The sequence below is a fragment of the Triticum aestivum genome, chromosome 3B, assembly GCF_018294505.1.
Source record: "Triticum aestivum cultivar Chinese Spring chromosome 3B, IWGSC CS RefSeq v2.1, whole genome shotgun sequence".
NCBI lineage: Eukaryota > Viridiplantae > Streptophyta > Magnoliopsida > Poales > Poaceae > Triticum > Triticum aestivum.
Genome location: NC_057801.1, coordinates 3,616,922 through 3,761,100, shown reverse-complemented (window position 1 = coordinate 3,761,100; position 144,179 = coordinate 3,616,922). Strand labels below are relative to the sequence as shown.

At 44.3% G+C, this 144,179-nt stretch overlaps 6 protein-coding genes, 1 long non-coding RNA gene and 2 pseudogenes across 7 annotated transcripts in view; 1 reads left to right on the top strand and 8 right to left on the bottom strand.

Moving 5' to 3' along the window:
- The window catches only part of LOC123064228 (lysine-rich arabinogalactan protein 19), a 1,172-nt gene extending 462 nt beyond the window's left edge, over positions 1-710 (top strand). The window contains exons 1-2 of the mRNA XM_044487753.1: positions 1-278; positions 373-710. The exon at positions 1-278 is cut by the window's left edge and continues 462 nt beyond it. Of these exons, the coding sequence (XP_044343688.1) occupies positions 1-278; positions 373-456 (362 nt within the window). The 3' untranslated portion in view covers positions 457-710. The remainder of the gene's footprint in view (positions 279-372) is intronic.
- Positions 711-85,627: 84,917 nt separating this feature from the next.
- Positions 85,628-88,382, bottom strand: LOC123064227 (beta-glucosidase 26-like; annotated as a pseudogene).
- Positions 88,383-89,841: 1,459 nt separating this feature from the next.
- LOC123064181 (paired amphipathic helix protein Sin3-like 4) lies at positions 89,842-90,673 on the bottom strand. The gene is made up of 3 exons (XM_044487718.1): positions 90,474-90,673; positions 90,165-90,395; positions 89,842-90,049 (listed from the first exon to the last, which is right to left on the bottom strand). Exons 1-3 carry the CDS (start codon positions 90,605-90,607, stop codon positions 89,842-89,844), a joined length of 573 nt encoding a protein of 190 aa, XP_044343653.1. The 5' UTR covers positions 90,608-90,673.
- Positions 90,674-95,207: 4,534 nt separating this feature from the next.
- On the bottom strand, positions 95,208-95,615 carry LOC123064180 (probable transcriptional regulator RABBIT EARS). Its single transcript, XM_044487717.1, has one exon. It carries the CDS (start codon positions 95,613-95,615, stop codon positions 95,208-95,210), a length of 408 nt encoding a protein of 135 aa, XP_044343652.1.
- A 2,153-nt stretch (positions 95,616-97,768) lies between these two features.
- On the bottom strand, positions 97,769-100,179 carry LOC123064226 (probable transcriptional regulator RABBIT EARS). The gene is made up of 2 exons (XM_044487751.1): positions 99,604-100,179; positions 97,769-98,137 (listed from the first exon to the last, which is right to left on the bottom strand). Exon 1 carries the CDS (start codon positions 100,030-100,032, stop codon positions 99,619-99,621), a length of 414 nt encoding a protein of 137 aa, XP_044343686.1. The 5' UTR covers positions 100,033-100,179; the 3' UTR covers positions 97,769-98,137; positions 99,604-99,618.
- A 245-nt stretch (positions 100,180-100,424) lies between these two features.
- LOC123064225 (uncharacterized) lies at positions 100,425-108,358 on the bottom strand. Its single transcript, XR_006430649.1, has 4 exons — positions 108,228-108,358; positions 107,106-107,159; positions 104,865-104,968; positions 100,425-104,749 (listed from the first exon to the last, which is right to left on the bottom strand). It is a non-coding gene; the product is annotated as an uncharacterized lncRNA (long non-coding RNA).
- A 4,082-nt stretch (positions 108,359-112,440) lies between these two features.
- LOC123064179 (uncharacterized) lies at positions 112,441-113,091 on the bottom strand (annotated as a pseudogene).
- Positions 113,092-114,133: 1,042 nt separating this feature from the next.
- On the bottom strand, positions 114,134-114,694 carry LOC123064224 (zinc finger protein KNUCKLES-like). Its single transcript, XM_044487750.1, has one exon. It carries the CDS (start codon positions 114,632-114,634, stop codon positions 114,203-114,205), a length of 432 nt encoding a protein of 143 aa, XP_044343685.1. The 5' UTR covers positions 114,635-114,694; the 3' UTR covers positions 114,134-114,202.
- Positions 114,695-123,438: 8,744 nt separating this feature from the next.
- Positions 123,439-123,950, bottom strand: LOC123064222 (zinc finger protein 4-like). The gene has a single exon (XM_044487749.1). The coding sequence runs from the start codon at positions 123,913-123,915 to the stop codon at positions 123,550-123,552; it is 366 nt and encodes a 121-aa protein (XP_044343684.1). The 5' UTR covers positions 123,916-123,950; the 3' UTR covers positions 123,439-123,549.
- Positions 123,951-144,179: the final 20,229 nt, after the last annotated feature.

The window sequence follows — 144,179 nt, the reverse complement described above, 5'->3', positions numbered from 1 at the left end:
CGCCCCCGCCAGCAACGCCACCCCCGGCGGCCGCCCCGGCCGAGGCACCCGCGGTGCTCCCCCCAGTGGCGACGCCCCCGCCCGTGGCCGAGGCGCCCGCGGTGCTGCCTCCGGCCGAGGCTCCGTCCAAGAGCAAGAACAAGCACAAGAGAAAGAGGAGCGGGAAGAAGAAGTCGCCCGCCCCCGCGCCGGAGCCGCTCAGCCCGCCGGCCCCCATCGCGCCCGAGCCCACCACCGTCGAGGACGTGTCCGGCCCCGCACCCTCCGCCAACGATCTGGTAACACATCACTCACAAGCTAAATTCTTCTTGTTTTTTGAAGCAGAGCTGCAACAACTGATGGCAAATGTTTCTGAATTTGTTGTTGGTGCAGAGCGGGAGCGCCCGGCAGTACGCGCACTGGGGGATCGTCGTGCAGACCGCCATGGCCGCGCTTCTGCTATCGCTAGCCTGGTGAACGTGAAGCTGATCGAGAGACATCCATCCATACATCTTGTTCATGTATCACATCCATGATTTAACCATTACGCTTGCTTGTAATGTTAGAGATCCATCATTTGTTCAAGGCTTGTAATAAACAGTTTTTTGACATATTTTTGCATGGGTTTTGATTGTGAGTGGAAGACCGGCCGGCAGTGTTTCGTTTGGCACAAACGCACCACTTGATGTTCCTGATCTGCATTCTTCGGAAAGAAAAATGATGGTTTTCCATGGAGGCAAATTAGTTTTTTTTAGCATCAGTACAGACACAAGCGCTCATATACATGCGCATACACTCACCCCTATGAACGCACACACGCACACCCTACCCCTATGAGCACCTCCGAGAGACTGAGCCGGCATATCATCTTGAGATTTACGAAGTCACCGTAGGCGCCTCATCGTCGACGGGAACGTCTCCTCCCACTGAAAGCGTATCGCCGGAAATCCTGATATAAATCCAGGAATAATGCGAGCACCAGGATTTGAACCCTGGTGGGTTGGGGATACCACTGTCCACCTAACCATCTCAACCACAGGTTGGTTCGCTGGAGGCAAATTAGTTAGTAGGGATCAATTAGTCGGTCGTAATTTCCAATTATTGGCTATCACTTTGCTGCCGCAAATGACCCAAAAGCTCCACAATCCGCTAAAGGGCCCAAAGCACCAACTGTGAATGGGCCTAAAACACCATGGGCCCCTAAAGGGCCAAAATCAGGGCTCGCTGATAACGGCTAATCACCATTGGCCGCACACTGGCCGATTGTGGAAATGGTCCATGGACCGAATATATAACGGGTCATGAATGGACCAAAATCAGAAGCAACACGGGCCGTTAACGGGTCGAATGGTGTGACGGATCAAAAATAGCCCAAAAGCAACACGGGCTGTTAATGGACTCAAAGCCGTAATGGGCCAAAAATGGCGCGAATGTAACACATGCTGTTAAATGGAACAAAAGGCACGAGTGGGCAACAAAAATGCCCTAGACGCAACACACCGGTAATGGAGCAAAAGGTGCGAATGCCCAAAAACGGTCTGGACATAACATAGATAGTAAATGGGCCAAAATACACCACGGGACAGAAATGGCCAAGACACACGACAGACTGTAAATGGGTGCAAATATTCCACGGGACGTAAAAAGTATTAACGGCACTATGGGTCTTAAACGGATCGGAATACACAAAAGGCCTGAAATGGCCCGGAAACATCACATTCTTTAATTGGCCCAAAATACATCATGGGTCGTAAAAGGTCCGTGAAGCAGCATGGGCAGTGAAAAGCTCGAAAGCAAGTACCGGTCAAAAAAGAACGAAAGGCTCGAAAGTATGTACTATGTGGAACACGTGAATCCATGCGGTGTACCAATGAATAATTAATAACAACATCAATTGAATATATCTTATATCTTTCTTCATTCAATAGCCTACATTCAGTGCATATTGATTTATTGCTTGTTATTAGTGTAAATACACAAACAATCAATGGACGCATTAATTAAAAATATATCCCATTAATGCAGTGCTCTATAACTAGAAACAATCAATGACAGCATTAATTGAAAACATATCCCATTCGCAATTGATTGTCCTTGCTTTGGCGATCTATAACTAGAAAGCCCCCTCCCCAGACAATATTCTAAACAGGAAAGATTAAGTTCTAGTAAAATGGCGAAAATCTCCTTTGCTTCAACCTTTCTCCTGTTGCCCCTTCTGATCATTCTACTTTCAACCATTCATAAACCTACAACATATGCCAAGTGTATACCACCGCCTTGCCAAGGAAGTTAGTATTGCACCTAGCACCCTTCTTTGTTCTTACAATTTGCATCATATCCCCATTGAACTTTTTTTATTTTGTGTTTGGACCCATTTTTATTTTTTGTTGGAGTTGAACTTTCAATTATCCAAGAAATAACCCATAATTTCCATTTCTTTACCATACAGAACAAAGTTGGCCAGAGCTCATTGGGAAAGACTCAAACACGGCGTACAATTGTATAAGGCGCGAGAACCCCCAAGTGAATAATATCACGTTCTTGATTTCTGATGCTCTTCGTCCTAGGGCGGACAATGGCATGTGTTGCAACCATGTGCTTTTGGTGATAGGAAATATCCCCTCCGGTGGTGATGGTGTCATCAAGGTGCCACATGTTGGATAGTACCATTCTCTACTTTTTTTATTGTAATTTGATCAATAAAGTCTTTGGTGTGTATGCACTTTTCTCCATTTCATTTCATACAATTCTTATATATCCCAAACAACCAAATTACTTTCTCAAACAGGAGACTGAAAGAACATGAAAATATAAGAAGGTTGTTCTAATCCAATATTGTACATCAAATCAAAACCAAAGGAAGATCGCAGGCATGCTAAAAGGTTAACTATTTAGTATGGGCCTGACTATAGGTAAGCCTCCTTATATTTTATTTTTGTCAAGTCCAATTTGGACCATTGGATTAGCTTCAACAATCGTTATTCTTCCATCTTTCTCTAGCTTTCTTCCTTCTCGAATCGTTCTTCCTCCACTGTTCGCCTCCGAGTTTCCTACCATCCCCTCCTTCGAGTGGTCTATAGACCTGAATGTGATTTTTATTGCTTATGTTGTTCTTTGTACCGCCTTGATAGATAATGAATATATCAGAAGTTCTCAACAACAAAAAACTTTTGGGAACAGTGGTTATGTTCGTTAAGGTGAACTGGCTTAACAAGTTGTTAGCTTGGCCCACCCTTGTAAAGACTGATATCGACAAAAGTCCGATTGTCATGGAAGCCGGTGAGGATTTGCTCAATCCTAGTGAGTATGAGGTATTCTTTGGAATCAACATAGTCATCGTATCCTCATCTGTCCACACGCCAAGAGAATGATGAGTAACTTGAAGATGCTTGTTGTCTGCATTATAAATCATCGTATACAAAATTGCGCACCCCAAACTAAATAAATGATAGAAGGTTAAAGTAATTAGCAGATTTTTTTATAGAAGGTACACTTGCATAATAAAACACACACATTGTTATTTTAATCTACATAACTTGCATAATATCGAAAGGGATACTATAAATTTAAAGTGAGCATCTACAGCCAGACCACTCATATCCTCCGCAAACGTCCGGACGGACAGCCTGGTCATTGTTCGTACAGGAGAGGGAGAAGAAAAAAGCCACCCAACTGGACCCCCACTTTGTCCCCATATGTCCGTGCTGTCCGCAAATCACCATATCCAAGGCATATATGAGAAGGATATCGGGATTTTTCTGGGTGTGTCCAGGCAGGTTGCCACGTAGGTTTTGTCCCACCCTGGACCACCTTTTCTCTTTTTTATTCTTTCTTTTCTTTCTCTTCTCTTCTCCACCAATCACACGCATTTGACATGACAATTTGAAAACGAAGTAGGGGACGTGGCATGCATGCACAAATGGAGTCCTTAAAGGGACATGCCCGGACGCTCACCGGACACGTTTGAGGTGCCAAATTTAGCTATTGTGGTTGTGGATGCCCGAAACTAGTTAAAGCGAGAGTCCCCCACCCACCTACACCTGTCACACCCTCTAACTCGCTGGAGACAAGGCAGACCGGCGGCAGGGGAACCGTAGTTGTCGAACCCTCTAACTCGCGTGCACCAGCCGCGTTGTTGCTAACTCTGTCTCTCTCCCTATTTGGTGTCTCCATGCCTTGTTGGCGCTCAATCTCGGGCTCGGGGCTTTGCTCCTTTCTCACACGGAGTTGACTGAATTGATTCTTATTTCAGTTGCTTGAGATTTGCAAACCCGCATATATACTGGCTGATTCAAGCAGTTTTAATGATTTTGATAAGAAACTATTGGCCCCGGCCTAAGATGAAGCTATTACTTCCTCCATGTGTATTTTGGGTCATACTTTGACCATCTATATGACTAGCGAAATATAAGGTATATGTTACAAAAAGTGTACTACTGAATTGGTTTCCATGATATAATATTTGTCGTTTGATTTCTAATTTTAAAATCTATTTTTTAGGGGCTCTAATTTTGAATCTATAATAAAAAGAAAAAGAAAAATTGCATCTATTAATGGGCCGGCCGTGCCAAGCAGCCAGCCCATCATGTTTTTCCTCCTGTCCGTTGGATTGAACGATAGAGTCCGGACCGCTCTCCAAACGGACTCGTTCTGCGAGGATAGACATGCATACAAATACTAGTACTCTTGGTAGAGAGTTTTGATAGAAAGCAACATAAATTTATTTTCTCCAACTGCAGTAGGTTTATATTAATTATACATTTATACATGTCTCACTCATTGCCTAAAGTAAGTTATATTGTTGTTCTGCTACTCATTGGGTCTGCCTGTTCAACTTCAGGTCTAAGGCCCCGGCACATACGATGCAAAAACTGGATGTCCTATCATTCGAGGATTCAAACAATGGACCACCAGGGTGCCGCCTTTCCTCGTCGCCCATTTGGAACCGTTATGTTTTTGACTGGGGAATTATTTTTTACACCACCAGGGATCACACAGGATCTTTCCACACGTATCCTGATGTGGGTGGGCCATTTCAGAGCTTACATGAAGTTAACAGCGCCATCGACCGGCATCTCGTTGACAACCAGGATCCAACAATGTAATGTTTCTCAACTTGTTTCTTTATTTTCGTCGATTCATTTCTCCTGGTTTTGTGCCTAGTTGCAATTGAATATATCCAGGCAGAGCTTCGTATGACGTAGGTTCCAATTAAATAGGAGTGTTCTGAACTGGGACTTGTACAATTGGTAAGCTATAGTAGCCACACACACGCACATCTCAGATCCTCAATTGTTCAAAACAGTGTGAAACACCAGTTGGGGACCTGATTTTTTTTTGAAGAAATTTAATAAAAGAAAGAGACTTCCTGTACTCACAGGCATGAATAGTTCTGTTCTGTTCTGTTTTTTGTACTATTCAACAGTGTTCCATGCAATGTAATCCACTCTGTTGAATTAGCAAAGATTTTGGTTCGAAATCCTTTCATTTAATTAGCCAGCCTTGCCTTTTTCTATAACTAGCAATGTGCCTGTGCGTTGCAACGGATCCAAAGTAAAATAACACTTGTTCACAAACTTGAAAGAAAACACTCTAGTTTTGATATACATATATCACTAAAAATATATTATGTTTCACTCAAAATATATTCCTCGGGCTGTTTTGTTGAGGTGAGGGAGGGATGTGGTTGGTTTCAAGATACTAAGGGATTTTCTGCAAATTGAAGCAGAGAAGTGGGCTATTGTTGCAAAAAGGCCACAACCTACCTCACAGTCGCTAGATGCAGATTTGATGGTCAGAAATGATGGATGGCAGACATTATCACCAACTGAGTCTTTTATCGGAGTAGAGATTTGTGTTGTTCTGATTACTTTTATCAACCTGTATGTATTCATCCACTTTTGAGTAGGCACAATCAGCTAATCATATAGAAATGCTCTAAATCTGAACTAGGTGTGTGGGGCTTTCTCGAGTGGATGCGATGATAAAGCGTGTTCATTACTATCCTGATGGCACAAAGGCGCGTGGATCAGAAGTGAAAGATAAAAGGCGTGATAAGTATTACCAGTTGGCTCGAGCTTTGGTGCACAAGTATAACGACCATCACAATCTTGTCGGGGTTGGCACTCTTTCCTCCCTCTGTCCTGCTAAGAGGGCTGTGTTGTGTCTTATTGTCTCACCCATTCATGTAACAAATTGCAACCACTGATCAGATCCACACCTTTTATTTAGGATCTTGCATATGAGGTCAAAGATTTTCTACATGGCAAGCCTCTTTGGGAGGATTATTATATCCATTGGACGTACTTTCATATGAATTTCACTGCAAAGACCAAAGGAGCTGATGGTGTTGACCCTGGCAACCTATTATTTGCTGAAGTCAAATGTACGCGAGGAGATGATGCATTAACGGGGAGCAGTTGTTGTATACTTGAACCTTCTGATCATGGTATTCTATGAGAATCCTAACTTACATATTGTTGAAATATAAGCACTTTGTGATTTACAGTAACCCGAACTTATCTGCTAGACAGCTTTGTGAATGTGTTTCTATCTTTAGTAGTATGATGCTTATCTGTTAGACAGTTCTGTGATCTGTCTCTAGTACTCCCTCGGTCCGAAAATACTTGTCGGAGGAATGGATGTATCTCGACGTATTTTAGAACTAAAATACGTCGAGATACATCCATTCCTCCGACAAGTATTTTCGGACGGAGAGAGTATATGATGCTGACTGTATTAGCCCATTTGTTTTACCCTGTTTCATCTCATCCTTTATCATTTAGGTTTGCATTTTTGGTATTTTTAACAATTCTGTGCACTTACATCCATATGTAATGTCTGCATAGACACAACCTTTTAACATTCAATTGTGAAGCTGTAAATATGTGTTCGCGCCTGGTTAGTTATTTGGCAGTTAAATGACAATTACCCTTCTTTTTTTAAACAAAGGCCTCTGCTATGGTTGTGGAGGTGATGTGAAGCACCCCAATGATGGTAATGCATATGCTTGCGGTCGGCGGAACATGTCGTATCATTTTCAGAATGGTGGACCTCAACTACCTCCGGACTACTACGAGGACCGCTATTACGAGGACGTAAGTGTAACGTTTTTCTTTTCTTTCTGGCAAGCTAGTTTTTAGCACTTCTGCTGTTTTGTTCATTCATGGTTTGTTACACCTCTTGTACAGTCTGATGAAGAAGTGGAAGGACTGAGATCTCAGTTCAAGGTAGTAATGACATGGTCCTAATTCCTGTGCAGTATATATAGTGCCATCTTTTTTTTCGCGAAAGATATATAGTACCATCTATTCATTGACTTATGGATGAATAATTCCTTGCTTGTGTATTTATTTTCTTCAGGAGGACGACGATGATCCAGTTACTGCAGTCTGCAGAGTAACTCGTGCCGCATATCAGACAATTTGAGGCTTAATTATCCGCCGAAGTCAAAATTAGAACGGTGTTCCTCGCATGGAAGAACTCGTCTCCTATTTTTCTTCCGACTTGACACTTTGATATGGCCGCTATGGGATCTGCCTCCGTCCCTCGTTCTCTGAGGAATATTATGTATACATCTTGTATTAATTAGTTTGCCTAACCTTTAGGATACGGTCTAACCCTTTAAAATTTTAGTTATTTGATGATTGAACTAAACAGTGTTAGAGGATACACACAGTACCCGTTTGGTCCATATGGTGTTTCCTTTACCCGTAAGACACAACTGTTTAGTCTGTCGTTCTTCATCGTCTATGTGGTGCCATATCTTGTATCGTGGTGGTGATTGGCTCGTGCCATCTTCGGCGTTGTATAGGTCGAGCCATCTTGGGCGTAGTACTCTCTTAATGAACTACATGCAACTCCTGAATGGTTAAAAAAATTACATTCCTTGATATGTCATCGGCTAATCCAACCTACTGTACAAAATGACAATAAGGAAGTTAATCAAGAAAATCTGTAGTTTCTTTCTTGAAATAAGAAAATATGTGACCATAGTATACAAAAAACTAGAAACGGTAATACATATGCAGCGTTAGATAACAGAACTCCAGTGCCCTTCTATTTATCACTTGATATGGCCGTAACAAACAAACGGTTATACAAATGTTGCGTTAGAAATGGTAATTCTGTCTGCTACAAGCCTTCTGCACAACATGCTTCGAGAAAGCACAACCACCTGTCTATGCATTGAGTTGAAATGACGACATTTGATATCATTACGTCCTACAAGAGCGAGACACAGGGCTCTCGCTCGCGATGTCCACGTCGTTGTCGCTGGACCGGCGCGAGATACTGTTTCATGCGAGACAAAAACCGAAAGCTACTTGAACTATGTTACTACGTCGTGTTTAACTCTAACAGAAACTACTCCCTTCGTTCCGAATTACTTGTTTTGGATTTGTCTAGATACAGATGTATCTAGACTCATTTTAGTGCTAGATACCTCTGTATCTAGACAAATCCAAGACAAGTAATTCAGAACGGAGGGAGTACCTCATAAGGATAATTTTTCAAGAGTCAGAGAAGATGCTCGCCCAACTGGATAATTTTTTGTCAAGCTGCACTTGTATATATTCTTATTATAGACTTTGTTACCTCATAAACGGGCGGAATAGGCTTTCTTGGTAGACAACCGCACAGAATATGGACCTCTCGTCATCACGCGCTGACTGAGCAATAACACGGTAGATTGTCTCCAGCTCCCCTGTCTTGAGATCGTAGTATCCTAATGATCTTCCTGTGTTGAGCAAAATCCGTCCGTCTGTAGGGTCAATAGCCATGATCATGGTTCTCTCGGATGAGTACTCTGGTGAGAACTTGGCGAGCTCTATGCGGTACTCGACGCGCCAAGCGCCGCTGTGCTCCATCACCCATACGTCAATGGCATCCGCGTCTTGATCCGACCAGGCCACATGAATTATGCCATGGAGCTCAACGACTGATATGCGGCCGCCATCGTAGCTGCACACTGGCCCTTCTACGACATCGAACTCCCTTTCTATGGTGTTAAATGCCACGAGCTCGCAGGATGCAGTGGAGCTCGGTCCAAGCTTTCGCTCCACCACCCAGTAAATCCTGCCATCTGCATAGGCGGGGGATGAGTTAGCCACTGGCCTCGGCGGAGGCTCAATCTCATGCCATTGGCCACCACACACACATCGCACTTTGCATCGTAGTTTGTATTGCCGAGTGTCCATGTTCTTCTCCTCGTAGGCAAGAGACACCAGCACATGGTCGTCGATGTCAGAGTCGTATCCCAATGCGATACGGGCAGCAAAGTATTTATTTTCTTGGTTGTTTTCGTCGGTTCCATCGTCATGTTCGATGCGCTGGTTGTAGCGGATGGCAGGATTGCACAAGAAGTCCAAGCCATTCCAGGTGCCCACGTTGAGGCCGTGGCAAGGTTGAGAACACTGAAACAGGCCAGCTGTAAAGTTTGGCGGAAATGGGAAATTATCTTGGCCATCCATGTCCCAGAAAATACCAAATGACGGCTCGATGACGAACTTAATAGGATGATGCCTTTTGATCGAGTTCGCATGGATGACATGGGATTGGCGGAACCCGAGATTCGTGGCAATGGCGCGCCACTCCCTGCAGACGAGGCTTAGCTCCAACACTGATTGTGACGGCAGCCACTTGAGGATGTTGGACCAAGCTTTAGTCGTCGGTGACCTGAAATCCATGTCGTCGATTATACGACCCAGGGGAACGAGGCTCTCTTCGAACAAGCCTACTGCCGGGTAATCTTCGCTATCACAGATATTTCCGGACATGGCTTCGTCCGGAATAAGAAGCACCTCGGGCGCGTCGTCGAGGTCCACGGTGAACACCCTACAAGTACCAGTCCCGAACATAATCTTTCTTTGTCCGCTTCGCCCACTGTGCATGGTGAGTGGAGTTATCCACTTCGTTTGCAGCTGCAGTCGCTCGGGATCCGGCCAAAGTCTTCGGTCGAAGGTGCAAAGTTGCTCCCATTGTTGTGCCTCATAGTCTCTCAGCAACCACACTTGGTAGGGGCCTCCACCATTGGTCTGCTCACGGCAGAGGCATAAGCACCCGTCCAGCTCTGTCATCCTGGTGACTGGACTACCCTCTGGGTGAGAGCCTGGGTAGGGCGGCGGCGGTGACAACGAACCGAAAGTCTCGTCGTTGACACTGAAAGTGATGATGCCACCATCTTTGCAGAGAAAATGCAGGTAGCCGTTCAAGAACACGGCTGGGTTGTGCTCCTCCACGACGCACTCCGGGGGCTGTTGGGCCGTTGGCCTCCACCACGTCGGCACGCCAAGGACGAGAACCTCGCAGCAGGTGGTGGCGGGGAAGTAACCAGAGCTGAACATACGCACCGCTTTATACTCGTGAGTTACGGAGGAGTAACCAAAACCGTACGCAACGTCCCAGTAGCACGGCGGATGTCCTTGAGTGTTGGAATACCGGATGATCGTCTTCAATGGCAGCCTGGTGTCAGGAAGATACAAGAACTCGCCGGTGGAAGGGTTGCAGACGTCGTAGCCGCCACCGATGTTGTGGCCGCCGACGCAAACGGATCGGACGAGGACGAGGCCGTGAAGAGGCTTGGTGAGAGGTGCTGGCCTCCAAAAATTGTTTTCCATGAGCTTCTTGACCGAACCACCACCGGGCTGCCAGGAATAGAAGTAGCACTCTTCATCTTCGGAATCGGATGCCTCGCCGTCGTCTTGGGACTTGGATGCCTCCTCGCCGTCTCTCGAATCGGATGCCTGGTCGTCGTCGTCTTTGGAAACGGATGCCTCGTGGTCGTCTTCAGAATCGGATGCTCCGTAGTCGAAGGTGGGGCTGAAGAAGAGCTTGGGCTGGCATGGATTGTTGGCTCGCCGGCGGTGGAACTCGACGAAGGACGCCGAGGAGAGATGGGCATGCCACGAACGCGACAGGCTGCGGAAGCGGCCGATCGACTTGGCCGGCAGGAAGGAAAGTATCTCCAGAACGACGTCGTCGGGCAGCCGCGACGTGTACTGGGTCTCGCACGCCATTGCTGTCAGATCTATAGATAGAAGGAAAGCCACAAACTGGGCGAGAGGGATCAATGTCTGCGGATATTTCGCTACGTAAGTTGGCAGAATCCACTAGTAGTTACTTGAATTGGCAGAATCCATGCGTGCTACGTGAGGTAACGTGAATTGGCAGAATCCATGGGTGCTACGAATCGTTTTCGTTCGCTGGGCGAACCCCCAGCGCGACAATGCTCTAACCCTACCCCCCCCCCCCCCTCCCCAGTCGTCATTTGTTATGCCAAAAAAACGACATAAAAAGGGAGTGCAGGTGCCGAGGCTCATCTGCACCCGTCCAGAAAACAATTCACGAAAAATACTAGAAAATTTCAAAAAATTCCAAATTTTTTTCCCATGGTAGAAAATTTATTGCGTGAGAAAATTTCAATCTATTTCATCTCCAATCAGGATAGTACAAAGAACACCAGAGGTAATAATAATTACAACCAAGTCCACGGATAGGTTCAGTGCACCAGAGCAGCAATCATCACCGATGAAGAAAGTTGTAGACCACAAGTATCAAATCTGTAAACACCCAAACCAAGACGAACGAAGACCGGATCCAAACAAACCCACCGAAGACCAGCACCAATCAAGCCCATGAGATCCGATGGAGACACGCCTCCAGACGCCCTCCAACGACACTAGACACATCGATCATTGGGACAGGGATAGAACATGCGAGACATTATTTCAACTAAGGGACATCACCTCCGCCACACAGCCCTAACCAAGACACTGACCCTAAAAAGAATTAAAATTGCCAAGGTATAGGTATTAAAATTGTCGTGCTACCTACATTAAATCACACAGACTAATAAAATGAATTCCATAGTCGAAATAATAAGATTGCCATGGTAGCTACAATGAACTACCATGGTATAATTAATGAAACGGCCATGGTATAAATAACAAGATTGCCATGGTCCAAAGCAATAAAAAAATTATGGTCTAGATAATTAAATTCCATTGGTCCAAAGTAATAAAAAGTGCCATGGTACCTACAAATAACTACCGTGTTCTAAGTAAGAATATGGCCATGTTCTACATAATAAAATTGTCATAATTTAGATAGTAAAGTGACATGGTACCAACAATAAGCAACCATGCTCTAATTATAAAAAAATGTGATCTAAATAATAAGATTTTCATGCTACCTATAATGAAAGTGCGCAAGGTAAATTTAGGAAGATTGTTCTCTAACAAACATGACAGCTTATAAATTTTTCTAAAATTGGCATCATGACAAATTTAGGATTTTCTTCTTTGGAAAGATGACAAATTTACAATTTTTCCAAGAGCAAAAATGCAAATTTAGGAATTTTCCATGTGGACGAAAATTTCTTATCTTGAAAAGATGGCAAAATTAGGGATTTGTCATTTTAAAAGATGGCAAAATTAGGGATTTGTCCTTAAAACAATGAAAAAATTAGGATTTTGCCATTGGCATATGACAAATTTATGATTTTTTTATCTAAAAAACGTGGCAGCCTTTTGGAGATGAAAAAATTTCACATGTTACAAAAAAATAAAAATTGCCATGGTATGTTAGATAAACTCTCTATAGTATTTGTAATGTATTTACCATAAAAAATGGAAAATTTGGAATGGTGCATGAAAAATAAAATTTGAACCCTATTTATATCATGCTAAGATGATCCTATCTCTCAATCTGATGGTGTGAGCATGGGAACTATGTGAAATGCGAAGTATGTTGAGAAAGCATTTGTATCATGGCAAGTGGAAATTTGACGCCAAAGGTGACTACTTATTATGATCACAAATGTTGTTTTGCATGGTAAAATTGAGGTAAAATTTGTAATATTGGCAAAAAAAGGAGCTAAATTGCCATGGCAAATGTGCTATAAAAACTATGTAGAACCTACCTATGTTGATTAAAAACTACTTGAGTCATGGAAAATAAATATGTGAATCATGGAATAGTCCTAAACAGATTCAGAAACTTTGTTGTGTCATATTTTAAAAGTTTGCCATGTCACTTTACCAAAACTGCCATGGTTTCGAGAACATTTCCTCTGGAATTTGAGAAAGATAGTACTAAAAAATTCAGAAAATAGCCATGTTTTAACTAAGATATACAAATTCTAACAAAAAGGTCCAAGTGTAAAAAAATAGCAAAACATCAACAAAATTTGCCATCATTTATATAGATAATGTCCTAAAAATTTGTCAGCTAAACAATGCAATTTCTTGAAAATGATGACATACCTGGCAAAAATTTAACACAACTATCTATAAGACATGTAAATTTATTTTATAAAGCAATGCCCGAAGATGAACTGCACCATTCAATTCCCGATGAGTCCCACAATACACAACTATCGCTGCCGATGCACGAACTTTCGATACAGCAAAATTCCTAAAAATGAGGGTTGGGAGTACCTATGTATCCCCTGTCTCGATCCTGATGTGGTGGAATATTGATGAAGCATGAGAGGAGAGATTGGATGAACTACCTGGAGGTGGCTCCCGCTTCGACGTCGCTGTCGTACCGAGATTCTGGCAGAAGAGTGAAGTCTCTATATGATGTTGCCATTTGATTAGCGTTCGAGCAATTTAATACCGCTTCATCGCGCTAGCGACGGTGTGACCTTTGTTGTTCCTCTGCACAACAAGAGTTGGCACGCTCGGTTGCTGCTCCACAATCAAGGGTCCTAGCTGCCGCCCGCTCCACACCTGCCAGCCTCAGCTCAGCGCCGCCACACCCTCGTTGCACTATGCGCACTAGAACGCGCCACCGTTCGCGCAGGCATCAGCTTGTCACCCCGGACCACCACACTCACACCATGTCGCCGACCTTGGCTGCAAGACCCGACATTCGAAGAGCACCACACCGCCAACAACTACTGCCTTAAGTGTCGTCTAGCGAGCCCCGACATCAGAAGCCTCATGAGCACCTCCCTCTCGGATCGTGTGTTGACGATGTCCTGACTAAGGGGCCTCTCATTGTGACGGTTTGATACCTCTCCAACGTATCTATAATTTATGAAGTATTGATGCCATGTTTTTTTTTGACTGGGAACTATGGGGCAACACCCCCACAACATATCAAAACTTTATTAAAAAAAGAGAAAGGTACATAATACAAGGATTAGAAGATGTAACCAGGGAGGTTGGTATTGATTCCATGTTTACAACAACTAGGTGATTGCTCGTGCGTTGCAACGGGGATATAAATATCAAAGTGGTTCAAAAACAATTCTATCTTTAACTATTCTGTATACATCAACATATTTTTACTTGCTCCCCCATCCGCCTCCTTGGTGACTCCTATGCAACCATCCAACAAATCCCCCATCGCCACCACATATGTCCAACATTTGTCATATTTATAACATCTTCTCAAACTTTAGCGGCTTTACAACATGTTCTTCTTCAACACGTTAATATTAACGAATTCATGTTTCCAGGCGAATAAACATATACACACATGCATTATTAGATGTAAGATATAATCATAAGCGAGTAGGCATATCAAATGGGAAATAACTATTTTATTGATTCTCATCTATAAACTCACAATTGCACTCTACAAAATAGATAATTTCACTAATTGACAATATCGAGAGAAGTGTTGTTATAGTGAAATTCGGTTGCAAAACGTAACACTAATCTTCATCATATGGTGGATGGGGCTGTTGCAAAACGTAACACTAATCTTCATCAAATAGTGGTAAAGGTCCATTAAATAAATGAGAAGCGATATGTCTAAACTTAATCCAATCATGAAACAACTTTTTTTTACCTACCAGTCAAGCAAGTATTGTTCTCTTACTCAAATGTGCCACACCAATTCACTGTCCGATGCTAATCCATATACAGGTTTAGTACCTTCTTGGATTTTTGGCTTCCCTCTTCTCCAAGTGTCGATCCATTGTTTCTTGTAGACTCTAGCTTGTCTTGATACAACATCAAGCAACAAAAATAAATATTACTCATTATGTATATAGCCTCCAAGTAAAGGTTTTTGACAGAGAGAGCCTCCAAGTAAGTTAGCTCTACAAAAATGACATGTAAATGATGTTGCCAAATGAACTTATTTATTAGGTTCAGTGAACAAAGGACAAATGTACCACGAGAGCATTGTATCCTCATAGTATGGTTTTTTTAACAAAAATGCTGATGGACCAGCTTTTCATAGAAACTTGGGGGGTTTAGAGAGTTATATTACAACAGATTTACATGGCCAGTCCACAACCTGGTGGACATGCCTTCGCCATTGCCTGTAATGTGTCTTTCTTAGTCGGGTTCCCTTGGTCTGTTGAGGAGTGAGTTTGCCCCATCCTGCCCTTTGCCAAACCGCTGCCTCCTCGATCATTCGTTCCACCACTATCCGTTGCGGCGAGGTTTGGTTCCTGAATATTCTTGCGTTGCGTTCGTTCCATATTGACCACCATACCAGCTGTACAAGGGCGCTCCATGGCTTCTTCGTTGATGCAGGAACAATGCCATTGGTCTGCTCGACCAAACGCACCAGGGATGTGTTGTGCCGGCTGAGGGAGCAAGGCCCAGATGTAGGTTGCAGCAAGCAAAGATGTCTTGCCAAATCTGGATGGAGACGAGGCAGGAAGCTAGCAGGTGCATGACGTCCTCCATTGGTCCATTGCATAAGGAGCAAGTCGGATTGTGAGGCCAGCCTTTCTTTGTAAGAACATCGGCCGTGTTGCAACGGCCAAGCAGTGCAAACCATGCAAATGGCTTGAATTTGCTCTGTGCATCGGATTTTCTATCATTGCAATACCGTTTACGCTCACTTCTATCACTTGTTGCCTTGTTGTTTTTATATTTTTCAGATTACAAATACCTATATCTATCATCTATATTGCACTTGTTGAAGGAAATATGCCCTAGAGGCAATAATAAAGTTATTATTTATTTCCTCATATCATGATAAATGTTTATTATTCATGCTAGAATTGTATTAACCGGGAACATGATACATGTGTGAATACATAGACAAACATATAGTCACTAGTATGCCTCTACTTGACTAGCTCATTAATCAAAGATGGTTATGTTTCCTAACCATAGACATGTGTTGTCATTTGATTAATGGGATCACATCATTAGGAGAATGATGTGATTGACATGACCCATTCCGTTAGCCTAGCACTTGATCGTTTAGTATATTGCTATTGCTTTCTTCATGACTTATACACGTTCCTGTAACTATGAGATTATGCAACTCCCGTTTACCGAAGGAACACTTTGGGTGCTACCAAACTTCACAACGTAACTGGGTGGTTATAAAGGAGTACTACAGGTGTCTCCAAAGGTACATGTTGGGTTGGCGTATTTCGAGATTAGGTTTTGTCACTCCGATTGTCGGAGAGGTATCTCTGGGCCCTCTCGGTAATGCACATCACTATAAGCCTTGCAAGCAATGTAGGTAATGAGTTAGTTACGGAATGATGCATTACGTAACGAGTAAAGAGACTTGCCGGTAACGAGATTGAACTAGTTATTAGATACCGACGATCGAATCTCGGGCAAGTAACATGCCGATGACAAAGGGAACAACGTATGTTGTTATGCGGTTTGACCGATAAAGATCTTCGTAGAATATGTAGGAGCCAGTATGAGCATCCAGGTTTCGCTATTGGTTATTGACCGAGAATAGTTCTAGGTCATGTCTACATAGTTCTCGAACCCGTAGGGTCCGCACGCTTAACGTTACGATGACAGTTTTATTATGAGTTTATATATTTTCATGTACTGAAGGTTGTTCGGAGTCCCGGATGTGATCTAGGACATGACGAGGAGTCTCGAAATGGTCGAGACATAAAGATTGATATATTGGAAGCCTATATTTGGATATCAGAATTGTTCCGGGAGAAACTGGGATTTTTCCGGAGTACCGGGGAGTTACCGGAACCCCCCCCCCCCCCCCCCGGGGGTTATTGGGCCTACATGGGCCATGAGGGAGAAGAGGAGGGCCGGCCAGGGCAGGCCGTGCGCCCCCTCCCCCCTAGTCCGAATATGACAAGGAGGGGGGGCGGCGCCCCCCTTTCCTCTTTCCCCTCCCCCCTTTCCTTCTCCACCAAGGCAAGAGGGGGGAGTCCTACTCCCGGTGGGAGTAGGACTCCTCCAGGCGCACCCCTTGGGGCCGGCCGCACCTCCCCCTCCCTCCTTTATATACGGGGGCAGGGGGGCACCCTAGAACACACAAGTTGATCTACGTGATCGTTCCTTAGCCATGTGCGGTGCCCCCCTCCACCGTATTCTACCTCGGTCATATCGTCGCGAAGTTTAGGCGAAGCCCTGTGCCGGTAGAACATCATCATCGTCACCACGTCGTCGTGCTGACGGAACTCAACCCCGACACTTTGCTGGATCGGAGTCCGGGGATCGTCATCGAGCTGAACGTGTGCTGAACTCGGAGGTGCCGTACGTTCGGTACTTGGACCGGTCGGATCGTGAAGACGTACGACAACATCAACCGCATTGTCGTAACGCTTCCGCTTACGGTCTACGAGGGTACGTGGACATTACTCTCCCCTCTCGTTGCTATGCATCACCATGATCTTGCGTGTGCGTAGGAAATTTTTTGAAATTACTACGTTCCCCAACAGTGGTATCAGAGCCAGGTTTTATGCGTAGATGTCATATGCACGAGTAGAACACATATGAGTTGTGGGCGATACAAGTCATACTGCTTACCAGCATGTCATACTTTGGCTCAGCGGTATTGTGAGATGAAGCGGCCCGGACCGACATTACGCATACGCTTACGCGAGACTGGTTTCACCGTTACGAGCACTCGTGCTTAAAGGTGACTGGCGGGTGTCTGTCTCTCTCACTTTAGCTGAACCGAGTGTGGCTACGCCCGGTCCTTGCGAAGGTTAAAACAACATTAACTTGACGAAATATCGTTGTGGTTTTGATGCATAGGTAAGAACGGTTCTTGCTAAGCCCATAGCAGCCACGTAAAATTTGCAACAACCAAGTAGAGGACGTCTAACTTGTTTTTGCAGGGCATGTTGTGATGTGATATGGTCAAGACATGATGCTATATTTCATTGTATGAGATGATCATGTTTTGTAACCGAAGTTATCGGCAACTGGCAGGAGCCATATGGTTGTCGCTTTATTGTATGAAATGCAAACACCCTATAATTGCTTTATTTTATCACTAAGCGGTAGCGATAGTCGTAGAAGCAATAGATGGCGTAACGACAACGATGCTACGATGGAGATCAAGGTGTCGCGCCGGTGACGATGGTGATCACGACGGTGCTTCGAAGATGGAGATCAGAAGCACAAGATGATGATGGCCATATCACATCACTTATATTGATTGCATGTGATGTTTATCCTTTATGCATCTTATCTTTCTTTGATTGACGGTAGCATTTTAAGATGATCTCTCACTAAATTATCGAGAAGTGTTCTCCCTGAGTATGCAACGTTGTGAAAGTTCTTCGTGCCGAGACACCACGTGATGATTGGGTGTGATAGGCTCTACGTTCAAATACAACGGGTGCAAAACAGTTGCACACGCGGAATACTCAGGTTAAACTTGACGAGCCTAGCATATAACAGATATGGCCTCGGAACACGGAGACCGAAAGGTCGAGCGTGAATCATATAGTAGATATGGTCAACATATTGATGTTCACTGTTGAAACTACTCCATCTCACGTGACGATCGGACATGGTGTAGTTGATATGGATAACGTAATCACTTAGAAGATTAGAGGGATGTCTATCTAAGTGGGAGTTCTTAAGTAATATGATTAATTGAACTTAAATTTATCATGAACTTATTACCTGATAGTATTTTTCTTGTCTATGTTTGTTGTAGATAGATGGCTCGTGTTGTTGTTTCGTTGAATTTTAATGCGTTCCTTGAGAAAGCAAAGTTGAAAGATGATGGTAGCAATTACACGGACTGGGTCCGTAACCTGAGGATTATCCTCATTGCTGCATAGAAGAATTACGTCCTGGAAGCACCGCTGGGTGCCAGGCCTGCTGCTGATGCAACTGACGACGTTAAGAATGTCTGGCAGAGCAAAGCTGATGACTACTCGATAGTTCAGTGTGCCATGCTTTACGGCTTAGAACCGGGTCTTCAATGACGTTTTGAACGTCATGGAGCATATGAGATGTTCCAGGAGTTGAAGTTAATATTTCAAGCAAATGCCCGGATTGAGAGATATGAAGTCTCCAATAAGTTCTATAGCTGCAAGATGGAGGAGAATAGTTCTGTCAGTGAACACATACTCAAAATGTCTGGGTATAATAATCACTTGATTCAACTGGGAGTTAATCTTCCTGATGATAGTGTCATTGACAGAATTCTTCAATCACTGCCACCAAGCTACAAGAGCTTCGTGATGAACTATAATATGCAAGGGATGGACAAGACTATTCCCGAGCTCTTCGCAATGCTAAAAGCCGCGGAGGTAGAAATCAAGAAGGAGCATCAAGTGTTGATGGTTAACAAGACCACCAGTTTCAAGAAAAAGGGCAAAGGGAAGAAGAAGGGGAACTTCAAGAAGAACAGCAAACAAGTTGCTGCTCAAGAGAAGAAACCCAAGTCTGGACCTAAGCCTGAGACTGAGTGCTTCTACTGCAAGCAGACTGGACACTGGAAGCGGAACTGCCCCAAGTATTTGGCGGATAAGAAGGATGGCAAGGTGAACAAAGGTATATGTGATATACATGTTATTGATGTGTACCTTACTAATACTCGCAGTAGTACCTGGGTATTTGATACTGGTTCTGTTGCTAATATTTGCAACTCGAAACAGGGACTACGGATTAAGCGAAGATTGGCTAAGGACGAGGTGACGATGCGCGTGGGAAATGGTTCCAAAGTCGATGTGATCGCGGTCGGCACGCTACCTCTACATCTACCATCGGGATTAGTTTTAGACCTAAATAATTGTTATTTGGTGCCAGCGTTGAGCATGAACATTATATCTGGATCTTGTTTGATGCGAGACGGTTATTCATTTAAGTCAGAGAATAATGGTTGTTCTATTTATATGAGTAATATCTTTTATGGTCATGCACCCTTGAAGAGTGGTCTATTTTTATTGAATCTCGATAGTAGTGATACATATATTCATAGTGTTGAAACCAAAAGATACAAAGTTGATAATGATAGTGCAACTTATTTGTGGCACTGTCGTTTAGGTCATATCGGTGTAAAGCGCATGAAAAAACTCCATACTGATGGGCTTTTGGAATCACTTGATTATGAATCACTTGGTACTTGCGAACCGTGCCTCATGGGCAAGATGACTAAAACACCGTTCTCCGGAACTATGGAGTGAGCAATTAATTTGTTGGAAATCATACATACTGATGTTTGTGGTCCAATGAATGTTGAGGCTCGCGGCGGGTATCGTTATTTTCTCACATTCACAGATGATTTGAGCAGATATGGGTATATCTACTTAATGAAACACAAGTCTGAAACATTTGAAAAGTTCAAAGAATTTCAGAGTGAAGTGGAAAATCATCGTAACAAGAAAATAAAATTTCTACGATCTGATCATGGAGGAGAATATTTGAGTTACGAGTTTGGTTTTCATTTGAAACAATGCGGAATAGTTTCGCAACTCACGCCACCCGGAACACCACAACGAAATGGTGTGTCCGAACGTCGTAATCGTACTTTACTAGATATGGTGCGATCTATGATGTCTCTTACTGATTTACCGCTATCGTTTTGGGGTTATGCTTTAGAGACGGCCGCATTCACGTTAAATAGGGCACCATCAAAATCCATTGAGACGACGCCTCATGAACTGTGGTTTGGCAAGAAACCAAAGTTGTCGTTTCTTAAAGTTTGGGGCTGCGATGCTTATGTGAAGAAACTTCAACCAGATAAGCTCGAACCCAAATCGGAGAAATGTGTCTTCATAGGATACCCAAAAGAGACTGTTGGGTACACCTTCTATCACAGATCTGAAGGCAAGATTTTTCGTTGCAAAATTCGGATCCTTTCTAGAGAAGGAGTCTCTCTCGAAAGAAGTGAGTGGGAGGAAAGTAGAACTTGATGAGGTAACTGTACCTGCTCCCTTATTGGAAAGTAGTTCATCACAAGAACCGGTTCCTGTGACAACTACACCAATCAGTGAGGAAGCTAATGATATTGATCATGAAACTTCAGATCAAGTTTCTACTGAACCTCGTAGGTCTACCAGAGTAAGATCCGCACCAGAGTGGTACGGTAATCCTATTCTGGAAGTCATGTTACTTGACCATGATGAACCTACGAACTATGAGGAAGCGATGATGAGCCCAGATTCCGCAAAATGGCTAGAGGCCATGAAATCTGAGATGGGATCCATGTATGAGAACAAAGTATGGACTTTGGTTGACTTGCCCGATGATCGGCAAGCCATTGAGAATAAATGGATTTTTAAGAAGAAGACTGACGCTGATGGTAATGTAACTGTCTATAAAGCTCGACTTGTTGCAAAAGGTTTTCGACAAGTTCAAGGGGTTGACTATGATGAGACTTTCTCACCCGTAGCGATGCTTAAGTCTGTCCGAATCATGTTAGCAATTGCTGCATTTTATGATTATGAAATTTGGCAAATGGATGTCAAAACTGCATTCTTGAATGGATTTCTGGAAGAAGAGTTGTATATGATGCAGCCAGAAGGTTTTGTTGATCCAAAAGGTGCTAACAAAGTGTGCAAGCTCCAGCGATCCATTTATGGACTGGTGCAAGCATCTCGGAGTTGGAATAAACGCTTTGATAGTGTGATCAAAGCATATGGTTTTATACAGACTTTTGGAGAAGCCTGTATTTACAAGAAAGTGAGTGGGAGCTCTGTAGCATTTCTGATATTATATGTAGATGACATATTATTAATTGGAAATGATATAGAATTTCTGGATAGCATAAAGGGATACTTGAATAAAAGTTTTTCTATGAAAGACCTCGCTGAAGCTACTTATATATTGGGCATCAAGATTTATAGAGATAGATCAAGACGCTTAATTGGACTTTCACAAAGCACATACCTTGATAAAGTTTTAAAAAAGTTCAAAATGGATCAGGCAAAGAAAGGGTTCTTGCCCGTACTACAAGGTGTGAAGTTGAGTCAAACTCAATTCCCGACCACAGCAGAAGATAGAGAGAAAATGAAAGATGTTCCCTATGCTTCAGCCATAGGCTCTATCATGTATGCAATGTTGTGTACCAGACCTGACGTGTGCTTAGCAATAAGCTTGGTAGGAAGGTAAAAAAGTAATCCAGGAGTGGATCACTGGACAGCGGTCAAGAACATCCTGAAATACCTGAAAAGGACTAAGGATATGTTTCTCGTATATGGAGGTGACAAAGAGCTAGTCGTAAATGGTTACGTCGATGCAAGCTTTGACACTGATCCGGACGATTCTAAATCGCAAACCGGATACGTGCTTTTATTAAACGGTGGAGTTGTAAGTTGGTGCAGTTCTAAACAAAGCGTCGTGGCGGGATCTACATGTGAAGCGGAGTACATAGCTGCTTCGGAAGCAGCAAATGAAGGAGTCTGGAAGAAGGAGTTCATTTCTGATCTAGGTGTCATACCTAGTGCATCGGGACCAATGAAGATCTTCTGTGATAATACTGGTGCAATTGCCTTGGCAAAGGAATCCAGATTTCACAAGAGGACCAAGCACATCAAGAGACGCTTCAATTCCATCCGGGATCAAGTCCAGGTGGGAGACATAGAGATTTGCGAAATACATACGGATCTGAATGTTGCAGACCCGTTGACTAAGCCTCTTCCACGAGCAAAACATGATCAGCACCAAGACTCCATGGGTGTTAGAATCATTACTGTGTAATCTAGATTATTGACTCTAGTGCAAGTGGGAGACTGAAGGAAATATGCCCTAGAGGCAATAATAAAGTTATTATTTATTTCCTCATATCATGATCAATGTTTATTATTCATGCTAGAATTGTATTAACCGGAAACATGATACATGTGTGAATACATAGACAAACATATAGTCACTAGTATGCCTCTACTTGACCAACTCATTAATCAAAGATGGTTATGTTTCCTAACCATAGACATGTGTTGTCATTTGATTAATGGGATCACATCATTAGGAGAATGATGTGATTGACATGACCCATTCCGTTAGCCTAGCACTTGATCGTTTAGTATATTGCTATTGCTTTCTTCATGACTTATACATGTTCCTGTAACTATGATATTATGCAACTCCCGTTTACCGGAGGAACACTTTGGGTGCTACCAAACGTCACAACGTAACTGGGTGATTATAAAGGAGTACTGCAGGTTTCTCCAAAGGTACATGTTGGGTTGGCGTATTTCGAAATTAGGTTTTGTCACTCTGATTGTCGGAGAGGTATCTCTGGGCCCTCTCGGTAATTCACATCACTATAAGCCTTGCAAGCAATCTAGCTAATGAGTTAGTTACGGAATGATGCATTATGTAGCGAGTAAAGAGACTTGCCGGTAACGAGATTGAACTAGGTATTAGATACCGACGATCGAATCTCGGGCAAGTAACATGCCGATGACAAAGGGAACAACGTATGTTGTTATGAGGTTTGACCGATAAAGATCTTCGTAGAATATGTAGGAGCCAATATGAGCATCCAGGTTCCACTATTGGTTATTGACCGAGAATAGTTCTAGGTCATGTCTACATAGTTCTCGAACCCGTAGGGTCCGCACGCTTAACGTTACGATGACAGTTTTATTATGAGTTTATATATTTTGATGTATCGAAGGTTGTTCGGAGTCCCGGATGTGATACAGGACATGACGAGGAGTCTCGAAATGGTCGAGACATAAAGATTGATATATTGGAAGCCTATATTTGGATATCGGAATTGTTCCGGGAGAAACCGGGATTTTTCCGGAGTACCGGGGGGTTACCGGAACCCCCTCGGGGGTTATTGGGCCTACATGGGCCATGAGGGAGAAGAGGAGGGCCGGCCAGGGCAGGCCGCGCGCCCCCTCCCCCCCTAATCCAAATAGGACAAGGAGGGGGAGCGGCGCCCCCCCTTTCCTCTTTCCCCTTCCCCCTTTCCTTCTCCACCAAGGCAAGAGGGGGGAGTCCTACTCCCGGTGGGAGTAGGACTCCTCCAGGCGCACCCCTTGGGGCCAGCCGCACCTCCCCCTCCCTCCTTTATATACGGGGGTAGGGGGGCACCCTAGAACACACAAGTTGATCTACGTGATCGTTCCTTAGCCGTGTGTGGTGCCCCCTCCACCATATTCCACCTCGATCATATCGTCACGGAGTTTAGGCGAAGCCCTGTGCCGGTAGAACATCATCATCGTCACCACGCCGTCGTGCTGACGGAACTCATCCCCGACACTTTGCTGGATCAGAGTCCGGGGATCGTCATCGAGCTGAACGTGTGCTGAACTCGGAGGTGCCGTACGTTCGGTACTTGGATCGGTCGGATCGTGAAGACGTACGACTACATCAACCGCGTTGTCATAACGCTTTCGCTTACGGTCTACGAGGGTACGTGGACATTACTCTCCCCTCTCGTTGCTATGCATCACCATGATCTTGCGTGTGCGTAGGAATTTTTTTGAAATTACTACGTTCCCCAACACTTGTATCATCATCTCTTGGTCGAACTAGTGCACCTATACAATTTGCCATTGTATTGGGTGTGTTGGGGACACAAGAGACTTTCTGTTATTTGGTTGCAGGGTTGTTTGAGAGAGACCATCTTCATCCTACGCCTCCACGGATTGATAAACCTTAGGTCATCCACTTGAGGGAAATTTGCTACTGTCCTTCAAACCTTTGCACTTGGAGGCCCAACAACGTCTACAAGAAGAAGGTTGCGTAGTAGACATCAAGCTCTTTTCTGGCGCCGTTGCCGGGGAGGTGGGTGCTTGAAGGTATATCTTTAGATCTTGCAATCGAATCTTTTTGTTTCTTGTTTTATCACTAGTTAGTTTATAAAATAAAAACTACAAAAAAATGGAGTTAAGTTTTTCTCATACGCTTCATCTTTTTAATATCTTTCGTGAGTTTGATGAAAAGGAAAATTGTGCTCAAGTGCTAGAAGAAGAAATCTATAGAATGTTTGATACTAAATCTTTGTATGATGAGCATGATTGCAATGTTGTTAGTATGAATTCCTTGAATATCCATGATGCTAGTGATATGCAAAGTCACAAGCTTGGGGAAGCTATGTTTGATGAATATGATATTTTTTGTCCCCCAAGTTTTGATGAGCAAATTTATTATGATGAAAGCATGCCTCCAATTTATGATGATTATATTGATGAAAGTGGGTTCGGAAGAGTGTCAACTTTAGGAAGTAGTGATCCCACTATTTTGGAGAATGTTGAATATATTGTGATGAACATGAAAGTGGATTTGGAAGAGTGTCAACTTTATTTAGTGATGATTCCACTATTTCGGAAGAGGTTCCAATTGATTATGAGAACAAAGTTGCTATCTATGATGATTATTGTGATGACTTGTATGATATTAAGAATAATGATAACCATGAAACTTGTCATCATGATTTTAGTTTTCAATTGTATTATGCCTCACATGATAGTTATTTTGTTGAGTTTTCTCCCACTACTATTGATGAGAATAAATTTGCTTATGTGGAGAGTAGCAAATTTTATATGCTTGTAGATCATGAAAAGAATGATTTAGGTTCTGGTTATATTGTTGAATTTATTCATGATGCTACTGAACATTATTATGAGCGAGGAATATATGCTTGTAGGAATTGCAATAATGTCAAGTTTCCTCTCCATGTGTTGAAAATCTTGAAGCTATGCTTGTTTTGCCTTCCTATGCTAGTTGATTGTTGTTCCCATAAGTTATTTGCTCACAAAATCCCTATGCATAGGAAGTGGGTTAGACTTAAATGTGCTAGTCATATGCTTCATGATGCTCTCTTTATGTTTCAATTTTTATCTTTGTTGTGAGCATCATTGTCATCATGCCTAGCTAGAAAAGCATTAAAGAAAAGCGCTTGTTGGGAGACAACCCAATACTTATCCTTACTGTTTTTGTGTGTCCACAAGATTAGGCTACTGTAGTAATCATGTTTTATAGGTTTTGTTTGAATAAAGTGCCAAGTAAGACCTTTAGGATAGCTTACGGTGGTAGTTGTGTTGATCCTGCTGAAAATCAGAAACTTTTGCACCCAGTAAATTAGTTTTGTTAATTCACAGAAACGTGCTTCTGATCGGATTCTTTTTGCTCTGGATTGGTACACTAATTGGTTAGGACTTCCTAATGTTGTAGTATTATTGGAGTTCCATAAGTATACGTTTGATACAGATTACCACAGACTGTTCTGTTTTTGACAGATTCTGTTTTCTATGTGTTGTTTGCTTATTTTGATGAATCTATGAGTAGTATCGGAGGGTATGAACCATAGAGAAGTTGGAATACAGTAGATATTACACCAATATGAATTTAGAATGAGTTCATTACAGTACCTAAGTGGTGGTTTTATTTTCTTATACTAACGGAGCTTACGAGTTTTCTGTTGAGTTTTGTGTTGTGAAGTTTTCAAGTTTTGGGTAGAAATTCGATGGATTATGGAATAAAGAGTGGAAAAAGCCTAAGCTTGGGGATGCCCAAGGCACCCCAAGGCAATATTCAAGGACAACCAAGAGCCTAAGCTTGGGGATGCCCCGGATGGCATCCCCTCTTTCTTCTTCGTTCATCGGTAACTTTACTTGGAGCTATATTTTTATTCACCACATGATATGTGTTTTGCTTGGAGCATCATTTTATTTTGTTAGTATTTGCTTGCTCTTATTTACAATAATTTTTTGCATCTATATTTTTAATAAAAATGTCAGGGATAGCCTTTACCGTGCTTATGTTGCTAGTATACATGTTGTTGTTTGAAAACAGAAAGTTTACCGCTCTTGCAAAAATTCCCTAGAAAAGTCAGAGCATGATATTGAAACTTTTTCTATAATGAGCTCTGATAAATCTTCTAAAACGTAATATTTTTCTCATAATTTTTGGAGTTAGGGAAGTATGATGAATCTTGCATTCTTTACAGACCTATTTTGGCAGATTGCTGTTATGTTTGCATTGTTTGCATATGTTTGTTTGTTTAATGATTCTATTTGAGGATAGGGGTATTAAATATGCAGAGGCATTTAGTATGCAATATTGAATAATAATTTTAGTGATTTGTAACGGTAGAAAATGATAAGGTTTTGCATTGGTTTATACTAACCTATCTCACGAGTTCTTGTTGAGTTTGGTGTGGATGAAGCTTTTCATAAATAGAGAAACCATGATATGAGAGGAATTAAGGAGACACAAAAGTTCAAGCTTGGGGATGCCCAAGGCACCCCAAGATAATATTTCAAGAAGTCTCAAGCATCTAAGCCTGGGGATGCCCCGGTAGGCATCCCACCTTTCTTCTTCAACCACTATCGGTTAGTATCGGTTGAGCCTAAGTTTTTGCTTCTTCACATGAGTTGTGCTATCCTTGCAATGTCATTTTATTTTGGTTTGCTTGCTGTTTGAATACAATACCAAGATCTGAAATTCTTTATTGAGAGAGAGTCTTCACATAGTTACATAATTATTTAGCTACTCATTGATCTTGACTTATACCTTTTTGGAGTAGTTTGTCATTTACTCATGTGCTTCACTTATATCCTATGAGTAAATGGTTGAATGAGTTGAATGTCATAAATCTGAAATTATATATGTCTCATTTTCTTATCCCATGGGGAGTAATGACTTCACATCTAAGAAGTAGAGGTTCTAAATTTATTGAAGGTTAGCAAGCATTGTATTGGTCATTTGAACAATTCATGAAAGAATATTGAAGAAAGAGAGATTTCACATATAAATATACTATCCTAGACATCTTTTATAATTGTGAGCACTCATTAAGTATGACATGCTAAAGAGTTGATGTTGGACAAGGAAGACAACATAATGGATGATGTTTTCTCACATCTCAGTTAAAGTATATTGTCATGGATCATTCAAACATGTCGAGCTTGCCTTTCCCCCTCATGCTAGCCAAATTCCTTGCACCAAGTAGAGATACTACTTGTGCTTCCAAATATCCTTAAACCCAGTTTTGCCATGAGAGTCCACCATACCTACCTATGGATTGAGTAAGATCCTTCAAGTAAGTTGTCATCGGTGCAAGCAATAAAAATTGCTCTCTAAATATGTATGATCTTTTAGTGTGAAGAAAATAAGCTTTATACGATCTTGTTATGGAAGCAATAAAAGCGACGGACTACATAATAAAGGTCCATATACAAGTGGCAGTATAAAGTGACGTTCTTTTGCATTAAGATTTTGTGCATCCAACCATAAAAGCGCATGACAACCTCTTCTTCCCTCTGCGAAGGGCCTATCTTTTACTTTATGTCTTTTACTTTATGCAAGAGTCAAGGTGATCTTCACCTTTCCCTTTTTCATTTTATCCTTTGGCAAGCACCTCGTGTTGGAAAGATCCTGATATCTATATCCAATTGGATGTAAGTTAGCATGAATATTATTGTTGACATCACCCAAAGGTGAATATTGATGTCTACTACGCAACCTTCTTCTTGTAGACATTGTTGGGACTCCAAGTGCAGAGGTTTGTAGGACAGTAACAAATTTCCCTCAAGTGGATGACCTAAGGTTTATCAATCCATGGGAGGCATAGGATGAAGATGGTCTCTCTCAAGCAACCCTGCAACCAAATAATAAAGAGTCTCTTGTGTCCCCAACACACCCAATACAATGGTAAATTGTATAGGTGCACTAGTTCGGCGAAGAGACGGTGATACAAGTGCAATGTGGATGGTAGATATAGGTATTTGTAATCTGAAAATATAAAAACAGCAAGCTTACTATTGATAAAAGTGAGCATAAACTGTACTGCAATGCTAGGAAACAAGGCCTAGGGTTCATACTTTCACTAGTGCAAGTTCTCTCAACAATAATAACATAATTGGATCATATAGTTATCCCTCAACATGCAACAAAGAGTCACTCCAAAGTCACTAATAGCGGAGAGCAAACGAAGAGATTATGGTAGGGTACAAAACCAACTCAAAGTTATCTTTTATGCTCGATCTATTCAAGAGTCCGTAATAAAATAACACGAAGCTATTCTTTCCGTTCAATCTATCATAGAGTTCGTACTAGAATAACACCTTAAGACACAAATCAACCAAAACCCTAATGTCACCTAGATACTCCATTGTCACCTCAAGTATCTGTGGGTATGATTATACGATATGCATCACACAGTCTCGGATTCATCTATTCAACCAACACAAAAGTACTTCAAAGAGTGCCCCAAAGTTTCTACCGGAGAGTCAAGACGAAAACGTGTCCCAACCCCTATGCATAAGTTCATTGAACCCGCAAGTTGATCACCAAACCATACATCAAGTAGATCACGTGAATATCCCATTGTCACCACAGATAAGCACGAAAAGACATACATAAAGTGTTCTCAAATCCTTAAAGACTTAATCCGATAAGATAACTTCAAAGGGAAAACTCAATCCATTACAAGAGAGTGGAGGGCGAGAAACATCATCAGATCCAACTATAATAGCGAAGCTCGCGATACATCAAGATCGTATCACCTCAAGAACACAAGAGCGAGAGAGATCAAACACATAGCTACTGGTACATACCCTCAGCCCCGAGGGTGAACTACTCCCTCCTCGTCATGGAGAGCGCCAGGATGATAAAGATGGCCACCGGTGAGGGACCCCCCTCCGACAGGGTGCCGGAACAGGCTCCCGAGAGGTTTTTGGTGGCTATTGAGGCTTGCGGCGGCGGAACTCACGATCTATGGTTCGCCTCGAAGGTTTTAGGGTATATATGAATATATAGGCGAAAGAAGTCGGTCGGGGGAGCCTCGAGGGGCCCACGAGATAGGGGGCGTGCCCAGTAGGGGGGGCGCCCCCATCCTCGTGGCCACCTTGAAGCTTCCTTGGCTTCAACTCCAAGTCTCCTGGATCACTTCCGTTCCAAAAATAACGCTCCCGAAGGTTTCATTCCGTTTGGACTCCGTTTGATATCCCTTTTCTTCGAAACACTGAAATAGGCAAGAAAACAACAATATGGGCTGGGGCTTCGGTTAATAGGTTAGTCCCAAAAATAATATAAAAGTGTATAATAAAGCCCGTTAACATCCAAAACAGATAATAATATAGCATGAATGCTTCATAAATTATAGATACGTTGGATACGTATCACTTTGATGAATGCGTTTTGGCATGGGCTGACGAGATCATTCATCCGGTGTTGAAGCCTCGTGGCCATTATCTTGGTGATCAACTTGGCGAAGCTACAAACGAGGCTGATCGGCCTATAATCTTTTGTGGTTAGGGCCTCTGCATTCTTTGGAAGTAGAATCATAGTTGCCTGGTTCAGCCGGTGGAGGTGTGTCGATGCGCTTGCTTGCACGGCCCTGATAGCCTTTGTCAGATCCTCTTTGATTATGGGCCAACAACGTTAATAGTACAGGCCCGTAAACCCATCGGGCCCCGGCGCACTGTAACCATCCAGCTCTTTGATGTTAGCCAGGATTTCTTCCTCCGTGATAACATTGTCCATCTCGGCAAGGTTCAGTCTTGCGTACCCTAACTCGGATAGGTTTAGCCGCCTGGATAGGGGTTCCTTAGCTCCAAAAATTGGCTCGAAGAAGGAGTGGAACGCCTTTACTTTTGCGTCTTGATCGGTGATAATCTGCCGGTCCACCTGAAGCTTGATGATGAAGTTCTTTCGCCGTCTAGCTGACGCTTTGGCTTTGAAGAATTTGGAGCCTGCATCCCCCTCTTTTATGCCCTTTACTCGTGATTTCTGACGCCAGATTGCCCTGTCTAATGCTTCAAATCCTATTCGTTGCATCTTCAAGCTAGCTCGAAACTTTCTCTCTGCGGCCGCTTAAGGGTCTAAGATCCATGACTCTGTCAAATTGCCCAATGATCTCGCTTCTAATGGCCGCCTTCAGCCTTATGTCATTGCAGAATTGGCCTTGCCAGTGCTGCAGTGCTTTGGCCGTGGCAGCGAGGCTTCCCGCAAAGTGGCCAACTGGATCCCCGTACGTCGGCGCCCCATGCCATGCACCTTGAACCACCTCGTCGAAACCGTCCAGTTTCACCCAATGATTCTGGAACTTGAAGGCTCTGTGTTGTCAGAATGCAATCTCACAGTTGAGAAGGAGTGGGCAGTGGTCCGAGATGTCCGGGGATAAGGCTTGTAGCATGTAGTTGGGCATTCTCTCCTCCCATTCCCCATTGATGAGAACTCAGTCAAGCTTCACCATCGTGGCGTTTTGTTGTTCATTACTCCGTGTATACCTATGGCCATGGAGGTATAGATCCTTTAGTTGAAGCTCGTTGATGAAGTTTCTAAAGGCTGTGATGCAGCGACGGTTGATCCCCGGGTTGTTCTTGTCTTCAGCTTGGGTGATGATGTTGAAATCACTGACCAATGCAAGGGCCGTGCCATTGGGAATACTGCTCTGTATAGTATCTTTGAGCTCACGAAGGAACGCTAGCTTATCCTTCCAATTCTGCGGGCCATACACACCAATCACTCCCACTGGTGCCCCCTTGGCATCTTTCCCAACTGCCGCCACCGAGTACCCTTGAACTGTGATGTTGGACATGGAGTAGTGGTCACCTTTCCATGCCATTAACACCCCTCCTCTGGATCCAACAACTGGCAAGTAAGCAAACTCAGAGAACTCCGCACCACAACATTGGTTCACCACAGCCGTATCGATGAAGGATAGTTTTGTTTCTTGCAAACATACTAAGGATACATTGTTACGGTACACCAACTCCTTAACTACTATTCTCGTAGCTGGGTTATTCAAACCCCTGACGTTCCACACTATCCAGTTGTCCTCCATGGGCAAACATGTTCGACAAGCTGTAGTCATTCCGGCCTAGGTGGAGGCCGGCACCGGCATGGGCGAGTCCCTCTTACCCGCCCTAGCGAGTGAAGCAAGGGCCTCGATCTGGACAGATGAGAGGAGTTCATCAAATGCCCTCATGTACTCTAGGAGGCGCTGCTCTTCTGGTTTGCCTCGCTCCGGGATGGCGAGCCCCCTCTTGGACATGACGAGCCTCCTTGCTTGTGCCATGATGTTGCCTTGGGTCTCCGGGAACAGATTCCTCTTGCTGGTGAGGCGGTAGCTGCGTCGGGTGGCCATTGCCGGTGGCTTTGCCGGGCGGCGGGGGCGCCCACGTTTGGCCTTTGGAGCTTGCAGGATGGTCGGCTCAACGGGTGCCGCAACCAGCTCCAGGAAGTGTGTCGTTGCTTGCTCGTGGGTGATTGGTTGGATGGTCACCCCATCATTGGCCTCTTTTGGATTCTCCTCCATGTTCACGCCAGCGCTGGCCCCCCATGCCAGCACGGCTAGTGGGGCATGGTAGGCGCGAGGGTAGCTGGGTCAGCGCGCCATGCAGGACAGCGGACGCAACGTCGCCCGTGGTGGGCCTCGATCCGCCCGCCCGACCACCCGACATCATCATCACCACGGTAGGCCGGCCGAGGGGTGTTGTGTCAGGCAGATCCGAGGCCGCACGAAGGCAGGCCGGCACAGTTATCATTGGCAGGGAAGTGGGGGTCCACGCAGCACTGTGGGCTGTCTCCTCCCGAGACAGTGACAGGGTGCCCATGCCCAGTAGCGGCAGAGGCCCACCCACGTCCGCATGGTTGCCTGGGGGTCCACTGTAGCATGTGACATGACCCCACCATGCAGATTGGCTGAGCCGCTCCCCGTCTCCGCCGAGTCCAGCCCGGCCGCCTCCAGCACTGGCTCGCCACCGCCGGCTCGTCCGCGTCCGCCGGAACAAAGACCGAGGCAGCAAGCACGCGGCCTATCCACAAGTTAATTGAGCATGTAAACAAAAGACGTATGAATATTTCATAATACCCACAAGGAAAAATGGAAATTGGGATGATTCTTATCAGCAGCAAGTTGGTATAGATTTGAGCCGAGTAAATCCCGGGTACTTAGTCGTGGTTCCAAGTTGGTATATTCTATCTTGGAATTTGAACTAGTTTAAATTTCAGTCAAATGTTATTTGATATATGAATTGTGATAAAAGTAATCCAAATATATTTTTTCAAAAAGAAGATGATTTGGTTGATCTGAGTGCCCTATTTTAGGGCAACTGTTGAAGGCGGTAACTTCTTGTGCCCAAGAAAACACCTTCTCATCTCCAATTTGTTTTTCTTTACCTACTTTTTGTGCCCTATTATAGGACAACTGTCGGAGATGCTCTAACTGGAGTAGAAGTTGGGGGAGATGAGGAGAGAGGTCATCCATATGGAGGTGGATGCATGGCGCCATGCGCGAGAGGCAGGGAAATACTTCCACGCGTCAAGAGGCATTTATTTCTTAGTGTGGTTTTTCCTAGCTCGAGCTCGGTGGTACCCTCGTGAACGTAAAACTGAAATAAATAGTAAAAAGCAAAAAAAAATCTGACACTTTGTGGTGTTGATTATGACCAAACGTTGTAGATGCTTGCAACTTTTTGTTCAATTTTTTTAATTTTCAATTTTAGTTCAGTTCGGCCAAGGTTTATATTTGTGTTACACAAACACGTTGTTTGTTCAAAAGAGCTTCATGTATCCAAGTTAGCTTCGGCCAAGGTTTTAAGTGTTGTCCTCTTAGTCGTTGCAGAGTTCTTTTCTACTACTCCATTTTCGGCACGAAGAATGGCCAACTAGCTAGAATGCCTTGCTTCTCTATGTGCCTCTCGAGTTTAGCGCTAAATGGCCTGATAAACACTCTGTATGCGCCTTCTGGGCAAGGAGGTTCAAGCCGATGGTTGGCCCACTCGAAGCCTAAACATCGGTTGTATCATGTTAAAGAACAACATAAGCACGAATTAATTTTCGGTCTGACCAATTGCGGATTGGCACCAAAAACCTTGATTTAATTCAGACGTAAATTTTTTGGTTTTCCGAACGTATGACACTTTCATCTTATTTGTATGCTTTTTTCAGGAAGTGGGACATCCTCTAGGTCAGTGTTCTTCATGGTAATTTTGCTCAGGAAATATCTTTTCCGACCCGTATTTCGACATCTTCCCCGCCGAGCTACAGCTGGGCGATGGCCAAATGCAAAAGATGTTGACTAAGTTCCCGAGGAGATATGATCCTAGGGTTGCATTGACGATTCAGTGCAGAAAATACGGTTTCGCAAAAGATTATGATTCTCATGGGCTACTACAGACCGTGTTTCCATTCCTAAAGTATGTTGCCGAGCAACTACTTGATCCTCAGGTTGATTTCATGAATCGACCCGAGTCTCAGGGGCTACTGAGATCAGCGGTTTTATGTTATCCTTCAGGTGCACCTCGACTTGGTGGAAAACTTTTTCTTCACCGGAGGCCAACACTCTACATCGACAACTCAAGACCAAGGTGGTGCACTACTTTAGAGGCAATCCGACATAAGAGCTCAGCTGCAAGGAAATAACAAGGCATTTTATGAAGGCCGAGACCTTCAAGGGGCTCTCAGATGCCCGACATGTGAACTCTTCGAATACACCCCGGCGATCCTTGAGATCAGAGATGACAAGATTTATTAAACCAACTTTCAAGACCGACGAATAAAGACAAAAAATAGTTCAAAAGAACCAAGGAGGGTCCCCAACTTGAAGACTAGTTTAGGGGCCACTAATGGTGTCCTAGACTAGGGAATACTCACCATGTCGTCTCCCGAACAGGTGGACCGGACCGAGGACCCATCATGGTGGTTAATTACTAGGCCTTTTCAGGCATCCCATGACATATACAAAGAAGATTCCACAAGACTTGGCACTCTAGACGAGGACTCTCCTAAATCCTAAGTCTCATTATATAAACCGAGGCTAGACTAGTCGATAGAAGATATTTGATAGATTCATGCACATATGATCTTGAGGTAGATCATCATGTACTTTGTACCTATCCGGGGAAGAAATTGTGCATGTTGTATCTACTTAGGAGGAAGCAAGACAAAGACAAAAGAAAAAAAAACCAAGAGGCCAAGAGTCAATGCTCCTGTTAGGACGCCGTCAAAATTTTGGGCTCATTTTCATAAGGTAAATGAGCCATCGAAGGTTGACCCAAGAAGGATTGTGTTGAAGGCTATGTACAATTATTGTCTCAAGAAATATGCGTATGCCCAATGTGTAGAACCTCAACTACTGGAAGGCACCATAAAACGTGTGTGAACTACAAGAATAGGATGGCTAGGGAAGACACCAAGCACTATCACCCTCCAAAAAATCAATGGTACAACAAGTGGTCCAATGGCGAACCCCTCCATTGTGCACGACCAATGAATCATCAAGGGGCTTATTGCTAAGATGATATGTGTGCATGAGCATTCATTTAGAAATTAGAATGGTTGAACAACATTCTAATGAAGTGCGTGAATCCAACTTATAAATTCATTGGGAGGAAGGCAATATGAGCCGAGTGCATGTGGGCTTACAAGAATTAAAAGGAGGTGCTTAAATATGTCCTAAAGGGTGTGCACTCAATAATTCTAACTACCAAGTTGTGGACAATCAACCAGACCTTATCTTACATGTTTGTAGTTGCAGACTATACAGCTAGATGAGAATTAGAAGATGCAAACCCATGTGCTTGCTTTCATAGAGTTGGATCATCCTCACTACGGAAATGTCATTGGGAATGCTCTCTATGCGCATGTGACCGAATGGAATATTAAGACCGAAATGATGTCCATAACACTCGACAACCCTTCAAAAAATGATGGTGTGCTTGAATCTTTGAAGGCGAAATTCTTGTTTCGGAGAGGTATGCTTGTATGCTTGCTTTTTTTTCACTTATGCTTGCTGTTTTAGCACATATGTTTGCTATTTTTACTCAGATATAAGTTATTTGTGCTCATATGCTTGCTGTTTTTTCTCATATAGAAGCTATTTGTGTTCACATGCTTGCTGTTTTTGCTCATATTGAAGTTGCTTTTGCTAGTTGGCTCATACGCTTCTTGTTTTTCGCTCATATAGAAGTTTGCTTTTGTAGGTAACGACTTCGAAGGAAAATATTTTAGTTGTATCATCTTAGTTACACAACATCTTTTAACATTTTCAATAGTGTTTTATTTAGTCTCGTGGCAATTTCACAATATTTTCTGGTTTCCATACATAGCAATTTTTGTAACTTACATTTTTTTTACAATGGCACATTTAAAAGAATATTTTTTTTGATAACCATGGCAAATGAAAAATCATTGCAAATTTGCTACGTGCTTGTGTTCACTTTTTCTAAATATATGGGATGAAATTTTGCTAGTTGTAGTCTATCATGGCCTTTTTCTTTTGTAGGTATTTTTCGCGTGGTAGCTTTAACAAGTAGAACATTGCTATTTTCCCTCAAAACAAAAGAGTAGAACATTGCAATTTATCGTCCGATAAATGGCAATAGTTATATTTTTTTGTTTAGTGCCAAAATTTTGTATAAACATATCCCCCACCAGCTGGTTGTTTTTTGTATTCTTGAGGAATTGCAAATTTTAGTTTTTTTCAACGCATTTTTATATGATCCGGGGGAAGCCCATTGAAAGGCTGTCCGTCTGCTGGGGGTTCGCCCAGCGAACGAAAACATTCCATCAATAAAGAGATTTTCGTAGCACGCATGGATTCTGCCAATTCTGCCAATTCACGTCACGTCACGTAGGACGTAGCACGCATGGATTCTTCTCGCCAGGTTTGTGGCCTTTTTATCTATCAACAACTACGAAACAAGAGAGGCAACCATCGATCTCATCTGACAGCAATGGCGTGCGAGACCCAGAACGTCTCACGGTTGCCCGACGAAGTCGTCATGGAGATATTTTCCTTCTTGCCGGCAAAGTCCATCGGCCGCTTCCGCAGTATGTCGCGTTCATGGTGCGCCGAGCTCTCCTCGCCTTCGTTCGTCGAGTTCCACCGCTGGCGAGCCAACAATCCAAACCAGCCCAAGCTCTTCTTTAGCGCCAACTTCGACGACGAGGCAGCCGGTTCCGAAGACGACAACGAGGCATCCGGTGCCGAAGACGACGTCTGAGGCATCAGACGGTTCCGAAGACGACGACGAGGCATCCGATGATTCCAAAGACGACGACGAGGCATCCGATGATTCCAAAGACGACGACCAGGCATCCGACGATTCCATAGACGACGACGAGGCATCCGATTTCAAAGAGGGCGAAGAGGCATCCTATTCCAAAGACGACAAGGCATCCGATTCCGAAGAAGACGACGACGAGGCATCCGATTCCGAAGATGAAGAGTACTACTTCTATTCCTGGCAGCCCAGTGGTGGTTCGTTCAACAAGCTCATGGAAAACAATTTTTGGAGGCCAGCACCGCTCACCAAGCCTCTTCACGGCCTCGTCCTCATCCGATCCGTTTGCGTCTTCAGCCACAATCTCGGTGGTGGCTACGACGTCTGCAACCCTTCCACCGGCGAGTTCTTGCATCTTCCTGACACCAGGCTGCCATTGAAGACCGTCGAACGGTACTCGACAACTCATGGCCCTTTGCCGTGCTACTCGGACATTGCGTATGGATTTGGTTACTGCTCCGTAACGCACCAGTATAAAGCGGTTCGTATTTTCAGCTCCCCCGTGTACATCGATATCGCCACCACCTGCTGCGAGGTTCTCGTCCTAGGTGTGCCGACGTGGTGGAGGCCAACGGCCCAGCAGCCTCCCGACTGCATCGTGGAGGAGCACAACCCGGCCGTGTTCTTGAACGGGTACCTGCATTTTCTCTGCCTAGATGGTGGCATTGTCACTTTCAGTGTCAACGATGAGACTTTCGATTCCTTGTCACCGCCGCCGCCCTACCCGGACACTAACCAAGAGGACAATGCTCTAGTCGCCAGGATGACAGAGCTGGACGGGTGCTTATGCCTGTGCCGTGAGAAGTCAAACGGCGATGGACCATACCAAGTGTGGCTGCTGAGAGACTACGAGGCACAACAATGGGAGCAGCTCTGCTCCTTCGACCGGAGCGTTTGGCCGGAGCCCGAGCGGACTCAGCTGCAAACACAGTGGATAACTCCACTCACCATGCACAATGACAGCAGCATACAGAGAAAGATTATGTTCGGGACTGGTACTTGCAGGGTGTTCACCATGGACCTCGACGGCACGCCCGAGGTGCTGCTCATTCCGGACGAAGCCATGTCCAGAAGTATACGTGATAACCAAAATTACCCAGCAGTAGGCTTGTTCGAAGAGAGCCTCGTTCTCCTTGGTCGTATAATCCAGGACATGGATTTCAGGTCACCGACGACTCAAGCTTGGTCAGACGTCCTCAAGTGGCTGCCGGCACAGTCGGTTTTGGAGCTAAGCCTCGTGTGCAGGGAGTGGCGTGCCATGGCCTTGAATCCCCAGTTCCACCAGTCCCATGTCGTCCATGCCAACTCGGTCAAAAAGCATCATCGTATCAAGTTCGTCATCGATCCGTCATTTGGTGTTCTCTGGGACATGGATGGCGTCGATAATTTCCCATATCCGCCAGACATTACATCGGACCTGTTTCACTGTTCACGGCCTAAACGTGGGCACCTTAAATGGCATGGACTTCTTGTGCAATCCTGCAATGGGCTACAACCAACTCATCCAACATGATGACAAAGATGTTCAAAACAACCAGGAAAATAGATCTTTTGCTGCCCGTATCGCATTGGGATATGACTCTGACATCAACGACCATGTGTTGGTGTCTCTTGCCTACGAGGAGAGGAACATGGACACTCGCCAATACAAACTACGATGCAATGTGCGAACTGTGTATGGTGACCAATGGTATGAGAATGACCCTCCGCCGAGGCCAGTGGCTGATTCGCCACCCGCCTACGCAGATGGCAAGATTTACTGGTTGGTCGAGCCAAAGCTTGGGCCGAGCACCACTGCATCATGTGAGCTCGTGGCATTTGACACCGTAGAAAGAGAGTTTGAGGTTGTGGAAGGGCCACTGTGCAGCTACAATAATGGAGGCCGCATATCTGTTGTTGAGCTCCACGGCATAATTCATGTGGCGTGGTCGGATCAAGATGAGGATGCCATTGACGTATGGGTGATGGAGGACAGCTGCGCTTGGCGCGTTGAGTACCGCATAGAGCTCGCCAAGTTCTCACCGGAGTACTCGTCCGAGAGTACAACGATCATGGCTATTGATCCTACAGACGGACGGATTTTGCTCAACACAGGAAGATCGTTAGGATACTACAATCCCGAGACCGGGGAGCTGGAGACAATCTACCATGTTACCGCTGAGTCAGTGTACAATGATAACAGGACCCATTTCTGTGCGGTTGTCTACCAAGAAAGCCTATTCCGGCCATTTGTGAGGGAGTAATGCTACATCTACAAAAGATTACTTTTTTTACAAACAGACTGATGTGAAGGATTACGATTGGCAATAGGGGGATGAAGATAATTAGTTTGAAAATTTAAGTAAAATGTTTGTCGATTTTTGTAGGTCTAGCATTATTGTTTATGAGGTAGCAAAGTCTATAACTATAGGAGTCCTTTTACGGTACATGAAATTATTCTACGCCGTTTATTTTTATGATCCAGTGGCCAACATATAACAATACTACACTAGAACTCTTGTAGTATATTCATGCATGAAGAGCACTCTGGGCAGTCCAGCATCCAGCTTCCGCTGGTAATCCACGAGCTGGGTGATGGCCGGAGCCTGGAGGGATGCCGCCGGAGCTACCGTTAGGGCGAGTATAGTGGGTGTGGGGTACGCGGGTCTGGGCGCCATCAGCTGGCCGCCAAGCACTTCGCCATCGCGTTCCATCGAGTTTGACGTCCACGCTTGTTTAGGCTTGAAACAGTTATTTTTAGTGGAACTTGGAAGTAGTAATTATATATGGTTGGATCAGGACATGGATTGAATGTGTCATACGCACTGTTTCTCTCTCAAGTTACCAAACCTCTCGGATTCCATGGATTTCTCTGGCCTTCAATTCACGTTGGTAATTAACACAACCATCCATTTTCCCTGATCGGCTTTAATCCCACAGGCCGGAGCCAGGATTTGAGCATGAGGGAGTCAAAGAAGCAATCATATATAACATATATATAAGGCGACTATAGGGACACGGAGTATGTGAGCTCGAGCTCACATGCACCCTTTGCTATAGTAAAATCAAAAAAATATTTAATAATTTTTAAAAAAAATCTGAATTACTTTGGCAACAAACATTGATGTGTGTTTCACATGCCTGCCAATTTTCGTGATGAAACGACATTGGTGGAGACCTCGAAAAAAAAAACAAAATCGTGCTAAAAAAACATGCGCCCTTTGCTATAGTGACCTTCATGAATATCATTTTGTCACAAAATTTTGCACGCGTGTGAAAACACATCAATGTTTGTTGGCAAAAAATTTCATATTTTTTTTAAACTTTTTTCTGAATGTACTGTAGCAAAGGGTGCATGTGAGAGCTCACGAGAGCACTTTCGGCGACTATAGACGTCTCATACATAGATAACCGGGATCAAATTGCAATGCCGTCTTTTCGCAATTCAAAAGAAAATAACACTTTTGTTAGTATAAATATATCTCTAGACAGCAGAGCATATGGAACAAATCAACAATATCCCTCTCCAAACATAGCAAACAGAAAAGTAAATATTGAATATACAACTTTAAAAATTGTAGTTACCAACGTATAGTAACATTGGTTACCTTGAGATTGAACCTAGTAATTTGTGCAGTTTAGTTCAATGTTGCATATACCTTGCGATTTTGGTCTAGCTCCAACTACATGAGCTGTGGGACTGGATGGTATAGGATTTGATACTGACCGACAACAAACAACTGCTTCATTGGGATGAGCCAGTGATGACTGATCGAATACTCGACGACGAACGTCATAGCTTCCTTAGCTGGCTGATGGCAATGCCCCAATGAACGCGGCAATTGATCCCAGAAATCAAAACCAAATACTAACATTCAAACTAAGGTTTTGATTCAAAACAAGAAATTACTAATAGCTAATGGCCATTATAATACACACCTGCTTGAATCCATATTCCATATATAGGCTGGCCTGCCGGCGCCCAACTGTATATCATATATGGCGTCATGGCGAGCGACGGCGGCGGCGGCAACCATCTAGAGTCAGACGCACGTAGAAAGGATCAATCGATTGATTTGGTCGATGCATTAGGGCTACTGGCTTCGGCCGGCAAACCAACAACACATATGTTTTTGTTTAGTTGATAAGTACACACATGTGTCAGGCCACCAAGACCAACCACGACTGCGAGGGGCGGTGCTGAAACCATTGGGTAGTGTGAAAAGGTAGCTGCGGTGGGCGGTGTGGCAAGGTGGCTGCTAGAACGGACATAGGGGTACTGTGACCTGCGCCCCCAATGGTGGAGAAAGCGGCATGCGCAAGTTGAAATCCGGTGATGGGACCATGATGGGTGCTGCACCCGACACCTACCGGTCCTGCAAAGTGGCCTTGCAGCTTCTAAGTCTGTTTCTCCGAGCGGGGCTACGGGCCGGGCAGCGTCGGATGCAAGCGGTGTTGCATGGCTGGCTAGCATCGGTGCGAGCGGTACTACACGGCAGGTCCCAGTGCTACAACTGACGACAACCAAAGACGCAAATGGCAGTGGCCTGTGCTGGGATGATCAATGGGGGTCAGCACCGGTGCTGTGACCCGCGACGGCCGGAGTTGTCATGGCGCGCGGCGATGAAACACCAGGAAAGGTTGTGTACTGGGATATGGGGCGGGGAGGTTCCGGTCAGCCGTTCCCTCCACCCGTGGTGGGGACTGGGACGAACAAACAAGGCAAGATCGGACGGCTCGCTAGAGGGAGATCTAATGGCGGCCAAGCTGGCCGATTGGGTGACTTGATCGATCAAGCGACGCATGGCCAGCCAAGGTAAAACAGATCCACACTCGTGGATTACCTCCACATGGTACCACTTAAAGTCAAAATATTCATGTGGTATCTCCGTAGGGGGGTTGTGCTAACAAAAGACAACCTCGCACGACGCAACTGGTCGGGAAGTACAAGTGTTGTTTTTGTACTCATGACGGGACAAGTAAACACCTCTTTTTTTCACTGTAAGTTTGCGCGTTCTACGTGGTCAGCCATCCAAATAGCGTCAAATTTATATCCGCCCACAAGTGTTGCCAATATTTTTGGTCATTGGCTGGACGGTATTTCAAATAGGTACAAAACACTGATAAGGGTGGGAGTGTATGCCTTACTATGGCCGCTTTGGCTATGTAGAAATGATGTTGTTTTTAATGACAAAACTATTTCTCCTTTGCAAGTTATTTTCCGTTGTACGCACTCGCTTCGTACGTGGTGTACGCTACAACGAGCGGAGTACCAACCGTTGTTCAAGGCGGTGTGTACGCTGTTAGAGCAGGTGGCTATGGAGGTTTTACCCAACATGGATGGCAACATAATCTCCGGCTCGGTCCACCATCTCTTTCGACATAGGCAAAGTGTCGGTCTATGGACTCTACTGTTGCCGAATTGTCGGTCTTTTATCTTTCTGTTTATCAGACTACTGGTGTTTAGCTGTGTGCATCCTAGTTATGCAGAGGCCGGGTGATACTCTTAATGCTTTGTATCACTTTGATGCTACATTTTGAGATAATAAAAGCGCCCTTTATCGGAAAAAAAACTTCTCATCGCCGCCGTGGTGGGAAAGCTTCATCAAATTTAATTTCAAGAAATTGGAAATAACAAACATTGAGATAGTAGCTTAGCCCTTTCTTGTTACACTAGTAGAAAATGGGCCTTTAGTCCCGGTTCCAGAGGGCCTTTAGTCCTGGTTCTGGAACCGGGACTAAAGGGTCGAGCCTAAAGCCCAAACCTTTAGTCCAAGTTTGCTTATGAACTGGGACTAAAGGAGTTACACGTGGCCGCTGTCTGGAGCTCCATTTTTAGTTCTGGTTGGTGTACCAACTGGGACTAAAGGAATTTTTTTGAAATTTTGTTTTTCTGAATTCTTTTGATTTTATGAATTCTTTTTCTTATTTTCAAATTTCTGAATTATTTGACAATTTAATCTCTAATCACCTCTCATCACTGTAAAGAACCATAGGGTTTTCCGAGGAAAACCAGGGTGCATTATCCCAAAATGTTCCATCTTCCTAGAAAAGTGGCTTCGTTCCAGAAAAGTTCCAGAAGATGCTAATGGTAAGCAAGAAGATTGTTTACGAAGAAACAAAAAAAAATCATATTCTGATACATAAGAGTTATATAGGAATCGAAATAGTCTTTTATTTTCTTTTTGAAAAAAAATGGATTTCATTGAAGTAATAAAACTATTCCAATTCGAACTCAATTATGAACCACACATTCCAAATCGTCTAACTTCCCGGCCGGTCACCCATCCTGAGCACGCTTAACTTTCGAGTTCTATTCCACCTAGTTTTCAAGTCTACACTTGTTGTTTTCCTGACAATACTAAGCTGTCAATCCTATTAACCCTTAGAAGTTGAACTTGAGCATTAAGCACTGTTTGAGTTTGAAACTATTATTCTAAAAAACAATAATGTTTTAGTAACACTAATATTTCTTGAATAAGTAGTTTGACCACAGTTTAACCAGATTTGACCATAGTTTCACAAAATTCAAAAAACTAAAATAATTATTTAGTAACACTAATATTTCTTTAATAAGTAGTTTGACGATAGTTTGACCACAGTTTGACTATAGCTTTACCATAGTTTGACCAAAATTCAAAAAGTTAAAATAATTATTTAGTAACACTAATATTTCTTAAATAAGTAGTTTGACCATAGTTTGCCCACAGTTTGACCATTGTTTCACCACAGTTTGACCAAAATTCAAAAAAGTAAAATAATTATTTATTAACACTAATATTTCTTGAATAAGTAGTTTGACCAGATTTGACAAAAATTCAAAAAAAACAGAAATTTTAGCATATCGTTTTTTCTTTCAGAATTTGAGGATTCTAAAAATTTGCAAACAGGCCTACGGCGGTCGAAATCGGATGCGGATTTTCGTGTTGATTTTTTTGATATATTATGCAGGTTTTTTCGACATCATATGCAAAAGATATGGCTGTTTTACTTTTTCATAACACTTTTTTCCAAATTTATGATTTTAGTTTTCCTAACTAGTAGATGTAGTAACATAACTACATCTCGAAGGATTTAGTTTTGAATTTTTTATCATTTTCTTTTGTTTTTTTATAAAACTGAAAAGACGATGGGGGGCGGGGGGGGGGGGGGGGGTAGAGTTTGAACCTGTAGTCCCGGTTTGAAACAGGAACCGGGACTAAAGGGCATCGCGCCCTTTAGTCCCGGTTCGTGTCTCAAACCGGGACTAAAGGTCCCATTTGAACCGGAACTAATGCCTTCCCGACGCCTTAGCCGCTCGGATCGGGACTAATGCTCGTGATGCAACCAGGACTAATGTACATATTGAGTTTGGACAAAAGCCCTGTTTTCTACTAGTGTTATAATACAATTGGGGAAATGTGATCTCTTTAAAGTCAGACTACCAAAAGTAGACCACTTCAAGCGCAATTGATTAACTACCACAATGTGATTACACGTGCTATACAGGTGGTCGTGCTTTTCTTCACGCATGTTGTAGGCGTGATACAAGGGGACTGGAGTTAGGTTTTTCTAACCCTGCTGCCTGTATTACCATTTCTAGATATTTGTTTTTCTATAAACTGGACCCCCGGGGCAAAGAAAACCTGAAGGCATTGCATTGTAAGGTCAATAAATGATAGCCCGAATGCATTTCTAGTTATTTGTATATTATGGTCACGTATTTTATAATTCTAAAGAACTTCATATTTTCTTGAACAACTTCTTGATTTCATGGGACCTATCACAAATTTTGGAGCTGCCTAGTCTGTTGTACAGTAATGTACCGTAGATACCTTGACACATACAACGCCGAAGATGGCACGACCCATGGCATCGCCACGTCTGGCACTGCCTAGATGATGAAGAAAATACAAACTAAACAATTATGTCTCACGGGAAAGAAAACACCATATGGATCGTAACAGCGAAAGATGGCTAAAGGAATATGGTTAGGCGTAGGCGTGCAAACGGGTATTGTGTATCCTCTAACTCCCTTTAGTTCAATATAGGATATGTTCTTCCAGGCCAGCAACATCATTCCAAGCTTGCCTTCAGGCAGTTAATTAAGCCTCGAATTGTATATTAAGATGCTCAAGTTACTCTGACAGAAATGGATCATCGCCGTCCTCCTAAGGGAAATAAAATACACAAGAAAGGAATTATTCATCCACGAATCAATGAATAGGTTGTACGGTTGTATACCCCCTTTTGTAAACTAATATAAGATTATTTTTTTAGATCACTATCTAGGAATACGCCATTACCTTGAACTGAAATCTCAGTCTTTCCACCTCTTCATCAGACTGTAGAAGATGTGTAACAAACTATGAATAAAACAACAGAAGTGCTAAAAACTAGGTTGCCAGAAAAAAATACATTATACTTACGTTCTCATTATATCGGTCCTGGAAGTAGTCCGGAGGTAGTTGAGGTGCACCATTCTGAAAATGATACGAGATGTTCCGCCGACCACAAGCATATGCATTACCATCATTGGGGTGCTTCATATCACCTCCACAACCAAAGCAGAGGCCTTTGTTTAAAGAAAGGGGTTAATTGCCATTTAATTGCTAAATAACTAACCACTCAAGAACACATATTAACTACTCCCTCCGTTCCTAAACATAAGTCTCTGTTAGAGATGTATAGAGACATATTTTAGAGTGTAGATTCACTCAGTTTGCACCGTATGTAGTTCATAGCGAAATATCTAAAAAGACTTATATTTATGAACAAAGGGAGTACTTTACAATTGAATGTGTAAGGTTGTGTCTATGCAGCAATTACATATGGATGTCAATGCATAGAGTTGTTCAAAATACCACAAATGCAAACCTAAAGAATAAAGGATGAGATGAAAAAAAAATCTGAAATAAATGGGATAATACAGTCAGCATCACATGCTGATAGAAACACATTTACAGAACTATCTAACAGATAAGCATCAGCATATACTAGAGACAAAAAAAACATTCACAAAGCTTTCTAACAGTTAAGTTCAGGTTACTGTCAATTACAAAGTGGTTATATTTCAACATCATGATAAGATGCTCATAGAATACCATGATAAGAAGAAGGTTCAAGTATACAGCCACTGTTCACCGTCAATCCATCATCTCCTCGATTATATTTGACTTCAGCAAAGAATAGGTTGCCAGTGTCAACACCGTAAGATCCTCTGGTCTTTGCAGTGAAATTCATATGATAGTACGTCCAGTGGATATGATAATCCTCCCAAAGAGGCTTGCCATGCAGAAAATCTGACTTCATATGCAAGATCCTAAAACAAGAGGTGTGGATCTGATAAGTGATTACAATTTGTTACATGAATGGTTAAGACAGTAAGACGCAACGCGGGAAAGAGTGCCAACCCCAAAAAGATTGTGATGATCGTTATACATATCCACCAAAGCTCGAGCCAACTGGTAATCCTCATCACGCCTTTTATCTTTGAATTCTGATCCACGCTTCTTTGTGCCATCAGGATAGTAACGAACACGTTTTACCATCGCATCCACTCGAGAAAGCCCCACACACCTAGTTCAGATTTAGAGCATTTTTATATGATTAGCTGATTGTGACTCCTCAAAAGTGGATGAATACATGCATATTGATAAAAGTAATCAGAATAACACAAAACTGTTGTGGATTACTTTGCATGCAAAGCTGTTGAATACAAAAAAAAAAAAACTGAACAAAGCTGTTCCCATGCCTGTGAGCACTCATATTCTCTTTTTTTATTAAAATGTTTCAAAAAAATTCAGGTCCCCGGCTCATTGTGGTTCGCGCTGTTCTTTTGACCAGCTGAGGAACTCATTTCCGAGATGTGCGTGTGTGCCCGGCTAATAGCTTACCAATTGTACAAATCCCAGTTCAGGAAACCCCTATTTATTCAACTCTGAGTCTCTGACAGATACAGCTATAAAAAAGTTTAATCAACACTAAGTAGTTCTCAAATATAATATTAATGTTAACCCATGCAGGTACTTATTTCAACCAAAATTAATCTAACTATGTGATAATCTTGTGTGGCCTACGTCATAAAAGCTCTATCAGACTATATTCAGTTGCAATTACACACAAAACCAGGAGAAATTAATCAATGAAAATACAGAAATAAGTTCAGAAACATTACATTGTTGGATCCTCATGGTCAATGAGATATCGATTGATAGCGCTGTTAACTTCATCCAAGCTCTGGAAAGGCCCGCCCACATCAGGATATGTACGGAAAGATCCTGTGCGATCTCTGGTGGTGTAAAATGTAATTCCCCAGTCAAAAACAGAACGGTTCCAAATGGGCGACCACGCAAGGCAGCACCCTGGTGGTCCATTGTTTGAATCCTCCACTGACAGGGCATCCGGTTTTTGCAGCGTATGTGGCGATTCAGGTTGATCCATATGCTGCTCCTTAGACCTGAAGTTGAACGGGCAGACCCAATGAGTAATAGAGCAATATATATAACTTACTTTAGGAGATGATGAGTGAAACATGTACAATATAAACCTCCTGCAGCTAGGGAAAATAAATTTATTTTGCTTTCTATCAAACTCCCAACCAAGAGAACAAACATTCAGTTGATGTATAATTTACCCTGCACCCCCTCCCCTCAAAAAGCAACCAAACCCCGTCAACAAACATACTTTCAACTAGATCAAGTATAAAATAATCAAGATCAGACGAGAGGGAGTGGAGGCGGTCATACTCATACGGCGTCAAAGAGCATGGAGAGTATGCTGGAGGGTACTCCGGAAGATACTTAGCGTACATCTTTGCGAAATAAGCATATGGCGTTGGCGGCGGAGCGTGCTCTGACGTCGGAGCGAACACGGGAGCAGACGCCGGAGTGAACACCGGAGCGTACTTCCAAGCCAGCGTCGCGGACGTCGACGATGGGGCGTTCCGAGTGGACGTCGAAGCATAGGGTTGGTACGACCCGGCCTGCGCAGCGGTTGTCGGGGCATACAGTGGAGCGGACACCGGAGGACACAACTGAGCGTCCCACGGAGCGAACACCACAGCGTCCGTCGGAGCATGGAACCCGTCTAAATCATGCTGCTGCTGCTCTTCCTCAGACCTGAAATGGAACAGGCAGACTAAATGAGCAGAAGAACAACGGCGTCGAGAGTAATCCACATTGACAGATCGTTAAATCGTCGCATCGAATCCACATACGTACATGTTGTCTATGTTGACGGGGGATCTGCGTCGGCGGTGGCAGCTCGAGCGCTCGGATGACTCGGATTAGGGTTTGGAGTTTGAGGGCGGTCCTTGTTCGACGTAAACCCAACGTTCGATCAGATCATGTTTATGTATGCGTGTCCGTGTGCTACGTGTGCATATGTGTGTCCGTGTAGGACTAGAGTTAGACATCAACTAGGTTAGCTTGTTTTGGCTAGCACGATAGGTTACTGTGCCAATACGCCAGTCTCGTGTGCGTGCACTGCAGTAGTTGCCAAAAAAAATGCACTGCATTGCATCTCGGCGTAAAGGAACTTCGTTGGGATAGGTTAGCGTTGCTTTGTCTCTCGCTGTTCATCTTCAGAAAGTACTCGGCGACACTGACTCGGCCAACAATTAATATCTAGGGCAAGGTTGATTTTCTAGTAACGGAAGTTCATGTTGGATGACGCAAGCAACTGGCGGGGTATCCACGATTCGACCGTGGGAACTTCGTGCGCGTGGGCAACCATGATGGAGTGGGCACTCTGTAACGGCCCCGGTCTAGGGAGAGAGGAGGAGAGGGCCGGTGAGTGACGGAGAAGGGGATCAGGGAGGAAGAGAGGGGAGGCCGATAGGAGAAGAACAACTTCTCGATCCGTTTTGATGCTAGTTAATCGGTACACCGCACTCACACAGCCGTGAGGCTTAAGTACAACGCAGCTGCAGCCCATCCACACACACCTACTACCCTGCCACTTCGGGTCCACCTGTAAGCGTAATGCTTCTCTCCTTCCAGTCGCTCTTCCTGTCTAGTGGCCCCGGCTCGTCAGCGCCCTACGGGGGCTGTGGGGTCGCCGCGCCAGTCGTGACATTCGCCCCTCCTTGAGTGCCGCCTTGACCCCAAGGCGGTGTGGCAGGGAATTGCTGTTGAAGATGAGCGGGATCTTCCCATGTTGCCAACGATGCCGGTAGTCCTTCACAATGGATCAAGAGGCGAGTGTTCACTTTGTTCGCCATCCTGACTTGCTTGGTGGCTAGAACAGCCAGCGCCACATGCTCTGCCTGCAAGATCTCGTTAGTAGGGGGTAAGACAGGGTTTGCTTGTACCTCAGCGCCTTCTGCTTTCTTCAACAAGGAGACGTGCACCACGGGGTGGATTTTGCTTGTGGACGGAAGATCCAGTTTGTATGCCATTGCCCCCACCTTGGAAATGATCTTGTACGGGCCGTAATACCTGAAGGCAAGCTTCTGAAATGGCCGTTGGGCGATAGATGTCTGAATGAACGGCTGCAACTTGAGCAGCACTGAATCCCCGACCTCAAACGAACGCTTAGTTTGGCGTCGATCGGCCTGTGGTTTCATGCGATCCTGCGCTTTCTTCAGCTGCTATTGCAAATGCTCTAACATAATCTCCCTCTCTCGCAGCCACGCTGCCAGGTCTGGAACAAAGCAGTTGTCGACTTGCGACACGCCAAACTCGCGAGGCAGGTGTCCATATATGACTTCAAACGGGGTTCTGCCCAGTGATGAGTGAAATGAGGTATTGTACCAAAATTCTGCGAGCGCTAACCATTTCGCCCAGTTGGCCGGACATGCGTGAACCGCACATTGCAGATAGGTCTCCAGGCATTGGTTCACCCGCTCCGTCTGTCCATCCGTCTACGGATGATAGGAAGAGCTCATGCGCAACTCGGTGCGACACAGCTTGAACAACTCCTGCCAGACGTTGCTCGTAAACACTCTGTCTCGGTCTGATATAAGAGCCAATGGTAGCCCGTGCAGACGGAATATCTCTCGCATGAACAGCTTGGCCACCTGGAGAGCCGTGTAGGGATGTGTCATGGGTATGAAGTGGGCGTACTTCGAGAACTTGTCGACCACTACCAAGATCACGTCATATCCACAGGACTTGGGCAAGCCTTCAATGAAATCAAGCGACACGACTGCCCATGGTTTCTTCGGAATCGGCAGTGGTTGAAGAAGGCCTGCCGGGGACGTCCTCTCTGTCTTAGCTTGCTGACACACCAGACAATTCCTGACCATTTCCTTGACCTGTTGCTTCAGTCCCTTCCAAGCAAATAGCCGCTTGATTCGATTGTAAGTTGCATAAAATCCAGAGTGGCCCCCAGCAGCACTCGAGTGCAGTGAGTTGATCAGGTGTTGCCGTATCTGCGTGTCTTCTCCAATCCAGATTCTGCCTTGGAAACGAAGGACCCCGTCCTGCACTGAGAACTCTGGTTCACTGGTCGGGTCTAGGGCTAGGCTGGTGAGTTTCTTTATGGCGTTGGGATCGTCCTTGTAGCTGTTTTTAACTGCTTCTAACCAAGCTGGTTTGCATACTGTGATTGCCACCAGCTCGCCTTCGTCCGCGTGATCGCGTCGAGACAGAGCGTCCGCGACACGGTTCGACAACCCAGCTTTGTATTGGATGGCGTACTGCAGTCCCACTAGTTTAGTGAACGCGCGCTGCTGAATTGGGGTGTGCAACCTCTGATCGGTTAGATGCAGCAAGCTCTTCTGGTCTGTCCTCACCACAAATTTTGCGTGTTGGACGTATGGTCTCCATCTGTTAACTGCCAGAAGCAATGCCAGGCACTCCTTTTCGTAAGCTGAGAGTCCCAAATTGCGCGGAGAGAGCGCTTTGCTCAGATACACAATTGGGTGGGAGTTTTGCATCAATACTGCTCCAATGCCTGTGCCACTTGCGTCAAGTTTCGACCACGAACTGTTTGGTAAAGTCTGGCAAAGCCAACACTGGGGCTTCCACTAGCGCTTGCTTGAGTGCCTGAAAGGCTGCGTCTGCGGTTGGAGTCCACACGAACAATGTATTCTTCTTGAGAAGATCTGTCAATGGTTTGGATATAATCCCAAAGTGTTTGACGAACTTCTTGTAGTAGCCGGCTAAACCAAGGAATCCTCTGAGTTGTTTAATTGTGTCGGGCACTGGCCACTCTTGCACTGTTTGAATCTTGCTTTTGTCAGTTGAAACTCCATCTTTGCTCACGTAGTGCCCCGAGTAATTGATTGTTTAATGAGCAAATGAGCATTTGGATAGTTTTACATAGAATTGATGCTGCCTTAACAGTTGCAGGACTTGAGCCAGAAGATCGCGGTGCTGCTCCAATGTTTTTGTGAAGACTAGGATGTCATCCATGAAAACCACTACCCCTTTGCGGTTGACTAAGGCTAACACAGTGTTCATATTTCCCATGAATGTAACTGGGGCGTATGCCAGACCATATGGCATCACCTTGAACTAGAAATGACCCATATGCGTCTTGAATGCAGTTTTGAACTCATCCTCTGGCACTAATCTGATCTGGTGGTAACCAGCTCGTAGGTCCATCTTGGAGAACCAACAGGCCCCTGCTAGTTCGTCCAGGAGTTCCTCAATTATGGGCATTGGGTATGTGGACTTAAGAGTGACGCGTTCAAATGCCTGAAATCCACACACAACCTCCATGTTTGATCTTTCGTTTTAACCAGCAATACTGACGACGCAAACGGACTAGTACTGGTGGTGATGACTCCCTTGGCAAGCATTTCCTTAACTTGAGCCTCAATTTCGTCCTTCTGCTCTGGTGTGTAGCGATATGGCCTGAGATTCACTGGCTTTGCTCCTCGTAGTAGGGGAATGGCATGGTCCCATTCTCTGTGCGGTGGCAACTCTGTCGGCTCCTGAAAAAGGTCCTGGTACTCGTCCAACACCTGCTGAATGGTTGCTAGTACATGAGTGATTTCCACTTGTCCTTCACTTATGCACAACATCACCATGTGTGCGACAGAGTCGTTTGCCTCTAGCTCCTGCAGCTCTGTCATTGATATTGCTGCCACTGTTGAAGAAGCAGTCTTTAGTCCCTGCAACAAAATGCTCTTCTCTTCATGCTGGAACTTCAATGTTTTTGCTCCCCAATCCACAAGCATCTGACGCAGTGTTCCAGCCAGTCCATTCCCAGCACCATGTCATAGCAGCCCAACGATAGTACTCGCAGATTAGTGGTAAATTGGTCTCCCTACGTCGTCCATTTGCCAGCAGGTATGTATCCAGAGCAAGATAGCACCCCTCCATCAGCAATCTTCACTGACACTGGTGCCATCGGTTGTACTTGAGCTGCCATCCTTGTTGCTACATCCTCGCTGACAAAGCTGTGGGAGCTGCCTGAGACCACCAATATCAACACCTCACGCTCTCCGATTTGTCCCAGCAACCGGACCGTGCGTGTAGTGGTCTGTCCTGTTGTTGCTAGCTTTGATATGGACATGAGCACCTCCTCTTCTGAATCAGACTCTGCTTCTTGCCTGTCATGCTCTTCAGCCTGTAGCAGCTCGAGGAGTTCCTCCACCACGTGCAACTGGACTGTGGCTGCACACTGATGGCCCTGGCCCCAATGTTCGCCGCATTTGAAACACAGCCCCCTTGCTCTGCTATAGTTGCGGAGCGCGGCTACACGGTCTTCGCCTCATCCTTGTTCAGTGCGACGGTCAGCCGCACACGCTGCGTCCAGCGCCCGGTGATCCTCCACTGCTGCCTGTGGGGCGGGTGTCGGTGTCAAAACTGGCGGATCTCGGGTAGGGGGTCCCGAACTGTGCATCTAGGCAGATGGTAACAGGAGACAAGGGACACGATGTTTTACCCAGGTTCGGGCCCTCTTGATGGAGGTAAAACCCTACGTCCGGGGCGCTATCCACACCTTCGTCAGACATTATCCGGAACTTCGCTCGAAGCGGCGTGAGTCTTTAAGGACCCGAAAAGACCTCTCGAACAGCGACCAGTCTCTCGCCTTATTATGCCGGTCAGTTTTAGCTTTCTCCACTGAGGCGCTCGCCCGGCTCAACCGGGGCGCAATCGCAGTGGTTCTCCCAGTGCCACCTTAGCCGACAGAACGGAACGTAAGGCACCAAAACATGGGAGCCGGACAAACCCAACTATTGACCCAAGACATGATTCGGAGCCGATTCATATAATGCTATAAGTTCGGGGTGCCGCACTTATGAAAGTGTTCGGACTTACCACACCATAATTTGGGGAACATAAGTCCCTGGTGTATTAGGCCGTACCAAAATATACGGTTGCAAGATGTCATGTAATGAACATATATGTATAAAAAGTAATGTAATTGCAGTCGAAAAGTGCTGCATTATTTATTAAAGGAAGTCTGCTATGAGTGTGGACTGATACAAATAGTGCGGTAAGCAAGGGATTTGGACTAATTAAACATGTCCCCCTCCAGGGATGAGCTGCGGACTTGGTGTATATAATCGAATTTAATGCTCGTAATTAAGACCACCTGAGTGTTCGTCGCAGCCTTCTTTTTTTCCCTGGCTGTTGCATCGTGAGTTCGGCAGGTTCACCGTCGGACAGGGCCTCTGGTTGACGGAGTCCTGTGTATACAAAGAAGGAAAATAATAATAATAAAAAAAAAGAGTGGCACACTTGCGAGCCCCTGGTGTGGTCGAGCCACACTCTGGGTCCGTTGTGATCGTGCCCCTTCCCCTACGCCCATGGTATCTCCAAAGCGTAATGATGTACGCGGAGGGTTGTTCTTGCAATCATGCGAGGGCGGGGGTTAGGGCTGCGTTGCTACGCGTGCTCTGATTGTGCCAGGTGGTCTTGGTTGGTATTGCTTCGAGCGCGTTTTGCTATATCCGGCCGTTTAACGGCTGGACTCGAAAATTGCCTTAAAAGGCTGCTCTGTACTTCTGCCGCGAGCGCCGCTGTATGTTCCTCCGTTCGGAGGGAGCGTTCCGTATTTCCGTTGACCGTGATGACTCCACGAGGGCCTGGCATCTTGAGCTTGAGGTATGCATAATGCGGCACCGCGTTGAACTTTGCAAACGCGGTTCGTCCGAGCAGAGCGTGATAGCCGCTGCGGAACGGGACTATGTCGAAGATTAACTCCTCGCTCCGGAAATTGTCTGGGGATCCGAAGACCACTTCCAGTGTGACTGAGCCTATACAATTGGCTTCCACACCTGGTATGACACCTTTAAAGGTTGTCTTTGTGGGTTTAATCCTTAAGGGGTCTATGCCCATCTTGCACACAGTATCCTGATAAAGCAGGTTCAGGCTACTGCCGCCGTCCATCAGGACTCTCGTGAGGTGAAATCCATCGACGATTGGGTCTAAAACCAACGCGGCAAATCCGCCATGGCGTATGCTGGTCGGATGGTCTCTTCGATCGAAAGTGATCGGACAAGAGGACCATGGATTGAACTTCGGGGCGACTGGCTCCATCGCATAGACGTCCCTTAGTGCACGCTTCCGCTCCCTCTTGGGTATATGGGTTGCGTAAATCATGTTCACCGTCCGCACTTGTGGGGGGAAACCCTTCTGTCCTTTATTGTTCGGCGGTCGGGTCTCTTCCTCGTCGTCGCTGTTTAGCCCCTTGTCATTGTTTTTGGCAATTAACTTGCCTGCCTGCTTGAACACCCAGCAATCTCTGTTGGTGTGATTAGCTGGCTTTTCAGGGGTGCCATGTATCTGGCATAAGCGGTCGAGTATTCGGTCCAAATTGGACGGACCCGGGGTGGTTCTTTTGAATGGCTTCTTCCGTTGACCGGGTTTAGAGCCTCGGAATCCGGCGTTGACTGCCGTATCCTCCTTGTCGTCGCCATTAATGCGGCGTTTATTTTTGCTTCGACGTGACCTGCCGTTGTTGTCCTTAGTATCCTGACTGCCAGAATTTTTACTGAGGATGTTGCTGCGAGCTAGCCAGCTATCCTCTCCCACGCAAAAGCGGGTCATTAATGATGTGAGGGCTGCCATGGATTTCGGCTTTTCCTGTCCCAGGTGCCGGGCTAGCCACTCGTCGCGGATGTTATGTTTGAAGGCTGCAAGGGCCTCTGCATCCGGACAGTCGACGATTTGGTTTTTCTTTGTCAAGAACCGTGTCCAGAATTGTCTGGCCGATTCGTCTGGCTGCTGAATTATGTGGCTGAGGTCATCGGCGTCTGGTGGCCGCACATACGTGCATTGGAAGTTGTCGAGGAATGCGGCTTCCAGGTCTTCCCAACACCCAATTGACTCTGCGGGCAAGCTGTTAAGCCAGTGCCGAGCTGGTCCTTTAAGCTTAAGTGGGAGATACTTAATGGCATGGAGATCGTCGCCGCGGGCCATATGGATGTGAAGAAGATAATCTTCAATCCAAACCGCGGGGTCTGTTGTGCCATCGTAGGATTCGATGTTTACGGGTTTAAACCCTTCAGGGATTTGATGATCCATTACTTCATCAGTGAAGCATAGCGGGTGTGCGGCGCCTCTGTATTGAGCAATATCATGACGCAGTTCGAGAGAGCGTTGTCTGCTGTGTTCGGCCCAGCCGGGGTTATTGTATCCGGCGCGATAGTATTCGTCGCGGGTTGTGGGGCGCCCTCGTGATCCGTAGATGGATCTGGATTGCCTTGCTTTGTCCTCCAATACGTCTCGCAAGTCCGGCGCGTTCCCTTTTGGCTTCGTACTTTTGGAACGATGCCGGGGTACGGTCTTGGTTGAGGGCCTGGATGCCTCTCTGTCGCGACCACGTGGTGGTCGGTCTGCCGTATCGTGCGCTGGAGATGAAGGTATGTACGCTTCCTCCTCTAGTCGGGGGAGCAACTTGCGTCTTGGGTAGCTTTTGGAGGGGCGTTCGAGTTTATACTCTTCGGCCGCGAGGACCTCGGTCCATCGATCGGCCAGCAGGTCCTGATCAGCTTGAAGCTGCTGCTGCTTTTTCTTTAGGCTATTTGCCGTGGCGATAAGCCTGCGTTTGAAACGCTCTTGTTCGACGGGATCCTCGGGCACGACGAATTCGTCGTCGTTGAGGCTTGCCTCGTCTTCGGAGGGAGGTGTATAATTATAGTCCTCGACCTCTTCGTCTGCCGCCCTCTCGAGAGGGCTTGCTTCTGCATCCTCCTGCGCTGAGTCTTGCTGGAGGGGATTGTCATCGGGACTCTCTGGGGTGTTATTATCTCCTGTGCCGGAATCTCCATTCTTGCTATGGCGGGATTTAGAGCGGCACCGCTGACGCCGGCGCTTGGGCTGTTTCTTTAAGGAATCTGCCTCCGCTGCTTCTTCGCCGTCCCTGTCTTTTGGGGTGTCCACCATGTATATGTCGTATGACGAGGTGGTCTTCCAGTGTCCTATAGGCGCTGGTTCCTGTTCGTCTCCGGCATCGTCGTCCATAGTGTCGATGTCTTCGGAGTCGTAGTCTAGCATGTCGGTTAGATCGTCGACAGTGGCTACAAAGTGGGTGGTGGGTGGGCTCTGAATTTCTTCGTCGTCCGTATCCCAACCATCCTGGCCATAATCCGGCCAGGACTCTCCGGATAGCGAGAGGTGCTTTAGCGAATTTAGGATGTCGCCAAAGGGCGAGTGTTGGAAGATGTCCGTGGCGGTGAATTCCATAACCGGCGCCCAATCAGATACGATTGGCAGGGGCGCGGGAGGTCCGGAGTCCGGCAAGGAGTCCGGCACCTCGGAGTCACGAGCTTCGCGAGGGACAAGGGTAGTGTTCGGCTCCATCGCCGTGGAAGTTGGAGCCCCCGAGGCGGTGTCCAACCACCGGTCATCGATTTGGGCGATCGGCTCCGGTTTAAGGGCCGGAGCGGATTCTTGTGCGGCCACCAAGGCACTGTTCGGCGGCAGAGCTAGATCGTGCCCATTGCAACAGTGCAGCGTGCTTGGCTGTGGCTCGAGCCCGTCGAAGATCAAGTCTCCGCGGACGTCGGCCGTGAAGTTTAGGCTTCCGAATCTGACCTGATGGCCAGGGGCGTAGCTTTCGATCTACTCCAGATGGCCAAGCGAATTGGCCCGCAGTGCGAAGCCGCCGAATACGAAGATCTGTCCGGGGAGAAAAGTCTGACCCTGGACAACGTTGTTGGTTGAAGATGCCATCGAGCCTATCGGTGACGACACAGAGGAACTCTGAATGAAAGCACCAATGTCGGTGTCAAAACCGGCGGATCTCGGGTAGGGGGTCCCGAACTGTGCGTCTAGGCGGATGGTAACAGGAGACAAGGGACACGATGTTTTACCCAGGTTCGGGCCCTCTTGATGGAGGTAAAACCCTATGTCCTGCTTGATTAATATTGATGATATGGGTAGTACAAGAGTGGATCTACCACGAGATCAAGGAGGCTAAACCCTAAAGCTAGCCTATGGTATGATTGTTGTAATGTATGTTGTGTCCTACGGACTAAAGCCCTCCGGTTTATATAGACACCGGAGAAGGCTAGGGTTACACAGAGTCGGTTACAATGGTAGGAGATCTACATATCCGTATCGCCAAGCTTGCCTTCCACGCCAAGGAAAGTCCCATCCGGACACGGGACGGAGTCTTCAATCTTGTATCTTCGTAGTCTTGGAGTCCGGCGGACGATGATAGTCCGGCTGTCCGGACACCCCCTAGTCCAGGACTCCCTCAGTAGCCCCCGAACCAGGCTTCAATGACGATAAGTCCAGCGCGTATATAGTCTTCGGCGTTGCAAGGCGGGTTCTCCCTTCAAGTTCCATGTACCTGCCGAACAGTGTCCGGCTTCATCATAAATACTGTGCTTCTTGGCTTCTACGCCCAATAATGGCCTTCTTCCACGCGTCGCACGAATGCGAAAAGCCAGGGTGTCTTTTATGTTTCACCCCCTAGTCGTGCGAGTCATCCGCCTACAAAAGAGGCTAAAATCCAGATCCAAACCACACCATCTTCCTTCCGCGAATACTCATCGGAGCGCTTTGACCTAAAAATCCATTCCATCATGGACCGTCGACGCGGCTCCTCTTCTCGCGCTCCCAGCCCACCACCAGGAGATTGGAGGAGGTGCTCTGTTCCACACAACGAGCTAGTGAAGCTCCAAGCGGGGGGGTATCTCCCTCCGGCCTTCATGGTCCCGGTTCGAGCCGGGCTAGCCACCTACCAAGGTGGGAAGCAAGCGAAGGCTACCCCAAGTCCCAACAAAGGGGAGCGGGTATGCTTCGTCCCCTATCTGATAAGGGGACTCAGATTTCCAATACATCCGTTTCTCCGCGGGCTCCTGGAGTTCTACGGACTCCAGCTCCATCACCTTACGCCCGCCTCTGTCCTGCATATCGCGGGCTACGTAGCTCTTTGCGAGCTATTCCTGGGCATCGAGCCCCATTTTGCACTGTGGAGGAAGCTGTTCTGCCTCGTACCCCGTTCTCACGAGGGCTCCATATATCAAGTGGGCGGCGCCGAAATATGGCGCATTGCTGGGACCGGATACCCATCCGGTACCCCTAAGAAGGCGTCCGAAGACTGGCCTTCAGAGGGGTTCTACATAGAAGACGCTCCGCTGCCGGACCCAGTTCGGATTGGCCTCCCGGAGTTCAGTGCTGCTCCTTTGAAGAAACACCTCAGCTGGCGCCCGCGGAGCCCCCGATTGGAGGAAGACAAGAGCGTCCATTACCTGATGGGCCGAATAAGATTACTGGCCCATTCCAGGTTGACCATGATTGGAGTCATGGCAACATGCATCATGCGGGGGGTACAGCCATTGCAATACAGAGGCCACCCCATGTGGGATTTCAACGGGGAAGACGATGCCATCTGTCATGGCCGCGAAGGGCCGGATTCGACTGAGGATCTGGTGCAGATCATGTCCGGCATGTACAAGGGGGAGAAGGAGGACTTCCTTCGAACGAACCCCTTGAATGGGTTTTCCATGAACAACCCTAGAGGCTGGGTAAGCGAACACTTTTAAGGGCTCAACCCAAGCTTTCGAAGTTTAGGCTTCTTACATTATGTCTTCGGCGCAGGAACTACGCCGGATTGTGGAGGACATGGTAAGTCCCGCTCCGCAACCCGAGGATCCAGAAAGATCCCAGGATCCGGCCTCCGAAGAGGACCCGGATATCAAGGTGGAGCTGATCGACGGGGTGTTCCACCAACTTAGCGTGGATAACTCTTTAGTCGCCATTACGGCGGACTACCCCGGACTATGTCCGGCTTCCCAGGTGACTGTGACCGAGGTCCGGACACCATTACCTCTTCCTTGCCCATTTCTGACCTTCACGAACGATGGTGTTTTGCAGGAAGCGCCTTCAAGGCGGGAAGCCAAGCCCGCGGGGGTTAACCAACGAAGGTCAGTCCGGACCAGCAGGCGGTAAAGGAGAGCGGCATGGACTGAGATGTCGCCGCAAAGGTATAGCTCGTATTTAAATTTTCAGAGCAACGTTCCTAGGAAACATCTGAGTGCTCATGATCTTTGTAGGAGAAAAAGCGCCCGCCGGACTGCGGGCGTAGAGGTTGCCGATCCGACCTATACCAGCCAGGCTCCAGCGCCCGGCCTGGAGGGGGAGGCAAGCGCAAGGCGCGGGCCGGATACTCCTCCAACGAAGGATGCCGACAGACTGTCCGCCACCAAGTCTAAGGTGGAGAGCGCCATGAACCACAGGCGCCGCCGGACAGTATTTCGTGAAGCGTGATTCTCTCCTGAGGCATTGGACGCCTTTAACGCAGGGGACGCACATCTTCGTGCTGCTCAAGACGGTTTTACCAGAGCCACGGAGCAGTATGTGAAAGACATACGGGTAAGGGAATTTAATGGTTATATATGCCAGTAGCCCCCGAGACTTAAAGTAGTTATGTTAACTGATTTAAGGATCATTTGAAACGCAAGCTCTTACCGAGAAGAATGCCCAGCTGTCTCAGGAGCTGCAAGAGTGCAAGGCCCAACTTGAGGCCGCACTCGCTGCCGCGGGAGGAAGCGCAGAGACCCCTCCTGGTAACACATTTTTATTAATAAATATAAGCACTGTGCGGTGTGCGCGCAAGTCTAATAATGACATTGCAGGTGCCGCCGGACAAGATCCGGACAGGCAAGAATTACTGCGCCAGCTGAAGGCCGGCGAGAGGGTGCTGAATAGGGTGCAGCAAGAAAGGAACAAGCTCCAGGATGCCAACGCCAGGCTCGCAGAAGAGCTGAAAGGCGCTCAGGCCGGGCTGTCCGGCTCCGTTAAGGAGAATCAGCGGCTTCATCGCGGCATCTATAGTAAGTGCTTGAGCGGACTCCTTTGAAAAGAAGAGTTTGGCGAGGAAGTAAATTGACATAATATGTCTTGTAGGTATACTCACAGGTCGCCCTGCGGAGGAGATGCCCGTATCAACGGGTGATCAACTTCCCGAGCTGTTGCAACTACTCGAACGAGTTCGGCAGGCAATGCGCGGCATCGTCCAAGCTTTATGGCCAACCCTTTCCCTACCCGAGGGCCTTGGGGAGCTTGCGGAGAAGCTTCAGGGAGTGCGGCAGCGCTTCCGTTTGTGGAAGATTTCGGCTTGCCGTCAAGGTGCCAGGGAGGCTTGGTCCATGGTGAAGACGCGTTACAAGAAGGCGGATCCCAACCACATGGCCGAAGTTGGACCGGTGGGGCCCGATGGGAAGGAGATCCCTGTGAGTTTAGTATACAGCCAAGTAGAGTTGGCTGCCAAATTTTCCCAACGGGACTGTAAGTTAGACAGCCTGTTAGACAGGATTGAGGAGGAATACAATCAGTAAATTTGACAATGTATTTAAAATGACATGTGAAATGCCTTCTAGCCGGATTGTAGATCGTTTGTCTTTGCCGACCTTTTCGCTTCAACCTCGGGACCCTAGAGTCCGGAGTGTGTCCGAATACCTTCTTGGTTAAGAAACAACCGAGGTATGCATGGAGACCAGGCGTAGGGGTCATTAGTGCTTTATCAGACAAGTGCCCAACTAGTTATGTTATATTACATGGTTAGTAAGAAACATCTTCCAGGGAGAATAGTTCCGTTAAGGGTTCCTTTCCCTGGGAGGCATGCCCTAAAGTGCATGCCCGGACTGCGAAAAAAGCAGAAAAACATCTGGGGGCAGATAAATAAGTAGGTAAAAAATCATCTTTCAAGTCACCGACCGAATATTCCCTTAAGAACGCTAGCTTTCGGCTTCACCCAGTCTGAGGTACACATCCGGCTGACCCGGCAGTAACAATCGCAGAGGTGCTCCCTTTACCTCCTAGCCGAACAATCGGGAACGTAGGGGTAAGCACAGGAGCCAGGCAACCCAGCTTGGCCAAAACTTAAGTCATATCGATGCATATAATGGTGAGTAAAAGGTACATGTGGAAGCTTGACACATGTGCTGGGCATGAAGCCCTTATAATTGAGCTTCTGGAAAAGAAGCCCCCAGGTATAATGAGTGCGGATGGCACATCAAGTGTGTGCGAACAATGCGCATTAGGCCTTAAGGGCTTTTAGTGAAAAAGGTTAAGAGAAGAAAGAGAAACAAAAGTGCAGCTGTAGTGTAAAAATTTGGACGGGGAAGGGGACGAACTCTTAGTCCGGCGCTAGGCGTAGAATCTTCGGAGGCGGGCTGCGTTCCATGGGTTCGGCTCGAGTCGGTTGTCCGATGCATTTCGTAGACGGTACGCTCCGCCGGTCAGGACTTGATCGATAATGAAGGGGCCCTCCCATTTGGGCTTGAGCTTGTCCTTTTTCTTGTCCGGCAGGCGTAGAACTAGTTCGCCAACGTTGTAAGTCTTGGCCCGTACTTCTCTGCTTTGATATCTTCGAGCCTGCTGCTGATAGAATGCGGAACGAGCCTTGGCGACGTCGCGTTCTTCCTCCAATGTGTCCAAGCTGTCCTGCCGATCCAGCTCGGCCTCTCTTTCTTCGTACATGCGCACTCGAGGTGAGTCATGAATAATGTCGCAGGGCAGAACTGCCTCTGCGCCGTATACCATAAAAAATGGTGTGAATCCGGTAGTACGGTTGGGCGTTGTCCGCAGCCCCCAGAGTACGGAGTCAAGCTCCTCTACCCAGTGCGTGTCGGATTTTGTAAGTGACCGCACTAGTCTGGGTTTAATGCCGCTCATTATTAGACCATTTGCTCGTTCCACTTGACCGTTGGTTTGAGGGTGATAGACTGAAGCGTAGTCGAGCTTGATGCCCATATTTTTGCACCATGACTTAACCTCGTCGGCCGTGAAGTTCGTGCCGTTGTCGGTGATGATGCTGTGGGGGACACCGTAACGGTGTACTACCCCGGATATAAAGTCTATCACTGGTCCGGACTCTGCCGTTTTGACCGGTTTGGCCTCTATCCATTTGGTGAATTTATCCACCATGACCAATAGGTACCTTTGCTTGTGGGTTCCCCCTTTAAGGGGTCCAACCATATCAAGCCCCCAGACCGCGAACGGCCAGGTAATGGGTATAGTTTTGAGGGCGGTGGGTGGCATATGGCTCTGATTAGCGAAGAGCTGACAACCGACGCATCTCTGGACTAAGTCCTGGGCATCTGCCCGGGCCGTCGGCCAATAAAATCCTGTACGGAATGCCTTTCCTACAAGGGCCCGGGCTGCTGCGTGGTGTCCGCCTAGTCCGGCATGAATTTCAGCCAGGAGGTTTCGCCCTTCCTCTTCGGAGATACACCTTTGAAGGACTCCGGTTGTACTTTTCTTATAAAGTTCTCCCTCATGGACCTTGTAGGCTTTCGATCGCCGGACTATGCAGCGGGCCTCATTTTGGTCTTCGGGAGTTCCTGCCTAAGCAAGTAGGCTAGGAATGGTTCTTTCCACGGGGCGATTACTGCCATTATGTCGTGGGCTGAAGGTGTTATGTCATCGGCTGGATCGCCGGTCGGCGCAGTTATTTCCGGTTTGTCGTTTCCGGACTCCTCTTCCCATAGTACGGATGGCTTGAAGAGCCGCTCCAGGAAGATATTTGGAGGGACAGCGTCACATTTTGCACCGATGCATGCCAGTACGTCGGACGCTTGGTTATTATCTCGGGCTACATGATGGAATTCGAGTCCTTCAAACCGAGCTGACATTTTTAAGACAGCATTGCGATATGCTGCCATTTTCGGATCCTTGGCATCAAATCTCCATTTATTTGGGATATTGCAAGGTTTGAATCCCCGCGCACCTCTAGGCGTTGAATGCCCATGGAGATTGCCATCCGGAGACCGTGTAAAAGGGCCTCGTATTCGGCTGCGTTGTTGGAGTCCGTGTACATTATTTGAAGTACGTATTGGACTGTGTCCCCGGTTGGGGACGTCAAGACGACGCCAGCCCCCAGTCCGGCCAACATTTTAGAGCCGTCGAAGTGCATAATCCAATTGGAGTATGCGCCGTACTCTTTAGGGAGTTCGGCTTCGGTCCATTCAGCGACAAAGTCAGCCAAAACTTGTGACTTTATAGCTCGCCGAGGTTTGTAAGTTATATCGAATGGTAAGAGCTCAATGGCCCATTTTGCAATCCTGCCCGTTGCGTCGCGGTTATTTATAATGTCATTGAGTGGTACTTCAGAGGCCACTGTTATCGAACACTCTTGAAAGTAGTGTCGGAGCTTCCGGGATGCCATGAACACCGCATACGCTATCTTCTGATAGTGTGGGTAACGGGACTTGCAGGGGGTTAACACAGTGGATACATAATACACTGGTTTTTGAAGAGAGAATTTATGCCCTTCTGTCTCTCGTTCGACGACGAGTACCGCGCTTACAACTTGATGCGTTGCTGCGATGTATAACAACATTGGTTCGCCCAGATTGGGCGCAGCCAGGACCGGATTTGTTGCCAATATGGCCTTTATTTCTTCGAGTCCGGCAGTGGCAGCATCCGTCCACTCGAAGTGTTCGGTGCGCCTGAGGAGGCGATAGAGGGGCAATGCCTTTTCTCCTAGACGGGAGATAAAGCGGCTTAGAGCCGCCACGCATTCAGTCAATTTTTGTATTTGCTTGAGGTCTTTTGGGATATCTAGCTGTGACAGAGCTCGGATCTTGGCTGGGTTTGCTTCAATTCCTCTACCGGATACAATGAAGCCCAGTAGCTTTCCGGCTGGCATGCCGAAAACGCATTTTTCCGGATTCAGCTTGATGTCATATGCTCTGAGGTTGTCGAATGTGAGCCTCAAGTCGTCTACTAGAGTTTCGACGTGTTTGGTTTTGACGACTACGTCGTCTACGTATGCCTCTACTGTTTTGCCGATCTGGGTGGCCAGACATGTTTGAATCATGCGCTGATATGTTGCGCCGGCGTTTTTAAGTCCGAAGGGCATCGTGTTGAAGCAGAATGGTCCATATGGAGTGATGAATGCCGTTGCGGCTTGATCTGCTTCCGCCATCTTGATTTGATGGTAGCCGGAGTATGCGTCGAGGAAGCACAACGAATCGTGCCCTGCGGTAGCATCGATAATTTGGTCGATGCGGGGGAGGGGAAAGGGATCCTTTGGGCAAGCCTTATTGAGGTCTTTAAAATCGACACATAGGCGCCAGGATTTGTCCTTCTTTGGTACCATTACCAGATTTGCTAGCCAATCCGGATGTTTGATATCTCTGATGAATCCGGCTTCCAATAGTTTGGCTAGCTCTTCTCCCATTGCCTGTCTTTTGGGTTCGGAAAATCGTCGAAGAGCCTGTTTGACTGGCTTGAATCCTTTTAGGATGTTTAGGCTGTGTTCTGCCAACCTGCGTGGGATTCCGGGCATATCCGAAGGATGCCAGGCGAAAATGTCCCAATTTTCCCGAAGGAATTCGCGCAGTGCGGCGTCTACTTCGGGGTTCAATTGTGCCCCAATGGAGGCCGTCTTTGTTGGGTCCGTTGGATGGACCTGGAATTTTATTATTTCATCTGCTGGTTTGAAGGAGGTGGACTTGGATCTTTTATCGAGTATCACATCGTCCCTGTTCACCGTAGAGCGCAGCGCGGTGAGTTCTTCTGCCGCTAGGGCTTCGGATAGTGCCTCCAGGGCTAGTGCGGCTGTCTTGTTTTCGGCGCGGAGTGCTATGTCCGGATCACTAGCGAGAGTGATTATTCCGCCGGGCCCAGGCATTTTGAGCTTCATATACCCGTAATGGGGTACGGCTTGAAAAATTGTGAATGCCTCTCGTCCTAATATAGCGTGATATCCGCTGTTGAACGGGGCCACTTGGAACGTGACTTCTTCGGATCTGTAATTGTCCGGCGAGCCGAACACCACATCGAGTGTGATTTTTCCGGTGCAGCGCGCTTCCCGGCTAGGGATTATTCCTCTGAAGGTTGTGCTGCTTCGCTCAATACGGCTCCAGTCTATTTCCATTTTTTGAAGAGTTTCCTCGTAGATGAGGTTTAGTCCGCTGCCGCCATCCATGAGGACCTTTGTAAGTCGAAAGCCGTCCACTATGGGACTAAGCACCAGTGCGGCTGGTGCTCGGGCTGTTCGGAATTTAGGTTCGTCGCTGGCGTTGAAGGTGATGGCTGTGTCGCTCCATGGATTTGCTGTTGCTACTTGGTAGACTTCGGCGAGGCCGCGGATTGTTCGTTTTCGCATATTATTTGATGCGAAGGTCTCGAAGACTGTTGATACCGTACCGGTATTGTTGGAGTGGTTTTCCGGGGCTAGAAGCTCCTCGCCACTTTTGGCCACCTGCCGTAGTATCCAACATGCTCGAAGGCTATGTGTTGGGACGGCGCCCTCTGTACTATGAAGCTTACAGGGTCCGCTGAGCCATCCTTCCAGTACGGTTCCGTGCCCTTTAAGGGGTTTTTGCTTTTTGGTTTTTGCATCTGGTGCCTCAGTATGATGCACCCTTTTGTTGCGGACTAGGGTTGTATTCGGAGCCGGATTGTCCCAAAACTGATTTTCGGTTTTCCGGAAACTCTCCATCGCACAGTATTTTCGTACTATGGATGCCAGGTCGGTGAAGCGTGTGATTTTACGGCGGCCGATGGCGTTCAATATTCCCTTGTCCGTGCAATTATTGCAAAAGATTGAGATTGCGTTTTCCTCTCGGCAGTCCTTTATCCTGTCCATAACCAGGAGGAATCTGGCCCAGTAGTGATGTACTGTTTCAGCGGGCTCTTGCCGTATTAGAGATAGATCGCATATGTCTGGGCGGGTGGGTGGAATAAAATCCGGATCCCTACCCATCTTGGGGCTTAAAGGCCGTGAAGTTTCCAATTTTGGAAGCTTAGATTGCTGGATGTTGTCCAGCGAGTCCGGTCCGATGCCTGACTTTGAGTTCAGTGCTCGATCGAAGTCCGTTCCTCCGCGGAAATCCGGCGTGGAGGGTTCGGGAGCCCGGACATGTTTAGTTTTTAATACAGGAGGAGAGTCGCCGCATTGTTCCTCTACCACTGCGACGTGGTGGGTAACCTGGGGAGAGTTAATCTCTCTCAGATCGGTTTTAAGCCCAATCTGATTGTAGTCCGTAGCGACTCCCAGGGCGGCGATGCGATCCAAGAGTTCGTTGACAGACGAGAGCTCTATCGGATCTAGCCGCTCGGCGAATTCCGAGCTGACATGGAGATTGCTTTTGACGACTTGAGAAGTCATCGTCGAAGCCGTGGCCGGACAGGCGGTCATAAGAAAACCACCTAGCCGGATAGTTTGGCCGGCGGCCAAGGCCCCTTTGGCGAAAACGCCGTCCTTGAAGACGGGTGGAGGCATCCTTCCTATCGGTGACGACACAGAGGAACTCTCAATGAAAGCACCAATGTCGGTGTCAAAACCGGCGGATCTCGGGTAGGGGGTCCCGAACTGTGCGTCTAGGCGGATGGTAACAGGAGACAAGGGACACGATGTTTTACCCAGGTTCGGGCCCTCTTGATGGAGGTAAAACCCTACGTCCTGCTTGATTAATATTGATGATATGGGCGTTACAAGAGTGGATCTACCACGAGATCAAGGAGGCTAAACCCTAAAGCTAGCCTATGGTATGATTGTTGTAATGTATGTTGTGTCCTACGGACTAAAGCCCTCCGGTTTATATAGACACCGGAGAAGACTAGGGTTACACAGAGTCGGTTACAATGGTAGGAGATCTACATATCCGTATCGCCAAGCTTGCCTTCCACGCCAAGGAAAGTCCCATCCGGACACGGGACGGAGTCTTCAATCTTGTATCTTCGTAGTCTTGGAGTCCGGCGGACGATGATAGTCCGGCTGTCCGGACACCCCCTAGTCCAGGACTCCCTCAACTGGCAACGGCACGCGCTGTGGCACCGCTGGCACGATCATTGCCGGTGCTGGTCGCGCTGGAGGTCTTGGTGGTGCTGGATCATATCGTCTGTATTCGCGCCGCGGCATCGCGTCCATCAGCTCTTCCTGCAACAGGGCCAAGGAAAAGGCAGAGTCCAAGTTTTGCGGCCTGTGTAAAGCAACTCCAGCACGAATTTTAGCTTTTAACCCATCTAGGAATTGAGTTGTAAAGTAAATCAGATAGAACCTAGAATTGTGAGCTAGAATATGATGCATTAACTCCTCAGACTGCCCCATGTACTCCTCTACTGATCCTGTCTGCTTCAGGATGTTAAACTGACGGAGATGCATTTGGTACTGATCCCGACCAAATTTCTCCTTCAGTGCTATGCACAGGCCCTCCCAAGTGGACAAACAATTCGCCTCCTCGTGCAACTACAACCAGCGAGCGGCGGTGCCTGTGAAGTGTAAGGTGGCTACACGAACCCAGATATGGGGCTAAATACCATAGACATCGAAGTATTTTCCGCATCTAGTCTTCCAGAATTGTGGGTTTTCGCCGTCGAATTGGGGAAAATCCAATTTCGGCAGTGCCCAGTGATGCGTGTGCGGTGATTGCTGCGTGGCGTGTGGCTTCTCCCAGCTAATCATGCGACTCGACCCAACTCCTACATATGCGTAATTCTCTGGTGGGGATTGGTACGTACCCTTGACCGGAGGCGGCTGCAGGGTGGTGACCACCCCGTGAGCCCCACCCCCGGAGTTGAAGATCTCGCCGTGGCCACTTGGCCCGTGGTGCTCGGGCCCGTCGGAGGAGGAGACGGTGCCGGAGGCACCACCACTTCTTCCACCGCCTCGCCTTGCGTCGCGAGGGCCGGGTGAAGGGCGATCCGTCCCACTTGGGTGCGGAGCCCGTCGAGCTTGCGTTGCAGGTTGGAGACCGCCAGCCTCCAGAGCTCGAGGGACGCCTGGATCGCCTCCAGGCGAGCGTCGTCCGGCGCGCGTCCCTCATTGACGGATCTCATCAGATCCGCGAGTTGCGTCTCCATCGCCGCCGCCTGCTTCGCTTGCTTGGTCTGATAGTGCGGCTTAGGGTACGCAGTCTCCGGATCGACCGGACCTCTGATACCACTTGTAACGGCCCCGATCTAGGGAGAGAGGAGGAGAGGGTGAGTGACGGAGAAGGGGATCTGGGAGGAAGAGAGGGGAGGCCGATAAGAGAAGAACAGCTTCTCGATCCGTTTTGATGCTAGTTAATCGATACCCCGCACTCACACAGCTGTGAGGCTTAAGTACAACGCGGCCGCAGCCCATCCACACACACCTACTACCCTGCCACTTCGGGTCCACCTGTAAGCGTAATGCTTCTCTCCTTCCCGTCGTTCTTCCTGTCTGGTGGCCCTGGCTCGTCAGCGCCCTGCGGGTGCTGCGGGGTCGCCGCGTCAGTCGTGACACACTCGAGGCCAATGAGCTCCGGGAAGCCGTCAACCCCGGTGGCAACATGAACCTTAAGGATTGTGCCATGTATCGGAAGGATTGTCAGGTGATCATGGCCATCTGCTCGGTGATGCCGATAGACGTGCAACAACATCTAATCTCAAATAAATCAATGAAGGAGCCATGGGACATGCTCAAGACATTGCTTCTATGGCACTCTCCTGTGCACGAGACGAACTTGCAAAATTTGTTAAAAAGTTACGAGAATCTAAGGATGGGAGAAGATTAGACGGTGGATGCCTTTGCCTCGAGGGTTGCCACGATGGTAAACGGAATTCGCGGCCTCGGACAGAAGTTGGATGGCATCTCCGTGCTATGGCATTTCCTACGTGCCGCTTTACCGTGCTACATGCCGACTGTGTCGGTGATCGAGCAGCACATGACGAGCGGATGAAACTGAGTTATGGCAAGACGAAACAGGATGAGTACTTGATGCTTACACATGCTCAGTGGCATGCCATGGCCTCTGAGGAGAACAACAGGGCATCCAGTAGCAGCGGAAAGTACCACCCAAAGCAGTCTGACAAACAGTCGTAGAAGCCAAAGATGAAGTTCAACAAAAGGAAGATCCGCGGGCACAATTATAATCTGCTCGGACACTTCAAGTCGGAGTGTAAAAATCTGCCGAAGGAGAAGGCGTTCATGGCCCAGCAAGAAGATGATGGGGACATGATGTTCATGTGCAAACTTGTGGACGAGGAGGGTCCGGTTCTTCAAGCGTCGGCTAAAGACACTGTTGTGCTTGTGAAAGAAAAGGTTCGTCTTTGTAATCATGGGTCGGAAACTTGTGTCAATGCTACAGATGCGGGGAGGGGGTGATTTCGGGCCTCCTGTCAAAGTTACGGACACGGCCGTGATAGGTCTCCATCATATCTACTTTTCAAAACAATTTTGCTCTTGTCTTGCCCTCTGACTCAGACTAAACGATGTTTTCAGCAGAACTACCATAGTGTTGTTTTTTGCGCAAAAAATAAAAAGTTCTCGGAATTGGATGAAACTTCACGAAAAATTATTTTGGAATAAATAAAAAATACTGTAGTAAAGAGTTACGGGATGGGGCCCACCTGGACGCCACAATGGCAGGGGGCACGGTCAACCCCCAAGTCGCGCCACCTGAGCTTGTGGGCCCCCTAGACCTCATTTTGACCTAACTTCAGTGTTATATATTCACATCCTCCGAGAAAAAGTCAGAGAAAAAATTTCATCATGTTCTACGATATGGAGCCGCCACCCCCTCCTATTCTTCATCGGGAGTCCTAATCTAGAGCCCGTTCGTGACTCCGGAGAAAGGGAATCACCGCCTCAATGCCCATACGTCAGGCACCCGCATGGTATATATTGATATTGTTGTTTGAGTTACAAGAAAAGGTTGTTGGAGATCAACCGTATAGGAGATTACAGGAGGGTTAAGATAAGAGATAAGAAATATCTAAACTATCTCTAGTTACAACAATATCAGCCAGATACAACTGGCGCACAACTCCTGAACCTATACGTTTAACAGCCTGCACTTATTCTGCAGTCCATTCTGCACTTTTATGCTCTGAAGCCTGCACTTATCCTGCACTTTTATGCTCATACTTTTTTTTGTTATCCTAGGTCCGCTCCTGGCAAGGGTGGGGTGTTCGACAGTTTGCACAGATACAAGGGTGGGGTGTTATTTCTCCAGCTTTGAAGTATTCACTTCTGAACTGTTCACTTCTGATGGAGTGGCAAATGAGTCATGTGCTTGCTTGTCTCAATTAACTGAAGTTTGTAGCACCCACATCAGATGTATTTAGAGATTCCCTTTTTAATGTGATCCCCAAAATGGTAATTTTCCTACTGCACATTACTAACTGCAAATTTCCTACTACCTTTCTACTCCCTCCGTCCCAAAATAAGTGACTCAACTTTGGGACGGAGGAAGTATGTTATTTGGTCGGTCCCTTTCCACCTGAAGAAAGAAGAAGCAAAGCAATCGCTCTTAGTTTCAACTGTCAAAGACCCTGCTGCCAAAATTCAAGCATATCAGGTGAGTTAGCTGTTTCCTTTCCTTTGTCTACAACAAAATGCTCATGATGCTGGATGTTTTGATGGCTAGATGGTACTAGTAGATCTCCTCTCCTTTCTTTTGCTAGTCCTTTTGTTCTCAGTTACTTTGGCTCTGTCTCTGTTGGTAAAATGCTACTGTAAGAGGAGTTTTTCCTGGTTAGCGTTGGATTGGCCACCTGAAGTCTGCATGTTAAACCTTTTGTTATACAGTACATTTAATGGAATGAAATGAGGGTGTGTGCCTTAATGCCGAAAACCATTATAGTTCATAAATATGCATTCCCTTGTTAGGATCTTTTACATCAAAGGTTAAGGACTGTCCAAACGAAGAAGAACATGTCTGGATGTTAAGTACTGAAAGTGCTATCTCTGTCCCCTCTAGGATCCGTAAACTACATGTGGTTGAAATGTCTGTTGACTGTTTTGTGTGTTGGGATTGTTTGCCAGGAGAAAGCTTTCCGCCCATCAGGAAGCAAGCGAGTTTTATCGTACCAAGCTGAAGTGTGAACACTGAATCTCAAAACTTGGTGAGCATGTGAGCGTGCACTCTGTGCCAATTGAGAATGGACTCGTGCATTCAGGGACGACCGAGTTTTTGAAATTTCGTTGTGGACCGAGTTTTCAAACTTCCAAACTCAACAAAGTTTTGATTGAACCTCAGCTTTACGCAAGAGCATGTCTACAGCCTATCCCCAACCTCACGAACACTACTGCTCACTGCCGCCAGCCATGATTTCCAGCATACTTTTTGAAACACAAAACACTGAACCCAGTGCTTCATTACCTCTAGCCGCACTTTTCACAGCTATGGGATGGGAACAGAGCTCCTACTCTGTTTCTTCAACAAAGAAGAAAAAACTGAGACAGAGAGAACTCATCTGTTCCCTCAGAACGAAAAAGAAAGCCACCTGGGTCTCCACTTCTATCCATTTTTTTAAGAAAAACTACCTTTTACTTTATTTATAAATTATACATTTTGAAAGTTTAGTAATAATCATGATTTCTAAAAATAATGTCTATTTTAAATAACAAGGAACATTTTTCAAAAGTTCCTCATTTTTCAAAATATTTTGAACTATTTTAAAAATCGATGAACATTTTAAAGATTCATCAACTTTTTAGAATAATGAATATTTTTGGATAATATATTTTTATAATCTGCTAAAAACTAATAGCTGATTTATTTTCCATAATATTTTTTTTAATTTGTTGAGTAGAAAATAAAGAGAAAACTGGGCCATCTAGCAGCAACTGGAGCAACTTGTTTTTGCTTTTGGTTCAGCCGATTTTTCTTCCTTATTATTTTGAGAATCATTGGATTTTTCTTCCAAGCACATACGATAACGAGGAACACGAGCATTGTTCTTGGGTCTGCCCATCTGCTCATCGAATTGCCGGTAGGGCAAAGCGTTCCCGCACATGGGCCAGCCCCAACAAGAATTTCTTCCAACTAGTTTTCGTTTGTTCTTTCTCTTTTTTATTTTTTTTATTTCTTCCAATTTGTTTGTGCTTCATCGTTTCTTTTTTGTTTCATTTCTTTCGTTTTCTCCTCATTCTCAGCTGCTTGTTATTCTATTTTCTTATTTTCATTTTTTCCTATTTTCCATATAACTACTTTTTAGATAATCACATGAACATTATATATATATATGAACAATTTTTAAATTACATGAATATTTGTTCAAGAAGACACGAATAATTTAAATTTCATATGCATCTTTTTAGAAGTACGTAAATATTATTTCAAATACAAACGCAAGTCATAGGAATTGTCCTTTTCCTATGACTAAGACGGCGAGCGTTGATGGTGAAACCTTTACCAATACGGACCTCGTGGAGACAGAGCTTTCATTTTATGCTTAGAAACACAAGGAGTGCGGAAAGAAGGTTGACAAGGAGCATGCTTACAAGATCAGTGCCGAGGTCGATGAGTTGTTTGACCAACTTGAGAGGGAAGGTTGGGATGACGACGAGAAGGTGGTGAAGCCGTCTACCGACATTGACCATGAGGCAGGCCCCTCCAACGGAGCGGCGATGGACATCGACTCGGACGATGACGACTTCGACGGGTACCTTGTGAGCACAAAGACGGATTTCCCTTGATGGTCTAGTATTTTTAGACAACCCGTGATGGTCTAGTGTAGAAGTGAGGAGGAGTAGTGTGTTGTTCTGAAATCTCAAGTCTCAAGGCCCATGTATAAATGGCAAGTGATGGTGCTAAAGTTTAGTCCCATGCCTCTAGTGAAGAAAGTGTTTGAGCTCTTTATATAGTGGGTTCTCTCCATGTTGATCACTCTTCAATGTTTTGATATTATGTTGTATTATTCTTACTTTAGTGGTGTTATATGAACGTCAACTATATGACACTTCACCGTCCTTGGGCCCAGGGGAAGACATCATGGAATTAGCTTATAGATAATGGGTTGTGGGAGTGATAGAAACCTAAACCCCAATTTATGAATTGTTCCGTGAGGGGCTGTTTTGGGTCCACATGTTTAATGATATGGTTAGAGCTGTCTTAATTACTCCTTCTATAGTAGTAGATCCTTCGATAGAGGGTATAATCATAAGTAGGTGTTTGTTCAAATTAGAATAGTACCTTAGCTCGGGTCCATCCACATAGCACTTGTCAAGGCAATGAATGTAAGTCGATTAATCTTGGTGAAAATAACTTAGCGATATTCCCGTGTGTTATCAAGAGCGTTTTAATCAATATAAGAAGAAGAATCGGCTTGTCCTTAGCATAATTAAGGATCAAGTCACTTGCTGCACGTTTTTACTTTTGTTACTTGTTACTTTCTACAAATTATATCACTATAACATTATCTATCAAAACTATCTGACAACAATTACAGTGAAATCCTTGCTGAAAATTGCCTATCAATTCCTTCTGCTCCTTGTTGGATTCGATACTCTTACTTATCGAAAGGACTACGATTGATCCTCTGTACTTTTGGGCCATCAGTACTTCTCAAGTTCGTCAACACGGATTATCTTAAGCCCAATTCAGGGGACGCTACTCATCATCGTATTCAACGGCGTCAACAACAGATCGTATCCAGCATCATCATCAGCAACGCTGCCCCCGCAACAGCTATGGCAACTAATGAACAATTCGTCTGTCGTGATTTGTCCATGTCTCTATTTGTAGTTGTTCCTACATGTGCAATGTTGTTGCGCATGCTTTCATGTTCATCGAATATGCTAGTCTGTTGCATGATAAGTACTGTTCTAGTCATGAATTATTTACTGAAATTATTCACAAATTTTCCTAATATTCCAATAGCTATCCCAGTTAGTGGAAGAGAAAACTTTATCAATTGTTGCAACAATGACATTATCTTGAATATTGCTGATGTATAAACTAAATTAACAAGTTTGGAATCCATAAGAACCCACTTATTAATATAGTCATCACTTCTGCTTCAGTACACCCCCCCTAAACACATCAACGGTGAAGATCTCTCCTTACCCCTTCGTAATAAAGTATGGGATGGTCTTTATGGAAAATATGTCGCAAGCCGATACGAAGAAGCACCTTGCCTTAAGCGTCTACAATGATGGGTCAGCCCATTAGTGCATGCACAATTGTAAGAAAAAAGGAAGAAAAAGGGGATCACATAGGAATCCCTCCCTGGTCTCCAAGATGATGGGCAACACTGCTAGCCAGTCGGGCTCGCATCAGGTTCGTGCTAAAGTAGCAAGGTGTGGCTTACTTGAGGCGAATTTAGCCGGTTTTCCCGGTTTTTTTGTTTATAAAACCGGGTTTTGTTCTATTTTATTCTGTCTGTTTGTTTTCTTTTTCTTTTTTTGCTTTTTCAGATGCGTGAACTTTTAAAAATGAAAAGTCAAATTTGTGAACTTTCTCAAATTTGTGAATCTTTTTCCATTTCTCAAACTTTTTAGTATCTTTTTTTATTGAATCTATTTTTGAAAATATGTGAAAATTTTCAAATCCATGAACATTTTTTCAAATCCATGATTTTTTTTTCAAATCCCTGAACGCTTGGGCCGGCCCAATAGTCGCCCTACGGGAGCAATGTCGTCAACTAGTTGGTCCAATGTCATGGTGGACGCTCGATATAAACAGAAAATTTGGTTTCTACCATCCATTTGTTTTAAAATTTTGGTTAGTGTAGCGAACCAACCTGTGGTTGGATGGTTAGAGGGACATTGGTATCTCCAGCCCACCAGGGTTCAAGTCATGATACTCGCATTATTTCTGGATTTATTTCAGGATTCCCGCGATGTGCTTACAATGGGAGGAGATAACCATCCCAGTCCGGTCCAGTCGTGATACTCGCATTATTCCTGATATATGTTTGGTTAAGTCAATCAACCTGGATCTCCATCCCAGTACTTGCTGATCCTTCATTAGCAACAGACGCTATTCAAATGCCCTAGTGCAAGAAAAATACACATCGTACGCATGATTATACAATTGTAAAAGAAGGTTCGGTAAACAAATAATATTTAAAATGACAAAACTTGCAGTAACCAGGTACTACCATTGAAATCAGCATTGGCAGTTCAGATTCAACAAGTTTCATCCAGATTCCAATTTTTCTTCCGTATCGGTCGTAAGGTCAATATGCACATGTCACATATATTCCTCGAAGAATTTAGATGGCTTAAATAGATCCGCCAAGTTATTATTTAACTTTATTAGCTACATCCAAGCGTGGCATATGGATGCGTCTGGCAAACGTGTGTAACCAATATGGCGCAGTCATAGTCTCTAAGAAATCCAATAACCTAATATGCTAGACTATGTAACTACACTTACAACTCAAGTCAACAATTAATTACTGGAATGACGATAAAAGTTCACTCACATTAGACCAAACATTTCACGGTCCTTAGCGCCATTCTAAAAAAATATATAGTATACCATTAGTAGTACGCATTTATATTAAACCTTTTTACTTCTTTGTATCTAGTTGACAATAAATATCAAATATAATATGAATTGGTATAACATTTTCCGTATAATTTTCATCTCTATATTTAACGGTTGTATCAAATAATATCATTCAAACAAAGGAGTTGGTATATTTAAATAATGAAAGTTTAGTATTATTAAAATTACTTGTATGTCAATAAAAAAGAGTGATAAAATTGTTCGTGAACTTGTGTTCATTTTGTTGAAATTGTTGTTCGAGGCATATTGTATTGATTCTAGTGAACTTTTAACAAAGTATAAACAAATGTCAAACATAATGTTTGTACTTCTATGTACTAAATTGTGTTATGTGTGTTTCTGCACAACATATGTAAATATCTTGATAATGGATTCTACTTTCATGCGTAGAACAAATATCCTAATATCGGTTCATAAAATAGGATAGTTAAACTTAATAATGTCAAACAGTTCTAGGGTATATGAGGTGTCAATATGTTGTGTATTCTAATACACTCCTCTCGACCTTCCTAGCAATTATATAAAATCACACTTCATTGTTTATAAGGACTTATCATTTTCTTGTACATTTGGTATTACTAGAAGGTGGGGCGCTCCTCCTCCTCCTCCTGGACAGGCAACGTTCTATGTAGTCTTTAGTCATGGTCTCATAGGCCGTACATTGCGGCATTAGCGGGCCCATGTTTAGATATAACTATTTTTTGGGATCTTGCTCCGCCGGGCGCCGCAAACGAATTGTATTTATGGATAGTGTATTGGTTAGCCTGCACTAGGGATGCAAATTGGTGAGCTTTATTGGAATTCCAACCATTCGTCCCCCCAGGGGCTTGAAATAGCGCCTCCTACGGGCTAACCGGCGATATTTTCGCTGGGGGGTGGGGGGCTCGGGTTCCCAGCTGGCCCCCAGCTGTCAACTTGAAACTCAAATTTGGCACAAATTCATCAAAAACTAATTTTTATCACATAGTTCATCACAGAAATCAATACAAATCAAATAGTTCAACGAAGTAAGCTCATAATTCGAACATAAATTAAAACACATCAAACTCGGCGTTGCCCTCGAGCCTCCATAGGTGCTCCACCTGATAGTGCTGCAGTTCTCGATGCACCTGTGGGTCTCGGATCTCCTGACGCATATTGAGGAAGGCAGCCCATCACTACAGGAATCAGGAACTTTGCCGTCCGCTACGGCTGACGGCAAAGGCACACATGGCTTACGACAAAGACCTTTGTCGTCAGCCAGTGGACGGTAACACCTCCGGCTGAACAGGCTACGACAAAGGCTTATTTGCCGTCTGCTGGCTGACGGCAAAGATGCATAGGTCTTTGCCGTCTGCCAGCCGACGGCAAAGAGCCTGGACGGCACACGTGTTAGCTTAGGTCCGTTAACGGGTTAACAGCGTGCTTTGCCGGCGGACAGCAAAGACCTTTGCATATTTTCCATCTGCCAGCGGTCGGCAAAGAACATTGATTGTTTGCTCGTCTGTCAGCGGAAGGCATAGCATGCCACATGGCAGCACCCGGGGGGCTGGCCTATTTGGTAGCTTTGCCGTCAGCTGGCTGACGGCAAATATTCAACGTTCTTTGTCGTTAGTTGGCTGACAACAAAGCTACCAAATAGCCAGCCTACTGCCCCAGGTTGCACAGGTAGCTGACACGTGGCATGTTTGTCGTGTGCTGGCTGATGGCAAAGCTCTTTGCCGTCTGCCAGCGGACGGCAAAGAGTCTATATAGCCCCTGTTTTTTCTGTTTTTTCTTGAATTCATTTAATTTGACAGAATTTCACACACACACACACACACACAAATATTAAAATACTTTCGACAAGCATACCAACACATATACATACCAAATCATATCCCTGCCATATGGATATGATCATCCAACACATATACATAGAAAATGGTTTCATCCAGCACATATACATAGCCAACATATCCAACAACAAGCATACAATGGTTTCATCCATACATACATATATAGGTAGCAAGCTTCCTCATCTAAAGCAAATGAAAACAAGAAGGAAGCATAAAGATAAGAGTAGACTCCATCAACGCAAGCTTCCTCATCTAAAGCAAATCTGCAAATTGGGAAAGAAGCAAGTTAGAAGAAGAAGAAGAGGAGGAGGAGGAGGAGGAGGAGGAAGAAGAAGAGAAGAAGAAGAAGAAGAAGACTAGCTAGAAAAGGAAGAAGAAGAGGAAGAGGAAGAAAAGGAAGAAAAGGAAGAAAAGGAAGAAGAAGAAGATTTTTTTTCTTCTCTTTCTTTTTCTCCTCTCCTCTTTTTATCTTCTTCTTCTTCTTCTTCTTCTAACTAAGGTAGGTAAAAATTACATTTTATTGCTAAGCTAGGTAAAAATGCTAAGTGTAGGTCATTTTAGAGCTAAGCTAGGTAAATAGGTCATTTTGGAGCTTACTAAGGTTATTATGTCATTTTCGAGGAAAGTAAGGTAAGTCTATATCATTTTGGAGGTAACAAAGATTATCATGACATTTTTGAGGAAAGAAAGCTATGTATAGCTCATTTTTTGTCTAACTTAAGTAGTTATGCCATTTAGGATGAAAGTAGCTAAGTATGCATTTGTTAAGCAAAACAGTAGAGAAAACTTACCCTCATCACGACAAATGCAATGAAGATCGCAACTAAGGTAACAATCGATCCAACGGCATAATGATACCAAGCCTCATTATCAATGGCATATTTTCTAATCTTCTTAATCTTCAAGTGCATTGCATCCATCTTCAAGCGCATTGCATTCATCTTCATCTTGTAATCATCGACCACAACGGCAACATACAACTCCAATGGCATATTCTCTTCTTCAATTCTTTTAACTTTTTCTTTCAAATATTCATTTTCTTTTTAAGCTAAATTTAACTTCTCGACAAGAGGGTCGGTTGCAAATTCCACTTCACATACCTCCTAGATTAAAATATCTATATGTCAACTTGATGGCCATAATTGTCATGATCGTGTCGTAGCATTCTCTGCCCAAATTGAATTGAGCCTTCAGAGCCATTATTTGTGAGATGGCATCCAGCTGTCAAAGCTCAGTGTGCTCGTGGAAAGGACGCTTTGAAGACTCCAACATTTCATTGAAGGCCTTTGCAGATTCCTCCATCTCATTGTCCGAGTCCCGAGCATCATTAAAGTCTTGCTCCATGTCTTGCATCCCAGTACCATGCTCGTCGGTGCGACGACGAAGCACCTCAGCTCCGGCGCGTTGGCCAGACTCGCCATGAAATGTCCACACCGTATAATCTAACGTAAAACCCCTCTTCTGCAAGTGATAGTCCATTTCATCCTCTGTCCTCTTGTGCCAATTTTTGCACCCTACAAAGGGCACCAGGTTGTCCTCTGGCCATTTGCAAATGTGGTTCTCAGAAACCCCTTGGTTTTTGTTAACCATTCAATTTGATATGTTTTTCTGACTAGTGTGACCGGTGTACATCCACGCACGATTACTCATCTTGCCTAGCTACTGGACATATAAGAAATGTGTATATATATATATATATATATATATATATATATATATATATATGTTAATCAGCATGTATATATTCATCAGTTAATGGAGTTTGTCACTTTTCTTACGTCCATGCAACCTAGACGCTAATAGGTAAAGATAGGTCCTAATCCCACCCGATTAAGTGTAGATTGGGTTCGTTTTCCCATGCTCTGCTCCGGATTCAACGCAAAATTTCGGCAGCACCTCCCCACTATTCTCCTGATACACGTCTCGGTAATAAGCAGAGAGGATGTGTACCCGGAGAACAACATGGAGGCACTGACGAAATTCTGCATCGGATCCAGAGCAGAGCATATGGGAAAATGAACCCAATCTACACATACTCGAGCTGTCCATGGATAATGTTGGACAATTTGAAATAATCACGGTTATAAATATGCAAATGCATGCATATTTATGGATGTAACCATTTGGAACGGGAGACGCATAGTGGTCACGCATACTGATGATTGAAGACACCTATAGCTAGCAAGTTTCATTGGTACGAAGACCGGAACAGAGCAAATCAAGGGGGGGGAGATGTTATTTGTGCTAACCCACGAACGCTGGGGCGGAGCTCGTCGAACACTAGACCCTCACAGCGACGAAAAAACTGCATATTTAAATCGAAAGATGAGTTTCATAGCAATATTGTTTTTTCCGTCAACCTAACTAAATATTTACAACAAGACGAGCGTTAGGGGTTCCTCGGCGTCGATAGAACCCTAAATAGAAAGTATCATCAGCGCAAGATACATGAGGCGCTCGGCGTTGAACACTAGATCCACGTCCCACAAGTGACCCCGGCGCCCGGCGTCCTGCAACAATAGTTCAGGTGGCTGATGACGGTCGAACACCTTAGCAAATTTGTCTGGCAGCCTTTGCAATGAGGATTAAAGCCAAGTGAAAGTTCAAACAACCAAACCGAGTTGAGTCAGTTTGGGTGTTTCATGTTTCAACACTTAGCTTTCAATCGTCATCTCAGAGGTTGCCAGACAAATTCGCGATGGTGTTCGACCGTCATCGATGCCGAGAACTGTTGCTGCGGACGCAGGACCCCTGTGCCACTTGTGAGATGTGGATGTAGTATTCGACACCGACGGCCACATGTATCTCGCACTGACGATATTGCTATTTTGGGTACCATTGACACCGAGGAACCCCCTAACCCGCTTGTCCCCGGGTAAACTAAATTAGCATGCATTCAATAAGCAAAACTACATCATCTCTTGCGTCTGTACATCGTCGAATATATCACTAATACATCTCGAATAGTATCATACATATAGCATCGCTAATACAGCTAGAACCGTAGCGAACGAAGGGTATCGACGCGGGCGCTGGACACCCAAAAAGAAGGAACCATCACAGGATCATAGCTCCAGTGAGGTCCCTGAAGAACCTACCAGGTATTGTCGAACCTGCCCTCCAAAGCAACCATGTAGCGACGGAAGTGCTCATCCTCCTCGCTGACACGGTGACATACCACCTCCGCGGTGTCGGAAAGCCTCGGCACCGTCACTGGCCCACGCGACCGCCACCAAACAAGGTTCGGGTCAATGACGGGCTGGCTCCTCACCAAGCTGCGCCCCCCGGAAGGTAGAACCTCCCAGTACCAGCCCGGTGGAGCCCAGTCTCGGACATGGCCCCTCTGATCGAGCAGGCCTCCTCTGCCGAGTCGACGACGAGGATGCGGGATAGGCATCGTCGCGTCGATGCAGGAATAACTGATTTAACTAAAAAAATAACAACAAATTTCACATGTTCAAAATAATCCAGAAACTTAACCTAAACTAAACTAATCTAAACCTAAACTAAACTAAACCTAAACTAAACCTAAACCTAAACTAAACTAACTAAACTAAACCCAAACTAAACCAGAAACTTAACCTAAACTAAACTAAACTAAACTAAACCTAAACTAAACTAACTAAACTAAACTAAACCTAAACTAAATTATACTAAACCTAATTAAACTATATCTAAAAAGTAGAAGAAAAAAGTCTCACCTTGTAGCTGTCGGGGCGGCGAGGTGGGGCGGCCGGGGTGGGGCCGGGCGTCCTGGCGGGGCGGCCGGGGCAGCGAGGCGGCCCAAGCCGGCGCGGACGGGGCCGGATGGCCGGGGCGGCACTGCGGGGCGGAGCGGCCCAGTGCGACGGGGCGGCGAGGCGGGTCGGGGCGACCGGCGCGGCCCGGCGCGGCGGGGCAGGGTGGCCAGGGCGGCGCATCGGGGCGGGGTGGTCGGGGCGGGGCGGCGGTGCGGGGTTGGGATGAGGGGAGGGAGATAGAGGTGGAGAGAGGGGCAGGGCTGGGCATTTTGTTAGATAGGGCACAACTCTTTGCCTTCCGTTAGCAGACGGCAAAGAGCCTAGCTTACGGACATTAGTTTGGCCACTTTCTTTGCCGTTTGCTAGCAGACGGCAAAGATTCTTTGCCATCAGCTAGCAGACGGCAAAGAAAGTGGTCATTAGGTGGCTCTCGCCAGCGGCCCACCCTGCCTCTTTGCCGTCCGCTAGGTTCTATGCCATCAGCTAGCTGACAGCAAAGATTCTACGGACGGCAAACAATTTCTTTGCCGTCAGCTGCTCCTTTGTCGTCCGTTTTCCTCAAGCTGATGGCAAAGTCACTCTTTGCCATCAGCTAGCTGACGGCAAAGAACCGGATGATGGCAAAGTTCCTGATTCCAGTAGTGCATGCTGCCGGTACCTGGTGATCAATAGTTGTAAGAGGACCCTGCCTGAAATATGGTTCAGTGTCAAACACTGGCTCTTCCTGCTCACTCTCAATGATCATGTTGTGCAAGATGACACATCCATTCATCACCTCCCACATATGAGATTTCGACCAGGTCAGAGCGGGGTACCGGACAACAGAAAATCGAGATTGAAGAACACCAAATGCCCGCTCAACATCCTTCCTGCAAACCTCCTGACACTTGGCAAAGTAGGAGCTCTTGCCTCCTAGCACGGGGTTTGAGATAGTCTTCACAAATATGGACCATCTAGGATAGATGCCATCTGCTATGTACTATCCCTTTTTGTAGTGGCACCCATTGACCTCGAAGTTCACCGGAGGAGCATGACCTTCAACAAGCTTGGAAAACACATTCGAGCACTGCAGTACGTTGATGTCACTGTGAGTTCTTGACATAGCAAAGGAGTGCCAAATCCATAGGTCATATGTAGTCACTGCCTCAAGTAGCACACTGCAAGCTCCTTTGGCAGCTTTGTACATCTCCTGCCCAATGCATGCGGTCGATGCTTCCAAGCATCTTAGGAAATCCTCCTGCTGCATTCTGTGCTAGGATCTGAGCAGTGTCTTCAGCATTGGGTGACCGCAAGTATTGTGGTCCATACACTGCCACCACTGCCCTGCAGAACTTGTACAAACACTCAATGGTGGTGGACTCGGCCATGCGTCCATAGTCATCTTGTATATCACCGGGAGCTTGATGTCACTTGAACTACGTTGGTATTTCCCCAAAGAGGAAGGGATGTTGCAACATAGCTACGTAGGTATTTCCCTCAGTTAAGAAACCAAGGTATCAATCCAGCAGGAGAACCAAGCAACACTATGTAAACGGTACATGAACATAAAGAACAAATACTTGCAACCCGACGCTTATGAGGGGTTGTCAATCCCTCTACGGGTAACGATGCTAAAAATTGTCAAGTTGACGGGATAAAAATTGTAATAGATTGGATAAATAGATATCGATAACACAGGAAATAAACTAAGTAATAAAAAGTGCAGAAAGGTATTTTTAGGTTTTTGGAATAATAGATCTGAAAATAAAAGTGAATAAAAATAGATCTCAAAGCAAATATGATAATGAATAGATCCGGGGGTCGTAGATTTCACTAGTGGTTTCTCTTGAGAAAATAGCATACGGTGGGTAAACAAATTACCGTTGGGCAATTGATAGAAGATCGAATAGTTATGACGATATCCAGGCAATGATCAATATATAGGCATCACGTCCAAGATTAGTAGACTGACTCCTGCCTTCATCTACTACTATTACTCCACACATCGACCGCTATCCAACATGCATCTAGCGTATTAAGTTCATGGAGAAATGGAGTAATGCAATAAGAACGATGACATGATGTAGACAAGATCTATTCATGTAGGAATATCCCCTGTCTTGTTATCCTTAATAGCAACGACACATGCGTGTCTTGCTTCCCCTTCTGTCACTGGGAAAGAACACCGCACGATCGAACCCATCACAAAGCACTTCTCCCCATGGCAAGAACAATCGATCTAGTTGGCCTAACTAAATCAAATATTCGAAGAAGAAATACGAGGCTTTAAATAATCATGCATATAAGAGATCAAAAGAAGACTTAAATAATATTCATGGATACAGATCTGATCATAAACTCAAAGTTCATCGGATCCCAACAAACACACCGCAAAAAAGAGTTACATCAATTAGATCTCTAAGAGACCATTGTATTGAGTATCAAAAGAGAGAGAGAGAGAGAGAGAGAGAGAGAGAGAAAGCCATCTAGCTACTGCCTACGTACCCATAGGTCTATGGTGAACTACTCACGCGTCGACGGAGAGGCACCAATGAGGATGATGGACCCTTCCGTGATGATGTCTAGATTGGATCTCGTGGTTCTCGAACTTACGACGGATGGACTTGTTTTTCGTCGACTCCCCTAGGGTTTCTGAAATATTGGGATATTTATATAGCAAAAAGGCGGTGTGGGAGGCCACGAGGGGGGCACAACCCCCTGGGTGCGCCCTGGTGGGTTGTGCCCACCACGGGCCTCCCTCCTGGTACTTCTTTGGCCCATCTTGTGTCTTGTGTTCCAAAAAAATTCTCCAAAACTTTTTGCTGTGTTTGCACTCTGTTTGGTACTGATATTCTGCGATGTAAAAAACAAGCAAAAAAATAGCAACTGGCACTGGGCACTATGTCAATAGGTTAGTCCCAAAAATGATATAAAGTTACTATAAAGTGATTGTAAAACATCCTAGAATGATAATATAACAGCATGGAACAAGCAAAAATTATAGATACGTTGGAGACGTATTAGAGCTCAGTCTGCAAGCATCCTCATAGTTGTCGTGCACTTCTGGAGTGAGGAGAATCCAACTGTGCCGGTGCAATCCTTCTTGCAAATGAAATAGCTGTTGAACTCCCGGATGGCATTCACAATCCTGAGGAAGAGCTTACGGCTCATCCGATAACGGCGCCGAAACACTTTCTCGCCATGCAATGGAGGGTCAACGAAGTAGTCAGCATAGAGCAAGCAATAGCCCTCCATTTGATGCCTCTACTTGCTCTTGCGGTGGCCAGACGCCAATCCACCTCGTCGCGGCTTTGCATCGTTCGCGAATAGGCCAGCCAGATCGGCGAGGATCATGTGGTGCTCTTTGCCGTCGGTGTCGTCCTCAGCTTCCTCCTCAATCAGAGCCGCGAGCGACTCCTCGTCATCAGAGTCCATCGCCGAGCAGGCAAATCACCGAATACCTAGCAGGTGTGGTGGGTGAGCAGCCGCCGGTATGCCCACCTGCGTGGTCGGAGTCCTGGAGAGCTCGTCCAGGAGGGGGTGGAGGCTGTCGCGGCGAAACCCTCTCTTTCCGGCTGGGGGGTGGCCTTTCTAGCGGCGGAGCAGTGGTTGTGGCGCCGGGATCGGCATGCGACGAAGGGGGGAAGTGGCGTCCGGCCGCTCACGGGTTGAATCTAGGCAGGGAAAAGGTGTTTCTCGCCTGATAGTGGTGGCCCACGCGCCACTTTTCCTTCCGCCGGAGTCCCCAAGTGCACCCAGTCCGCTGGGTTCGGCCTGGGATCGTCGGGCCAAAAATGGGGAATTCGGCGTCCTAGGGACGCGACTAGGCCGTCGGTAGAAAAGGCGCCCCGGGGGGCTGTGGGGGGGGGGGGGTGGAGATGCTCTAAGACTTTGTTTGAACTAAAGAGTGTTAGAGGGTACCCAGGTCCCCTTTGCTCCCACTATGCCTAACCATTTTGCTTGAGTTGTCGTGGCTGATTTAGCCTACCGTAGAAACTGGCTTGGCAGCTCGAAAATTTGTGACAGACCTGGGGTCAGTCGGAAAGTTGATTAAGAAAATATGTAGTTTTTTTATAGAGAAGATAATTTGTTACCATAATTTAAAATTGACTGGAAATGGTATTTCAATTGAGCATTGAAAAGAAATTACAGTGCCCTTCTAATTATCACTAGGTATGGCAATAACAAACAAAGAAATCCAGAATTCGGCCCGCTAGAAGCCTAGCTAACATGGGGAGGACGTGTAATCAAATATAACGTGGTCAGTTTTGGGGCACTTATTTGCATCTAGTGAATTGCTCAACTGGCTTTCCTCTGCGAGGTCATGTGTATGTTGTTCAAATGGTGCCGATAGTTAATTATGTCATGTGCTTCAGTGCACTTAAACTGATCGACCAGTAGTGTTTTGACTTAAAAGAAATCTCATTGTTTCTAATTTGTATTATAAGAAGGCGCAAAGTTGCTGTCTCAATGTTTGTCATTTCCGGCTTCTTGAAGCTAAATTTGAGGTGCAATGATGAACAAATGCTACACTATGCATATTCTGAAAGCAGAAGAATTTGATCCACCCGGGGATCTTGTTTGTAATACTAGCTCCTTTTCTTCTGGGAGAGCATGTTCTTGAACCATAACGCTGAGTCCTTGGGGTACCTCTTCAGAGTCTTGTAGTCCACATAGACGATACCGAAACGGGCAGTGTAGCCGAGTCTCCACTCGAAGTTGTCAAGCAGAGACCAAGCAAAGTACCCGATCACCCGGGCCCCATCGTCTATCGCCTTCTTGAGCTCGGTTATGTAGTCTCTGTAGTACCGGATTCTTAATGTGTCGTGCACACCGTCAGCGATGCTAATGTTGCCAGGTTGGTCCATCCCTGTGAGATGATCATTCATGTCCTTATGAGAACAACAAGTAGTAATTTGTTTTACCAGAAGAAGCAATTGCCATTTAAGATGTTGAAGTACCGTTTTCAGCAAGGATCATTGTAGGATTTCCATATCTTTCTTTAACATAGGTCACAGCCTTGTTGATTCCCCATGGTACAATGTAAAGCCAGTAGGAGTTTGCCTGCATGGACTCAACCAACTTATAGTTACAATGTTCCACAGAAAATCTGCACTAATCCATCTTTAAGGTATAGTAAAGAGTAATCCAGAACTGCACTTACATGAGCTCCAATAGGCACGCCATTTCATTTAACTGCAAAGACACGTACACATCACTGGGTCTGAGAATGTGAAGTATTTGCCATGGCAGAAGGAGTTGGCATGAAGGGGATAAAAGATCTTACAGACAAATTCAACATGCCAATCATCCTGGTAACTGACAGGCGTCAGGTTCCAAGTCCCATTGTCCTTCATGTAGAAAGAAGTGTATTGGTTGATACCAACATAGTCAATGGATCCTTTAACCATCGTGGACTCGTCGGCATTGAAGCGTGGCAACCTATCCTTGACAATCTCGAGCATCGTGAATGGGTAGCGACCATGGATGATGGGGTCAAGGAACCTGCAAGGACATTCATACAGTTTCAGTCTGCTTTCCTCCAAACAAAGTTGGTAGACATGTGTTACAATCTAAACTTGTGAAGTAAAATTTTATCCTCTGTGGTAAATTGGTTCAGGGTTTACCATCCAAGGTGGAAGTCCCTTGCCCTCTGCGCTGCAGCTTGATCAGCATTGCTGTTGCTCAAAGGTTCGTACCACACAAAATCCAAGAGAATTCCAATCCTCCCCTTTTGTTGATGCTATTAAATAGAATAGAATGATTGAATGGAACACAGTTAACATTCACTCTTAGGCACTGCCATTGAATATGTGATTCTTGAACTGAGAAATGACTTGAAGGTAATCTTCGGTCAGTCTTACCTGATACTTGTCACGGTATCGCCGCACAGCCGCAGCATGTGAGAGTATGAGATGGTGCGCCGCAAGGTACGGCTCTGTGGTAGAGTCACCTCCTGCAGAGCACTGAGAACACCTCCCCGGTGCATGGAGGCCAATGTCATACCCCAGCGCAGCGACGCACCTCGGCTCATTGAAGGTAAACCAATTCTTCACCCTGTCTCCAAACACCTTGAAACAGAAATCGGCATAGTCTGCAAACGCGCCCCTTTTGTAAAAATAGAAAAAGTTGGGCGTATCAACGACACATACTTAAATTCAACTTTGAAATGTGGAAATAATCATTAGCTATTTGAAATGCTTACACTATCCTTGGGCTTAGCCAGCCAAGGTACTGCTGATGGAGTGCCAGTGGGAGGTCATATTGATAGAGGTTTGCATATGGAGTGATACCTAATCCACCATTATAATAAGGGTTATTAATTAAACACAAAAGTCGGACCCTGGTGCTAATTAAGAGCTAACTAGGTGTAGCAATTCTAGTTACCTTGCTGAAGCATGTAATCTATGAGCCTGTTGTAGTAACCAACTCCTTCCCAGTTCACCTTCCCAGTCCCATCTAGAATTGAATTTCATACACAACTCCACTTCCATGAAAAACTCTTTTGAAAATTTAAACTGCTGCAGCTGGAGGAGAGATCATGGCACACATATACCTGGGAAAATCCTCGACCAAGAGATGGAAAACCGGTACGCGTCGAATCCCATGTTCTTCATTATGTCCACATCCTCCTACACCTCATAATCAATAAATACCTCTGTCAAGCGGCAATCAGGGACACACTAAAGAAGCACCACCAGAAACACAGCAATCAGCTGGATGATTAATCGTTGAGTGCACACACCTTGTACCTGTGGTACTCATCGACCGCCACATTGGCGGTGCCGTTGCCGGGGATCGTCCCTGTCCTCCCAACAACACAACCCGTTTAGATCCAATATGTAGACATGTAAAACTACATATGCATGTCGCTGTAGCACCACTACAACTTGTTCGGTGGAGCTAGGAGAAAAAACAAGATGAACCAAATCGATGGAAATGTTTTTACCTGGTATCTTGATGAAGGCGTCCCAGATACTTGGCCCTCGCCCTCCCTGCTCCGCCATCCCTTCCACCTGGTACGCCGACGTGGCCGTCCCGAACACGAACCCCTCTGGGAAGCCCTGCCGGCTCAGCCCGCCGGCGTCGTGGATCTCGGGGTTGAGCCAGTGGTATTGCGCAGAAGGCAGCAGCACATGAGCAGCTGGCGCTAGTATCAGCAGCACAAGAGCAGCTGCCGCTAGTATCAGCAGCAGCGCCGCCGCGTGCTTCATCGTGTGCGTGAGCGAGGAAGGGGGGGTGGGGACTGGGGAGTGAGGCCGGGGGTCAAGCCTTGGTCTGCGGGGCTAGATAATAGCAAATGTGTGTTTGTGTGCGACTCGTTAAACTAAGTAACTAGGGAACAAACAAGTTTGGACTTTGGAAGATAAAATATGTGCGCGCGCGTACCCAGGCCGGGGCAGCGGCATCGCATGTGCGATGGAACGGGATCTGTTGTTGCCGCTCTCTCTCACGCCGGATTGGAGGTAGACGAAGCACTTTTTCTGGCGACAAATGCCTGGGCAACTAACCCTTGCTATTTTTTAGCTCTCTTATGCTTTGTTATTGCTTGGGCCAAAATTTAGTATGCCGAGGTCTTTCCGAATCACACTGATTGGAGAGATATCCCGCGGAGCGTCACCTCAGTGGCGACAGGTCAGTAAGATATGCCCGAATCCTTGAATTAAGGAGGTTGATTGATGAGATGTTGTCGTCCCTTTCATGGGATCGAGGGAGTTGTTGGATGTGCTTAGTATTTGTTTTCCCATGATACGTGGGAAAATAAATAATCGCATATAGAGGGTCCATAGATGAGATTTTTCTCCCGTTCGAGGGGTGCAGGTGGTTTGCATTTGATGGGCATGTTTTCTTCTTTTTTCTGAAATCCAAATTTTGAACAGAAATATATTTTAGACTGAGCGTCTAGATCGCAAACAATTAATTTTGTTGTGTCCTTCGCGTCCATGGCTTTGAAACTAATGAATACTTGAAAAGATAATATCAGTGGCAGTCATAGAACTTGCATCTAATGTTCAGTTTAGTACTAAAATTTGCAAAATACGAAATTGCAGTAACATAACTTGTCTATGCGTGCATATACGGTCACTTCTTCCGTATCCAGCTGTATCTTATGCTCAGTGGCATGTTAGCATGAATGCGCCCCACATGTCAGTGGCCCGGAGTGGTGAAGCGTTGGGTGAGCCACGCATTGTCTTTTTTGTAGAAAGCGCCCTCGGCTTTTATTTAATTATACGCCTACCAGCACATGGTTCGTGAGAAACAAGAATTAAAAATAGCACCAGGGAATGGCGTTATTGCGAGGGATAGGGTAAGCGATAAGGGAGTGGGAGACTCGGAGTGCGGGAGGCGTCGTTTCCCATTAGAAAATAGTAGTGATCTATAAACAATCTTACATTTCTTTACATACAGAGGTAGTAGCATGTAATTATGAGCGCGAGTGAGGATACATTTTTACAATATTAACAACATTCACCGATAATTGCATTGATTTTGGTTGGAATCAATGTGATAACATGCATCAAAATCGAGCATACCCTACTAGTTAAATTTAGTATTGTAGATGTTGATACTTTCTCAACAGATTTTACCGAAATATGCAAAGCTTGAAGTTTGAAAAATATGTACGCTCGCTTACGTTGATGGAGTATAATAGTATACCAATAGTGAGAGATATTATCCATCGTGGATCTTATCGTCATTGTGGTCATCTAGGCTCACTTCTCTCACGAAACGAGCGGCAAGCTCATGCTCATCCACCCCACCGACGACCTCGATCTTGTGCTCTCTCGGCAGTATGGCGTTGAAGCCGGCGATGAGGTCCGGGCTATCCCGGAACAGGGCTCCCACCCTCGACGCCACCTCTGTGATGCCGATGGCGATCCTGCCATGAAGCCATGCATGAACCCACAGCTCATAATATTAGTTAACCACTTTTTAACCTCCATGGATCCAACCAACCATAAACTATACATATGTATGGATCACTAGGTACGTACCCGTCCCTCCCGTATTCGTCGAATATGATGCGGAGAAACTCGCGGTAGGTGGCCGGGTTCGTGTTCATCACCGCCTTCACGAAGGTCGTCGGCTTCTCTAAACCCGCGGCCTGTTCGTCTGATAGACGGATCCGGTGGCGCTTGGGCAAGAAGGCGTTGAAGCCGGCGATGAGGTAGGGGGTGTCCCGGAACAGCGCCGCCACCGTCGACGCCACCTCGGCGACGCCGATCCTGCACGCCGTTAAATGTTGGTCGGTCGATCCATGCGTGGAGCAAATTTATGCGTTTATCGACATGGATAGGACGTACCTGCCCCTCTTGTAATCAACCATGACGCGGAGGAACTCGCTGTACGTCGCCGGGTGCCGGTTCTTCACCATCTTCATGTACCTCAAGGCGTCCTCCAATTCCAGAAACTCCCCGTGACTGTCCGCCGGCGCCATTGAAGCAGCTAACTAGCTTCTTACTCTTCTTCTCCTCTTGATTCTGCCCAGCTTGACTTGGACTACTGATCTATGTTTTTGATTCGATCAAACCTAATGACCATCATATATAGAAATATATAAACGTATCCATGGCAATCCCGTTATTACCTTGTCCTTGTCACGGACAAAACATCCGGCAGCTACTTGACTCAGAGACGTACACGGACGTACCTGAAATATAGCACTAGGACTTTGAGCGCCAGAAAATTAGGCACGCACGTACACTGCAGGGGACCTCCAGGGGTCACCTTTGGTGTCTTGGCAGCATGTTAAGTCGTGCGTCCAGTCGCCGCCATATTTCGCGTGCTGGGCGCTTCCTTTGAATTTTGTTTTATCTATACGCATTCCTGGGATTAGATGGGTCTTTTTCTAGTTTTTTCGGCTTTCCGTAGCTTTTGGCGAAAAAAAACATCTGTATGAAAAAAAAATTATGCTTCCATGATAAGTATAGATTTGCTTTTTGTCGGGGCATGGATTTGCTTCCACGAGCAGCACAACTGTGCTTCTCGAAAAGGAAAAAAAATATCGGAGGGGCGTTTTGGCTCCCTGCAGCATGTGCTCCCGGATGAACAGTAAATTCCAAAAATATCAAAAAGTTATTAAATTTTGGTCGATGTTCGTGTTAGTGTCGCAAGCCTGCTTGACAAATTTCATGCGAAACAGAGTAGCAATGTTTTGTCGGTAAAAAAAAATCAAAATTAAGGTGACATTTGGTCTTCAATTTGTTTTTGTTTCAAATGCCAAAATGCTTAACCTTTTTGCCTTAAAATGTGCAGGTAGCATTTGGATGTGACTAAGATCACAAACAATTTCTGCCTTGATTTTTTTGACATTTGAATAAATACTTTTGGGCCTGAGAGCATGTGCTCCTCGGGGCCAAATTGAATTTCTGAAGAAAAAAATATGCTTCCACAAGAAACAAAGATCCGCTTCCCATGAAGGCACAGATTAATGCCCACGAGAAGCACAACTAATCTTCCTTAAAAAAAATAAAAAACATGTGCTTTCATGAGACTAACATATTTGTTTCCTATTGAGGTACAGATTTGCTTCCGCAAGAAGCACAACTGTGCTTCTTGAAAAAAAAATGTGCTTTCATAATAAGCACAGAGTTGCTTTTGGTGGAAGTACGGATTAACTTCCGCGAGAACCATAGCTGTGCTTCTCAGAAACGAAAAGAAAGATAAGCTTCCACAACAAGCATAGATTTGCTTCCAATGAAGTAACATATTTGCATCCACGAGAACCACAGCTTGCTTTAGGAAAAAAATTCAGTGCTTCCATAGGAAGCACATATTTGCTTCCTCGAGAAGCACAATTGTGTTTCTCAGAAAGAAAACCACAACCGTGCTTCCAGCTCTGGTTGGTCTTCCATTTTCTCGACATTCATATTTTTCATTTGTCAGTTTTTACGTTTTTTGTTTTTATATAATTTTGTTTTATCTATTTTGTTTTATCTTATTTTTTGTTTTTTGGTTTATTACGTGGAAAAAGTTCGTCGAAACATATCAACATGTGATCTGTTTCTAAGATCTCGACGCGAGAAATCCAACGGTGAAAATTGTTCTAAATGTGGACGGCATGATTCAAAAGATAAAATATTTTGAATAAATGAAATTATAAAAAAAGAAACTCTCATGTTGCTAACAAATGGCGCACACCACTTGCCAGCTCCCGAGATGGTGGGAGTGACATTTACATGAGGTAATTTTTAACTAGTGATTCCACCTACCACGCCTCACTTGTAGTGAGTAGGTATTGGCCCGACCTACTAACCACTTGCCATCATCATTGCCTATGTTTTTTTATTCACATTATTATTGTTTGCCTACATATTTTACCTTTTTATACTAAAAGCACTTTACATAAAATTCAAAAATGTTAATCTCGCCTTTGGAAAATGTTAAACGTGCATAGAAAAATGTAAGAAATAAGTAAAAGAGTACAAAAATGTTAACCATGTGCACGGAAATATAATCATGTGCACACAATTTTTTGGGACATCTATAAAATGTCATGTGTTTCGAGAAAAATGTACGACTTCTCAAAAAATGTACGTGACATTTAAAAAACTGTAATTCAAAAAATGTGTTGTGCATTTAAAAAATGTTTGTATAATGCAAAAACAAATTGCATCGTTCATAAAAATGTTTATAACGTGTATTTGACATATGTTTGACATGTATTCAATAAAACAATGTTCACAATATATTTTCGTAAAACATGTTAGTCATGTATTTGAAAATATGAAACATTTATAAATAATTGTTTCATATTTATACGAAAATTGTACGACGTGTATGAAAATTATAGATATCAAAACATGTAAAAATAATTGTTTTAAATAGTGAGCTACACCAAATAGTGCGGTCCTCCAAATAAACTAGAGAGGGGCTACAGCGGCAATATAGCCGGATATTTCCGAACTTTCTCCAAACAATTGTACATGAGTTCTATAGCCTATCATTCAACGCCACCCTGCACAAACAATTATTCTGGGCTATAGTTGGGCTATAGCCGGCTATTTGAAACTCTCATTTAAAAATATAGTCCTAATGGATACAAAAATATATAATGCGTAGAAATCTGTTGAAAGAAGAAATTAAAGAAAACTGAGGACAAAAGGAAGTCAACAAAGAAAAGGATAAAGGAAGAACATCAAAGAAAACCAAAGAAAAAAAGGAAAAAGAGAAAGATAAAACAATAGTAAAAACCAAGAAAAAACATGCAACACTGTGATAAGCACCAAAAGAATAAAGAACATGAATAAAAATCCTCGCGTTGCTCGCCCGTAGGCGATTCCTAATAGGAATAGGTACGGTGAGCCATAGCCCTGACAAGCCACATGCTAGTATCGCATGAAGGTTTTTCCCTTCATGTAGTTTACTTTGCTGCCCCGTGTTGCCTTTTTTGGCTGCTCGCACATGTGTGTTCGTTCGCTCGGGTTTCATCGCTCACGGTAGAATTGGTTTTTCTTTCCTCTCTCTATCTAATGGGCACCAGTCCGGTTTTCGCCTGTTTTTTGTTTCTTTCTTTTTCTGTGGTTTTCTTTACTATGTTTATCGGGTTTTTTATTATTTTTTCTTCTTTTCTCTTTTCTTCTTCAGTTTTCTTAGGTTTTAATGTTGTTTCCTATCTTTTTTGCGGCTTTCTTTGGTTTTCAATTGTTTTATGTTTCTCTACTAGTTATCTTTGTTTTTTTTCCTTTTTCTTCTTTCTTCTTTCTTTGGTTTTGATCAGTTTTCTTTGTTTTAAATGTCTTTCTACCCTTTTTCTTTGTTCTTCCTTTGGTATTCACCTGATTTCTTCGTTTCTTTATGTTTCTCTTCTTTTTTTTCATTTTTTTTCCTTCGGCAGGTCTCTTGCCTAGTCTTACTTCACTACTCGTTTCTTTTTTCATTATCCATGCTCGGATTCAAACATCTAACTCTCTAATAATTATTAGAGAGTTTCCTCAGCTGAATATCTATCATGTAGTAGATTGGTAGTAGTGTTCCTTACATTATTCACCCTGCTACCAGAAAAGGCAAATTCTCCATTTGTAATTTCATGATGACACATTGAAGTAGCGCTATTTTTCACGTTATTATGCTGTTAACAAATTCCTAATTTGCCTGCAATCGGACCAAACGGTTCCCTACCGTGTAATATCGTGTGCACATGTATCTTGATGCCCGCACACATGTCAGTCAGATAGACAGCAAGCATCTTGCGGCCCAGCAGTCCGCGCGCAGGGGCTACAGATGGTCGTACGGCTTTGCATGCATGGTCCATGCAGGCACGAAGAGAGATTCCTTGCGCTGTACTACATGTGAAGAAAAGTCTTTCCTTTCCGAGTCAGTGAGAAGGGCCGAAAATATGGACATGCAGATAAAAGTTGCAAACAAAATTGAAAAAAGCCAGCCAGCTTCCAATTTCGTTGAAATTGAAAAATAGTTCATCCAGATCGACATGGAAGTCCTGGTAGCATCGACGTCAAACATGGCCAAAGCGCTTGATAGCTACACAACCAACCACAAGCAGATTACTGCAGAGACAAACCATCAAACCAGCAACGAATGACAAGAATTACAATGACCATGGAAACAAAAGCTGCACAAGTTGATCACCAAGTTTTTTTTGTATCTTTCTTTTTGCGAATATATATCCGATAAATCAATGAGACAAAATTTGTTGTGAGTAACCTTGGAGCTGATGTGAAAAAGATATTGATGTACGTATTTCTTATTATGTTTTGAGTACTTCGTATTTCTAATGTACTTTTATACCACCTCTATATATCAAAATATAAGACGTTTTTCACACTATCAGAGGCAGTAATAGATTTGAGTCCTTTTTCGCAAAAGAAAAGAAAAACTTCGGAGACAGGGGAAGACCATATGGGTGAATACATTTGGTGGACACACACACACCTACCTGACTAATAGCTAGTTCAACAAGGACGAAAAGAAGATTGAAAAGGAAGATAAAAAAAACATACAGAGGAAGATAAAAAAACATACAGGAGGATAAGAAGATTGAAAGGAAGATAATAAAAACGTACACACGAGGTAGCTAATTAAAGCTTGAGGTTGAGATCAAGCTGCTGCAACTGCTTCTCGCCGTCGTCGTCAAGGCGCGCGTCTGGCCATCTCGCCGGCGCCTTTGCCACCGCCGCGGCCGGCCAGTAGCCGTGGTCGGGTTGGAGGTAGAGGTGAGGGTTCCAGCTGCCGGCCCGCTCCTTCTTGTGCACATTCTGGTGGCCCCCCAACGCCTGAGACTTGAGGAACTTCTTGTCGCAGAAGAGGCACGAGAACAGCCGCCTCGACCTCGCTTCGCCGTCATGGCCACCATGGCCGTCGTGGCCGGCAGGGGCGTTTCCTTCAGCCCAGAAGGAGGTGGATGGGGGTGCCGGTGGTGGACTCATGGGGGCCAGCGTGAGGGACAGGTCTAGGGAAGCGGCTGCGCCACGGGGAGCCTGATCCATCGGAGAAGAGAGGGCCGGCAGGAGGAAGATATTTGCCGGCCAGCAGCTCTGCTTCTCCTGTACTAGTGGCTTTCACTCTCTAGCGTAGCTAGTTGCTGGAGTTTATAGATGGAAGCGTGCCACTTGCTAAATCTGGGAGCCGCACTATTGCGAGGGGCACCAACGTGCACCCCACCGGCTGTAGCCAACCACAGAGGAACACCAGCCCATGAGAGGGACGTCAAGGCAGATCATGGCTACAGAGGTGGTGATCCTGCTTTGTTGATCCTTATACAATTGGTGAAAGGTCAAAACCGCACCTGAACTATGTTTCCACTACAACAATGATTATGGCCCGATCAAGGGATTACTGATTTACCAAAAAAGGGGGTTGTGAGGTTCGTCGACTCATGGCGGCATGCAGAAACTTCAAATCCATGCATGTCTAGAGGATAGATTGACAAAGAGATTGGGAGTAGCAACAAATCATAACGTTGGCTCGATGTTTCCGGGCCACGATGGCGAGGGTGGTGGTCCTCTCTAAGAATTAACGTTGTTGTGACGGGTCTTCCAGATGCCCTAAACGATGCCAGTCATCATGGTGGAGCGAAACTTCAAAGGGGTGGGGCATAGTTTTAAATAGCCGGCTACAGCCTTTTTAGCATGGTGTCGCTAAATGTCCGCCTTCACAAATAGCCCGCTATAGCCTGCTATAGCCCGCTATAGCTGATTTGGAGACCCGGCGCTATTTTCCATAGCCCGCTATTTAAAACATTGGGTGGGGCAGGAGGGGGCGACGGTGAGTTCCGGTAACTTTGTGCATGAAAAAGACCAGAATTGCAATTGCCTGGGAGCTCAAGGCGATGGAGGCTATGCACCTTTTCATTTAGTTTTTGGAAGTGTGTCGATCAATGACCCTAAAACTTCTGCAACAACAAAGTAGAATCTCAACCTACATATATATATAAATAGGTGGTCACAATAACATGTTTGCAAACATATCACCTCAACATACAACCATACACAGGAAAATACACATCTCAATAAGCAACTGTGCATGGGAAAAGTGTTCTTTAATCCCACTATTTCAATAATTATTTTACCGATATGCAATAACCAGTACAATAAAACCGTGTATATTTCAGTTTCACTTTCATGCAACCAAATCTCCCTAAAAGATATTGCTGCCAATTCTTGCAGGAACGCATGGGCCGGGTATTCTCTAGTTTCATTCATACACAATTCATGGAGCATCGATATAGATACAATCATTTTAGCTATCTAAGAGCATACTCAATGATGGTATGCTATATACATTTCCCCCTTTTGTTTCCCTACTCCAAAGCTCAATCACATATGGCTCGTATTCCGCTGCACCCGCTTTCACCCTCATACTCAGGGTGGCGTCATCCGATCTTATTATATAGACAAGTAACTTGGGCAGATGTTTGATTCAAGCATTTTCCTAAAGGTAATTTTATTGACTCAAATGCCGCATCGAGATGAGACTGAAAACATTAAGTACATACTCGGCGTGTGCATACCAAGGCGCAAATTGCTAGGCTTTGGTATATATCGCTTGTCTAAAATGGATTTTTTAATATATATATATATATATATATATATATATATATATATATATATATATATATATATATATATATATATCAGGACCTACTCGCATTTGATTTCATATTTCAGGAAAGTTAAAGGTAAAAAAATGTAGCTATGACACGTGGATTACGTGGGTAGTACTGTGGCAGGCTGGAGCCATTACTCTCACGACAATGTGCCAGGTGTTTTGATTAATTCAATGGTTCAATGACCGTGACTATGTCTCCAACGCGCAGGTCCTTAGGGGCACGTGCATGGAGACTCTGGCTCCGGTAAGGAAACGGCGACAACAACACGTCGACAGTTTGTTGTGGTGACAGTAGCAGTCACTCGGTGGTCCAAGAACCTCGATATATTTTATATTATATTTGGGGTGCTTTGTAGTTTTGGTGAATTTTATAATAAACCCAAGCCTTCTTCGCGATGTACCATCAAAATCTCGACACGTGTGCCTAGGTTGCTTATACTTTTCAAATTGTAGTCCGGACAAAAGTCAGACCACTGGAATAAGATCTTCATCAACATCATTAGCATATATAAGTCTTCTCTTTTTGTCGTCTCCGTTCAATCTAGCCAAGGTGCCAAGACATGCATGTACCATATGTCGGCACATAACAAGAAAACCTACACATGGCCAAAAGGAGATGCCTCCACAAACGTACTCATCAGATGTGTCGCCGTCAGTTAGTACGTTCTGACAAGGTCTGAATTATGACTCGGCCTGTCCCTGCATGCACGCGAAGACAAACACTTCACTTCAGCTGGCATACTTTGCTCAAGCCTCAGTCTATAGTATACATCGTCCTTTCTAAGAAAAATATTATGCATCAACTGTGGCCACAGTGCTCGATCTTTGGCCTCCTGGACCACTGGACGTCGTACGGCTTTGCATGCATGGCCCATGCAGGCACCAAGAGATTCCTTTCGTTCTCTGTACAGGTAAAGAAAAGTCTTTCATTTCAAGTCAGGGAGAAAAGTCTTAAGAGCATCTTTGACAGGTGCACAAAAATTCCGCGCCCAAAAATAATTTTAGCGCGTCACTGTAACACTTTTAGTGCGCCGGACCCCAACATTACTTTAGCAGATGCCCAAAAACACTCGTCCAAAAGAACCCGCAGGGTAAATTGTGAAGCGTGCGCAATTCCGCGCCTCAAATTTGCAGCACGTGGTAGCGTTTTTCAACGCGCGCCCAACCCTTTTTTACACGTGTACTGTTTTACAGCTTCTGCTGGAGCTGTCCGGCGCCAAAAAAAAACCTGAATTTTAGTGTGCGGCCTAGTTTTTGGGCGCCTGTTGGAGATGCTCTAAGAGCTCATGCATTTCATTTGACTGTTACACCCGTTAACTTTCTTCTTGCTAATTTTTTTTGCTGCAGCTGAGACAACCTGAAGAATTGATGCTCCTCGGTGCATATATATAAACTAAAGTTAGGGGGGAAATGCATAATGTATGGTGGGGAAAAGGCCCGAAAATATGGACATGCAGATAAAGGTTCCAAACAAAATTGATAAAAGACAGCCAGCTTCCAATTTCTCGTTTTTTTTTTTGCACATCAGCTTCCAATTTCATTGAAATTGTTAAATAGTTCATCCACATCAACATGGAAGTCCAACATTGAAATTGACAATCCGGTCCTCAAACATCACTAAACTGCCTGATAGCTACAAGACCAACCACGCGCAGCTTACTCGACGCACAAACCAGCAACAAATGACAAGAACACAACACAAAGTCCAGTTTCACAATGACCATGGAAACAAAAGCTGCGCAACTTGACCATGGATTTTTATTCTATCTTTCTTTTTGCGAATATATATCCGATAAATCGATGAGACAGATTTTGTTGTGAGTAACCTCGGAGTTGATGTAACGTATTAATCGTCACTCATTTAGTACACCTTTGTACTAAGGCCCTGTTTGGTTCATAAGTCCTAGGAATTTTCTTAGTCCCAACTTATAAGTCACACGTCTCTAAAAAGTCCCTACATGTTTGGTTCCTGGGACTTAACATGGACTAGAAGACTATATTACAACTATAAGTCCCTATAAGTCCCTCCTTGAGAGTCTTATTTCATAAGTCCCAAATGCCCACTTTAAGTCCCTATAAGTCCCTCCTGTTTGGTTTAGATGGGACTTATAGGGACTTTTTTAAGTCCCTGGAAACAAACACCCTCTAAATCGGCAACAATTCATACTAAATTAATGACAGTTAATACGGATCAAAGGGGGTATAATACATTTGAGTCCTTTTCCAGTGAAAACCCACGGAGACAAGGGAAGACCATAGTAATACTACAAACCAAAGTATATGTATAGTACAGGACGAACATGCGTGCACACACTAGCTAGTTCAAGGAGGATAAGAAGATGGAATGGAAGATAGTAAAAAACGTACGCACGAGTTAGCTAATTAAAGCTTGAGGTTGAGATCAAGCTGCTGCAACTGCTTCTCGCCGTGGTCGTCAAGGCGCGCGTCTGGCCATCTCGCCGGCGCCTTTGCTGCCGCGGCGGCCGGCCAGTCGCCGTGGTCGGGTTGGAGGTAGAGGTGAGGGTTCCAGCTGCCGGCCCGCTCCTTCTTGTGCACATTCTGGTGGCCCCCCAACGCCTGAGACTTGAGGAACTTCTTGTCGCAGAAGAGGCACGAGAACAGCCGCCTCGATCTCGCTTCGCCGTCATGGCCGCCATGGCCGCCGTGGTTGGCAGCGGCGTCTCCTTCAGCCCAAAAGGAGGAGGACGGGGGTGCTGCCGGTGGTGGCGGTGTCACGGGGGCCAGGGTCAGGGACAGGTCTAGGGAGGCAGCTGCGCCATGGAGAGCTTGATCCATCGGAGAAGAGAGGGCCGGCCGGGGGAAGATATTTGCTCTGCTTCTCCTGTACTGGCTTTCACTCTCTAGCTAGCTGAGCTGCGTGGGTGTGGAATGAATGAGTTTATAGATGGAAGCGTGCCACTTGCTAAATCTGGGAGCCGAATTATTGCGAGGAGCACCAACGTCTACCGCTGGTGGGCCCCACTGGCTATAATTTAAGGGTTCAATGACCAGGACTATGTCTCCAAAGCGCAGGTCCTTAGGGGTACGTGCACGGAGACTTCCCGCTAAGGGAGGGGCGATAACACCACGTCGACAGCTTGTTGTGACGACGATAGCAGTCACTCGGTGGTCCAATGACCCCGATGTATTTTATATTATGTTTGGGCTGCTTTGTAGTTCTGGCGAATTTTACAATAAACCAGGCCTTCTTGGCAAAACAAAAGACTGCGATGTACCGTAGCATGCTTTGGTTGCTTATACTTTTCAAATTGTAGTCCGGACAAAGCGCACCACTGGATTAGGATCTTCATTAACATCATAGCATATGAATAAGGGTCTGTCTATGTTGCATCTAGATGTGAGATAATATTTCACATCTAAGCTGTCATCATCCTCTAATCAAACAACCAGCCTGGTTGCACCCGATCACCCTCACACACATAGACGCTTATTTGTATTGTTTGTTTGTGTCTGGCCAGTCAACCCCACCCAGCCGACCTACCTCTTCCCCCTGGACCTTGTTTGTTGGGCTTTATTTGTCTATTTGTTTGTTTGACAAAAAAGAAGAGCTACATGTGCGCAGAGTCCTGGGCCTTGTTGGCAGAAAAAAAAAACAGTTGCAAAAGAAGCTTAGGTGGCTGACGAAAAGTTGCAAAAACCCAAGTACAAAATTTGGCCTCTCCTTATAGATCCTTTCTGGCAAGATCGTGTACAACCTTGTAGATAATTTCTGATGGTAGATCTTTATTTTTTGCTCTTGATTATCCTTTCTTTTTCCATCAAACATATGATGGTCCTGGTCTCTGGAAAACACACACAACAGTTCAACAGTTTTTTGTCGTCAAAAAAATCAGAGCAAAGTCTTTCTAAGCAGAACAAAAACACCTCCTTGTTCCAGTTTGCATGCAACTACTTTCAGACGGCATTTGTTCCCATTTATTCAACAAAAAACATTGCCTTCCCCAGAAAAACTATAACTACATTTCTATATACAACCTGATCAAGAAAATATATTTGGCCTCACTAGGGAAAAGAAAGAGGAAAAGATGCATCATTACCTTGTTAGGGAACAAAATAAAAAGTGCTGACTCCGAATTTAGAATTTTTCATCTAAGAAAGAAGAACTTAGAATTTGACTGCATCTCAGTGTATTATGCATGTTCACAAAAAAGTGTTGGCACCAGATAAGAAAGAAAACATCATATGACAAATGTTAGCATGTTGCCCCTAAGAAAAAGAACTTAGGGGTGTGCTCCTCCAATCCATAAAATCTTTAGGCGAAGAAAAGCATAATGTTAAATTTTGTAAAAACTGATGACCGCGGGAAATGAAGATAGCTATGCAGGGGACTACGTTGGCACTCAGGTATGATTTGGCAAAAAAGAAAAATAAATAAATATTGATCCATAAATACACATGGGACCATGAAAAAATTATGACAGGAAAAACATGAGATGAACTTACTGCTTTGTTTTGATTGTAGACTGTGCATCCCAGTACCCAGCAGTGGTGTTTGACCTGAGGCTTTTTCAAATGCAAAACAATTTCTGCAGATAGTTCCACCTTACTCATTTGCCTCTCAGGGTCATGAGTTTGCAACACCATCAAATTCTCTTACTAACTAACAAATAAATTCCACTTGGTGGTCAACATGTTATCCCTTTTGTCCAGTAGAAACAAAGATTTAAGTCGGTTATTCTTTTGGACAAATAAAATGAGTAAAGTGCTTGGGAAGAAAAATTATAAATTGTATCCTCTCTATATCAAGTAGATATGAACCCTATCTATCTCAACATTTTGGCCCCCAAGTCGAGGGTCGAGTTGCTAGTGACGTGAAACAAAAAACTACGAGCCGAGTTGCGAGTCGATGATGGACTTGCAACTGGCGTTACCACAACCACAAAAAAGAAAAAAACAATCGCGAGTCGAAGGTCAACTTGCAAGTGGCACGAAACAAAAAAGTATAGGGCCGATTTGCGAGTCGATGGTGCACTTGCAACTGGGGCGATTACAACTACACAATAACCCCAATAACGCATCGAGGGTCGACTTGCAACTAGGGTGACTTCGACTACTAAAAACCAGTTACGAGTTGGGGGTCGACTTGCAAGTAGCATGAAACAAAGAACTATGGGTCCGAGTTGCGAGTCGATTGTGGACTTGCGACTGGCGATTACAACTACATGAAAACCCAAGTTGCAAGACAAGATTTGACTTGCAAGTGGCGTGAAACAAAAACTACGATCCGAGTTGCGAGTCGTTGGTGGACTTGCAACTGACGTGACTACAACTACACAAAAAACTGATTTTGCAAGTCAAAGGGCGACCTACAAGTGGCATGTAACTACGGGTTCGGGTCGATGGTGGACATGCAACTGGGGCGATTATAAACTACATTAAACCCTAGTTGTAAGTCGAGGGTCGACTTGCAAGTGACGTGAAACAAAAACTACAAGCCCAGTTGTGAGTCGATGGTGGACTTGCAACGGGGCGTGACTACAACTACAAAAAATACCCCAATTGCAAGTCGAGGGTCAACTTGCAAGTGGCATGAAATAAAAAAGTACAAGCCGAGTTGCGAGTCGATGGTGCACTTGCAACTAGGGTGACTATGACTACAAAAAAACTAGTTGAGAGTCGAGGGTCGACTTGCAAGTGACATGAAACAAAGAACTACGGGTCTGAGTTGCGAGTAGATGGTAGACTTGCAACTAGGGCGATTACAACTATATAAAAACCCCAGTTGCAAGTCGAGGGTTGACTTGCAAGTGGCGTGACTACAACTATCCAAAAAACCTAGTTTGCAAGTCAAATGGCAACTTGCAAGTGGGCATGAAACAAGAATTACGGGTCCAAGTTGCGAGTCGATGGTGGACTTGCAGCTGGGACAATTACAACTACATAGAAACCCCAGTTGCAAGTCGTGGATTAACTTGCAAGTGACCTAAAACAAAAAAGTACGAGCAGCGTTGCAAGTCGATGGTCGACTTGCAACTGGCGTAACTACAACTACACAAAAAACCAGTTGCGAGTTGAGGGTCAACTTGCAAATGGCAAGAAACAAAAAGTACAGGCTGAGTTGCGAGTTGATAGTGGACTTGCAACTGCGGGGACTACAACTACACAAATAAACCCTGGTTGCGAGTCGAAGGTCAACTTGCAAGTGACATGAAACAAAAAGTACAGCACGAGTTGCGAGTCGATGGTGGACTTGCAACTGGGGCGATTAGAACTACATGGAAACCCCAGTTGCAAGTCCAGGGTCGACTTGCAAGTGATATAAAACAAAATAGTACGAGCCGAGTTGCGAGTGAATGGTGGACTTGCAACTGGCGTGACTACAACTACACAAAAAACCCAAGTTGCGAGTCAATGGGCATCTTGCAAGTGGCATGAAACGAGAACTACGGGTCCGAGTTGCGAGTCGATGGTGGACTTGCAACTGGGGCGATTACAACTACATTAAACCCCAGTTGTAAGTCGAGGGTCGACTTGCAAGTGACGTGAGCCGAGTTGCGAGTCGATGGTGGACATGTAATTGGCGTGACTACAACTACACAAAATATCTGAATTGCGAGTCGAGGGTCAACTTGCAAGTGGAATGAAACAGAAAAAGTACAGGCCGAGTTGAGACTCGATGGTGCACTTGGAACTAAGGCGATTACAACTACACAAAACCTCAATTGCGCATCGAGGGTCGACGTGCAAGTGGCATGAAACAATAAAGTACAAGCCTAGTTGCGAGTTGATGACCGACTTGCAACTGACTACGGCTACAAAAAAAACTAGTTGCGAGTCGAGGATCGACTTGCATGTGGCATGAGACAAAGAACCACGGGTTCGAGTTGCGAGTTGATGATGCACTCGCAACTGCGGCGATTACAACTACATGAAAACCCAGTTGCAAGTCGAGGGTCGACTTGCAAGTGACGTGGAAAAAACTACGAGCCGAGTTGCAAGTTGTTGGTGGACTTGCAAGTGGCGTGACTACAACTACACAAAAAATCCTAATTGCGAGTCGAGGTTCGTCTTGCAAGTGGCATGAAAAAAGAAATACAAGTCCGAGTTGCGAGTCGATGATGGACTTGCAACTAGGGCGGCTATGATTACACAAAAAAACCAGTTGCGAGTCAAAGGTCGACTTGCAAGTGGCATGAGAAAAAACTACAAAGCTTAGTTGCAAGTTGATGGTCTACTTGCAACTGGGGCGACTATGACTACACAAAAAATCTTGCGAGTCAAGGGTCAACTTGCAAAAATAACTACAAAAAAGATCCTAGTGTGTGTCAATGATAGATTTGCAACTAGAGTAAAAACAACTAGAAAGAAAACCCACAATTCCATGTCAATGATGGACCTGCAAACTGGGAGCGTCGTTATGTAGGAAGCCTATAGTTGTGTGTTGATGGTGGACTTGCAACTAAGACAACGCCTTGTAGCGGAAAAAAACCCAATTGTGTGTCAATGATAGATTCACAACGACAGCATATCAACTGGCTGTGCATGGGATATTCTGTTAACAACAACAAAAAAGAAAAAGAAAAATTGAAAAAAAATCAAAACAATTAGCAAATATAAAAAAAGATGAAAATAAACATTTGCGACAAAAGAAACAAAAGGAAAATTACCACTGTTGGTGAGGGCGGCTTTGGAGCCCTCACGAATGACAATTCAAAAAAATATCTGCTTGTTGTCATTCTCGCAATGCGAATGACAGTCTGGGCACACCATCCTGCATGGATAAAAAGATTCTTTTCAGAAACCGAGCCATTTGTACTGGAAAAATAACAAATACTGTAAAAACCTACAAAAAAACAAATGAATGTTCATAAAAGCCAAAATAATTAGTAGCCCAATGAAAAGCTCAGTTTGGCAGCAGACTAATTTACCTTCTGCCTAGAATCAAAACTAAGGCGGAGACATTCTGAACCTATTGCTGAAGTTGGAAGTCTTTAAAAAAAGGATGGATGCACATGGTAAGAAAAAGAAGAGGAAGAAAAAGGTGCCGCTCAAAAGCATAAGCATGGGCTCAGGCCTACCAGCACAAGTTCAACACACAACTCAGTCACCTAAAAGGAAACACGATGAAAAGATCCATTCAATGCCTCCAGCCACCTTAAAAACTACCGGCCTCATTTAAAGGCAAAAACCTGTTTCTCGCATGACAGGCGAATTTCCTGGAGGAAAACAAACATGTATACAGTATAGTATATCCAAGTTTACCCGACGATTCAGCTAGCTAACACGGACAACTTATTCGGGTGAACTAAAAGACAAACTACGCAGCCACCACACTGAATCTTGACTACCTGAAATCCACCCGACTCCCCGCATTTGGGTGAACTGAAAAAAGAAAACACCTATATTGATGAAATACACAGACAAAAAAGTATAAGGTGATGCATTCGTGAGGTGCTTCTTTATTTATGTTCATCTCTTTTCTTTCAAACAAAAAAATATCTAGACTGAAAAATTGGTTTTAGCCTGCCACATTGATCCAAATACTCACTAAGACAAAATAAAAACACATGTATAAGTTGTTATACTGGACAAAAACTTAACAGAAGTACTGACATGGAAAATGGAAGAACATGGATCTAGACTGAAAGACAAAAATCAACTATGATTGATACAAGATTATGCTGAAATTATAGCAGGAGATACTGAATCTCTGCACACTACATAAGATTATACTGAATTTCTATCACAAGATACTGAATCTCTGCACACTACACAAGATTATACTGAATTTCTAGCACGAGATACTGAATCTCCGCACACTACACAAAGATATACTAAACTTCTAGCAGGAGATACAAAAGACTGCCTATTGTTTTCAATCTAAATCGCCCAAAACAACCTGCTGAATCTTTATCTACTTGAAATCCACATCCACATTTGGATAATTTGAGGAACAAACCGTGGATAGATCAAATACACAAACAAAAAAGGGGACGTGCTAAACTGTAACGAACCCTACCCACATTTGGCTAGAATTGAGGGGCAAACCTAGATCGATGAACACACAAACAAATAACAGAGGATGGTGCTAAATCTGTGAGCAAGGAACAGTAACCGGACAGAGCAAAAAAACAAGGAAAACGAGGGCAACTCACTCCAATTGCGTCTCTCTCCCATCTCACTCTCCAGAAATCACCGCCTCCTGGAGCTCCTGTTGAGGAGGAATGGGGAACGGGGAGAAACTAGTGCGATGGGAAAAAAGGATGGTCGCCCCCTCCTCTTCAAAACTGCTCTGAGATGGACAAACACGGCCCGTTAGCTCAACAAACACCACAAACCCGCCCCCGGTCCGCTGCTAGCATCGACTACGGGCCGCACAACAGACCACAAAACACGAGCGAACCCGACAGAATGTACTAGCGGAGACAAAAAAACGATTTGCGCGAATCTAAAGACGGAATAAATCCAATGGCTCTGGACTTAAATGTGAGATAGTTATTTCACATCTAGATGTGAAAATAGCAAATCTGTAGAAATTTATCTTCACGTCTACACTAAGGCATGCATAGTCTGCTATGAGAAAAAGTACAATTCAAATTCAATCTCAACTCTTCAGTTTTAATGCAGCCCATGATTCAATCAAAAAATGCATACATATATGTACATAGCATCAACCCCAACATTCAAAAATACAAAACCAGGGGTGGGTCATATCTCTCTTCCTCAAATACATGACAAGTAGAAAATTGCTTGCTCGGAAAACCATTCGGTGACTAACACACTAATTTAATACCACCGGTGCACACTACTTTAACCTATACACATAAAATAAACACAGATGACATTTTACTAAATCTAAAATGGGAAGAAATAAAAAAACACATAAATCATGGGAAAACGCCACATACTTGGCTGCTCCTCTCCTCCCCCTCCCCTTCTCGCTCCCAAGCAATCGCCGCCACCTGACATAAAGAAACAAACAAATGTCACAAAAACAAATGACTGAAAAAAGAAAGAATGAATGAAAACATTGACTGATATAAATCAAAACTAGCTCTGTCAAAACATACATACTAAAACTAATACAGATATCAACTATATACTGCTAAAACATAAAACAAATGTACAAATCTGCCACTGAGTCTAGCAAAAAAACACTAATCCAAAAAAATCAACCTGAACAAAAAACACATGGTCTATGCTGATTCATCTCTGAGTTGCTTCTCTATTTATATTCAGTTGTTTGCATATAAAAAAAGTTGATTCACAACTCTTAGAAAAGTTGAGTTCAGCCTGCAACAAGTAGACCACATGCTCACAAAAAAGACAAACACAAAAAATCTAGCAGATCATATAAAATCTGAATCACAACACTGAATCTTTCTGAACATTTATCTTTCTGAATCTGTATCTACTGTGAATTTAGCAGAGCATATAAAATCTGAATCACAACACTGAATCTTTCTGAACATTAATGTTTCTGAATCTGTATCTACTGGGAATTTAGCAGAGCATGTAAAATCGGCCCCATTAAACAAACTACACACCACATGGCACTGAAAAAATCTTTCTGAATCCTCCGTGAGTCTATCAGAGAGATTGAACAAAAATCTGCTCCATCCATCAAACCCTAACACTGAAATAAACACCCCCACCTACCAAAAAAAGAGGCTATAATCTATACAAAAATGAGCAGTGACACACTCAATTCTTTATCAATCCTTATCTACACCCGAAATCCTCACCTCACCAGCAGCTCCACCCACCACTAGATAGATCGAAAAACACAGACAAAAAAAAAGGAGCCTCGTGCTTCTAACAATCAGGGGGATTGCGAGCGGGCAAAAAACCTTTCCTAAAATCGATGGACACACAAACAAAAATAAACAAACTCATGGAGGCATTGGAAGCACGAACCCTAGATCGATTAACACACAAAAACAACCCATAAACTAGATACTAGATCTGTGAGCAAACCACATACACGAAGAAAGAAGAGAAGAAAGGGGAGAACAACAGATGCAACTCACTCCAATGCGTCTCTCTCTTCTTGTAGCTCTCCAGAAGTCGCCGTCGCCTCCAGGAGCAACTGACGAAGAGGAGAATGGGGAACGAGGCGAAATGAATGCCTCGTGAAGGAGAAGGATGTGAAGAGGACACAACTGAATCGCCACCCTCTTAATTCACGAACCTGCTCCCACAGAGACAAAAAACGGCCCGCCAGCACAACAAACAACGGCCCGCTACGCAAAATCCACGGGAAAGAACGGGCCGCGAGACAGGCAACGGCACCAGTGACGTGAGCGCGCACGAAGCGGGACGAACAAAGTTGTACGCGCGAATCTCAAAGACAGGACAAAATCCAATGGCTATGCATTTAGATGTGAGATAGCTATTTCACATCTAGATGTGAAATAGCAAACCTGTATGAATATTATAAGTCCTCTTTTTGTCCTCTTCGTTCAGTCTGCCAAGTGCCAAGACATGCATGTACCATATGTCGGCACATAACAAGAAAACCTACACATGGCCAAAAGGAGATGCCTCCACAAACGTAGTGATCAGTTGTGTCGTCGTCGGTTCGTACGTCCTGACAAGGTCTGAATTATGACCCGGTCTGTCCCGGCATGCATGCCAAGACACACACTTCACTTCAGCTGGCATACTTTGCTCAGGTCTCAATCTACAGTATACATCGTCCTTTCTAAGAGAAGCACTATGCATCAACTGTGCACACAGTGCTCGATCTTGGCCTCCTGGACCGCTGGACGTACGGCGGCACTGCTGGCTCATCTACTTATTTTATCAGCGCTGGCAACGGATATATGCATGATACTCCCTCTATTTTATTTAGTTTACGTATTAGCTTTAGTCAAAGTCAAGCTTCGTAAACTTTGACAAAATTTATAAACAAAAATATTAATATATACAATAACAAATCAATATCATTAGATTTATTATAGAATGTACTTTCACATCATATATATTTGTTATAGTAAATAGTTGTACTTTTTGTATAAACTTGGTCTCTAATATGCAGAGTAAATAAAAACGGAGGGAGTATTACTATTACTTAGCACGAAGGGATTTATTTCTTTTGGTGTGAGCTTTATTCTTACTAGCAAAGTTCCCGTGCTTTGCTATGAAGCTATGTAAAAAGTAGTTAGACCACCGACTTAGGAGATATATCTTTGGTATGATTGCGCTGTTGACGGTTAAAAAGAGGAGAAAAACATGACGAATGATCATGCTGGAGTTGTTAGAGAATCCTAAGCAATTATGGTAGGTCCTTTGCAACATATACAATGAGACAACATTCTCAGTTCTGAACTATGGGAGAATGGGAATGTAAATTTTGATTTAGAATAGAAACTAAAACCAAGATAATGATTTTGAGCTACATTTGTTGTGTTTTTTAACAGTAGTGTTGTGCTCACAAATAATAAGGTGTTTGTTTATTTATGTCAGATTGACATGTGCGTAAAAGTACATTTGTTCATTTATGTATCTTAGAATATTGTTAGCCCCAAATGAGGGTACAAATGTATGAGTTTTTTTTATCATGTTGGCCCCATATGTGAACTCGCCATCAACCCCAACCTTTGTAAGCAGGAAAGATTCATGAGAAGATTTGTGCTTTACTCATTTTAGCTTCGTTGTTCATCCAGAAAAGTGAGACCATATATCAGGCATGTCGGTAATAAGTCTTTTTTTGGTGTGTTGAGTGAGTTATAAACTGCCTTTGAGGTTGATGTGATACTTGGGTTTGTGGCTTCCTTTTAGTAAAAATGGGAGTCGGGGAGCTCCTCCCTTTTGTTTAAAAATACACGCCAGAAAAAAAAACAAGCAATTAGCAGTATTATATATATGATCTACCAAGTGTGTTTCACGATATATACAATAGTGTGAGGTAGCCTCGTTCTTTTCTAAACGAAGCCACCTGGGATAGTAACAATACAAGCTAGTCCGAAGGTGGCCTCTTTCTTTTCTTTGGGAGCTATAGGCTTTCTGTATAAACTAACGTTAGAAGAAAAAAACAATGTTTGATGGGAGAACGCCGAAAAACAGAAATCTTGGCAGCATCTAAACCAGGTTCCCAATTTGATTGAAATTGTTAAATAGTTCATGACATCGACAAGGAAATCCTGGCAGCATCTAAACCAGGTTCAGACCGCATCACTACTTAGCTGACAATTAAATTCCACCCTCAAACATAGCCACGGTACAGTAATACAAAAAGCCCAACCTCACGCAGGAGGGAAAAAGGGAATTGCAGGTCCCTACAAACCAGCAACCAATGTCAAAAGCACTACACAACTAAACGTGTCGCATCACAATGACCATGGAAAACAAAAGATGCAAAATTTGAGCAAGGATTTTTCTTTCTTTTTGCGAACATATATCCAACAGATTAATGAGACAAACGCTATGCTCTGTTGACCAAAGTATAACCTTGGAGTTAGGGGAAGACCATAGGTGGTATAGAGCAATGAAAATTTCTAAAATAATACTTTGACTATATTTATTTATAGCTTACTAGGTAATTTTGCGATCAAAGTTACACCAAAAATATAAAGGACATTGATAAACCGGGATAGAGTAAGCCAAGACGGACGGTGAGAAAGGGTTTCGTGGGGCCAGCGTGAACCATTCAACATGTGAGCGTAATCGATGGGCCCAGTGAAATTTGTGCGGCCGGTGGGGTATTTCGTTAATTTTTATATAGGCTATGATATTCATTTCTTTTTGTTTATATAAACATGGGACATGCGCGCACACTCATACTGCTCACCCCTGTGTCACGTATCAATAAAATGCGCACATGTATCTTGGTGGCCACGCATATGTCAGTCAGATAGACAACAATCATCTAGCGGTCCTGTAATCCGCAGGGGGTACAAATCGACGTACGGCTTTGCAGGCATGGTGGCATGGACCATGCACGCATGAAAAGATTCCTTGCGATGCATATGTCACTTCACCAGGGCGTACAAGCGGAGAAAAGTCTGCCCTTGTCCAAGAATGAGAATCAAGGAGAAAAGGCATTCTCAAAAGGAAAATTGATGAGAAAAAGTCTTGAGATTTCAAGCATGTCATTTGACTATATCACACCTGTATGATTCTGCGAGTAACAGCCACGCAAGGTCGCAAAATAAAGTTTCAGGAGGTACTAGCAAATGTTAGCTTTCTCGTTGTTAGCTTCTTTTTTTTCCTGTTGCTAACTTGGACAACCTGAATTCATGTACCTAAGTGATGTTAGAAAACAATGAACAATCTATGGTGGGAGAAAGCGCCTGAAAAAAGGGACATACAGATAGGCGCACAAACATTTTTCTTCTATAAAAAAGCCTGGCTCCCAATTTGATTGAAATTGATAAATAGTTCATGACATCGACAAGGAAATCCTGGCAGCATCTAAACCAGGTTCAGACCGCATCACTACCACTCCCTCCGTCAAATGGTCTTATATTTTGGGACAGAGGGTTTGGGACAGAGGGAGTAGCTGACAATTCCACCCTCAAACATAATCGGAGTAGCCTACAAACCAGCAACTAATGACAAAAACACAACACAACGTCCAGCTTCACAGTGACCATGGAAACAGAAGATGCAAAACTTAAGCACGGATTTTTCTTTCTTTTTGTGAACATATATCCAACAGATTAATGAGACAAAACACTATACTTTGTTGACCAAATTATAACCTTGGAGTATATGTACAGTGCAGTACAAACATGCGGACGTACATCCGGATCGGCATATATACTTACGTATGCATTTGAGTAGTGAGTAGCTAAGTAGGTTTGTACGTCTAGTGCTCTCTCTCACAGGCACACTAGCTAAGTAGTTCAAGGAGAATAATCAATAAGAAGATTAAAAGGAAGATAGTAAACACTTACTACATACTCCCTCCGTTCCTAAATACTTGTCTTTCTAGGCATTTCAACAAGTGACTACATACGAAGCAAAATGAATGAATCTACACTCTAAAATATGTCTACATACAACCGTATGTAGTAGTCATTTGAAATGTCTAGAAAGACAAATATTTAGGAACGGAGGGAATACAAGCTACTACTCTCTCCGTTTCTAAATATTTGTCTTTCTAGAGAATTCAACAAGTGACTACATACGAAGCAAAATGAGTGAATCTACACTCTAAAATATGTCTATATACATCCGTATGTGGCAGTTCATTTGAAACCTCTAAAAATACAAATATTTAGGAACGGGAGTAGTTAGCTAGAGCTTAAGGTTAAGATCAAGCTGCTGCTGCATATGCTTCTCGCCGCTGTCATCAAGGCGCTTATTTGGCCATCTCGCCGGCGCCCTAGTCCTTGCAGTGGCCGGCAGGTCGCCGTGGTTGGCTGGGAGGTAGAGGTGCGCGTTCCAGCTTCCGACCGTCTCCTTGTGCGCGTTCTGGTGGCCCCCCAGCGCCTGTGACTTAAGGAACTTCTTCTCGCAGAAGAGGCACGAGAACAGCCGCCTCGATTATCTCGCTTCGCCGCCGCCGCCACCATGGCCATGGACATAGCTGTTGTCGTCGGTAGCGAGGTCTGCTGCAACCCAAACTGAGGAGGATAGAGGTGGTGATGCTGGTAATGATGGTGGCATGGGGGGCAGTGTCACTGTGTTAGAGACAGGTCTAAAGAAGATGATGCGTCATGGGGAGCCTCCAGTGGAGAAGATGGGGAGATATTTGCAGGCCAGCTCGGCTTCGACTGTGGTTTTCACTCTCTAGCCTACTGCTAGCCATGGGTAGGATGTTTATAGATGGAAGTGTACCGCTTGCTAAATCTCGGAGCCGCGTTAATGTGAGGGGGGCCAAGGTCCACCTACCGGTATAGCAAATCACGAGGAACACGAGCTCACAAGGACGTCAAGGTACATCATGCCTACAGAGGTGCTGAAAGCTTGGTGGTGATTCTTGTTGATATCGTGCATTGGTTGATCCTTATTCTGTTATATGGAAAGGTCAAAAGCATGGCAAAACCACATCTCAACTATATATGTTTCCACTACTGAAAAATCCACATCACAACCCTGAACTATAAACTCACTTTAGAATTAAACCCCAAATTTCAAAACCGGTCATCCTACACCGTACCCCGAACTAATCACGTGGTCTAAAAATCAACCCTCCTCGCGGTTTTCACGAAGTCAGGTGGTTTTGACCGAGTTGACCACTGACTAGGCAGTGTCCGCCATGGATGGCGTCGGCAGGGCAGGGGATACCTGGGTTGCGGCCGGATCCAGGGTGGAACAACGGCGAAGTACAAGGCAACTGGGTGGAGCAGTGGAGGTCCGGCAAGAACTGGCCAGCGGCCAGAGTGGTATAGCGGCAGCGGCGATCTTGGTGTGTGCGGATACAAAACAAGGGGGAGGGACCGAGTGGGGAAAAAGGATCTGGAAGAGGGGTTTTGAGTGGGCTTGGTGTGTCTGAGTCTTTTGTAGCGGGCATCCAGACTCCCCCAAACCTCCCACGAGGTTGTTTTTTATTTGTAGGAATTCAGACATCCGGACCAGTCCACGGACATTTGATGCATGACGTTGGATAACAAAAAGTGTTTGGACCGTGATGTCCGAATGTTTAGAGGCTTTTTGAAGCACGACATTGAAGTTTCCCTTATCATGGCCTAGGGTGAAGAAAATCTTTCCTTTTCCGAGACAAAGAACCCATGAAAAAATTCACTCTAGAAAATTCAAGAAAAGTCTTGAGATTTCATGCATATTATATGAGGGATACGGCTATGTGCACTAACAAATGTGCCGTCAAAGCAGACACTCTCGGATACTGCCCAGACGCATCAGCGGACGTATAGGAATGAAATTAGCCCATCGTGGTTATAGATGTCTAACCTTAGACTTGGGGAGGACCGTTGGTAGTACAAACCAAAGTATATACACACGACAGTACGAAGATTGGGTAGCGGGTTCCAACAGGATAAGAAGATTGAAAGTAAGATAGTAGTAACAAAAATAGACGTACACACGAGTTAGCTAATTAAGGCTTAAGGTTGAGATCAAGCTGCTCTTGCTGCAACTGCTCCTCGCCGCCGTCGTCAAGGCGCGCCTTTGGCCATCTCGCTGGCGCCATTGCCTCCGTGTCCGTGGTGGCCGGCCGGTCGTCGTGGTCGGATTGGAGGTAGAGGCTGGCGTTCCAGCCGCCGGCGCCCCTGTCCTTCCTGTGCGCGTTCTGGTGGCCGCCCAGCGCCTGCGACTTGAGGAACTTCTTCTCGCAGAAAAGGCACGAGAACAGCCGCCTCGATGATCTCTCTTCACGGCCGCCACCACCATGGCCATGGGCATAGCCGCTGTCGCCGGCAGCGGGGTCTGCTGCAGCTGAAACAGAGGAGGATGGAGGTGCTGCTGGTGGCATGGGGGCCAGCGTCAGGGACAGGTCCATAGATGCTGCTGCGCCATGGGCAGCCTCCATTGAAGAAGAATGAGAGATATTTGCAGGAGGTCAGCCCAGCTTCTCGTGTGCCTTTCTCTTTCAATCTCTAGCCTAATAATGATAGCAACGGGTGTGGAGTGAGGGGTTTATAGATGGAAGCGTGCCACTTGCTAAATCTAGGAGACGCACTATTGCGAGGGGCACCAACGTGCACCCCACCGGCTATAGCCAACCACAGAGGAACACCAGCCCATGAGAGGGACGTCAAGGCAGATCATGGCTACAGAGGTAGTAATAGTTTGGTGGTGATTCTTGTGTATCGTCATCGTGCGTTCTTGATCCTTATTCTTTTGTCGACAGGTCAAAAGTGTGGCAAACCTCAACTATATTTCCACTAGACCAAATATTAAGGCCGGATCAAGCGAATACAATCTTTTAAAACATGATCTAGGTTTGCGAGGCCGATCGACTCACAATCAAAGAAACTTGTATCCTGATCTGGAGAATGTCGCCTCTCAAGGATGGATTTCAGATCGCTCGGCTCATGAGAGAGGAATTTTCGCGGCGCAAAGGGTTGCTGTCTTTTCTGATTTGCTCCTTTTATTTCTCAACACAGCCAAATCATGTCGTGGCCTACGCAATCTTGCCCGATCATGCCATCTCACGACGAAGTACTTAGCCAACGGGCTCCCTACAAATCCTCCACTGATCACTCTCAACACGTCTCATGACTTGACTACAAACTGAAATGAAGGAAATGTAACTGGATGAAAGTGCTTCCACGGCAGAGATAACGGCTGCCATGGCAGCCAAACCAGAAACGCTGCCATGGTAGCAAAACCGGAAACGTTGCCATGGCAGCCAAAAATAGATTATTCCAACCGAGGATAGGTTCACTAAGAGAGCGAGAGTAGCACCAATGGCAAATTTAACCTCGTTGTCGCCGATGTATCAGGGTCCACGGTGGCGGGGGAGGTGGTAACCCTGGAATACTTCTGTGTTGTGGCTCTTCCAAGTTCTCGACAAAACATTGGTAAACACGACATAGCAAAGCTTTTGAGGGAGGGAGGTTGGTTCTTCCAGTGCAAGTTTGCACGTTCTACATGGTCAGTCATCCAAATAGTGCCCAATTTGTATCCGCCGACAAGTATTGCCGATATATGTAGTCACTGATTTGACGGAATACCAAAAAGGTTTACTACGCTAATAAGGTGGGAGTGTCTGCCTTATTATGGTTGATTTGGCTGTATAGAAATGATATGGTCTTCAATGGCAAGTTTAAGGCAGGTTATTTTCCATTGTACGCACTAGCTCCGTACGTGGTCGGCGTTACACCGAACAGAGTACCAATCTATGTTCAAGGCAGTGTGTATAAGGAGCAAGTGACCAGGGAGGTTTTTACCAAGCATGGGTGGCGGCACAATCTTCGATTCAGTCCACCACATCTTTGATATAGGCATAGTGACGGACTCATGTGATCAACTTCACTAGTGCTGATTTATCGGTCTATTTTTCTTTTTCATGTTGGATTTGTTGCCTTTGTCCTCTTCTTCAACATCAGTATCATATACTCCCTCCGTCCGAAAATACTTGTCATCAAAATGGGTAAAAGAGGATGTATCTAGACGTGTTTTAGTTCTAGATACATCTTTTTTTGTCCATTTTGATGACAAGTATTTTCGGACGGAGGGTGTGATCTTCCCTTTGTCCTCTTGGGGCCAATGGCACAGACATGTACCTATGTCGGCACATAACAAGCAAGGCTATACATGGCCAAAACCAGATGCACTGATCAGTCGTGTCCTCGTCAGTTCATACGTCCGGGCAAGCTCTCAATAACTATTTATGGTCCGGCCTGTGTGGGCATGCAGGCCATGACAAACACTTCACTTCAGCTGGCATGCATATATACCTATAGCTCTGCTCTCAAGTCACCGTCAATAGTGTACATCGTCCTTTCTCTGAGAAACTACCAGCATCCATCCACTGTGCGTGCAGTGCTCGCTGGATCTTGGCCTCCTGGACATACGACAATGCTAGCTCATTCCATAGTTTACCTCTATCTCAAAATCTAAGACTTTTTAGACTAAAAAACGTCTTATATTTGGAGACAGAGGGAGTAGTTTATTTAACCCGACAAACGTTCAAGGATCATGTTAATCAGATGTTAAATGCGTGTGGATGCGGAAATTTATTCCATTATATCTCAACTAGTTTGGTTGTTGGAATACTAATATTTTGGATTGATAGTATGAATACCAAAACTAGAAATATAGTTGGTTTATTGTATTTAATTGTTGTACAGTAAATTTTAGTAGTGTAATAGAATGGAAATTTCCCGTCATGGTTGCATGTCTGTAGGATTTTGCATATTGAGAGAAATAAGTTAGGTAGGGATTATGAATTTAGTTATGTAGGAATAACATGCTGGAATTTGGGTTATTGTATGGGTGTTAGCTTAATTATTGTTTGTAGTTTAATCTTATTATACTTAGATGTCATAATCTCTTATATGTTTTCTAGTTAGAATTTTGGTCCGAGTATGGGTAAGTTGATTGAATTATTTTAAGTACATATCAACGTCCCTATCCCTCTAAGCTAATATTCTTAACTCATCACACCCTTTCTCATAAAAAGAAAATAAAATATTCTTGCCATCCTCACGTGAATCTCAACATGGCTCAAGGCATCAACTTAGACGTAACAAATATTAGACAACATAGATTAAGCAAAGAGAGTCGTTTTTCAACTCTCGGGTGCTTAGGCACCCTCTATGAACAGTAAAATAAAAAATGGAAAACAAATTCAAAAAATTCTGAAACTTTGTAACATCAAAGATGAACAAACTTTGTAGGTGCTTGCAAGTTTTTATGCCAAAAAACCATTCGAGGAGCTCTACACGCGAAAAAGATTTTAGTGCTTGTAGTTTCGAGTACTTTTAGCACTAAAATCTGAAACTCGTTTGTACACCTCTCTCTACATGATATTTTGGCATAAAAACTTGCAAGAGCCTACAAAGTTTGACCATCTATGATGTTGCAAAGTTTCAGATTTTTTTGATTTTTTTTCTATTTTTTTTAATTTACTATTCATAGAGGGTGCCTAGGCCCCAGGAGCTGTTACACCTTTCTGATTAAACAAACCTTTTGAATTTAACCATTGCATGACTGGAGGAATGTGAATATTTTAATTCTAGAGATAACAGTAAAAGATATTGTCTCTTTTTACACTGGAAAAACAATAGGAAAGGATCTTAGTGTAGTTCTGTATTTATATTGTAATGTAGTGGGGCATATAATTCGATAAAGTACATGTGAAAAGAGGTTTTAGCTACAAAATAAAAATATTATGTTGCATCCATGCTATAAATGTGGAGAGTGCTTGCTATTCACTGTATAACATATGTTTCTGTTGCCAATTCTAAATCACAGGCAGAGGTAAGAGTAGGATGCCAACCCAGCACTCTAGATGCCTTACTTTTGACAAGTAATGATGATGTTTGCAAGGAAATTTGGGCTAAGGGTTAATTCTTGATTTTTTAATATATGAAAAGAAAACATTGTGTCAACACGCCACCTACATCCTGGCCTAAACATTGTGTCAACACGCCACCTTCATCCAACATTCATCACTATCTATATGTGACGTATCATTCACACAAATGAGTAGGTATTTTAAAATAATCAAAAATTATTATTATAAAAATTACATGTCTATAATTTTACAAAATGATAAATGTTTTCATTAAATTGTGTCCTTTCTGATCAATTTTTAGTTTGAGAGGCATATTATAAATTGATTTTAGTTAACTTTTAACAAAGCATAAACAAATGTCAAACAAATTTTTTGGACTTCTATATATTAAGTTGTGTTGTGTGTGTTTGTCCACAACATATATAAATATCTTGATAATGATTCTACTTTCATGAACAAATATTCTAATATCAATCAATAAAATAAGATATTTAAACTTAGTATTGTCAAACAGTTCTAGAGTATTTGAGGTGTCAACATGATGTGTACTCTCTCGTTTTCCTCCCCTAACCCTAGGCGGCTAGGAAAACTCTCCCCTCCAGACATCACCAGCAAGCATGTGGATTCACCTCCCCTCCGACTATCACTCCGACGGGCAGTGAAGGCGAGGGAAATCCCAGTGCCTCTGCTCCGGTTTGTAGTTCAGGCTAGGGTTTATTAGTCCTCGCAGGTATGGCGCTCGGGCGGATTCTGATGCTACTTCTTCGAGTTTGACTTCCGTGCTCTGATACTCATCTAGTTCGCCCGTATATACGTAGTCGATGGAGCTCCGGTATAGATTTATGTCATCTCCTGGGGTCTGTGAGGTTATGATTTCTCGTAATGGCATGATATTTGGTGTCAAGTGCTTCAGATCTTTGCAAAGGTTCAGCGGCGACGAGTGCGGCTCCATGGCACCGGTCCGCACGGGCATGTGCACGAAGACTTCTCGGTTGTCATCGACAAGGTCAATCCGGCTCTGGTAGGGGAGCGGTGACAGCGGCGCGTAGACAACTTGTTTTGGCGACAATATTGGTTGCTTGGTTCTCTTGGAATCTCGATGTAATTTTTAATATGTTTGAGATACTTTTTAATTTCGGTGAACTTTAATAATAGATCAAGATTATTTTCGTCAAAAATATAATGTTGTGTATTTTAAAAGACACCTTTCGGCCTTCCTATCCTAGTTGAAAATGACTTCTAGTTCCTAGCACCTCTAGCATCTAAAACAAATTGGAAAAACTGCCTTGACCCCTGACCACTAGATGGAAACAAACCAATATATGAGAATATATAGGACCGCATTAGCTGGTGAACTAGTTCGTCATGAGGGTTGGTCTTCACAAATGATTTGGCTGCCAGTTTTAAGTTGTGAGGGAAGACAATTTCTTTGGAACACATGACAGTTTCTTTCCGAGAAGGCAAAATTGGTTTAAAAATTGCTACCGATTTATCTCACCTCGCAACTAAAACTGGCATAAAATAAACATTTCGCTTGCCACCCCCTTTCCATCTGACGTTCGCAAGGTAATTTTTTTTCATATGTTTATGTTTTTTCACCTGCTGATTTAAACTGGTGTGCGGGAAGCAATTATATTTGTTTTTCTTTTTCCTTTTTCTCAAAATGAGGTTGAAGACGTGTCATCTGCATCGAGCAACACATACAACCATTTTATTATATATTCAATAATGCCTTACAAAATAAAACATCGATCCTTTCGAATCCACCTTCTAGGTGACAAAAGTCGCTCCACCTAAAAGCCTGATGATAATGGTGGTCATGATTAGGGCCGTTGGCCTTGACTTGACCCCTATACAAATCATCTAAAATGGAGCACCAGTCCAGCAGATCCTTAGCACACACCGCACGCACACGCTCCAGAACTCGCCGCCGTCTTTCGCGAACCCATCTTTGTTGCAGGGATCAATGAGAAGTCCTGCAGTCGATGCCACCACGACATCAAACCAAGCCACTTCCCTACACTCGTCTATCATCAAGTGTTTGCCACCGAGACCCGGCTATACCACGCCGCCGAGACTCACCGTCTTCGACTCGTAAGACCATGCCACTCCATCTCAGGACCCCCCAACTAGCACATTGTGCAAAAAAACGATGCCCCCAGGAGGGTTAATGGCGCTGCATGTTGCCATCGTATGATCAGGGAGATCTATATCCAGGGTTTCCCTAGGAGCATACTGGGAGAAAAGACAATAGTTGCAACAATTATACCTTCAGCAAAGAAATGACACAAATATGCTGCCATCGTCCGCCATGACCGACGTCCGCGAGGTTTTCATCTACAATTGCACCTCCCAACCCACAATAGTCTTTTGATTCGCAAACTCTGGAGGACTGCAGATCTACTGCATCAACCGTTGTAGACGGCGGAGAAAGCTCCGGCCGCCACGCGCATCCAGCGACGAACAAAGGTACGGGATCCCTAGATCCGCCACATCCAGGCAACGCCACATGAAGCTTCCTCCTGATCCATCATCCTTGGAGAAGGGGACACCATCGCTGCCGTGTCTGGAGCCGCTGCTCCAGGGGCCCTTGCATTCTAGAATGGTCACACCCCAGCTGAGTCCCCCGTCCCCACTCTAGCACCAGAGCAATGCCTCGCCGCCAGGAGGAGCAGCCGCCGAAGGAAGATCTTGTGTTATGTTATGCTCCAAATTCAAGTATAAAGAAGGAGGCTAACTTATGATGAGCGAGTGGAGCGAGGCCCGTCGCCGGTAGGCTTGGGCCGAACTTGATCAGTATTGGCCTACATCACCTGTGTTATATATACCTCTTGTAAACCGTTGCACGGGATAAGTTGATCAGTTGTAAATCATCGGTGTTTTTAACCTCCCCCGATATAGTGAGGTTTGGTTGGCTGGCACCCGTGGGTTTTTCCCCTTCGTGTTGGAGGGGGTTTCCACGTTTAAATCTCGTGTTCCCTACTTGTTCTTCATTCTTCATCGAGTTGATTTGCTTGTCGTATCTCTAACATCTTGCACCATCGTGCACATCCCCTCTAGGCAGTCACGCCACGGCCGTTGGACGCGAGATCCCCGCTGCCCCCTTCAACGGTGGGGCGCAGGCTTTCTCGACGGCCACCTCTAGGGGCGACGTGAGGAGAGGGAAGAGTGGAGGGAGTGGAGGCAGCGTGGGCTAGGGTTAGCACCCTCGGTCGCACTGGAGGAGCGACGCAAGGGACTCCCAGTGCTCACATGCGTCGATTTTAACGTGACATTTTTCTTGTACATTTGACATGTACTAGAAGGTGGGGCGCTCCTCCTCCTGGATGGGCGCAGTTCGTCCTATGTAGTCTTTTGTCATGTTCAGTTACAACTATTCCTATTGATGTGGTGGCTAGTAGTGGGATCTGTCTTCGCCCGGTGCCACAAACAAATCTACTAAGTTAGTAAGCTTCGTAGCAATGGTGGGTTGTGCTGGCTTGGGGCTTTGGAGGGTAGTTGGTGGGGCATTTGTAAAAGTGAGCTTGGCTGCCTGAGAGTCATTTGTAAAGTGAACTAGAAATATAGTTCGTTTATTGTATTTAATTGTTCTGTAGTAAAAATAAGCTGTGTAATAGAATGAAAATTTCCACGCATGGTTGCATGTCGATATGATTTTTGCATGTTGAGAGAAATAAGTTGGTAGGGATTATGAATTTAGTTATGTAGGAATAACAGGCTGGAATTTGGGTTATTGTATGGGTGTTAGCTTAATTATTGTTTGTAGTTTAACTCCAGTTCACCGTTTGTTTGCACGTTGTTGATTTATGGTTCGTCCAGGAAACAGAGGTCATATATATGTGTCCTCTGTCAGACATGAACACATCTCAGGTGTACCTCATCTAAAATAACATCAAAGTAGAGAAAATGATGTGAATTCCCGATTGAATGAAGCAAAAAAGTGCGAGATTATATTTGATCTATCTACCGTTTTTATGACATGCACAATAGTGCAAGATGACCTCGGTCCTTTCTAAATGAAGCAAAAATATTAATGATAATTGATTGATTTGATTCTGTATTTTATTTGGCAATACTCAACAATCATAAAAGAAAATATTGAAGGCAGGGAAATAAAAAGAAAGAGTTTTGCCATCTTTTCTACAAGGAGATGGCCCGATAACGGTAAAGATAAAATGGTTTTCTTATTATACCTAGATATCATCTTCTCTTGTATGTATAGTTAGAATTTTGGTCCAAGTATGTGTAAGGTGACTGAAATATTTTATGTACATATCAACGTCCCGATCCCTCTAAGCTAATATTCTTAACTCATGAAACCCTTTCTCAAAAAAAAAAAAAAACTTGCCATCCTCATGTCAATCTCAACATGGCTCAAGGCATCAACTTAGACGTAACAGATCTTAGACAACATAGATTAAGCAAACCTTTTGAATTTAACAAAACTGGAGGAATGTGAATATTTTACTTCTAGAGATAACACTAGAAAATAACGTCTCTTTTTACACAGGAAAACAATAGGAAAAGATCTTAGTGTAGTTCTGTATTAATATTATAATGTAGTGGGCATATAATTTGATAAAGTACATGTGAAAAGAGGTTTTAGCTACAAAGGAAAAAGATTATGTTGCATCCATGCTATAAGGCCCTGTTCGGATTCCCTCCACTCCCCAACTGCAGCTCCCAAAGCGGAGGGAGCGCCAGTACAATCGCGCGGAGCGGTTCGAACCCAGCTCCTCGCACGGTGCAGAATTGAGAGTCTGGAGAGCTTCCGAACAGGGTCTAAATGTGGTGAGTGCTTGCTCTTCTCTGTATAACATGTTTCTGTTGCCAATTCTAAATCACAGGCAGAGCTAATAGTAGGTTGCCAACCCAGCACTCTAGATGCCTTACTTGTGACAAGTAATGATGATGTTTGCAAGGAAATATGGGCTAAGGGTTAATTCTTGATTGTTTAATGTATGAAAAGAAAACATTGTGTCAGCACGTCACCTACATCCTGGCCTAATTATTAGTTTCGTATCACCTTGCCTTTTTCAATAAACGCCCTTTTTATAGGTGAAAATAATGATTAGAGGGAGCACTTTTTTTCAGGTGTATAATGGGTTTTTACTGCAAAGTAGTAGACTTACATTTTAATACCTAACGTAGCGATCACAAACATGGTCCGAGATTAATTTGTTTTTCTTAAATGGGGGTTTGTTGCATGCCATATAGTCCCTCCATTTACTATAAAGATGTTCTAACTTTTTTTTTCTAAATTGGATGTATGTACTTTGTATTGAAATATCCAAAATATTTTATAACAGTGAACGGAAGGAGTGGTTTTTTGCATGGGTACATTCAAATTTGCAAACTGGGCAGCATTCTCTCATATATATATACGTACGTACAGTACATACCAGAGATGTCTAGCGCATATAAACACATGCACACACGCACTAGCTAGTTAAAGAGGAGAAAACGTACGTACGCGCTAGCTAAAGCTTAAGGCTGAGATCAAGCTGGTTCTCGTCGCCGATCTCAGGATGAGACGTTGCGGTGGTCGGCGGCCAGGGGCGGTCAGCAGCTGGGAGGTAGAGGCTGGCGTTCCAGCCGGCGGCGCCCCTGTCCTTCCTGTGCGCGTTCTGGTGGCCGCCCAGTGCCTGCGACTTGAGGAACTTCTTCTCGTAGAAGAGGCAGGAGAAGACCTTCCAACCGGCGCCAGCGACAGCGCTAGAAACGGCATCTCCGGCAGCCTGAAGAGAGAGAGGGGGGGCTGCTGCTGCTGGTGGTGGTAACGGTTGTGGCATGGTGGCCAGTGCCAGAGACAGGTCTAGAGAAGCAGGGGGAGCCTGAGTCTCCATCAATCTGCCGAAGAAGAAGCTAGGGGAAGCTAGGCTGCTCGGTGCTCCGGTGTATACATTACATAGCGACCTGAGCTGAGCCTGAGGTGCGGCGATGGAGGTTTATAGCCAGCTGGTAGATGATGGCCATGGCCCATGGGTACTGCTGAAGCGACGCGGGAAAGGAAGCATGCCACTTGCTAAATCTGAGAGCCGCATTAGTTATTGCTGGTGGCACTCCCCGTGACCGTGAGCCATGGCCGGCCAGCGACGGAGGAACACGTAGCAGGTACGGACGACAGGGTGAGGCGAGGGTCCATTGGTGGACGTGGATCGATCGTGGCTACAGATGTTCCAGTACCGCTGCAACAGTTTTGCAGTGATCCTTGTCGAGCATCTTCTGCCCTGCGTGCATGAGATGATGGTTCAACAGCACTCATGGCGTGCAGTCACTGCACTGGTTGATGGGTGCGTGAATGGAATCCTACCGCTTCCTATATCTGGGAGCCGCATTACTCATGGCGAGCAGTACCGGCTAGCTAACGTCCAACCACCGAGGAACGCTCGTACGTACGTACGACGACGACGGCGAGGGACATCGTGGTTGCTGATATATCCTTGTCGATCATCATCATCATCATCATCATCATGCGTTATTGACCTATCGATATATGCATATCTCCACTAGCCCAAGATTGTTTGCATGTGAGGAGCAAGCAAACACCAGACGTGCAGCGCGAGCAGCAGAGCTGGGAAAGCCGCCGATCAATCATGTCATCGTTGTCGTCGATTCACACTCATTCAGATCATCGGGACCCGAGTGTCTTAGGCACCGCCAACACACACTTCACTTCACTTGGGGGCGTAGGTATCTGCAAGCTTTTGTTCTATGCCTTGCAATGCCACATTTTTCACACACTTCTTGCCAAAATTGCCTAAGTTTAATTCGATAAAATGGAAGCCACAAGTTGATAAGTCTAAAAAAATCTTTCTATATTTTTAAGTGTATGTCTTGTGGGACCCTAAAGTAAGGCTTAAACCAAACAACCATCTATGTTGGTCAAACTTTCCTTATCTTAGGTGTGATTATGTGTGATAACCATAATCACAAACCAAACAGCCCCTATGTTCATCGACTATATACTGCTCCGGCATGTGTCAGGGGCCGGTGTTCATCACGGGTCCAGTTCAGTTCAACAGTTCATCGACTGTATACTGCTCCGGGAGGACATCGACGCACACTATATTTGCAGAAGCAGCATCACAACGAGATCCAAATAATAACAATCCGGGTCACTGTATCCTCAGGCTAATCGTCTTTGAATCAATTCCTACATAATACAAAGAACCAACCACTCAAATGTCTTTAAGATCGGTAGAACCTGTAACAGAGTAGCGCCCGGTCATGATCATATATAGTTTTAAATAGCGGGCTATGCCTTTTAGCGGCAAACCTCTTCTAAACGCTATAGCATGTTACATTGCGGAAAACTAATTAATTTGGCTCCCAGGTGCACATGCTTCCGGGTCCAAAAAAATTGAAATGAAAAAAAAATCAAGACAAAAAATTTTTGTGTACCTAGTCACATGCAAATGCTACCTGCAAATTTTGAGGCAAAAAGGTTAAGCATTTTGGCTTGTGGAAAAAAACAAAATTGAACACCAATTTTTTTTTCTTTTTTGCCGACGAAACACCACCGCTCTGTTTCGCATGAAAATTGTCATGCATGCTTGCGACACTAACACCAACATCTACAAAAAAAATCAGAATTTTTCGGAAACATTCAATATAATTTTTTGCGTTACTGTTCACCCGGAGGAATGTGCTTTCACTATAGAAAAAGGGCCTAATGTGAAGCTCATTAATCCCGGTTTGTAACTGAACCGGTACTAATGTGACCATTAGTGCCGGTTCCAACGGCTAGGCGGGCGGCGCTCATTAGTACCAGTTCGTGGCGAACCTTTAGTACCGGTTCGTGCCACGAACCGGTACTAAAGAGGTGGTGGCCTTTAGTACGGGTTGGCGGCTCCAACCGGTACTAAAGACCGTACGGGTTCGTGCCACCAACTAGTACTAAAGGGGTGCGCTCCTGCAGTGCACAATGTTTAGTCCCACCTTGCTAGTTGAGAGAAGCTCGCACCAGTTTATAAGCCCGCCCGCAGCTACTGTGTCGAGCTCCTCTCTAAGCAAGCCTTTGTGGGTCTATTGCAAGTCTTCTGCCCAGTGGGGCCTACTGGGTCATACGGGCCTGCATCCTGGCCCAACTAGAGGTTGGGTTTCTAGTCGTATGCATGCCGTGCCGGCCCAGTAGGTGGGCTGTTTTTGCTTTATTTCAAAAAAATCCTTTAGTTACCAACCGAGACTAAAGGTCCCCGCCAGACCACGGGGCGCCTCGTGCCACGTGGTGGCCCATTAGTGGCGGTTCATGTTGAACCGGTACTAAAGGGGGAGGGGCATTTAGTCCCCACACTTTAGGTGCGGTTGCAGAACCGGCACTAAAGGGCCTTACGAACCGGTGCTAAAGCCCGGTTATGCACTAGCGTCTTGGGAGCCAAAACGCCAGCCCCATTACATTGGTGCTATAGTGCGCTATTTAAAATGTTTTTTCATGTGTTTTGAATCAATTAAAGTCCCTTAGCACAAGATCTCTTCTAAATGTTATATTGTTCCATAGCGAAGTTATAGCTCCGCTATAGCGGTAGCGGATTAGGAGCACTCGGGTGCTCCACCCGGTTATATTCAAAAATAATTTAGTAATTCAGAAAAAATTCAAAAGATCCCGAAACTGTTTTAGAATCAAATATGATCAGGTATTATACTCTTATACAAAGTTTGGCCAAGGAATGATTCCCGTCAACTTCAAGGGAAAAATACAAATTTATGACGACATATAGCATGAATTGTACTTGTATGTAGTTCTTTTTGGCAAATCTTTAACCCCCGATACAATGAAAGTCATTCCCTGTTTAATCTTTTTATACGACTGCAATACTTGGTCATGATTGATTCCATAAAAAGTTTCGGGATTTTTATGGGGGGGAGGGGGTACCCGAGTTCTCCTATGTGTTTTCACGCTATTGCTCCTATTTAAAACCATGGTCATGATGCATGAACTTGCTCTTTCCATGTGTGTAGGCTCTAGACAGCAAATCTCTCAAACGTAAATATGCTTTCATTGCACATTGCCAGGTAGAAAATGGTGGAGCGAGGTCCGCAGAAAAGGAAGCATGCCACTTGCTATATCTGGACATGCACTGACGTAGTTTGGCCAGCCACAAAGGAACAACATATGAACGATTTGACGGGGTGATGGAACCCAGCAGTGACAGATCTCGGATTTGAAACCAGGGTGGTCATAAAAAAAATGCCAACAAACATGACATGTGATTGCTCGAAGTAATTACCAATACCACAGAAATAGATCAATATGGTCTTACAGTCTTACTAAAATTTCTAGTTATAAATCTAAGTGGCAAGCATATAGGTCTTGTCCGAAAAATTGGGTTTGATAGCTTCTTGTCCTCGAAATATTTTGAGGTAGACAAGGGTCGTATGCTATGGTTAGTTCGTAAAGGCTCTTGAGTTTTAAGGAGGCATATCAATTCGAGTGAGGCTGCTTGTGAAGTTTTTTTCCTTTGAATCCCTTCAGGTCCAATCTAGATAGTGGAGGGTCCCGATGTAGATAATACTCTCAGTTATCCGCTCATAATAATAGGAAAGGCAAGAATGCGAAAACATTGTTGGTTTTTACATTTTCAAAAAAGAATAAGAATGTCATGAACATATTTTTTGAAAAGTTCGATTAAGGGACTGATTCTATGGTTGGTTTATAAGTTCAACTCTCACACTAAGGTTGTTCAATCTGAAGGAGGCATGTCAATTTGAATGAGGCTGCGTGTGAAGTTTTTCCTTGGAATTCCTCATGTCCAATTCTGGTTGTGGTGGGTCTCGATTTACATGATGCTCTCAATTATCCGCTCATAATAATAGGAGAGGGAAGAATGCAAAAACGGTGTCATTTTTTTACATTTTCAAGAACATTTTTTTATAAATGTCATGAACATATTTTGAAATGTTTGAATAAAGGGTGTATGCTATGGTTGGTTGATAAATTCAACTGTGACACTAAGCCTCCTGAATTTGAAGGAGGCATATCAATTGGAGTGAGGGCGCCGCTTGTGAAGTTTTTCCTTGGGATCCCTTTGTGTCGAATTCTGGTTATGGAGGGTCTCGATGTAGATGATGCTCTCTATTATCTCCTCAAAGTAAGATGAAAGAGAAGAATGCGAAGACGGTGGTGTCATGAACATTGCTTTAGAAAATGTGAGGAACAAGTTTTGAAATGTGTTAATATTTTTTAAGTGTCATGAGAATTCTTTTTAATTGCATGTTGATTTTTAACTCGCATGATCAAACTTTCACAATCCAGGAATATCTTTTTAATGCATTGTGAACATTTTTTAAAGACACCACAAAGTAAATTCCCATGTAGGTATACAATTTAAATGTGAAAACCCCACTCTTGCAGAAGTTGAGAGCAAACTGAGTCAAAAATAAAACATTTAAATACATGAGAAACCGAAGATCGAAAATATAAAAGTAGAAATTGAAAACGAACTAAGCGTAGAAGCAAATAAAAGAAATACGTACTACACCAACCCTTTATTGCGTCTGTTATGGAAGACATCCTTCTATCTAGCTAAAAGTGGGACAAGATACCATCCAACAAACAAATGCTTATAGATAGTTGGGCTTTGGAGCACCTACTTCTCGCCTGTTGCGGCATGGTAGAACCGCTCGAATCAGGGACGCTTTAAATGGGCCACCCAAATTTGAAGGGGTTGGTTTGCTTCGTTTCTTTTTTTGTCCATTTTTTATTATCTTTCAGAATATTAGAAATATGAATATCTTTAAAATTACTTTACTAATTTTTCAAAAAAAAATTGACTGCGCAATAAAAAAGTTCACATAACGTAAATAATTCTTCATATACTTTGTAAATAATATTCATTTAATAAAAAACACTTCATGATATACTAGAAATGTACACACGTTTCAAGTGTATGTTTGTGACATTTTTTGAAAAAAAATATGCATCATGATACATTTCTCCCATATTTTAGAAAAATACTTTGCACCATTCAAATAAAGTTTGTGACATTTGAAAGATGCTCATAACACTTAAAAAATGTCACACATGTTTTGAAATAATCATGGCATAAGATGTTCTCCTCCTTCTGCCAATTATGAAGCTTCTAAGTGACAATCAAATAGGTTTTGTCAGAAAAATTGGGTTTGAGAGCTTCTTGTCCATGGAATATTTTGAGGTAAATAGGGGTGATATGCTATGGTTGGCTCATAAAGGCTCCTGAATTTGAAGGAAGCATATCAATTCGAGTGAGACTGCTTGTGAAATTTTTACTTGGAATCCCTACTAGTCCAATTCAAGTTGTGGAGGGTCTCGATGTAGATGATGCTCTCAATTATCCGCTCATAATAGTATGAGAGGGAAGAATGCGAGAATGGTTTCATTTTTTACATTTTCGAGAACATTGTTTTAGAACTGTCATAAACATATTTTGAAATGCTTCAATAAACGGTCTATGCTATGGTTGGTTGATAATTTCAACTGTGACACTAAGGCTCTTGAATTTGAAGGAAGCATGTCAATTCGAGTGAGGCCGCTTGTGAAGTATTTCCTTGGAATCCCTTAATTTCCAATTCAGGTTGTGGAGGGTCTCCATGTAGATGGCGCTCTATATTATCTCTTCATAAGAAGAGGAAAGGGAAGAATGCAAACATGATATGGTGTCACGAACACTGTTTTAGAAAATGTCATGAATATAGTTTGAAATTTGTTAATATTTTTTAAGTTTCATGGTATTTTTTTTAAATGTATGGAGATTTTCTAAACAGCATGAACAAACTTTCACAATACAAGAATATCTTTTTAGTGCATGATGAACATTTTTTAAAAACAACGTAAAGTAAATTCCCATGTAGATATACATTTTAAATGTGAACCACCACTCTCGCATAAGCTGGGAGAAAACTGATGAAATTTTTTGAACATTTTAATACATGAGAAATTGTAAACCCAAAATGTAAATATAGAAATAAAAAACGAACCAAGCGTAGAAGCAAATAAAAGAAGACGCTACTGGACCAACCCTGTATAGCGTCTGTTGTGGTGATCCTTCTATCTCGCTAAAAGCAAGACATAGACCAAAAAATCCAAAGGTGAGCATGGTTCTACACGCACCCTTGTGAATAGTAAATTCGAAAAAATACTAGAAAAATTAAACCAATCTGAAATTTTGGAGTATGAAACTTAGTCGAGCATTTTACGCATGTGTGAAGTTTCGTGATGTATTGACACCCATGGTATTCTTCGTGAAGAAAATACAATGGGGACCATACTATTCATCAATAGTGTTTTCTAATATAGCTTTGATTTTGTCACTTTTTCCTAGATTACCACGGATGTGATTTCTTCGCGAAACTACATACGCAAGTATAGTGGTTGACTATGTACTCCCTCCGGTCCATTTTAGTTCGCATATAAGATTTGTCTGAAGTCAAACCTCATAAACTTTGACCAAATTACAAAAACAAATACCAACATTCAGATTGTGAAATCAATTACATTAGATGCATCATGACTTTAGTTTTCACATTTATAAATTTAGCATTGTAGATGTTAATATTTTTTCATATAAAATTGGTCAAACTTGACGAAGTTTTACTTCAGACAATTCTTATATGCAGAGTAAAAAGGACCGGAGGGAGTATATTACAAAAAAACATTTTTTGAATTTACTATTCATAAGGGGTGTGCATTGAACCATATTCACCGAATCCGCTTCCGACATAGACCCTTCAATAAACAAATGCTAACAGATAGTTAGGCTTAGGAGCACCTATATCTTGCCTGGTGCGAGATGGTTGAACCGCTCGAATTAGGGAGCTCAAACGGGCCACCCAAGTTGGAAGCGGTTGGTTCGCTTCGTTTCTTTATTTTGTCTATTTTTATTATATTTTATTAATTTAACAAAATATTATAAATATAAATATACTTAAATTTACTTTTCTAAGTTTTCACAAAAAAATTGAATGCACAATAAAAGATTTCACATAATGTAAATTATTGTTCATGTAATTTGTAAATAATATTCATTTTATACAAAAAATTCTTCATCATGTTCTAGAAATGTACACGCATTTGAAGAGTATGTTTGTGACATTTTTTAAAAAATGTGTATGCATCATAAAATTTTGCCCGTGTAATTTTGGAAAAATGTTTCAAACCATTCAAATAAAGGTTATGACAATTAACAGATGCTCATAACACTTTAAAACATCACACTTTTGCTGAAATACTCATCGCAGTTTTTGAAAAATGCTACATCTGTGTTGAAAAAAAATGTCCATCTGCTTCTGCCAATTGTGAAGTTTCTAAATGACAAGCAAATAGGTTTCATTAGAAAAATTGGGTTTCAGAGCTTCTTCTCCATGGAATATTTTGAGGAAAATAAGGGTCGTAATCTATGGTTGGATCATAAAGGCTCTTGAATTTGCAATAGGCATATCAATACGAGTCAGCCCGCTTGTGAAGTTTTTCCTTGGAATCCCTTCAGGTCCAATCCAGGTTGTGGAGGGTGAAAGATCGTGGATGTCGCCTAGAGGGGGGTGAATAGGCGCTTTAAAATAATAACGGTTGAGGCTTGAACAAACGCGGAATAAACCTAGCGGTTAATTTGTCAAGCACAAAACCTACAACAATTAGGCTCACCTATGTGCACCAACAACTTATGCTAAGCAAGAAAAACTACTTAGGTGATAGCAAGATATATGACAAGAAACAATATGGCTATCACAAAGTAAAGTGCATAAGTAAAGAGCTCGGGTAAGAGATAACCGAGGCACGCGGAAACGACGTGTATCCCGAAGTTCACACCCTTGCGGATGCTAATCTCCGTTTGGAGCGGTGTGGAGGCACAATGCTCCCCAAGAAGCCACTAGGGCCACTGTAATCTCCTCACGCCCTCGCACAATGCAAGATGTCGTGATTCCACTAAGGGACCCTTGAGGGCGGTCACCGAACCCGTACAAATGGCAACCCTTGGGGGCAGTCACCTAACCCGTACACTTTGGCAACCCTTGGGGGCGGTCACCGGTACCCGTCAAATTGCTCGGGGCGATCTCCACAACCTAATTGGAGACCCCGACGCTTGCCCGGAGCTTTACACATAATGATTGAGCTCCGAACACCACCAACCGTCTAGGGCGCCCAAGCACCCAAGAGGAACAAGCTCAAGGGCACCAAGCACCCAAGAGTAATAAGCTTCTCAAACTTCACTTCCACGTATCACCGTGGAGAACTCAAACCGATGCACCAAATGCAATGGCAAGGGCACACGGAGTGCCCAAGTCCTTCTCTCCCAAATCCCACCAAAGCAACTAATGCTAGGGAGGAAAATGAGAGGAAGAACGAAAGAAGAACACGAAGAACTCCAAGATCTAGATCCAAGGGGTTCCCCTCACTTAGAGGAGAAAGTGATTGGTGGAAACGTGGATCTAGATCTCCTCTCTCTTTTCCCTCAAAACCTAGCAAGAATCTATGGAGGGATTGAGAGTTAGCAAGCTCAAAGAAGGTCAACAATGGGGGAAGAACACGAGCTCAAAGGATAAGGTTCAATGGGGAAGAAGACCCCCTTTTATAGGACCTCCCGAATCCAACCGTTATGTGCTCAGGTCGTGCACAAGCGGTACTACCGCTTGGAGGAGCGGTACTACCGCTTAGCACGCTCAAAACAGCCCAATCGAGAGAGAAAACACGAGTTTTTGGTCCGGGGCGGTACTACCGCTTAGGAGCCACGGTAGTACTGCTCTGGAGCGGTACTACCGCTCAGGAGCCGCGGTAGTACCGCTCTAGAGCGGTAGTAAAAAATTACATCCGCTCTAGTCGCGGTAGTACCGCTGCAGCCTTCACCAAAACAGCCACAACTTTTGCAAACGGACTCCGAATTCAACGAAACCAAGTTTGTTGGAAAGCTAACGACAAGGGCTAACACAATCTTGAAAGAAATACCAATAATAAGCAAATGAGAAAAGGCCCAAAAGAAAATGGTGAGAACCCTTCCTCTGAGAAGACCGGTAAAACCTCCAACACCGAAAACATCATAGAAGACGCATGCAAACTCCGTTTTCGATGAACTCAAGCTTGTCATCAAGATGACCATAAGCTCTAAGACTCACAAAGAGAATCAAACAAGAACCAAGAAACATGATGCAAGGATGCAATGGTTTGAGCTCTCTATGAATGATACGATCAAGCAACTCATCGAGAGCCCCCCTTGATAGTACGGCAATCGATCCTATAACCCGGTCTCCCACAACTACCATGAGACCGGTAAAATAGAAAACCTATCAAGGGCAAACCTTTGCCTTGCACATGGTCCACTTGAGCTAGATGATGACGATCTTCACTCCCTCAAGTTGGACCACCTTTCTTGATTGTGTTGGCTCGATGAAGACTAGATGATTGCTCCCCATAGTCCACTATGGGTGAGCCACTCTTCGGCTCATCTTCACAAGTCCATTGACACCACAATGGATGGAAAGATTCAAGCACTTGATCTCTTCGTGATGCTCCACTTGAACTTGCACACGGCAATCTTGATGACGATCACCACTTGATTTCATCCTTTCCATGGGTTGTATGATATCTTCCTCTTGATGCAAGCCCATGGATACGTACCTAACCCCACATAGAACTCTCACATAGACCATGGGTTAGTACACAAAGTGCAATGGACAATGCTTACCATACCATGGGATCACTTGATCCCTCTCGGTACATCTTCTACACTTTGTGAGTTAATCAACTTGATTCACTATTGACTTAGTCTTGATCAACCTTGAATCTTTGCAACTCTCTTCATTTGGATGATGTATTGAAGGTAAACATGAATGATCACACAACCTTCTTCTTCAAGACATGCTTGCAATAAGCTCAACACCCGCATGACCAATCTTTGGATAATTCCTTAATAGCCCCTTGGTCAACTCATAAACTCCTTGAAACCAGCACATGGACTTCAAGAAAAGCCTATGGACAAATCCTTCAAATATAACTCAAGACAACCATTAGTCCATAGAGATTGTCATCAATTACCAAAACCAAACATGGGGGCACCGCATGTTCTTTCAATCTCCCCCATTTTGGTAATTGATGACAATAACTTTTAAGAGAGTTTATACAAGGAATTATGCATCACCATGCAATGCAACAACCAATGATGCATGAGAATGAGATGCAAATGCTTAGGAACCAAAACCAAAGCAAGGAGAAAACTCAGAAGACTTCTCCACAAAACTCTCTGAAACTCTTCCCCCATTGGCATCGATTGCCAAAATGGGTGAAAAGCTAAAAAGGCCAAAATAAAAGGTGTTCCTCCATAAATTGTGTATTTCTCAACAAGAGAGTGGAATGTAATACACATATCCAACTGCCAATACTTGGAGGAAGACAAACTATATTGAGGCCCAAAGATTGCAACAAAAAGATATGACACACAGACATATTAAAGAGAGACACAAGCAATCAGAAGATACCAATTGAAACAAGCAATCAACGGATATCAATTGAACCAACTAGACCAATGATCCTACATGCCACAAGAATAAAGATATTATGATAAGCGCAAAGGACTGTTCTAAAGAAACTAGAGAAGCTCCCCATGATTTGTGCACACATAAGAATTTTTGTATTTGAATACAAAGTGCACAAAATAGGATCATAGCTCCCCCAGAATCAATAGAAACTCACATCCAGTGCAAGTGAGCATATGGGAAACAAAGCCTAGCACTTGCAACAAGCACATGGTTGAGCAACATGTAAAAGAGGCAACTTAAGAATAGGCTCAACCAAAATGATGTGTGTGAGTCATGGCGAAGCACTTGAGAAGACTAAAATTAGGATGAGCATTAAGCATCAACATAGTCTTGAAAGAATGAGGCACACGGTGCAAGGCCTATAATTCCCACACACAACTAGCAAATGGGTTCACAAGCTTACTAATAAGCATATAAAGAACTTATGCTTGTGACGACCTGTGGTGAAGATAGAAGATGAAAGCCTCATCAAGATGAGGGATGCCAATTAAGATGGCAAAAGCCTCATAAAGATAAGCATGAGGAAAATAATCTTCACCACACAAGAGTGCATCAATATGCAATGATAGAGGACACACACTCAAGGCAAAAGCTTTCACGAAGCCTGCAAAGAAATAACATAAGAAAGACCAGGTGGGCGTGAAAGAAAGGATATCAACTAGAGATGTAATTTCTCTCAAGTGTATAAGGTTCTATGTAGACGAAATCATGATATATATATATATATATATATATATATATATATATATATATATATATCTACAAAGAAGGATGTACACCCGAAATAGTTACAACATGAAGGAACAAGATATCCACAAGGAAGTCATAAATATACCAATAAGATATTTGCTTGAAAGCATAGCACTTGGCTAGATATGGTCTTATTGTATATAAATGAATTCCAATCACACATCCCTCAAAGACATCACAACTAGCAACAAGAGATCATCGTTGGGATGCTTTGAGAAAGGAAACAAGTATCACAAGATATGAAATGAATATCATGCCAAGATGCAACCTACACAAGGTTGAAAGCAAGAGAGGAAAGCATGAATAGATACTTGTTACCGAGATATCATTGGAAGGATGTAGTAGATACCAATTGAAGGTTAGTTCATTGATCATCCTAGCTTGACTCCAATATGCACATGGTGACAACACCTTCCTTGTGAGTGAGCCGAGCATCCATTGTATCTCCAAATGTTCCTAGAAGAACAACACAAACTAAACGGTACCCAAACTCATTGGGACCACATAATTAGAAACACCAATACATAGGACAAACTACACATAAATATGTGCATATAGATATGAAAATAAATATCAGACATCTCATCCAATTTGAGACTTGGTGGAGTTTCCCCTATATATTGGGTCAAAGAAAGAAAGCATGCCAAATAAAATACATGAAGTAAACATGCATGCTCAAAACTTTCAAGAACCGAAACGAAAAGAAATGCCAAGCGAAAAGGATACCAAATGGAGAAATAATCACTTGGAAGATATCATTAAAGATACATCAAGGAATGAGATATCCATCGATACACACTAAAATAAAGATGTCAAACTCCCAATGAGAGGATGGTTCCAAACAAACCAAGCTCTCAACAAAGTTTCATGATGGCACAAGGTACCAAAAGAAAACGGCTTTCCTTCCACCAACACACACTTGATAAGGATCACAAGAAGAGTGTTCTAAAGAAAATAGGATAGCTCCCCCATGATTTGTGCACTATAGAGAATTTGCTTTGAATACCAAATGCACAAGGTGGGATCACCACTATCACTATATCTAGAAAACACTAGAAAAGAACAAGAAATTAATAAGATCCACAAGTGGTATGGAAGACAACGGGAGTTGACACAAACCTTGGCTAGAGAAAAGGCAAATAAAAACAAAAGCCAATGTAAAGATGATCAATTAAATTCTACCACACATAAATGACTACCAATTGTCAAAAGACAAGAAGTAGATGGAAAGAATTCCCGGTGGTAGATAGCAAGGATATCCAACATCATCTTCACACCACACACAAGCAAATTGCAACTTGTAGAGCTAACATGCCACCTAGGAACAAGATAATCTACAATATCAACACTAGGTGACAACATCTCAAATGTACACATTTTCTAGGCTAGTAATATACATAGCATATTACTCCCCCATAATGTGATACCAATGAAGAAAACTTAACAAGAGGCAATAAGAGGATCCAACACGAGATAATCAATGGAATTTTTAGAATTTGAATTTCTCATGAGAGATATACCACCTAGCGACTAGATAATCTTGAAATATCAATACTAGATGGTATTACTCATGTGCACACATTTATAGGATTGTGAGGTGCACAAAGCACACCACTCCCCCATAATGGATATTCCATTAATCTCTCACAAGAGCCAACTGAGAATAAAAAAGATGCACTAAGGCTCAACGAACGACACACAAGTACATGATGTGCAAACCAACATACACAAAGGCAATTTGGAGACACATCATATACAAACACATGCAAGGAACAAAACCAAAACATGCAAGGGGCAAGTAACTTTCAATGTAAGCAATTTTAAGTACAAGTTACCGCAAGGAGGCACATTGGATATAAGATATAAACTTGACGATTCAATTGACTTGGCTTGAGACAATAAGAGTGATGAAGTCCCCTTAATTCTTCATAATGTAGCCAAGTCTCCAATGCCCTCCAACAACACCTATTGATCAAGTTTGAGCTAGTTGGTCCCCAACCAAGTTGGGTCCTAAGAGGTTAGTCACAATAGGCTTGGCTACCCAAATGGTTCTTTGCTTCAAACCACTTTGAGTACCAACAAACTTGGCAAACACATTGCCAACCTTATCCTTCCCAAGAGAATAGACATCATCAATAACAATTGGGTTGGATAAGTTACCACTAGTGCATGAAGAAGCAAGGTGACCTTTCTCACGACATAGATAGCAACGTCTACTCTTCACTTTCTTCTCACTTGATTTCTCAACTTGAGAAGCATTAGCTTGAGTCTTCTTGGGAAGAGGCCTTTCTTCAAATTGAGGTTGAGCATGAGAATGCACTTGTAGCCGCTTCCCTTGTTGCTTGTCACTAATGGCCTTCTTCTTCAATGGGCAAGATCTAGCATGATGCCCTTCAATTTTGCACTTGAAGCAAATAATCTTGGCTGAATTCTTGACTTGTTTTTGGCCCTTCTTCTTGTTGATCTTGGATTTCTTCTTCTTGTTGGAGTTGAATCCAAGTCCACCTTTGTCATTGGGGGATTTTTGCACACTCAAGATATTGTTGAGTGTGAATTTTCCTTCATGACACTTTTCCAAGTCTTTCTTCAAAGAAGTGACTTGGGCCTTGAGCTCTTTGATTTCCTCTAAATGGTTAGTCTCAACACAAGTACTAGAGGAAGTATAAGCTTCATCGTTAGAGCAACAAGGCAAGGAAAGCAATTCATCACAAGATGTACCAACATTGTGAGTAGATGAATTACAAGGACTAGCACATGGCAATATACTATTTTGACTAGAAGTAGTGCTAGTATCCACATGAGGCTCACAAGATGTTACCTTAGCAATCCTGGCCTCATGAGCTATCTTTAGCACATTATGGGATACTAGAAGATCATCATGAGAGCTTGAGAGCTTTTCATGACTTTCTTCCAATTTCCCATAATTGCTAGATAGCACCTCAAGTTGAGCCGGTAGCTCAACATTCTCCTTCAAAATGGATGCTTCACAAGTAATAGAGTTAGTAGCACAACCATCATCATTTACAACAATAGGAGAGGACAACTTGGCAAACTCTTTTAAGAAGCTTCAAGTTGGGCATGAGACTCGGTGAGTTTGATGAGCTCACCCTTGATGACCCTTGAGCCATTTTCGAGGTGCTCAAAATCCTCAAGGAGTATAGCATGAGAAACTTCAAGCTTAGCATTTTTAGTTTTGAAATCATTGGCCACCTCAAGAGCTCTATCATGAGATTCCCTCACTCTAGATATTTCTAGAGCAAAATTCTCCTCAAGAGATTCGGAGGTGGTTTGTTCATGTTCAAGAGCTTGAGATAGCTCCGCGATCTCATTTGTGTAATCACGCCCATGAGCTTCCATTTTCTCAATGGTGACCTCATGCTCCTCTAGATGAGATTCCAGCTCCTCAATGTATTTCTTGCCATCAATGGCAATGGACATTATTTCCATGAAGTTGGAACGAGCAATTTTATTTTTATGAAGAGCTTTAAAAATCATTTCCCCCTTACTTTTTAAGGAGGCAACATTATCATTCTCTTCATCATTATCCTCATCATCATTAGTATCAACATCATCATCAAGAGACATATTGGGGTACAAAGTAGGAGATACCTTTGACGCCTTAGCCATAAGGCAAAAGCAATAGATGATGATGTAGGATCCCTTGAGGCACCATTGAACACCACATCTTGTTCCATGGAGTGTTCGGTTTCCTCTACATTGTTAGCACAACAATTCGAGGAAATAGATGCATTTTATCATGGCAACAAGACATAGCAAGCATATCATCATGAGATTTAGTCAAGCAATTTCTACATGATATGCAAGACTATCAACACAAGCATGTGAAACATTTGGAGTGCTAGAAGTGTTAAAGTCCAAAGATGAATATTGCAATAAGAAAGTGAAGAAGGATTATCCAACAATAAGCCCACTATCATCATTGCAATGGACACCACTACTCACCATGTCATTACCATGTGGCAAACCACTTGTAGGTGAAGTAGAAGAAGTTGAGAAGACAACAGGCCGAAGGTGGAGGGAGACAATCATCCTTACAAAACTTGGACACACCATATTTATCTTGAAGCTTGTCCACAACTCATGAGCATCCCGGAACGGCATGAGTTGAAATATAACTACATTGCTCAAAGCATCTAAAAGCACATTAGAACTTGAGCATTGAGATAAGAGTTTTTCTCATCCTCTAAAGATAATCTTTGGGGATCCTTTGGAGGAGAAAACCCATATCTACAATTCGCTCTAAATTTGGGTCTATGACCCTAAAGAGATTAAGCATGCGAATTACCCAAACATCAAAATTTGTGCCATCGAAACTAAGAGTGTTAGAGAATCCTAATCCTCTAGTCGACATCTTTATCTCTAGGCGGTTAAGCCCAACAAAGAGAGACGAGGCTCTGATACCAATTGAAAGATCGTGGATGTCACCTAGAGGGAGGGTGAATAGGCGCTTTAAAATAATTACGGTTGAGGCTTGAACAAATGCGGAATAAACCTAGCGGTTAATTTGTCAAGCACAAAACCTACAACAACTAGGCTCACCTATGTGCACCAACAACTTATGCTAAGCAAGAAAAACTACTTAGGTGATAGCAAGATATATGACAAGAAACAATATGGCTATCACAAAGTAAAGTGCATAAGTAAAGAGCTCGGGTAAGAGATAACGAGGCAACGCGGAGACGATGTGTATCCCGAAGTTCATGAAGGAAATATGCCCCTAGAGCAATAATAAAGTTATTATTTATTCCTCATATCATGATAAATTTATTATTCATGCTAGGAATTGGTATTAACCGGAAACATGATACATGTGTGAATACATAAACAAACATATAGTCACGTAGTATGCCTCTACTTGACTAGCTCATTAATCAAAGATGGTTATGTTTCCTAACCATTGACATTTGTTTTCATTGATAATGGGATTCACATCATTAGTAGAATGAGTGATTGACATGACCCATCCCGTTAGCTTAGCACGTTGATCGTTTAGTATTCTGCTATTGCTCTTCATGATACTTAACATGTTCTGTAACTATGAGATTGGTGTAACTCCCGTTTACCGGAGGAACACTTTGGTACTACCAACGTCACAACGTAACTGGGTGATTATAAAGGAGTACTACAGGTGTCTCCGAAGGTACATGTTGAGTTAGCATAATTCGAGATTAGGTTTTGTCACTCGATTGTCGGAGAGGTATCTCTGGGCCCTCTCGGCAATGCTCATTCACCTAAGCCTTGCAAGCATGTAACTAATGAGTTAGTTATAAGATGAAGTATTACAGAACGAGTAAAGAGACTTGTCGATAACGAGATTGAACTAGGTATTGGATACCGACGATCGAATCTCGGACAAGTAACATACCGATGACAAAGGGAACAACGTATGTTGTTATGCGGTTTGACCGATAAAGATCTTCGTAGAATATGTAGGAACCAATATGGGCATCCAGGTCCCGCTATTGGTTATTGACCAGAGATGTGTCTCAGTCATGTCTACATCGTTCTCGAACCGTAGGGTCCGCACGCTTAAGGTTTCGATGACAGTTATATTATGAGTTTATGTATTTTGATGTACCAAAGGTTGTTCGGAGTCCCGGATATGATTACGGACATGACGAGGAGTCTCGAAATGGTCGAGACATAAAGATTGATATATTGGACGGATATATTTGGACACCGAAAAGGTTCCGGAGAATTTGGAGCCCCGGAAGGTTACCGGAACCCCCCGGGAGGTATATGGGCCTTATTGGGCCCATGTAGGAGGAAGAGAGAAGGAGCAAGGGAAGGGGGCGCGCCCCCCAAGCCCAATCCAAATTGGGGAGGGGGCCGGCCCCCCCTTTCCTTTCTCCTTCCCCCTCTTCCTATTACTACTACTAGTACTACTTCCTAATACTAGTACTCTTTCCTTCCCCCTCCAAATAAGATAAGGAAAAGAGAGGGAAACCTACTTGGAGTAGGTTTCCCCCTCCTCATGGCGCGCCCCCCTAGGGCCGGCCACCTCCTCCCTCCCTCCTTTATATACGGGGGTAAGGGGCACCCTAGGATACACAAGTTGATCATTGATCGTTCCTTAGCCGTGTGCGGTGCCCCCCTCCATGATATTACACCTCGGTCATATTGTAGCGGTGCTTAGGCGAAGCCCTGCAACAGGAGAACATCAAGATCGTCACCACGCCGTCATGCTGACGGAACTCCCCCTCGGCGCCTCTGCTGGATCGGAGATCGAGGGTGCGTCATCGAGTTGTACGCGTGTCAAGAACTCGGAGGTGCCGGAGTAACGGTACTTGGATCAGTTGAACCGGAGGACGTACGACTACTTCCTCTATGTTGCATCAACGCTTCCGCTTCGGTCTACGAGGTACGTAGACAACACTCTCCCCTCGTTGCTATATCATCACCATGATCTTGCGTGTGCGTAGGAAAATTTTGAAATTACTACGTTCCCAACCGTTCACACCCTTGCGGATGCTAATCTCCGTTTGGAGCGGTGTGGAGGCACAATGCTCCCAAGAAGCCACTAGGGCCACTGTAATCTCCTCACGTCCTCGCACAATGCAAGATGCCGTGATTCCACTAAGGGACCCTTGAGGGCGGTCACCGAACCCGTACAAATGGCAACCCTTGGGGGCAGTCACCGAACCCGTACACTTTGGCAACCCTTGGGGCGGTCACCGGTACCCGTCAAATTGCTCGGGGTGATCTCCACAACCTAATTGGAGACCCCGACGCTTGCCCGGAGCTTTACACCACAATGATTGAGCTCCGAACACCACCAACCGTCTAGGGCGCCCAAGCACCCAAGAGGAACAAGCTCAAGGGCACCAAGCACCCAAGAGTAATAAGCTTCTCAAACTTCACTTCCACATATCACCGTGGAGAACTCAAACCAATGCACCAAATGCAATTGCAAGGGCACATGGAGTGCCCAAGTCCTTCTCTCCCAAATCCACCAAAGCAACTAATGCTAGGGAGGAAAATGAGAGGAAGAACGAAAGAAGAACACGAAGAACTCCAAGATCTAGATCCAAGGGGTTCCCTCACTTAGAGGAGAAAGTGATTGGTGGAAACGTGGATCTAGATCTCCTCTCTCTTTTCCCTTAAAAACTAGCAAGAATCCATGGAGGGATTGAGAGTTAGCAAGCTCAAAGAAGGTCAACAATGGGGAAGAGACACGAGCCGCAAGGATAAGGTTCAATGGGGAAGAAGACCCCTTTTATAGGATCCCGATCCAAACGTTATGTGCTCAGGTCGTGCCACAAGCGGTACTACCGCTTGGAGGACGGTACTACCGCTTAGCACGCTCAAAATAGCCCAACGAGAGAGAAAACACGAGTTTTTGGTCCGGGGCGGTACTACCGCTTAGGAGCCACAGTAGTACTGCTCTTGGAGCGTACTACTGCTCAGGAGCCGCGGGTAGTACCACTCTAGAGTGGTAGTAAAAAATGGCATCCGCTCTAGTCGCGGTAGTACCGCGCTGCAGCCTTCACCAAAACAGCCACAACTTTTGCAAACGGACTCCGAATTCAACGAAACCAAGTTTGTTGGAAAGCTAACGACAAGGGCTAACACAATCTTGATAGAAATATCAATAATAAGCAAATGAGAAAAGGCCCAAAAGAAAATGGTGAGAACCCTTCCTCCGAGAAGACCGGTAAAACCTCCAACACCGAAAACATCATAGAAGACGCATGCGAACTCCGTTTTCGATGACTCAAGCTTGTCATCAAGATGACCATAAGCTCTAAGACTCACAAAGAGAATCAAACAAGAACCAAGAAACATGATGCAAGGAATGCAATGGTTTGATCTCTCTACGAATGATACGATCGAAGCAACTCATCGAGTTCCGCCCTTGATAGTACGGCAATCGATCCTATAACCCGGTCTCCCACAACTACCATGAGACCCGGTAAAATAGAAACCTATCAAGGGGCAAACCTTTGCCTTGACACATGGTGCCACTTGAGCTAGATGATGACTGATCTTCAACTCCCTCAAGTTGGACCACCTTTCTTGATTGTGTTGGCTCGATGAAGACTAGATGATTGCTCCCCCATAGTCCACTATGGGTGAGCCACTCTTCGGCTCATCTTCACAAGTCCATTGGACACCACAATGGATGGAAAGATTCAAGCACTTATCTCTTCGTGATGCTCCATCTGAACTTGCACACGACAATCTGATGACGATCACCACTTGATGTCATCTTTCCATGGTTGTATGATATCTTCCTCTTGATGCAAGCCCATGGATACGTACCTAACCCCAAATAGAACTCTCACATAGACCATGGGTTAGTGACACAAAGTGCAATGGACAATGCTTACCATACCATGGCATCACTTGATCCCTCTCGGTACATCTTTCTACCTCTTTGTGAGTTAATCAACTTGATTCACTATTGACTTAGTCTTGATCAACCTTGAATCTTTGAAACTCTCTCATTTGGATGATGTATTGAAGGTAAACAGAATGATCACACAACCTTCTTCTTCAAGACATGCTTGCAATAAGCTCAACACTCGCATGACCAATCTTTGGATAATTCTAATAGCACGTTGGTCAACTCAAACTCCTTGAAACCAACACATGGACTCAAGAAAAGCTATGGACAAATCCTTCAAATATAACTCAAGACAACCATTAGTCCATAGAGATTGTCATCAATTACCAAAACCAAACATGGGGGCACCGCATGTTCTTTCAGAGGGTATCGATGTGGATGATGCTCTCAATTATCCACTCATAATAATAGGAGAGAGAATAATGCGAAAACGGTGTCGTTTTTTACATTTTCATGATATTTTTTTGAAATGTCACGAACATATTTCAA

Coding starts and splice junctions, on each gene's coding strand:
- LOC123064181 (XM_044487718.1), bottom strand. CDS start 90,607: ATGGCGCCGGCGGACAGTCACGGGGAGTTTCTGGAATTGGAGGACGCC. Junction 90,396..90,473: donor GTTGATTACAAGAGGGGCAG/GTACGTCCTATC, acceptor AACGGCGTGCAG/GATCGGCGTCGCCGAGGTGG. Junction 90,050..90,164: donor GACGAATACGGGAGGGACGG/GTACGTACCTAG, acceptor GCTTCATGGCAG/GATCGCCATCGGCATCACAG.
- LOC123064180 (XM_044487717.1), bottom strand. CDS start 95,615: ATGGATCAGGCTCCCCGTGGCGCAGCCGCTTCCCTAGACCTGTCCCTC.
- LOC123064226 (XM_044487751.1), bottom strand. CDS start 100,032: ATGGATCAAGCTCTCCATGGCGCAGCTGCCTCCCTAGACCTGTCCCTG.
- LOC123064224 (XM_044487750.1), bottom strand. CDS start 114,634: ATGGAGGCTGCCCATGGCGCAGCAGCATCTATGGACCTGTCCCTGACG.
- LOC123064222 (XM_044487749.1), bottom strand. CDS start 123,915: ATGGAGACTCAGGCTCCCCCTGCTTCTCTAGACCTGTCTCTGGCACTG.